This window comes from Entelurus aequoreus, linkage group LG11 (assembly GCF_033978785.1).
Source record: "Entelurus aequoreus isolate RoL-2023_Sb linkage group LG11, RoL_Eaeq_v1.1, whole genome shotgun sequence".
Classification (NCBI taxonomy): Eukaryota; Metazoa; Chordata; class Actinopteri; order Syngnathiformes; family Syngnathidae; genus Entelurus; species Entelurus aequoreus.
In genome coordinates, this window is record NC_084741.1 from 63,415,186 (window position 1) to 63,559,364 (window position 144,179).

Genomic DNA, 144,179 nt, shown 5'->3' on the forward strand with positions numbered 1-144,179 from the left:
ACTCAGTTTCTCGGAAATGTCTAATAGTTTGTCCACTCGTGTTAAATGATCCAATGACAGTGAAATAGTTAAGTTAAAGGAGTTTGTTGGTAGCTTATTCAGTAAGCTAAGGCTATATGATACCTTTGTTGTGTCATATAAAATAATACATATGTACAGGAGTAGAAACTGACAACATTTTGGTAAATGGTAACAGCCATTGTACATACATCAAAACAATTTAAGAGTATGAGAATATTTTTTATAAGACTTAAAATTCCTTAAATTGTCACAATTATTCTTTGACGGATTGCAGAAAAAACAGTAATATGCATAGGGAGAGTTTAGGTGTAACTATAACTATACAGTATAGGCAAGCACGATAGACAAACACGTTTCCTTTCACTTCTGATCCGTTTCTGCTGCAAAATACATATTTGATAGAATAATGTCCTTTACCAAGGATGTCATGTTTTTGTTGCATGTTTTCTTGTGGAATAAAATAGTATCCATATTTGGATGATATGTTTGTGATATTTAATTTTTCCTGGTGAGCTTGAAAACTGATCTCAAAAGTGTTTGAAAATTGCTCAAATCGTCAGGTGTGAAACAAAGGCAATTAAGCAGAGTTACTTTGGGTTTTTGTAACAATGGGACAAAAGAATAGAAAAAAATGGGATGTCAGCAAGAGCACAAATTGACCGACACTCCCACATTAAGAACATAAAACTGGATAGTTGACATTTGAAGACACTGAATAACATGTTATTGATTAAAGTATTTGATGGTACCTGTGTTGTTAGTTATTGTACATATTTAACTTATTGTGTTAGTAAACAAAACATGTCAGCATCTTTACTTGTGGAAATTGTGTATATGGTCAGACGATAATTGATCATTCACATTTTTTGTGTGCGTGTTTTAGTAATGTAATCACATCATATAGTGTGCAGTTTTGTGTTACTTTTAATCGAGTCATATGAATATAACAATAGAGATGTGCAGAAATGTAATAAACAGAAAAGATAACATATAGTGTTATTACCAGTGGGTAATGGTGTGTTCTCAATGCATTGTTTTGTTAATCATGTGCAATTATTGAAATATAAGTTAAGAAATTCCAAATTGTAAATATATGGCACATATTGTATTCATAGGTACACAATGGTTTCTACATTTGCTGCTATAAGATTTTAAATACATTTATATTAAATAGCATTTCAGGAACATTCATACATGTATTCATTTCTGTGTGTAAGTACATTATTCAGTTTGACATGTTTCTCTTATAAATGCTGCAATCGCATGATCAAAATAAAAATGCTGCAAATGCAAAAACACGCACACATCCTAATATATATGTATTGTGTTGAGAGCATAATATTTATTTCTCATTGAGGACCATTTGATGGAAACTAAATTCCTCTCAGACACAGGTGTCAAACTCAATCACATCATTTAATGTGGTGCGCCAGATCATTTGACCTGAACTGCTTTTCTTTTATGTTTCACTGATACTCTTTTAGGTCCTTAAACTTTTAGTTACTTTCATTCCTGTTTTGACCTAATCTCTGTTCTTATTGTATTTGTTATATGTTTTATATAAGACACTGTTTGGATTGTATTGCTGTCTGTTGCCTGTGTTGGTGAACCAAAGACAATTTCCCACCTCGGTGGACAATAAAGATTTATTCTATTCTATTCTATTTTAACATGGTCTGGCATATCATTTTATTGTGGCCCCCGTCCCATAATTTTATTGGGGCACACCACATCATTTTATGTGATCCGTCACATCCTTTAAAGTGGCCCTCCACATCATTTTACTGTGGACGCCATTTCATGTTATTGTGGCCTGCTTCATTTTATTGTGGCCTGCCACATAATTTTTTTTCGTGGCTTGGCACTTCATTTTACTGTGGCCTGCTATATATTTTTTTTTACTGTGGACGCCATTTCATTCTATCGTGCCCCCCCCCAGTCCCATAGTTTTATTGTGACCTGCCATATCATTTTATTGTAGCTCGTCACATCATTTTACTGTGGATGCCATTTCCTTTTTATTGTGGCCCCCCTGTCCCATAATTTTATCGTGGTTCGCCACTTCATTTTATTGTGGCCCGCAACATCATTTTACTGTGGACGCCATTTCATTTTATGGTGGCCCCTGTCCCATAATTTTATCATTGTGGCCCCGCCACATCATTTTACTGTGGACGCCATTTCATTTTATTGTGGCCTGCTTTTTCATTTTAATCGTGGCCTGTCATCATTTTATTGTAGCTCGCCACATCATATTACTGTGGACGCCTTTTCATTTTATTGTGGCCCCCCTGTCCCATAATATTATCGTGGTCTGCCACATCATGTTACTGTGGACGTCATTTCATTTTAATCGTGGCCCCTGTCCCATAATTTTATCATGGTGGCCCGCCACATCATTTTCATGTTATTGTGGCCTCTCTGTCCCATAATTGTATTGTGGCTCGCTTCTTTATTTTATTTGTGGCCCGCCACATAATTTTATTGTGGACATAATTTCCTTTTATGGTGGCCCCCTGTCCCATAATTTTATCATTGTGGCCCGCCACATCATTTTACTGTGGACACCATTTCATGTTATCGTGGCCTCTCTGTCCCATAATTGTATTGTGGCTCGCTTCTTCATTTTATTTGTGGCTCGCCACTTCATTTTATCGTGGCCCGCCACATCATGTTACTGTGGACGCCATTTCATTTTGTCATGGTGGCCGGCCACGTCATTTTACTGTGGACCCCATTTCATGTTATTGTGGCCTCTGTCCCATAATTGTATTGTGGCTTGCTTCTTCATTTTATCGTGGCCCGCCACATCATTTTACTGTGGACGCCGTTTCTTTTTATGGTGGCCTCCCCGTCACTCACTTCTTCATCTTATTTGTGGCCCTCTTCTTCATTTTACAGTAGCCTTCCACATTTTATCTTGGTTCCTCGCTCTATAATTTTAAGGAGGCCTACCCCATAATTTCCTGCGTCATTTATGACCCACCATGTTACTTATGTGGCTGCGAAAGGCTGGAAATAAAAAAATAAAAAAAACACTTTCTGAATAAAATATATACTAACATGTGCTTGTCATCTTTACTTACAATTTTAAAGCAAGTTATCCATCGTTATGTTAGTAAAAAAATATAATAATCAAAAACACATTGTGTAACAAGGCTATTATATGTTGATATTCGTGTATATTCACTGTTACAGGTGGCCCTCAGTGAACACAACACGTGTTTGAAGTGTGTTCTAGCCCCCCCTGGCGGAGGTCACAGTCACTGCAGCCTCACTCCCAGCCCATTTTAGTCCGTGCTTGTCAAGCCCGTGGAATGTGCGACGCACATTGTGCAGCCCCCTATCTGAGGGTCCAGCTTGTTCCCTCACTATCTCACGGGTGACACTCTTTCAAAGAAGCCATTCTTCGGTCTTGGCTGCTCGTCTTCTTGTTCTACTGGCTGTTGGTGAGTTACAAAGCCTTTTTATATTCTTGGTGTTAACTCTGAAAGTTGTAGGTGTGAGACATCTCTCAATGGAGAGTGAGCATATGTGCATCTATTTTTGTAACAACTGTGGTTTTTAGAGACATGTTCTGCAGTTCTTGTATTGCTGAATAATTCACCATGCATGTGCATGGGAGTGTATTGAAATATATTCAAGCATGTTTTATTTGCAAGTTAATATACATAACTTCCTGTTTGTGCTTGGTTGATGACTGACATCAATGCTAGAGCATTTACACTAAGTCAAAGTCTAATTTGATTCAATCAACAATTTTTTCATGTTATATTTTGCAGCAAAGCAATGCTTCTCATTGTCATTTGTTATCGTATGTCGATACGATATACAGTACATATGATGATCTTGGATTAAAGTAAAGTGACACATTTATTTAATAGGTCTATATCAGAGCTGGGCAAATATTTTGCCTCGGGGGCCACATTGAGAAAAAAAAATGTGTATGTGTGATGATATATACACATTTAGCTGTAAAAAATGTACCTGTACAGTCTATTTGGGTCTCTTTTTTCCAGGAACACTAATACCAAAAGTCACAATGTTCCAAAAACGTTATGACACACCACATCCAAAAACCGGAATGGAGTTCTACAGTTTTTTACTGAATGGGACACCCAAAATGTACATTCAAATAAAGAAAGTGGGATTTACAATGTTTACTATGAACAATAAAAGACTGAATATTAACAACATATAAAGGTCGCTCCCATTTTACCAACTCCTCGATAGACATATTTTACAATCAAGCAAAACACAACAAAAATACGATATACAGTACATATGATGATCTTGGATTAAAGTAAAGTGACACATTTATTTAATAGGTCTATATCAGAGCTGGGCAAATATTTTGAGAGAAAAAGTAGGAATTTGTGTATAAATGATATATACACTTTTAGCTGTAAAAAAATCTGCTGTACAGTATGTGTGTTTGGGTCCCTTTTTTTCAGGAACACTAATACCAAAAGTCACAATGTCTGACAGAGTTCTAAACAAGTTATGACAGACCCCCTCCAAAAACCGGAATGGAGTTTTACAGTTTTTTACTGAATGGGACACCCAGAATGTACATTCAAATAAAGAAAGTGGGATTTCACAATATTAACTATGAACAATAAAAGACTGAATATTAACAACATATGAACGTCGCTCCCATTTTACTTCTAGACAAGCTCAGAGATAGACATATTTTACAATCAAGCAAAACACAACAAAAATACGATATACAGTACATATGATGATCTTGGATTAAAGTAAAGTGACACATTTATTTAATAGGTCTATATCAGAGCTGGGCAAATTTTTTGACTCGGGGGCCACATTGAGAGAAAAAATATGTATATGTGTATAAATGATATATACACATTTAGCTGTAAAAATCTGCTGTACAGTATGTGTATTTGGGTCCCTTTTTTTCCAGGAACACTAATACCAAAAGTCACAATGTCCGATAGACTTCTAAAAAAGTTATGACAGACCACATCCAAAAAACGGAATGGAATTTTACAGTTTTTTTACTGAATGGGACACCCAAAATGTACATTAAAATAAAGAAAGTGTGATTTACAATATTGACTATGAACAATAAAAGACTGAATATTAACAACATGTGAACATAGCTCCTCTTTTACTTCTCAGACCAGCTCCTCCAAAGTTGTGTATCTTTTACAATCAAGCAAAACACAACAAAAATACGATATACAGTACATATGATACGATACGATATACAGTACATATGATGATCTTGGATTAAAGTAAATTGACACATTTATTTAATAGGTCTATATCAGAGCTGGGCAAATATTTTGCCTCGGGGGCCACATTGAGAGAAAAAAATGTGTATGTGTAACTACGAACAATAAAAGACTGAATATTAACAACATATGAACGTCGCTCCCATTTTACTTCTCAGACCAGCTGCTAGATAGACATATTTTACAATCAAGCAAAACACAACAAAAATATGATATACAGTACATATGATACGATAGGATGTACAGTACATATGATACGATACAATAAACAGTACGTATGATACGATACGATATACAGTACATATGGTACGATACAATATACAGTACATATGATATGATATGATATACAGTAAATATGATACGATATGATATACAGTACATATGATGATCTTGGATTAAAATAAAGTGACACATATATTTAATAGGTCTATATCAGAGCTGGGCAATTATTTCGACTAGGGGGCCACATTGAGAGAAAAAATGTATCTGGGGCGGCCAATGTGTATGTGTGTATAAATGATATATACACATTTAGCTGTAAACATCTGCTGTACAGTATGTGTATTTGGGTTCCTTTTTTTCTAGGAACACTAATACCAAAAGTCACAATGTCCGATAAAGTTCTAAACAAGTTATGACAGACCACCTCCAAAAGATGGAATGGAATTTTACAGTTTTTTACTGAATGGGACACCCAAAATGTACATTAAAATAAAGAAAGTGGGATTTACAATGTTTACTATGAACAATAAAAGACTGAATATTAACAACATATGAACGTCGCTCCCATTTTACTTCTCAGACCAGCTCCTAGATAGACATCTTTTACAATCAAGCAAAACACAACAAAAATATGATATACAGTACATATGATGATCTTGGATTAAAGTAAAAGTGACACATTTATTTAATAGGTCTATATCAGAGCTGGGCAAATATTTCGACTCGGGGGCCACATTGAGAGAAAAAAATTTACCTGGCGCGGCCAATGTGTATGTGTGTATAAATGATATATACACATTTAGCTGTAAAAAAATCTGCTGTACAGTATGTGTGTTTGGGTCCCTTTTTTCCAGGAACACTAATACCAAAAGTCACAATGTCCGATAGAGTTCTAATAAAGTAATGACAGACCACATCCAAAAACCGGAATGGAGTTATACAGTTTTTTACTGAATGGGACACCCAAAATGTACATTCAAATAAAGAAAGTGGGATTTACAATGTTTACTATGAACAATAAAAGACTGAATATTAACAACATATGAACGTCGCTCCCATTTTGCTTCTCAGACCAGCTCCTCCATAGTTGTGAATCTTTTACAATCAATCAAAACACACAAAAAAACGATATATACAGTACAAATGATGATCTTGGATTAAAATAAAGTGACACATATATTTAATAGGTCTATATCAGAGCTGGACAAATATTTCGACTCGGGGGCCACATTGAGAGAAAAAAATGTATCTGGGGCGGCCAATGTGTATGTGTGTATAAATCATATATACACATTTAGCTGTAAACATCTGCTGTACAGTATGTGTATTTGGGTCCCTTTTTTTCTAGGAACACTAATACCAAAAGTCACAATGTCCGATAAAGTTCTAAACAAGATATGACAGACCACCTCCAAAAGATGGAATGGAATTTTACAGTTTTTTACTGAATGGGACACCCAAAATGTACATTAAAAGAAAGAAAGTGGGATTTACAACGTTTACTATGAACAATAAAAGACTGAATATTAACAACATATGAACGTCGCTCCCATTTTACTTCTCAGACCAGCTCCTAGATAGACATCTTTTACAATCAAGCAAAACACAACAAAAATACGATATACAGTACATATGATACGATGCGATATACAGTACATGGTACGATACAATATACAGTACATATGATATGATATGATATACAGTAAATATGATACGATATGATGTACAGTCCATATGATGATCTTGTATTAAAGTAAAGTGACATTTATTTAATAGGTCTATATCAGAGCTGGGCAAATATATCAACTCAGGGGCCACATTCAGAGAAAAATTGTGTCTGGGGGGGCCAATGTGTAAGTGTGTATAAATTATAAATACATATTTAGCTGTAAAAAATCTGCTGCACAGTATGTGTGTTTGGGTCCCTTTTATTTCCAGGAACACTAATACCAAAAGTCACGATGTCCGATAGACTTCTAAAAAAGTTATGACAGACCACCTCCAAAAGACGGAATGGAATATTACAGTTTTTTACTGAATGAGACACCCAGAATGTATTTTCAAATAAAGAAAGTGGGATTTACAATATTAACTATGAACAATAAAAGACTGAATATTAACAACATATGGACATCGCTCCTCTTTTACTTCTCAGACCAGCTCCTCCATAGTTGTGTATCTTTTACAATCAAGCAAAACACAACAAAAATACCATATACAGTCCATATGATATGATACGATATACAGTACATATGATGATCTTGGATTAAAGTAAAGTGACACATATATGAGGGCCACATTGAGAGAAAAAAATGTGTATGTGTGTATAAATGATATATACACATTTAGCTGTAAAAAATCTGCTGTACAGTATGTGTGTTTGGGTCCCTTTTTTTCCAGGAACACTAATACCAAAAGTCACAATGTCCGATAGACTTCTAAAAAAGTTATGACAGACCACATCCAAAAAACGGAATGGAATTTTACAGTTTTTTTACTGAATGGGACACCCAAAATGTACATTAAAATAAAGAAAGTGTGATTTACAATATTAACTATGAACAATAAAAGACTGAATATTAACAACATGTGAACATAGCTCCTCTTTTACTTCTCAGACCAGCTCCTCCAAAGTTGTGTATCTTTTACAATCAAGCAAAACACAACAAAAATATGATATACAGTACATATGATACGATACGATATACAGTACATATGATGATCTTGGATTAAAGTAAAATGACACATTTATTTAATAGGTCTATATCAGAGCTGGGCAAATATTTTGCCTCGGGGGCCACATTGAGAGAAAAAAATGTGTATGTGTAACTACGAACAATAAAAGACTGAATATTAACAACATATGAACGTCGCTCCCATTTTAATTCTCAGACCAGCTGCTAGATAGACATCTTTTACAATCAAGCAAAACACAACAAAAATACGATATACAGTACATATGATACGATAGGATGTACAGTACATATGATACGATACAATAAACAGTACGTATGATGCGATACGATATACAGTACATATGGTACGATACAATATACAGTACATATGATATGATATGATATACAGTAAATATGATACGATATGATATACAGTACATATGATGATCTTGGATTAAAATAAAGTGACACATATATTTAATAGGTCTATATCAGAGCTTGTCAATTATTTCGACTCGGGGGCCACATTGAGAGAAAAAATGTATCTGGGGCGGCCAATGTATAAGGGTGTATAAATCATATATACACATTTAGCTGTAAAAAATCTGCTGTACAGTATGTGTATTTGGGTCCCTTTTTTTCCAGGAACACTAATACCAAAAGTCACAATGTCCGATAGATTTCTAAAAAAGTTATGACAGACCACCTCCAAAAGATGGAATTGAATTTTACAGTTTTTTACTGAATGAGACACCCAGAATGTACATTAAAATAAAGAAAGTGGGATTTACAATGTTTACTATGAACAATAAAAGACTGAATATTAACAACATATGAACATCGCTCTTCTTTTACTTCTCAGACCAGCTCCTCCATAGTTGTGTATCTTTTACAATCAAGCAAAACACAACAAAAATATGATATACAGTACATATGATACGATACGATATACAGTACATATGATTCGATACGATATACAATACATATGATTATCTTGGATTAATGTAAAGTGACACATTTATTTAATAGGTCTATATCAGAGCTGGGCAAATATTTTGCCTCGGGGGCCACATTGAGAGAAAAAAATGTGTATGTGTGTATAAATGATATATACACATTTAGCTGTAAAAATCTGCTGTACAGTATGTGTATTTGGGTCCCTTTTTTTCAGGAACACTAATACCAAAAGTCACAATGTACGATAGAGTTCTAATAAAGTAATGACAGACCACATCCAAAAACCGGAATGGAGTTTTACAGTTTTTTACTGAATGGGACACCCAACATGTACATTAAAATAAAGAAGGTGGGATTTACAATGTTTACTATGAACAATAAAAGACTGAATATTAACAACATATGAACATTGCTCCCATTTTACTTCTCAGACCAGCTCCTAGATAGTTATGTATCTTTTACAATCAAGCAAAACAAAACAAAAATATGATATACTGTACATATGATGATCTTGGATTAAAGTAAAGTGACACATATATTAAATAGGTCTGTATCAGAGATGGGCAAATATTTCGACTCGGGGGCCACATTGAGAGAAAACATTTATCTGGGGCGGCCAATGTATAAGTGTGTACAAATGATATATACACATTTAGCTGTAAAAATCTGCTGTACAGTATGTGTATTTGGGTCCCTTTTTTTCAGGAACACTAATACCAAAAGTCACAATGTCCGATAGAGTTCTAAAAAAGTTATGACAGACCCCCTCCAAAAAACGGAATGGAATACTACAGTTTTTTACTGAATGAGACACCCAAAATGTACATTCAAATAAAGAAAGTGGGATTTACAATATTAACTATGAACAATAAAAGACTGAATATTAATAACATATGAACATCGCTCCTCTTGTACTTCTCAGACTAGCTCCTCCATAGTTGTGTATCTTTTACAATCAAGCAAAACACAACAAAAATATGATATACAGTACATATGATGATCTTGGATTAAAGTAAAGTGACACATTTATTTAATAGGTCTATATCAGAGCTGGGCAAATATTTTGCCTCGGGGGCCACATTGAGAGAAAAAGTATGTATGTGTGTATAAATGATATAGACACATTTAGCTGTAACAATCTGATGCACAGTATGTGTGTTTGGGTCCCTTTTTTTCAGGAACACTAATACCAAAAGTCACAACGTTCCGATATGGTTCCAAAAACGTTATGACAGACCGCCTCCAAAAAACGGAATGGAGTTTTACAGTTTCTTTACTGAATCGGACACCCGAAATGTACATTAAAATAAAGAAAGTGGGATTTACAATGTTAACTATGAACAATAAAAGACTGAATATTAACAATATTTGAACGTCACTCCCATTTTACTTCTCAGACCAGCTACTAGATAGACATCTTTTACAATCAAGCAAAACACAACAAAGATATGATATACAGTGCATATGATACGATACGATATACAGTACATATGATGATCTTGGATTAAAGTAAAAGTGACATTTATTTAATAGGTCTATATCAGAGCTGGGCAAATATTTTGACTCGGGGGCCACATTGAGAGAAAAAAATGTAGCTGGCGCGGCCAATGTGTATGTGTGTATAAATCATATATACACATTTAGCTGTAAACATCTGCTGTACAGTATGAGTATTTGGGTCCCTTTTTTTCAGGAACACTAATACCAAAAGTCACAATGTCCAATAGAGTTCTAAAAAGGTTATGACAGACCACATCCAAAAAACAGAATGGAGTTTTACAGTTTTTTACTGAATGGGACACCCAAAATGTACATTCAAATAAAGAAAGTGGAATTTACAATGTTTACTATGAACAATAAAAGACTGAATATTAACAACACATGAACATCGCTCCTCTTTTACTTCTCAGACCAGCTCCTAGATAGTTGTGAATCTTTTACAATCAAGCAAAACAAAACAAAAATATGATATACTGTACATATGATGATCTTGGATTAAAGTAAAGTGACACATATATTAAATAGGTCTGTATCAGAGATGGGCAAATATTTCGACTCGGGGGCCACATTGAGAAAAAACATTTATCTGGGGCGGCCAATGTATAAGTGTGTACAAATGATATAGACACATTTAGCTGTAAAACATCTGCTGTACAGTATGTGTATTTGGGTCCCTTTTTTTTAGGACCACTAAAACCAAAAGTCACAATGTCCAATAGAGTTCTAAAAAAGTTATGACAGACCACCTCCAAAAGATGGAATGGAACTTTACAGTTTTTTACTAAATGGGACACCCAAAATGTACATTAAAATAAAGAAAGTGGGATTTACAAAATAACTATGAACAATAAAAGACTGAATATTAACAACATATGAACATCGCTCCTCTTTTACTTCTCAGACCAGCTCCTAGATAGTTGTGTATCTTTTACAATCAAGGAAAACACAACAAAAATGTAACAAACAGCAACATATGAATGCAACGGGTAATACACAACAACAATATAATATATTATCACTTTTATGCAGAAATTTGTTGCAAAAATGTCTCCGTTACTGACACAAGCGTTTGGAGCTGGCTGCTCTGAAAACAAACCCCTTTGTTCCTGGTCTGTGACGTAGAGGACCGTAATAACTCCTATAAAACTCAAAAGCGCAGATTTCAACCACTGAAATACTTTCTATAGTTCAAGACTTACGGTCATCTAATAACAGCACTGCACATCCTAATGCCGGCTACAGTTTTGATGTTAAAGGTCTAAAAAAACATGTAGGACACCCGGCGGGCCAGATTGGAAATCTTTACGGGCCCCATGTGGCCCGCGGGCCGTATTTTGCCAAGATATGGTCTATATGCTACCGGGTGATGAGTTTTAGCAGTAGAGAAATGACACTTTATAATGTAGTTGCAGGGCAGATTTTTACATATAAAACATCACGATAAACTATGAGTAATAAATAACACATTTTGCATGTATTCACACTAAAAAATGTTGGGTTAAAAAATAATCCAATCTTAACCCAACTGCTGGTTCAGAAAAGGACGAACACCTTATTTGAGTTATTTTAACTCAACATTTTGGGTACATTTTTTCAACCCAACTTTTGCATTGAGCTATTTACCCAAAAAGTTGAGTTATGATAACTAAATGTTGGGTTATTCCCAATCAAAATATTGGGTTGAATTCCATCCATCCATCCATTTTCTACCGCTTGTCCCTTTTGGGGTCGCGGGGGGTGCTGGAGCCTATCTCAGCTGCATTCGGGCGGAAGGCGAGGTACACCCTGGACAAGTCGCCACCTCATCGTAGATTGGGTTGAATTATTTAACCCAAAGGTTGAGTTATGCTCACTCAATGTTGGGTGATTGCAAATAATGTTAATGAGATTAATCAATAATAAAATTATTTTGAAGAAAAAAGTAACTTTTTAATAGAAAAAAAAAAAGCCTTTTACCCAAAAAACAACCCAAAAATGCTTCGTAATTTTGATAACCCCAGAAATTGAGTTAAGATATTACCCCTCTAACCCAAAAAATGGATTGCTATTCATAAAAAAAACTCCAAAATTTAACCCAACACTAGCAACTCATAAATTGGGTTATCAAAATAACCCAGTATTTTTTTATTGTGTGGCTGAATAATAAAACAAAAAAACACTATTTTAACACCCATACTGCACACCAAAAATTTAAAAAAAGCAGATAACCGCCATTAGCTAAATTGGGGCCCTGAGCATATTTTTAAATTGAGCTGCCTTACTTAACAATTCATGTTTTCACACCTTATTTATGTAAAAAAAAGTTTTCTTTTTTTTAAATAAAAATTGAATTTAATTGGAAGCATGTTTTGTACTAAAACGAATTCATGGGAAAAGATTGTTCATTATTACTTTTTTAGTGCTAAATAATAAATGCAACATAGTAAAAATATACATTTGCAAGTCTTCCTGAGTTGTCACCGAGTAGGACTGTTCAGATGCGCGCTACCAAGGACAATGAGTATTTCCTGTGAAATTTGCCGTCATAGCTTATCAATGACGGAGCAGGACGGAGCTAGGTAAACGTTTGCAGTAATGGGGCCCCCCCACGGATCGCAGGGCCCTACACAAAGTGCTTGATCTGCGTATAAGGAGGGGCGGACCTGGGACCAAGTGTTAGCTTGTAAATTTGTCGGACTAGTCTTTTGCTTTAGGAAAGTAACCTTGTTAATGTGGAAAGTAAATGCTCAATATCAACAAACACATGTCTTGTGCACAAATAGTTATAGAATAATGTCAGCTGAAAGCTAGGCTATACTGATTTTAGAAAAAACAATTGAAAGGCCTTTAAATGGGTGCAACTGTTGGAAACAAGCATGTCACGAATAATTTCATAAAACAAACGACTATTGCGACAAAACTGGTCTTTCTTGAAAACGTAACTGTTCCAACGATAATACTCCAACTTTACTGCAAATACTTGTCAAGACGGGGTTTTCGCAGTTTGTTCTCCCGAAATGCAGACGTACCACTCCGGACATGGCGTGCAGGTAAGACACGATTTAACTATCAAAACTCAAAGAGGTACAAAAAACAGAAAACGAGCCGACAGAACAACGTGCCTGATCGCACTCGAAGCTAAAGCTAACACTTAGCATGGACTATGGACAAGAAATAATCACGTATTGTAACTTTGGCATGAAACTTTGCCATAACCACAACACCAGGGGGAGCTCCACTAACCACGTTAAACCCAGATTCCGATCTAACAGAGGTCTTAACTCATTCTCTTTCTATGCCACATCAATGTGGAATGCGCTCCCAACAGGTATAAAAGAAAGGGCATCTCTATCCTCCTTCAAAACCGCAATAAAAGTTCACCTCCAGGCAGCTACAACCCTAAACTAACACCCTCCTCGGATTGTTAATAATCAAATGTAAACAATCAAATGCAGATACTTTTTCTTATGCCTTCTGATCTCTCTCTCTCTCTCTCTCTCTCTCTCTCTCTCTCTCTCTCTCTCTCTCTCTCTCTCTCTCTCTCTCTCTCTGTCTGTCTACTACTTGCTGTCCATATCCTACCAAGCCAGACCTACACTGTTCCAATATCCATTTCTCTGTTCTCAATTGTTGATGACTGATGATAACAACCAAACCTAACCCCCCCCCCCCACACCCCGGATTGTAAATAATGTAAATAATTCAATGTGATTATCTTGTGTGATGACAGTATTATGATGATAGTATATATCTGATAGTATATATCTGTATCATGAATCAATTTAAGTGGACCCCGACTTAAACAAGTTGAAAAACGTATTCGGGTGTTACCATTTAGTGGTCAATTGTACGGAATATGTACTTCACTGTGCAACCTACTAATAAAAGTCTCAATCAATCAATCAATCAATCAACAAACAACTTACGTAGCAGGTTGCATGAAGCAAATAATGACGCCAGGCCGACTGACTGGCTAAGGCAAGCTTAAATAATGCCTCTGATTAGTGCACGGGAAGCAGGTGAGCGGGGAAACACTAATCAGAGACAGGTGGAAATAATGAGTAACCATGGTAACTTAAACAAACAAGGGTGCACAAAAACAGGAACTATGAAGTCCAAAACTAACAGAACATAACAAATCATGATCCGGACCACGGATCATGACAATACTCACTAAACATGCAGCATTTACACTTCAGTATTTACATTATTATATTGACACGAAGCATGAAAGTCTTCTATTATTGTAATAGAAAATCCACATACACTTTCTACTGTAGATGTAGATCAAGATTGTTTTTATTTGGAGTAAAATTGCCCAAAGTTTAGGATGTTAATGCCATATGCTGGTCTTCTCTTTGACAATTGTCCTTTTTATCTTATTTGGTTTGGATCGTCTCCTGCTTTCCTAAAATTGGTTTTGTTGTGCTTTTAGCTGACTTTCTCGTGGTTACGTAGATGCATAACATATGTATAACGTGGACCCCGACTTAAACAAGTTGAATAACTTATTCGGGTGTTACCATTTAGCGGTCAATTGTACAGAATATGTACTGTACAATCTACTAATAAACGTTTCAATCAATCAATTAAAAAAAAACGCTACAACATGTGTGTATAATTAGGGTATAATTATTAATCAATACAAAAAAAAGCTTCAATTTATTAACTGTTGCTTTGATTAATCGTCCAATGAGTGTTACTATTAATTTTTTTAATTCTCCCTGTGACTGCGTGGGTTCCATCCGGGTACTCCGGCTTCCTCCCACCTCCAAAGACATGCACCTGGGGATAAGTTGATTGGCAACACTAAATTGGCCCTAGTGTGTGAACGTGAGTGTGAATGTTGTCTGTCTATCTGTGTTGGCCCTGCGATGCCCGTGTGCAGCTGGGATAGGCTCCAGCACCAACCACAACCCCGTAAGGAACAAGCGGTAGAAAACGGATGGATGGATGCTGTCCGGAAGTTTAAATACCTGAACATAGTTCCCACATGGCCGCTACAATAGAGAGTACATGAGAGCGGTGGTACATATGTGGGAGTTTTTGAATTTTTTTTTATTATTAATGCTCACATTTGAAAAGTGCATTTATCTGAAAAAATTGAATGAAAGTTATAGCAAGCAGAAACATCTCTATTTCCATCCATCCATTTTCCTACTGCTTGTCCCTCTCTGAGTCGTAGTGGGGTGCTGGAGCTTATCAAGCTTAACAAGTCGCCACCTCATCGCGGACATCTCTTATTTATTTCAACAATTTTCCCTAAAATACGCATCGAGACTTTAATATCGACAGCTGCAGCCCTACGTGTAAAGCCACATGCGTCGTGGAGCGGTTACTATAGCAACAAAGGCACAATCTAGCTTCCCACAGCTCGGGGAGGTGTTGAAAGGTTAAGGCACGAACAAATTAGTCGGACTTTTACATGATTTATTCATTCTCGACTCGCCAAACACCATTTTATTTGTTGGGAACGCCACTTTGACAACAGTGCTCCATTTTTTTTCAACCCTGGGTAATTTATCATCTTCTACTGACGTACTATTCCTTGCCCTCCTCTCCAAGGTGACCTTCCTGCAAGATGTCCTCTCCCCCAGAGCTGTCCTCCCCTCTCCTCTTCACCACGCTGTCCCCCTTTCACGCCGTCGGCCCGGCCTTCCCATCAATGGAGCCCAACAGCACCTCTTGCCAAGAGTGGGAGCAGGCCCACAACATCCTCTTCCACATGGGGAACTTGTCTCTGCTGCTGGGTCTGCTCATCCCCACCACGCTTAGTCTGCACATGATCCTGCTGCGCCTCCTTCTGGCGACAGGTCGGTTTGCATGACCCTCTTATCACGTGACATCTGGAATAGTCTCGCTACTGTTGTGTTATTTTTATTACAATATTTGCATAAAGATGGAGTGGGACGTTTCAACAATGGTGAATGGAAAAAAAGAAAAAAGCATGTTTATTTTCCACTTGGACTCAGACAGGAGACAGGAAGCAGCACGATTCATGGGAAATGGTGTCGTAAATTCAAAGTGGTCATTTATTTATACAGCCTTTTTTTCTTAGAGGCATTTCCCAGAGGGATGAGACAGAGAAAAAAGAGAGAGAGAGAGGGGGGGAGGAAAAGAAAGCAGAGACACAAAGTATTGGACAAGAGGGCCATGTTACGAAACCCAAAACCAGTGAAGTTGGCACGTTGTGTAAATGGTAAATAAAAACAGAATACAATGATTTTAAAATAATTTTCAACCTATATTCAATTGAATAGACTGCAGAGACAAGATACTTAAAGTTCCAACTGGTAAACTTTTGTTATTTTTTGCAAATATTAGCTCATTTGGAATTCGATGCCTGCATCATGTTTCAAAAAAGCTGGCACAAGTGGCAAAAAGGACTGAGAAAGTTGAGGAAGGCTCATCAAACACTTTTTTGGAACATCCCACAGGTGAACAGGCTAATTGGGAACAGGTGGGTGCCATGATTGGGTATAAAAGCAGCTTCCATGAAATGCTCAGTCAGTCACAAACAAGGATGGGGCGAGGCTCACCGCTTTGTGAACAAATGCGTGAGCAAATTGTCCAACAGTTTAAGAACAACATTTCTCAACGAGCTATTGCAAGGAATTTAGGGATTTCACCATCTACGGTCTGTAATATCATCAAAAGGCTCAGAGAATCTGGAGAAATCACTGCACGTAAGCAATGATATTACGGACCTTCGATCCCTCAGGCGGTACTGCATCTAAAACCAACGCCAGTGTGTAAAGGATATCACCACATGTGCTCAGGAACACTTCAGAAAACCACTGTCAGTAACTACAGTTTGTCGCTACATCTGTAAGTGTAAGTTAAAACTCTACTATGCAAAGCGAAAGCCATTTATCAACAACACCCAGAAACGCCGCCGGCTTTGCTGGGCCCGAGCTCATCTAAGATGGACTGATGCAAAGTGGAAAAGTGTTCTGTGGTCTGACGAGTCCACATTTCAAGTTGTTTTTGGAAACTGTGGACCATAGAGGAAAAGAACCATCCGGACTGTTGTAGGCGCAAAGTTCAAAAGCCAGCATCTGTGATGGTATGGGGGTGTATTTGTGCCCAAGGCATGGGCAACTTACACATCTGTGAAGGCACCATTAATGCTGAAAGGTACATACAGGTTTTGGAGCAACGTCTTTTTCATGGACGCCCCTGCTTATTTCAGCAAGACAATGCCAAGCCACATGCTGTACGTGTTACAACAGCGTGGCTTCGTAGTAAAAGAGTGCGGGTACTAGACTGGCCTGCCTGTAGTCCAGACCTGACTCCCATTGAAAATGTGTGGCACATTATGAAGCCTAAAATACGACAACGGAGACCCCCGGACTGTTGAACAACTTAAGCTGTACATCAAGCAAGAATGGGAAATAATTCCACCTGAAAAGCTTAAAAAATTGGTCTCCTCAGTTCCCAAATGTTTACTGAGTGTTGTTAAAAGGAAAGGCCATGTAACACAGTGGTAAAAATACCTGTGCCAACTTTTTTGCAATGTGTTGCTGCCATTAAATTCTAAGTTAATGATTATTAATTGTTCCTCAGTTGGAACATTAAATATATTGTCTTTGCAGTCTATCCAATTGAATATAAGTTGAAAAGGATTTAAAAATCATCGTATTCTGTTTTTATTTACGATTTACACAACGTGCCAACATCACTGGTTTTGGGTTTTGTAGATTTGAAGTTCTGCAAGTTACTTAAGATTTCGATTTAAAGTACCGTGGTAATTTTTTGGAATGAAATGTATTTATTTCTGAGCTGCCAGTGTATTCAGTTATCTGTCTCACGCCCTGGCAGGCTGTAGCCTCTTCATCACCTGGGCAACGTTGTACAGGTGCAACATGGACGTGATGGTTTGGAACGTGGTTTTCCTGGTGGTCAACTTCATGCACTTGACGTACCTCTTGTACAAACGCAGACCGGTGAGTTCTGAATTTTAAGTGGGATTTATTAGTCGCATCCTGGGAAGTCGTTCAAAAGACGTAGTCATAGTTATATTTTGTTAAGTACAGTAGTTAGTACTTCAACTTGCGATCTTAATAAGTTCTCAAATCGAGGTTTCCCATTTAAATGAATTGAAATCAATTCAATTGGTGTTAGCCCACCCAAAAAAATAATTTTGACAAGTAACCCTTAGATAAGAAATGTTGTATCAAAACAGTACCATAGAATGTACTACTAACAACTACAGCAGTCTTATGAGGTAATATAATCTACAGCATCGACCATAGAGAGTGGACTTCTACGGTATCTCCTTCTGCCAGCTTCCCCGTCAAACACACCATCAGCAGCTTCTCCACTCATTCATGTTATCATGCTCCTCCTACCTTTGGCGTTTTGCTATCAAACAAGCAGCAGACATGTACCACTTTTTATGGGCATTTTAGAAGCAGTCTGGTCCTTCCACATGGAAACCCCACTTTTTTTTGTGCGCCGCAGACGCGCACATGGCACGTAAAAAATGCATACTTTAAGAAGTTTTTTCATATAGAATATATGTTAATGATATATATTCCAAATGAAAAACAAATGCCATTAAAAAACAGCAGACACCAAAACCCATCAATTGAACCTGATTTAATCAGCCCCGTAACTCTCCTAGCATGCAGTATAAAATTATAAAAGGATGTTGCTGTATAAATGATATGTCTTATATTTTTTATTTCTGACACACCATGCAAATATGTTGACACACACACACACACACACACATTTTCTGTCCGATGGAGTATTGTTTTTTTTACAGGGCTTAATGGTCGCAATAGAGCAGACCTGAGCAAATTAAGTTAAGTTTTTCAATCTGGCCCGCCGGACATTCCCCAAAAATGTTTTTAAATCTTTAAGCTCAAAACTATAGCCACCATTATGATGTGCAGTGATGTTTTAAAATGACTGTAAATCTTGAACTATACAAAGTATTTCAATGGTTGGAATCTGCGCTTTTGCATGATATACCAGTTACTATGGTAATCTAAGTCACAGCAGCCCAGACGAGGCACCAAGCAGTGTGGGTGGGGAGCATTTCCACAGAGTGTCAGCCTGAAATGCGGGTGTCAGGGACAGGCATGGAAGGGGAGTGATATATCAGATAATAAGGTTTTTTTTTATTTCCCTTCGCGTTCATATTTTGCTGTGTTTGTTGTATTTTTGTTTCGCTTGATTGTAAAATATGTCGATCGAGAGGTGGTGTGACGTTCATATGTTGCCAATATTCAGTGTTTTATCGGTCATAGTTAATATCGTAAATCCCGCATTCTTTATTTTCACGTACATTCTGGGTGTCTCATTCAGTAAAAAAAATGTAAAATTCCATTTCGTTTTTTTAAGGCGATCTGTCATAAGGTTTTTAGCATTCAGACATTATTGTAAGGTTTTCTATTAGTGTTCCTAAAAATCAGATATACCGGCCCCCCAGACACATTTTTTTCCCTCTAAATTTACCCCCCCCGCCGCAAAATAATTGCCCAGGCCTGCAATAGAGTATTCCCACCTTGTACCCGCCATATACTACAAATTACAATGCATGTGTTCTTGTCTTACAAAGAGATTGTGAATGATAAGCAACATTGCAGTTCTCCTTTAATTTTCTATCATAACCACTTTTAACACTGTAAACATTTTTCACTCTGGGTTGCATATCCTCATTGCTTCGTCGTAGTTGCAGGTATTTTCATTGCAGTTACCGTCGCTTGTTTGTAACAGCTTGATAGCCCGGGTTTTAACTTACTGCCTAATGTGTGTGTTTATGTATCAATTGCCGGGGATGTGTAGTTGTTAGAGCAGCATGTACCTCCTCTGCTGGGTTGAACATTCAGTGCACTGCTGCCACCTGGCTGGAGGCTTAACTATCATCCGAGCAAGATGCTCATACAGAAAGTCCCTCATGCCTATCATGGCCCCGCTGACACCCGACTAAGCTGCAGATTTTTGCAAGTCACATCGCCTCCCTGGGTTTGGTTCTGCTTTGTGGTAAGGGGATTCAAGTTTGATAAAATAGAAGGGTACCTCTGGAGGATACAACAAGCCGAGAGCAAACTGACAGAATCGGAACAGGACCTGTCCTCCTCAGCCATGCACCGCTTCTTCTCATTTTTGTGTGTTTTGAAGTAGACCAGCTGAGATCAATTCACGTTTTTTCATTAACAGCTTGTAATTTAAGACTGTCTGCTTCTGTCAGATTAAAATCGAAAGGGAACTGAGGTCGGTGTACAAGCGGATGTTTGAGCCCCTACACGTGAACGAGGCTCTGTTCCGAAGGCTCACTGGCCAGTTCAGCAACATCTTGCTGCTAAACAAAGGCCAAGCCTACGCTGCAGAGGACAAGACCTCCGTGGACGAACGACTGAGCATTCTTCTTAAAGGAAAGTATGTACTGTTTGATGACGGGGGTTTGTATAACACAGGGGTGTCAAAGTCAAGGCCCGCGAATGAATGATCTATGATATTTGATTAGTATTAGAACCGGCCCGCATGCTGCAGCTGTTTTGCACGCACCAATACTCCATCAGTGTTGGCGCTAGGAATTTTTAAAATGGAGTCCCAGGGACCCCATCAAGTCAAAAAAATGGGGTCCCACAGTAAATTTTTGGGGTCCCACTTTTTTGTAATCGATTTGAAAACAAATGATGAATGTATGCATTATCCTGTTATATCTCACATTCTATATTGTGTTTTGGAAAAAGGTTGTCATAGACGCTACTTAATTTATTTACAAAAATAATACAAAAGAAAACAAATGTTTTTGTGTATGTAAATGTATTCAGTTATAAACATTCATTCCCTTTCTTCTTTGCTTCATGGATCTAAACTTTACCGCTGCTGGTACTTTTTCTATATTTTTATTGTAATATTTTCAGAATGTGTTTGTTCTATTTTTGGCCAAAGTAAGACAAGGAAAACAATCTAAAGATGTCTTTATTTTTTAGTTTTAATGCCATGATTATAATAGTCTGGCCCGCGTGTGCACAGATTTTCCTCCATGCGGCCTCTGAGCTGTAATGAGTTTGACACCCCTGGTATAAAATATTGGTATATGGTGTAAACTGCAATGAGCTGCAAGTGTGCCATAATGGTATTAATTAATTTTAATTAGTCGTGGATTTCTGGACATGACTTTTGGAATTTGTGTAATTGGGTGACGTGGCTTGCAGTCTGTCTCATCCGTCTCGCTTCAAGAGGTTAAAGGGAAACTTCGGTTTTTTTCAACCTGGGCCCTGTTTTCATAATTTTTTCTGTATATGTGAGTGCTGGATAAAACATTTTTTGAGGTCGCGCCAGTATTGAGCAGGGCAGGCAGCCTCCAGCCCAGCTAACGCTCGTACACAGGGCAACTGGCTCTCGTCAAAATTCGGCCTATAAACATGCATTTTTTTCACACTGACAGGCTCAGATAGTTACAATGAGTGTCCGACAACATACTAGAAAGGAGAAATTAACGTATGTCTCTACCTTTAGCTGGAGATCGCTGTTTGTTGTGAGCTGTGTCCAAATCTCACCACGCTACAAATCTCGTTCCGAAATCTCGCGATAACTCGCGACAAATCAAATCGTCCACATCAGGCAAAAATTCAGCCATGACAGACAAACAAACAAACTTTTCTATAAAACTAAAATAACAGTCTTCGGTAATCCAACAGAAAATCACTTCAGTCATCTCTCTTCACCTCAGTCAGGTAACTGTTTTTCCACCGGTGTTTTGTCGCGAGTTATCGCGAGATTTCGGAACGAGATTTGTAGCGTGGTGAGATTTGGACACAGCTCACAACAAACAGCGATCTCCAGCTAAAGGTAGAGACATACGTTAATTTCTCCTTTCTAGTATGTTGTCGGACACTCATTGTAACTATCTGAGCCTGTCAGTGTGAAAAAAATGCATGTTTATAGGCCGAATTTTGACGAGAGCCAGTTGCCCTGTGTACGAGCGTTAGCTGGGCTGGAGGCTGCCTGCCCTGCTCAATACTGGCGCGACCTCAAAAAATGTTTTATCCAGCACTCACATATACAGAAAAAATTATGAAAACAGGGCCCAGGTTGAAAAAAACCGAAGTAAGTTCCAATACATAACACAATACATATAGCAGTGCTCCTATCTGATTTAATGAAAAATAAAGGGATGATACATTTAAATCCATTGCTGGTGGATAATTACTGCATACATTTTGGTCAACAGAGCTGCAAAATAGTATTAAAAAAACTAAGCAATTCAATACTATGTATATTATTTTTTATTAGAATTTTTATAAAGTCAAGATAGCAGGCATATATATATATATATATATATATAGGCATATATATATATATATACATATATATATATATATATATATATATATATATATATATATATATGGATAGTACAGGCCAAAAGTTTGGACACACCTCCCTATTCAATGCGTTTTTTTTATTTTCATGACTATTTACATTGTAGATTGTCACCGAAGGTATCAAAACTATGAATGAACACATGTGGAGTTATGTACTTAACAAAAAAAAAGGTGAAATAACTGAAAACATGTTTTATATTCTAGTTTCTTCAAAATAGCCACCATTTGCTCTGATGAATTTTTTGCCCACTCTTGGCATTCTCTCGGTGAGCTTCAAGCACGCCTGTGAAGTGAAAACCTCTTGAAGCTCATCGAGAGAATGCCGAGAGTGGGCAAAGCAGTAATCAGAGCAAAGGGTGGCTATTTTGAAGAAACTAAAATATAAATAATGTTTACAGTTATTTCACCTTTTTTTGTTAAGTACGTAACTCCACATGTGTTCATTCATAGTTGTAATGCCTTCAGTGACAATCTACAATGTAAATAGTAATGAAAATAAAGAAAACACATCGAATAAGAAGGTGTCCAAACTTTTGGCCTGTAATGTGTATATATATATACCTGTATATATTGATTTTAACATATGTTTAGATAAGTTATTATACATAATGTTTTATTTGTTACTTTATTACATTTTTTCCCAAATATTAAACTGTAATTAATAATTCAAACATTGTATAGATCTTTTTTTTTTATGTATCAATTCATTTATTAGATTACATTTTTTTGGTTCCAACGTATGTATATATGTGTTTATTACACAGTCCAGCTTGAAAGTATCCATACCCCTGGCAAATGTAGACTTAAATGTTGTGATTAAATGTATGAATAAAAACTGAAATATTTTCTTTGCAAAGATGCCTCTTGTTAGTTTCTGCGCCCGTGTTGTATCCAATCAAAAAAGCAACAACTTGCTTATTATTACTATGGTTTCAAAATTCCTGACTTGACTGTATGCCCAGACTTGTGGGGGCCACCTTGTACAGTACAAATAGTAAAGAGAAACTCAAGATTGAGCTGAGGGAGTTTGCCTTTTTTTTTTTTCTAAGATTTTTTCTGAATTCTGGTGTGTTTTGCAACAGGTTGAAAGTATCCTACAGAGGCCATTTCCTTCACAACATCTACAGCAATGCCTTCATTGACTCTCCAGAATTTAGATCCACTGTGATGCACCGAGGAGAGAAGTTCCAGGTAAATAAAAAAAAAGAAATAAAAATAATCATGCATGATGTAATAATTCAAAACGCTCTTGGCAAAGATTGCCATAGGTGTCTAAGGAGTTAGAAACAATGAATTCACCAGTGGTGTGCCGTCAGGGCCAGCAAGGCCTTATCTGCTGGCTTAACATAACCAGAAATCATGATCATGATTAAAGATAAAAGTAATGTTTAATTTACTTTCCTTAAATACTGTATCTACAATTATTCATATTCTCTTCATGTCATATTATGCTCCTTCCAATGCTGTTGTTTTCAGTTTAGAGTTTGTATCCAATCAGAATTGAGCTAGTTTATGTTGCCATGCTGTACCAAATCTGCCCGGAGCCTTCAGAATCAACAATGCGTGCGTCTGTGCACTGTAAGTAAACGGACACATACAGTTGATAGACAATTGCCATAACCAATCATATCCCAAGTTGTTGTCAGTAAGGCCTTCTAGCTGGCTTTGATTGATTGATTGATTGATTGATTGATTGAGACTTTTATTAGTAGGTTGCACAGTGAAGTACATATTCCGTACAATTGACCACTAAATGGTAACACCCGAATAAGTTTTTCAACTTGTTTAAGTCGGGGTCCATTTAAATTGATTCATGATACAGATATATACTATCATATATACTATCATCATAATACAGTCATCACACAAGATAATCACATTGAATTATTTACATTATTTACAATCAGGGGCGTGGAGGGGAATATAGACATCAAGTAGTGGACAGAGAGAGAGAGAGAGAGAGAGAGAGAGAGAGAGAGAGAGAGAGAGAGAGAGAGAGAAAGAGAGAGATCAGAAGGCATAAGAAAAAGTATCTGCATTTGATCGTTTACATTTGATTATTAGCAATCCGGGGAGGGTGTTAGTTTAGGGTTGTAACTGCCTGGAGGTGAACTTTTATTGCGGTTTTGAAGGAGGATAGGGATGCCCTTTCTTTTATACCTGTTGGGAGCGCATTCCACATTGATGTGGCATAGAAAGAGGCCTTACGCTGTGATTGGATACTCACTTGGGAGACCCAAGCAGGCACGTGCACACATAGGGCCCTATGGGTGTTTGAGCCCCTGCCCTTTTTTGCCTCGTCTTAAAAAGTGCCCTCTGCCTGTGTGTGTGTTTTTTTGTTTTTTTTTCTTTAAACAACATTAATAAATTCTTGTCAGGGATGTAAAAAAAAACCAACAACAAAAAAACAGCGGTACAAAAACTCCACGTTTTCTTGTAATACCGGGTTGTTTGAGCCTGCCGCTTCCGCCAGAGAGAGAGAGAGAGAGGGCGAGTAAGTGAGAGGAGAGAGAGCCAACTGCGCCCCTGAGGAGATGTGACATTGGAACAACTTGAACCTGTGAGTTATGGTCTAGTCGCCGTCCACTTATTCAGCATCTAATATGGGTAATATTTCAGAAAAACACTGTTTTATTGTATTATTCAATGTGTCAGCTTCTGTTTTTGCCGGACGTCGGAGCATGGCGCATCAATTGAGCACGGCACATCAATTCTGCACAGAGCTAAGCGGATCGTGCGGGACAGGAAGTAGTGTACAAAATACAAAATAAAACACAGGGTTAATTTTCAAAATGAAATGCACTGTGTTTACGGCGGATCACATTTCTCTCACAGTAGAGGTTTAGATATAAAGTTTATTGTGACTTTGCTATTACTGTGTGGGTTAACAAAATAATAATAATAACAATTATAGTAATGATAATAATAACAATAAGAAGAAGAATACTAATGATAATAATAATAACAATTATTATTATTATTAAGAATAATAATAATAATAATTTTAGCATTCTGGGGATATAAGATGTAGGTTATCTGTTAGGAATATTACCATCTGTATTTAAACTTGATTCATGTTGATTATGCCTGCAGCACAATGCCAAAAAAAGAAAAGGATACAGAAAGTATAAGAAGGTTTGGCTACTGATTGTGCACTGATTTCACAGCATTTCATGGAAGCCCTGAATTTACATTGAGGAGCATATTTGGGTATGGGTGGCCTCCATCCTACAGCCCTCTACTGGCCCCTGGTCCATATTTTTGGCCCTGTATTGCGTTTCGGTTGTTTAGTCTGAGCATTAAGTGAGAAAGACCATAAGTTACAACTTGATGGTGTTTTCATCAAGTTAAGGGAAGACGGACAGATTTTCACATTGAAGTTTTTTCCATTTGGGTAGTTATTTTTGTATTTTTTTTCAAAGTTCATGTTGCACTGTTCAATGTTCAATATTAAAGTGCTTATCTTTAACAATACATAGCCTAATAATAAACCAGTGTGTTGTTGCTTTTCATGTCTTCCAAGCCTATGATAATGTGAATTAACTCATTATGACAATAATTTGTTGACACAAAATAAATGGCAATCACTTTGACCTACAAAGGACACACAGCTAAGTAGTCAGCTTCCTATTAGCAAATTTAATTTTACATTATTTTCCATATTGTGTAAAGGACCAAAAAAAAATGTCCTGCCCTTTTCTGACTTTGAGCCCCTGCCCCTCTATAATCATGTGCACGTCCCTGGACCCAAGTGAGTATCCAATCACAAGTTGCGAAAACAGGAAGTGGCACCGGAACCGTAAGAGCCATAGAAAGCCACAGGAAACTCACCGGTACAATAACCCCGAAGATAAAGTGTTTGTCTTACACTTAGTAATCCGCTGTGGACAGACAAAGCCAAGCAGTGCAGGTTTAGCAAGCGGTGCGCGCATAATTGCCAACCGTTCCGATTTTCCCGGGAGACTCACGAATTTCAGTGCCCCTCCCGAAAATCTCCCGGGGCAACCATTCTCCCGAATTTCTCCCGATTTTTCACCCGGACAACAATATTAAGGGCGTGCCGTGATGGCACTGCTTTTAGCGTCCTCTACAACCTGTCGACGTGTCCGCTTTTTCACCATACAAACAGCGTGCCGGCCCAGTCACATGTTGTATGCTGCTTCAGCATACACACGAAAGTGACTGCAAGACATACTTGATCAACAGCCATACAGGTCACACTGAGGGTGGCCGTATAAACAACTTTAACACTGTTACAAATATGCGCCACACTGTGAACCCACACCTAACAAGAATGACAAACACATTTCGGGAGAACATCCGCACCGTAACACAACATAAACACAACAGAACAAATACCCAGAATCCCTTGCATCCCTAACTCTTCCGGGCTACAATATACCCCCCGCTACCACCAAACCCCGCCCCTCCCCACACACACACCTCAAGCCCCCCCCCAATCTCCCGAATTCGAAGGTCTCAAGGTTGGCAAGTATGGGTGCGCGCTCCCGCGAAGGAAATCCATTTTTGGCAGGCAACCACATGTTGGCAGCGAAATGGTTTGCTCGCCACTTTCACACGAATCAAAGGACTACGACGGTACTACTGGCTTATACGGCGTCGGATAGGTGCTACACATTGTGATTTCAAATATTTTTGTTATGTACGACGGGGGAAGGAGATGACACCAAAGCAAGAATCGGTTCTATAGGTTTATTGAACCTCTTGATGAGTGTGTGGGAGGTGTATGCTACTCTATGTGTTTGGTGCAAAACGATGTGTTGAATTAACAATGTTAATGTTACCAGGGTTTGTTGTATGTGCGTGTTGGATGAATCTTTCGTCAGACCAGAGGGGCAAGGCAAGAAGGCAGTCTGTGGGCAAGCAAGCGGTCGGGGGGCTGGAGAGAAGCAAATAGGTCTGTGTCCAAGCAGGGGTTGAGGATCGAGGGAGGCAGTCCAAAATCCAGAGAGGAGTCGAGGCACACAGCTCGATCACGTGGAACAGGAAAGGCACTGCGGGGAACACAAAGGACATAAGACACGGGAACTGGGAAGTCACAGAGAGAGAGCAAGTATGCAAGAGGGAAGCCAGAGACAGGATGCTTACTACGAGGAGTGAACTATGTTCCGGCACTGGGTCTTCGGGTCCGCTGGTCTTTATGCTGCCTGTCCTCATTAGTACCAGGCGCTGATTACTGATTCCCTGCAGCTTTGCCGGCGCGTGGCAGCGCTGCGTCCAGAGCGAGCAGCGGCGTGTCTTGGCGCGCCTCCACGTAAGATATGTTTTAATTGCTAAAGCGGGTTTATTGAACGTTAAATGCGGCGAGAAATAGACCCTTTTGTACACTGTTGAGGGGATTCAATGCGCAGTATAGTGTGCAAGTGTGTTTCTGTACAGTATCTGCAGCCGTGTCCATCTGGTGACATAAATTACGGTATTTTGAGAGGTGAAGTTGGACTAAGTAGGACATCCCTGAAGACCTAGGTGAGAAACGTACGGCCCGCCACTGGAATTCACCCATTTTTTTTCTTGCCCAAGTTAATTTTAAAAAATACTCATAAATCGGCCAATGCTTGAGTAAAGAAGAGCCGTTTATTTTTGAAAATCAGCTGTAATTTCAAAACCTTTTACAAATGCTGATGGGTAAAACTTTGATACGTTTTTCATTTATGACCAACAGGTAACTATTATGGCAGAGGAGAACTGTAAGCTCCTGTGTTGGTCTCGGGAGAGACTCACCTACTTTCTGGAGTCCGACACGTTTCTTAATGAAGTCTTCAGGTACCTCATTGGAAAAGACATCACCAACAAGCTCTATTCCCTCAACGACCCCACGCTCAGTGACAAGGTGAGTAAAAAAATGTTTATTTCATTTTATAATTGTCTATTTGTGTGATGTGAACTTGTTGAAATAGTTGTGGGGATGTGTCTCAGGCAGTGAAAAAGATGGACCGCCAGCCCAGCCTCTGCTCCCAGCTGTCAATGATGCAAATGAGGAACAGCATGGCCAGCACCAGTGATAGTGACGATGTCCTTAATCAAATCCTGAGGGGAGGTTCTGCGGGTTCCTCGCTTCGTAAGTCACATTCATTCAAATGAAGTTAAGTGTATACAGTATAGCTCCAATTCACAATGCACGTTACACTTGGTGCTGGTATTAAACCATATTTCTTATGAATTAAAAAACTCAACAAGGTTTACATTCCACTACAGTGTCACATTTAGTCAGGTTTATCATCTGCAATAGTGCATAAAGCAAACACTTTACTCAGTGGGGTTTTTAGTCATTTTGGGGCCCTCCACATAACAATTTATTATTTTCTTAGAAACTGCACATTAAAGGCCTACTGAAAGCCACTACTACCGACCACGCAGTCTGATCGTTTATATATCAATGATGAAATTGCAACACATGCCAATACGGCCGGGTTAACTTATAAAGTGCAATTTAAAATTTCCCGCTAAACTTCCGGTTCAAAACGCCTTTGGAGGATGACGTATGCGCGTGACGTCGAGAGATCCACGGAAGTGTTTGGACCATATTGGACACAATACACAGAGCTCTGTTTTCTTCGACAAAATTCCACAGTATTCTGGACATCTATGTTGGTGAATCTTTTGCAATTTTAATGAACAATGGAGGCTGCAAAGAAGAACGTTGTAGGTGGGATCGGTGTATGCGGCTGGCTGTAGCAACACAACAAGGAGGACTTTGACTTGGATAGCAGACGCGCTAGCGGCGAACTCACCTTGACTTCCTACGTCTCCGGGCCGCCGACCACATCGTCAAACACTGGAACGCAGGTGAGCACGGGTGTTGATGAGCTGAGGAGGACTGGCTGGCGTAGGTGGAGCGCTAATGTTTTTATCATAGCTCTGACGAGGTCCCGTTGTTAAGTTAGCGTCGTTAGCAACAGCATTGCTAGGCTTCGACAGGCGTCGAATACACATTAACCGTGTATTTACATGTCCAGTGTTTGGTTCGGTGTCTCCTGATAGTAGTATTGTTGATCTTCTGTCTATCCTTCCAGTCAGGGATTTATTTATTCTGTTTCTATCTGCATTTGAGACAGATGCTATCACGTTAGCTCATGCTAAGAGCTTCGTCGATGATGGGTGAAGTCTTTCGTCGCGCCGCCGATCGCTGGAACGCAGGTGAGCACGGCTGTTGATGTAACCGTGTAGTTACATGTACATGGTTTAATAGTATTGTTGATCTTCTGTCTATCCTTCCAGTCAGGGGTTTATTTCTTTTGTTTCTATCTGCATTTGAGAACGATGCTATCAGGTTAGCTCAGTAGCTAAGTGTGTCACCGATGTATTGTCGTGGAGATAAAAGTCACTCTGAATGTCCATTTCGCGTGCTCGACTCTCATTTTCAAGAGGATATAGTATCCGAGGTGGTTTAAAATACAAATCCGTGATCCACAATAGAAAAAGGAGAGAGTGTGGAATCCAATGAGCCAGCTTGTACCTAAGTTACGGTCAGAGCGAAAAAAGATACGTCCGGCACTGCCTCTAGTTCTTCACTCTAACGTGCCTCATCCACGAATCGTTCATCCTCGCTCAAATTAATGGGGTAATTGTCACTTTCTCGCTCCTAATATCTCTCGCTCCATTGTAAACAACGGGGAATTGTGAGCAGCACTACCGCTTGTGACGTCACGCTACTTCCGGTAGGGGCAAGGTTTTTTTTATCAGCGAGCAAAAGTTGTGAACTTTATCGTCGATTTTCTCTACTAAATGCTTTCAGCAAAAATATGGCAATATCGCGAAATGATCAAGTATGACACATAGAATGGATCTGCTATTCCCGTTTAAATAAAAAAAATTCATTTCAGTAGGCCTTTACAAAAATGAATAATTATCTATTGAGCTTGCCAAGCCTCGCAGTGAGCATTATACTGTAATTGATCGAAAGTTAGGGATATTAAACAACATTTATTATTTATTAGTGCAGTTGGACCACATATGACACATAGTGCTATTTTTTATGACTGTGGGTGACTGGTGGGGAAAAAAGAGAACTTTTGACTGTTGTCTTTTTTAAACAAAACAAGATTGTTGACTTCAAAAAGTTCCTACCTGTCGGGCTTGCACTACATCTTAGTAGACCCTCTGTTACCATAGTGTACAATTTGGAGCTCTTCTACTCACATATTTGTGATGAAAAGCACCACTCTTGTCTGTGTATCTTTGAAACATTGACTCGTTGTTTTATGAATGGAAATTGAAAAACAAAACAAAAAACGATTGGTTTGAGTTTATTGGAGTTTCATTTTGAAATACAAAAAATACAATTTGGAATACAAAGAGTTAATTTTTTTGTATCGAAAAGAAATAACTACATAAAAAAGACGGTTTATTTTATTTTTCATATAATGAAAATAAAAATCACCAGTCAGCAAAAACAAAAAAAATAAATGACAAGAACGGTCTGTGTACCTTCCGTTCAAAAATGCGTGGTTATCTGTGTGATGACAAATTGAACCGGAAGCAGCATATTAGCTTTTCCTTTTCGTTTAGCATGTTTTTAGCATAACGGTTACGGTCCTGTTTCCAATTCTGAAACACAAATCAAAAAACTAAATTGATTATTTGATTTTTTCCCCTTGGGAGTAGATTTTTCTCCATGTGGTCCCCGATCTAAAATGAGTTTGACACCCGTGGTTTATATGTAGTAACAAAAATCACAAGATGACCCCTTTGATAAAAAAAATTTCATTTCTTCTCACCATCTCCTCTTTTGCTCTCCACTTGGGCAACTCCACTTCATTTAAATAAAAACCTCCCATAACCGCACCAAAAGGTTTGTTTTGGTCGGGCTTTCAGAATCAAGTCTGTGCATGCGCAGTAGCATGAAATAGTCCAATTCATGACTGATGCTTTGATGTTTTTTGAAGCGCACAGATTAAGACCAAAAAATAAAGAATTGTTTTAAAATAAAATAAAACGTTATCAATCATTTTCACTGAGATGGAAATCTCGGAGGCCCCAGCCTGTGTTTGCCTAATGGTAAGTATGCCCCTGGCTTTAATGACAGACATTTAACCTAAAGTAAACAACCAATACCTGGAACAATACTGGAAAGTTTGTGCTTTTAAATTGAGTCTGACTGTTTTACATTTGCATTGTGATAGTAATACTCAAGCAGCAGTACTTGGTTTGTTGTGGTGCAGACTGGCTGGTACATGCATGCTGTATAATTCAGCATTGAAAACTACATTGCAAACTGATACTTTTAATGAAAATGACATTGGCCTTTAATCTGCAAACCTCTCCAATCTATTTTCCACAGCAACTCATAATTAGTCATATTAGAAAACCATATTGAAACAGAATGAATATGTGCACATTAAGAGGAGACGCGATACCACACATTTTTATTATCAGGCGCTGCTTGAATTTGACTAAAAGAGCCTGGAGTTAATTGTTGCACTTAAAAATGCTTTCAGCACTGAAAAGTAGCTCCTCTTTATGTGGCCTTATGTAAACAGATTGTGTTAATGTATTCACATTTAGTTTGACAGAATCCACTCAAGCATGAATGCTAATATTTTCACACCAGCCTGCTAAATGTCTCCATGTAGAAAAATCACCTGGTGTCAGGACCTCCTCCAAGATGAAGCCAATTGAGGAAGGCATGGAGGATGATGTTTTTCTGGATTCTCCACTCTCCAAGCCATGCCGCCTGTCCAGCACCTCCACTGAGGAAGTGTAACCTTGGGGAAACACACTGGCATTGTATTTTGATCTACATCATATTTTCATCTAGATTCTAGATCATATGCTTTGTGACATACCCGTTGCGTGTGGAAATGTATTTATGTACCGCATGTCCTGTCACTATTCAACACTTTTTGTCACATTTGTTTTTTTTGTCATTTCTGTCGCTTGTAATGAAATAATAAAATATGTTGGGTGGGAAAAATGTTTTAATTATTCCAAATCCTAATCATGATTAATCACAATACTTTTGTGTGATGAATCACAATTTATTATCACGGTATTATCAATTTCAAATATTTCTTTCAAATCTCAACCATATCAACATTATTGAAAACAATGCCAATTTGCCCATGTAGTGGATAAGCTGCTTCCTTCTCAGCTTTGTGATACAGTATTGATGAAAAACCCTATTATTAATATGAACTTTGAGCTCCATAATTTACACTTGCTGTTTTTTCCCTCAAAATATTTACTTCCTTATTCCCATATTATGACTTAATCCCCCTAACATGTTGATTTTTTTATTGTAATATGTATAACAATTAGGGATGTCCGATAATGGCTTTTTGCCGATATCCGATATGCCGATATTGTCCAACTCTTTAATTACCGATGCCGATATCAACCGATACCGATATCAACCGATATATACAGTCGTGGAATTAACACATTATTATGCCTAATTTTGACAACCAGGTATGGTGAAGATAAGGTACTTTTTTAAAAAATGAATCAAATACAATAAGATAAATAAATTAAAAACATTTTCTTGAATAAAAAAGAAAGTAAAACAATATAAAAACAGTTACATAGAAACTAGTAATTAATGAAAATTTGTAAAATTAACTGTTAAAGGTTTGTATTATTAGTGGACCAGCAGCACGCACAATCATGTGTGCTTACGGACTGTATCCCTTGCAGACTGTATTGATATATATTGATAAATAATGTAGGAACCAGAATATTAATAACAGAAAGAAACAACCCTTTTGTGTGAATGAGTGTAAATGGGGGAGGGAGGTTTTTTGGGTTGGTGCACTAATTGTAAGTGTATCTTGTGTTTTGTATGTGGATTTAATAAAAAAAACAAAAAAACAAAACAAAACAACGATACTGATAATAAAAAAAAACGATACCGATAATTTCCGATATTACATTCCGATATTATCGGACATCTCTAATAACAATACACCAAATTTTCTAAAAAATAACATCCTTAATTTCTTAATTTTTTTTTATTAATCAATCCAACAAAATAATACACAGTAACACCATGATGATACAATTCCAATTCCAAAACCAAACACGGCCCAGCAACATTCAGAATAGCAATCAACAGAGCAATTGAGAGGACACACAAACATGACACAAAACAATCCAAAAGTAGTCAAACAAAAATTAATAGTATCAACAACAGTATCAGTATTAATAACAATTCCAGCATAGCAGTGATTAGAAATCCCTCATTGACATCATCATTACAGCCATTTATAAAACAACATTTAAAAATTAAAATAATAGTGTTACAACCTAAAAATACACATTTGTTTCAACTTAATGCTTCCAAAATTACATTTGTTCCTTCATAATACTAAGATTGACTGTTTTATTTTATTATGATTTTCTTTTTTTAATTTTGACCTATTTTACATAGAATAATTTGACTTCATCCTCTTAATGGGGCGGTATGACGTAGAGCGACCGTGCCAGAAACCTGAGGGTTGCAGGTTCACTCCCCGCCTCTTGACATCCAAATTGCTGCCGTTGTGTCCTTGGGCAGGACACTTCACCCTTGCCCCCGGTGCCGCTCACACTGGTGAATGAATGATGAATGAAGGATAGGTGGTGGTCGGAGGGGCCGTAGGCGCAAACTGGCTGCCTCGCTTCCGTCAGTCTACCCCAGGGCAGCTGTGGCTACAAATGTAGCTTACCACCACCAGGTGTGAATGAATGATGGGTTCCCACTTCCTGTGAGCGCTTTGAGTATCTAACAATAGAAAAGCGCGATATAAAATCGAATCCATTATTACTAGGGGTGTCCGATAATGGCTTTTTGCCGATATCCGATATTCCGATATTGTCCAACTCTTAATTACCGATACCAATATATACAGTCGTGGAATTAACACATTATTATGCCTGATTTGGACAACCAGGTATGGTGAAGATAAGGTCCTTTTTTAAAATAATAATAAAATAACATAAATAAATGTAAAAAATTGTCTTGAATAAAAAATAAAGTAAAACAATATAAAAACAGTTACATAGAAACTAGTACTTAATGAAAATGAGTCAAATTACCTGTTAAAGGTCAGTACTATTAGTGGACCAGCAGCACGCACAATCATGTGTGCTTACGGACTGTATCCCTTACAGACTGTATTGATATATACCAATCAATCAATCAATCAATGTTTATTTATATAGCCCTAAATCACAAGTGTCTCAAAGGGCTGTACAAGCCACAACGACATCCTCGGTACAGAGCCCACATACGGGCAAGGAAAACTCCCCCCAGTGGGACGTCAATGTGAATGACTATGAGAAACCTTGGAGAGGACCGCATATGTGGGTACCCCCCCCTCTAGGGGAGACCGAAATATATATATAGTTAAAGTTAAGTTAAAGGCCTACTGAAACCCACTACTACCGACCACGCAGTCTGATAGTTTATATATCAATGATGAAATCTTAACATTATAACACATGCCAATACGGCCGGGTTAACTTATAAAGTGACATTTTAAATTTGCCGCTAAACTTCCGGTTCGAAACGCCTCTGAGGATGACGTATGCGCGTGACGTAGACCGGCGAACACGGGTATGCCTTCCACATTGAAGCCAATACGAAAAAGCTCTGTTTTCATTTCATAATTCCACAGTATTCTGGACATCTGTGTTCGTGAATCTGTTGCAATCATGTTCATTGCATTATGGAGAAGGAAGCTGAGCAAGCAAAGAAGAAAGTTGTCCGTGCGAAATGGACGTATTTTTCGAACGTAGTCAGCAACAACAGTACACAGCCGGCGCTTCTTTGTTTACATTCCCGGAAGATGCAGTCAAGATGGAAGAACTCGGATAACAGACACTCTAACCAGGAGGACTTTTGACTTCGATACACAGACGCCTGTAGAGAACTGGGACAACACAGACTCTTACCAGGATTACTTTGATTTGGATGACAAAGACGCAGACGTGCTACTGTGAGTATGCAGCTTTGGCTTCTAAACATTTGATCGCTTGACCGTATGTGCGCAACTTTTTTTTGCGTATGTACGTAACTTTTTAAAAATATATAAGCTTTATGAACCTTGGGTTAGGTGAACGGTCTTTTGGGCTGAGTGATTGTGTGTGTTGATCAGGTGTTTGAATTGTATTGGCGTGTTCTATGGAGCTAGGAGCTAGCAGAGGAGCTAGGAGCTAGCGTAACAAACACGCAGGTGTTTTTATGCAGGATTAATTTGTGGCATATTAAATATAAGCCTGGTTGTGTTGTGGCTAATAGAGTATATATATGTCTTGTGTTTATTTACTGTTGTAGTCATTCCCAGCTGAATATCAGGTCACCCCCGGCTCTCACAGCATCTTCCCTATCTGAATAGCTTCAACTCCCCACTAGTCCTTCACTTGCACTTTACTCATCCACAAATCTTTCATCCTCGCTCAAATTAATGGGGAAATTGTCGCTTTCTCGGTCCGAATCTCTCTCACTTCATGCGGCCATCATTGTAAACAATAGGGAACTTTGCGTATATGTTCAACTGACTACGTCACGCTACTTCCGGTAGGGGCAAGCCTTTTTTTTATCAGATACCAAAAGTTGCAATCTTTATCGTCGTTGTTCTATACTAAATCCTTTCAGCAAAAATATGGCAATATCGCGAAATGATCAAGTATGACACATAGAATAGATCTGCTATCCCCGTTTAAATAAAAAAAAAATCATTTCAGTAGGCCTTTAAAGTTATAGATATATAATGTAGGAACTAGAATATTAATAACAGAAAGAAACAAAAACCTTTTGTGTGAATGAGTGTAGATGGGGGAGGGAGGTTTTTTGGGTTGGTGCACTATTTGTAAGTGTATCTTGTGTTTGTTATGTTGATTTAAAAAAAAATTTTAAAAAAAAATACCGATACCCATAATAAAAAAACCAATACCGATAATTTCCGATATTACATTTTAAAGCATTTTCCGGCCGATAATATCGGCAGGCCGATATTATCGGGCATCTGTAATTATTATCTATTACAATGTTTGGAATATGTAATATGTTACAATAATAAACCTAATTTTAAAAAAATAAATGTTGTTTTGTTTTGCTAAGTCCGCAAAGTCTGCTAATGATTAATGATTACATTTCACAATGAAAGCAATAAACATATCTTTATTTTTATTTTTATCAACAAATCGCTGTTTTTTAATGCAAATGATAATAGGAAGGCGTTGAACATCATTTGAACTACATTATTATTTTTTGTATTTAAAAAAAATGTTTTAAATGTGTTTTTTAATTTTATAAACCTTTATTTATATTATGCAACATTTACATACAAACAAGAAATAATAATAATGAAAACAAGTACAGAAACCGTACAAACTACATTACCCAGCGGCCCCAGCGAATGCTCTACGTCATCATAACAGGAAGTATGAACCAGTTGCGATAAGATTGACTTGAAGGAGGGCAGCAGGGGAGGGAAATAATGAGTTAGCAGTAAAGCAGTGTGCCAGAAAGACGCCTACCCCTGTCGGCGTCCATGGGCAACGCCCAGGGACCACTCATTCGAATGTGGAACTTATTCTAAAGCCACTGGGCGACGCGACAATTTCTACCGGGGTGGCTGTTGGCCTATGATGGAACGGGCGATGGAGCAGCTTAACGTACAACTCAGCCGGCTTACCCGCTCCCTGCGTCGGGCCAGGACGGTGGAACTCCCCGAAGGTAATGCCAGCCTGGAGGTGTTACTACAGACAATACCCGGAACCAAACGTAGCGTGTCCTAGTCCCTATATATGCATTTTACACATCATCAACAACAATAATGGTATTATTACATTTACAAAATAGTCATTTGTACTGGGAGTAAGTGTCCCATTTGTTGACATGTGTAGTCAACTCATGTTTCCTTTCTGTCATGTCCTGCAATGCATCACGGTCTGATATTGCCCAGATTAACTTGCTTTAAAATGTAAAAAGCAAGTCGTTTAGCTGATTTACTGTTCATCTAAGGTGTTTATTTCTATGTTCACAGACAATGAAACTGCAGTGTACACACTCATGCCAATGGTGATGGCTGACCAGCACAGGTAGGCGATAAACCAGCCTTCAAAATAACATGCTTTTACAAGAGGGTCCTCAGCAGGGCCACTTCAACCTAACCCAGGTATTGGCAACCCAACATGTTGAAAGAGCCATACTGGACCAAAAATACCCCCCAAAAAATCTGTCTGGAGGCGCAAAATATGTAAAGTCTTATATAAGTAAATGGTAAATAAATGGTAAATGGTAGGGCTGTGAATCTTTGGGTGTCCAACGATTTGATTCAATATCAATTCTTGGGGTCACGATTCGATTCAAAATCAATTTTTTTTTTCAATTCAACACGATTCTCGATTCAAAAACGATTTTTTTCCCGATTCAAAACGATTCTCTATTCATTCAATACATAGGATTTCAACAGGATCTACCCCAGTCTGCTGACATGCAAGCAGAGTAGTAGATTTTTGTAAAAAGCTTTTATAATTGTAAAGGACAATGTTTTATCAACTGATTGCAATAATGTAAATTTGTTTTAACTATTAAATGAACCAAAAATATGACTTATTTTGTCTTTGTGAAAATATTGGACACAGTGTGTTGTCAAGCTTATGATATGCGATGCAAGTGTAAGCCACTGTGACACTATTGTTCTTTTTTTTATTTTTATAAATGTCTAATGATAATGTCAATGAGGGATTTTAAATCACTGCTATGTTGAAATTCTAACTAATATTGATACTGTTGTTGATAATATTCATTTTAGTTTCACTACTTTTGGTTTGTTCTGTGTCGTGTTTGTGTCTCCTCTCAATTGCTCTGTTTATTGCAGTTCTGAGTGTTGCTGGGTCGGGTTTGGTTTTGGAATTGGATTGCATTGTTATGGTATTGCTGTGTATTGTTTTGTTGGATTGATTAGTAAAAAAAAATAAATAAAAAAATAAAAATAAATAAATAAATAAATAAAAATAAAAAAATCGCTTAAAAAAAAGAAGAGAATCGATTCTGAATCGCACAACGTGAGAATCGCGATTGGAATCGAATCGATTTTTTCCCCCTCCCCTAGTAAATGGGTTGTACTTGTATAGCGCTTTTCTACCTTTTTTAAGGAACTCAAAGCGCTTTGACACTATTTTCCACATTCACCCATTCACACACACACACACATTCACACACTGATGGCGGGAGCTGGCATGCACGGCGCTAACCAGGCCCATCAGGAGCAAGGGTGAAGTGTCTTGCTCAAGGACACAACGGACGTGACTAGGATGGTAGAAGGTGGGGATTGAACCAGTAACCCTCAGATTGCTGGCACGGCCACTCTCCCAACTTCGCCACGCCGTGTTATAATGAAAACAACACATGATGTACTATATTAACTATAATAGTAGACCAGTGTTTTTCAACCTTTTTTGAGCCAATGCACATTTTTTTCATTGAAAAAGTCCGGAGGCCCACCACCAGCAGAAATCATAAAAAAATGAAACTCAGTAGACAATAAAAAATCGTTGTCGCAATTGTTGGATATGAATTTAAACCATAACCAACCATGCATCACTATAGCTCTTGTCTCAAAGTAGGTGTACTGTCACGACCTGTCACATCACGCCGTGACTTATTTTGAGTTTTTTGGTGTTTTCCCGTGCGTAGTGTTTTAGTTCTTGTCTTGCGCTGCTATTTTGGTGGCCTTTCCTGTTTTGTTGGTATTTTCCTGTTGCAGTTTCATGTCTTCCTTTGAGCGCTATTCCGCGCACCTGCTTTGTTTTAGCAATCAAGAACATTTAAGTTGTTGCTATCTTTTTTTGTGTGGACATTGTTGATTGTCATGTCATGTACGGATGTACATACTTTGTGCTCCACACGCTGTAAGTCTTTGCTGTCGTCCAGCATTCATTCATTTATTTATTTATTTCAGGCAATGACATAAAAAAAGTACAAAGTTGACAACACATAATAATATAAATTAATATAGTGCAAAAGGTAATGTATAGTATGTAATGCATTATTGTCCAGTTTGCCTGAAAGGGAGTGGGAAGAAGATAATTTATTTAATCCCACCCCCAGTTCTCCATTCAGTGATTATTCACATGAGTTCACTGTTACTTTGTTCAAGGATTATAATACAGACGTTGTATCATAGTGGCATTACCACAGGTCACAATAATTATTACATTGTAACAATAATTTGTATCAACAATGTAGTAATAATGAATATACCAACAATGGTAATAGACAAAATGCCAACAATGGTAATAGACAACATAGCAATAATGGTAATAGACAACATAGTAAGGAAATGGTAAGGAAACATTGAGGACATGTTAACACTTTGAGACAGAGTACAACAGCAGGTCAAATTAAAGACCCTCATCTCTATATTTGAACCAGACCCCATGTTTGTATAATAGTTTAAATCGATTAATAGTTTGGCATTGCTTGTGTTGTAGGTCCAGTTTGTTCCATAGTTTTACTCCGCATACAGACACACAAAAACGTTTACGAGTGGTTTGAGCTCTCGGCAATAAGAAATATCCATTCTGTTTTTGTTTACTTTGTAGCCAGTTCAGTTTTAGTTTCGTTCTGCATAGCCATCCCTAAGCTTCAATGCATTTTCTTAGGGGCACTTTTGTTTATTTTTGGTTTAAGCATTAGATACCTTTTTACCTGCACGTTGCTTACCGCTGTCGCCTGCATATTGTGATCGCGGCAACCCATCATTGTCCCACACGACCCGTTTCCGACATCAACAAAGCAATTAGCTACTGGCTGCCACCTACTGATATGGAAGAGAATACCATGGTTACTCTGCCGAGCTCTAGACAGCACCGACACTCAACAACTGCACATCATTTGCGGATTATTTGTGGACTGGTTTGCAAAAAATATTTTTAACCTAAATAGGTGAAACTCCATAATCTCCCACGGCTCACCAGACTGTATCTCATGGCTCACAAGTGTGCCACGGCACAGTGGTTGAAAAACACTGATGTAGACAACACATGATGTAAATGTCTATATTGGCTGTATTAGCCTACTATCAAAATGACTATGTGTCGCAGGCTGACGCAAATCTTTGTTGACAGAAGTGTTGAAATGTAATATTTATTCTACACATTTTTACAACATTGGAAAACATTACTTAAACTGAGGCCTTTCAAAGGGTCTGATAACTCCTGGAAATTACTGGCCAAAGGTAAAGATGTGTGTGTTCAACTTGAAGGAAACGGAAACTGCAAATAAAATGACCTCGTATATTAGGCTTAGACTTAGACTTCCTTTTATTGTCATTCAAATTTGAACTTTACAGTACAGATAAAAACAAAATGTTGTTGCATTAGCTCGTTGTAGTGCAGGATAAAAGAGCAATAAGGTGCAGATATAAATAAATAGATTACTGTACATCCATCCATCCATTTTCTACCGCTTGTCCCTTTTGGGGTCGCGGGGGGTGCTGGAGCCTATCTCAGCTGCATTCGGGCGGGAGGCGGGGTACACCCTGGACAAGTCGCCACCTCATCGCAGGGCGAACACAGATAGACAGACAACATTCACACTCACATTCACACACTAGGGCCAATTTAGTTGCACTTTTGCATATGCATCCATGTTTATGGATGTATGTTATATTGTCTTTATATTCCAGCGAGTTAATGCGTTTTTGGGGGGTAATTTAGGGGATTATTTTGATGCGTTCAAGAGTATTATGGCCTGAGGGAAGAAGCTGTTACAGAACCTGGAGGTTCTGCTACGGATGCTGCGGAACCTCTTTCTTGAGTCCAGCTGTGAAAACAGTCCTTGGTGGGGGTGGGAGGAGTCTCTGCAGATTTTCTGAGCCCTGGTCAGGCAGCGGCTTTTTGCGATTTCCTGGATAGGAGGAAGACGAGTCCTGATGAATATACCTAAAATATGAGGCATAATGATGCATTATGTACATAAAGCTAGCATATATAGCATGTTAGCATCAATTAGCTTGCAGTCATACAGTGACCAAATATGTCTGATTAGCACTCCACACAAGTCAATAACATCAACAAAGCTCACCTTTGTGCATTTACGCACAGCATAAAAAGTTTGATGGACAAATAGAGACAAAGAAGGAGTGGCATAAAACACGTCTTCCTGTGGCAGCCTCGAGGAAAGTTGTAAACAAACTACGGTGCGATCAAGGACTTCCAAAATGAGTAGGACAAAATCATGCGCGCCAAATACTCTCACCAGTGAGGCATGTTTAATATAAACAGTGGGATTTCTAACCATTTTTTGTGTCTTGTTTGTCTTCCTACAGAAATCATATTAAAACAAAATATATATTTTCATCTTTTTCCATGTTCATACATTTTTGAAAAAGCTCCAGGGAGCCACTAGGGCGGCGCTAAAGAGTGTAGCTCGAGAGCCGCGCATTGCTGACCCCCGACCTAACCTGAGACCCAGGGGCCAAAAGGTTTTGGTGCCCCCCCTCACCCCATTTAGTCTCATTATAAAAAATCTAATATCTATCAGGCCATACAACTTCTTCTTTGAGACAGAATACCAATTCTATTTTTATGAACATATCAATAAACTTGAACATAAACATCACCAACTATCAACGCAAACATTCAATAACAACCGCAACTAAGGAAACGATAAGCCCTGTAAGCCCATGTACCTGCGGCTCACAAACAAACTAAGGCTACGTTCACACTGCACTGTGAATTTCCGTGAATGCAACTTATAATATTAATAATAATAATAATGGATTAGATAAAGCAAACTGACCCGCATGCAGACATGAAATCATACGTGATGCAGTTTTTATGGAAGTACACATGGCTCCAATTCTAGTAGGTCTCAGTCCTGGCACATTTGTGGCATTTTCAAGGATTTTGTGCAATCAAAGTCAACATTTTCTGAAGTGAATGTTAGCGTGTATAAGATTAAGGAAGAAGAGGGCAAGCATTTGGCTCTCGCAGTTTGTGGGACATTTGCCTCGACGTCTGCTCCGAATGAGTTCCTTGTTCCTAGTTATTTTTGTTTTCGGCTCATTTGTCAACAATTAATTTGTAACTATATTGGTAAAGAATTATGACGCTTATCGCTTTTTGATGACGTCTTGGTCGGCTGTATGCCACTTGATCGTTCAGACTGCATATTCACGTACGAAAGAGGCCTGGGTCAGAATATACAAAATCGGAATCGCACTTTAAACGTTGACATGAACAAATTGGATACATGTCTTGGTAGGTAAAACACATCTGAATTGAACTGCAGTATGAACAAGGCCTATTATTGGCTGCTCCTCATATTTTGATTAAACGTAGGAAGTCTGATTAGAACCGTGGTATTTAAATTTAGACGGAACAAAAAAAGTTGTAAGCATTTGACTGCCTAATTTGGGCCTTTCTTTCTCACTCGTCTTTTTTTCTCTTCTGGCTGCCTGATTTTTTTTTTTTAACAGGAAGCCACAGATTTGTTTGTGATTAGAGTTTACGAAAGACCGCTATACCACGGGTGGATTAAAATAATTTGCGTTTTTTGCATGGGGTGTTAAGTAGTGTTATACTTCTTAATTTGATTAAACAACCTTATTAATACAATTCCAGGGTAAAATGTATTTCATATTGACATTTATGACATTTTTTATTATAAGAATGAATTGAATTACAATTGATACTATTCATTTATCTGTACAGTGCACTGTCTGAGTTTTATGCCGCTGATGACCACTCCTTTTTTTTTTTTTTCATTGCTGTCACAAACTTCTCCATCTCATTGCCTTTCTGAGCTTTGTACTCATGTTCCTTTGTCCTTACGACCTCTACTGCACATGTGTCAAACTCAAGACCTGGGGGCCAAGTCTGGCCCAAACCATCATTTTATGTAGCCCGTGATAGCCTGAAAATAATGTGTTAATAAAGTACTTTATCTTTTCTTAGTAAATGTATTTGTTGTTTCCATTTAGACTTAAAAAAAATACATGTATTGCATGCAATTGTTTATCTTTAACATTTTAATGTTATCTAATAATAAAACAAAATATTGCAGTATTATATATTCCCCAATTTCTTTGTTGAAGTAAACATAAATAGTTAAATTTCTGCTTGACTTTCAAAGCAAGTTTTCCATCAAATTATACAATGGAAAAATGACAATAGATTTTACAGTAAAATTCTGGCGACTGAGTTTTTTTTACCGTAAGATCAACTTTGGTACCATCCATCCATCCATTTTCTACCGCTTGTCCCTTTCGGGGTCGCATGTGGTGCTGCAGCCTATCTCAGCTACCTTCCAAATACAGTAATAACCTATAAAAACAACAACTATGAATTTTACGGTAATAATTTTACCGCACCCAAAAAAAGGGACCGCCCCATTTAATTTCATTCCATTCGTTAATTCAGAAAAATATATTAAAATAAGCGGTAGAAAATGGATGGATGGATGGATATTAAAAGCTGTAAAAATACAAATTTTGGCAACTGAGCTGTCAATTTTTTTTTTTACAGCATACATAAAAAAATATATAATCAAATGAATAGGCAATAGGGCTGTACCTAACGATTATTTTGATAGTTGATTAGTCAAGGATTATCTTAACGATTTGTCGGATCATAAAGCGTACACATTTAATGGCTCTCATTTTTCCAATCGACTTCTAAATGCAGCTTAAGTTATTTTAGGCATGTGCTTACTAACAACAAAGATGACAAATGTATTCATAAACATTTATTTTTACTGTAACTGTGCTGATCATTCAGCTGTTACAGAAAAATAAAATGATTATTAAAATGTTGTCTATTTAAAAGAAAGGAAAGACTTGTAATTGTGAAAAATATAGACACTTAAAAATATTTGTTGTGTTAAACCAATAATGGTAACATAAGCCACAAATAGCCCCTTGAAGTAAAATAGTAATAAAAATGATGCAAGTTATTGTTGATTTCTTTGGAGCAAATCCCTCATCACGTGTAAGAATACGATCATATTGTCCTAATTATAGTGAAACGGCTGGGACCGGACATGCAGTCAGTGTTGACAGTCACATCTTTCCTTTTAGAGCTTTTTTGCGATTCCCGGTTTCACTTCTATGGTGGTAAGGGAGAGCAGGGGCGCCTCGTCCTTCCTCCGTGTAGCTGTGCCCAACATATTCTTCTGCCGTACACATTTAACTAGTCATAAAGATAATCTAATATCTACAAACCAAATCGCTTTGGTCGAAAATGAAGTTTTAAGTAATTCATGGTAATGTGCCTAACCACGAACCAAAACCAAGGTCTGCTTTTATTTTGTTCTGGTGTCACATTTGGCCCATACTGTATTTGGATGTATACATTCATTGTTTACTCATTGACACTATAGCATAAATCTTACAATGTGTGATTATTTAAACGTGCTGAAGCTGACAGCATATGTGTCACTTCCTAAATCCTTTTTGTCATCCTCATTCCAAAGGTCAGTGTCAGAGTTGCTGCTCAACTCCAAGTTTGATGTGAACTATGCATTTGGACGTGTGAAGAGAAGCCTGCTTCATATTGCTGCCAAGTAAGAGCTCCTTAATTGACACACTCATAACAAGCATAGCATTCATAACAAGGTTCATTTTTACAATGGAGTACTTGATGACCACTCCTTAAATGCAGCTGTGCTTCCTGGTACATAGTACAATTCTCTATTCTGTATTTTGTTCATGAACTCAATTTATGGTAATTCAACACCACTTATTTGTGTCTCCTAACACTTCATTCAAACAAGCCACACAAGGGCCAATAATTGACACACCAAACATGCCATTGTAGTGTATTCTCAGACTAGGTGAGCTGAGCACACATTTTTTAAAATGTGTTTACAAAAGTAATAAAGAAATGCATTAAGGGGCAAGTGGTAGAAAATGGATGGATGGATGGATGGATTACAATTACTACTATCACCAGCGGTCCTATAAGGGCTCTGGTGGTGTAATTATGCACTTCGCTGCCTTGAGTGTATATGTCCTGAGTTAGTTTTTCCAACACTTAACCATTGAAAATGTCCAGTGCTGGCTCAGGATAAATGGGAAGGTTGCGTCAGGAAGGCCATCTACTGAAAAACTATGCCATACAATTCATTCCATTGATTGTATTGGGGATAAAGTGTGTTGCCACATGGGATTTTGAAGGGGATAAAGACCAAAAAATCTGTCCGTATAACTAAAATCTTTTAAAATGTTCACTAATATTTATATTTTCACTGCATAGCTGTGGATCAGTGGAGTGTCTTGTTCTGCTGCTGAAAAGAGGTGCTAACCCAAACTACCAGGACATCTCAGGCTGTACCCCACTGCACCTTGCAGCGAGGAATGGGTAAGAATATAAGAATGTTTAAAATACAGGTTGTATTACAGTTAGTCTTATGGAATCATAGAAAATGTAACTAAAAATAACCAGGCCTGTCAAAATATTGCATTCATTGAGATGAATAAATTAAGTAATATTTGTTTTTTAAGCTCGTTATTCCAATTTTTAATTGCTAATTTAAGGCTGTGATTTGACAAGTCACAAAGCAACAGGGGGGAGCACAGCAGAGCCTGTGTCGGCACGAAAAGCAACAGCTGCTTGTCGGGATGCTCCCCACGCCAGAGACCAAATTATACTGTATGTCGTAAAAAATTGCAATGTAGAAACTGAGAACTCTTAATAACACTAAGGTTTGTGTTTAAATACATGTTTCAGTTACACATGTTTCGGTAGTAAAGCCACTGATTTCATCATTGCTGTAATCTGTATTTGAGTTTGTGTGATTTATCACTGATTTATACGGTATACTTATGTTTACTCAACACTTTTGTGTCAGAAATCATTAAATAACCTTACAAAGACACTTTTTTCCTATCTACAGCAATCTTTTGATCTGCCACGATCATGTCATAAATGTAAATGAAAATACCTAAAATTGAAGGTTTTTCTCAGCAATTTTTAGTTGATTAAAAAGACCTTGCAGTCATTCATTCGATTTCTCTTCCTCATCATGACTGACTTAATGTCAGAGGAAAGTGTTTTACTCAAATCCAGAACAATTATTGACACAATAAAGACAAATCAATTTAAATGTTTGTACATTGTTCAAAACAAAGATATTTTTTGTGGATATCTAAACTACAACCTTTGCCTTTAAGACAGAAGAAATGTATGGGCAAACTACTGGAATATAACGCTGATGTCAACATTTGCAACAACGAGGGACTAACGGCTGTGAGTGGAAGATAATCCTGCAACTGCTAATCAAATAACTGAGATTGTGTTCAATTTCAACTAATGGCCAGTGTTCAAAGCTGTGACTCCACCTCTCTGCTGTAGATTCATTGGTTGGCAGTGAATGGGAGGACTGAACTCCTCCACGATTTGGTCCAGCATGTGTCCAACGTTGATGTCGAAGATGCCATGGGACAGACAGCATTGCATGTAGCTTGTCAGAATGGACACAAAACTGTAAGCCCCTTTCAAGACTATTGTACAACAGAATAGAATACAATGAATTCATTAGTAATATACCAGTACAACACATTTGGATATGGTCGCAGCTTTGTTTAAAACAATGTGGTATTTTAAAGTTTAAAAGCCAGTGCCTGGAAACTCTCTTCCGTCGTTAAAGTCTCTTGTTTGGGAACACTTCACTGTCCCGGAGAAATTTGTAAACAGACAAAGACAGGTAGCTAAGACAAAAGCAGTGTACTGGCATTGTTCAAGCTGGAACCATTTTTGCTGCACTCCACAGTGGACTGTCCAAACTGTTACTGTTATAAATAAATGATAAATGGGTTATACTTGTATAGCGCTTTTCTACCTTCAAGGTACTCAAAGCGCTTTGACAGTATTTCCACATTCACCCATTCACACACACATTCACACACTGATGGCGGGAGCTGCCATGCAAGGCGCTAACCAGCAGCCACCAGGAGCAAGGGTGAAGTGTCTTGCCCAAGGACACAACGGACGTGACTAGGATGGTAGAAGGTGGGGATTGAACCCCAGTAACCAGCAACCCTCCGATTGCTGGCACGGCCACTCTACCAACTTCGCCACGCCGCCCCTGTTGCACTTGTCTACACTTTGTGTGTGTGTGTGTGTGTGTGTGTGTGTGTGTGTATATATATGTATATATATATACATATATATATATATATATATATATACATATATATATATATATATATATATATATATATATATATATATATATATATATATATATATATATATATATATATATATATATATGTATATATATATATTTATACACAGTACAGGCCAACATTTTGGACACACCTTGTCATTTCAATGCATTTTCTTAATTTTCATGACTATTTACATTGTAGATTGTCACTGAAGGCATCAAAACTATGACACCTGTGAAGTGAAAACCCTTTCAGGTGACTACCTCTTGAAGCTCATCGAGAGAATGCCAAGAGTGTGCAAAACAGCATTCTCTCGATGAGCTTCAAGAGGTAGTTACCTGAAAGGGTTTTCACTTCACAGGTGTCATAGTTTGATGCCTTCAGTGACAATCTACAATGTAAATAGTCATGAAAATAAAGAAAACGCATTGAAATGAGGTGGTGTGTCCTTTACTGTGTATATATATATATATAATATGTAAATGTTTGTGTGTATGTATGTCTGTATATATATATATATATATATATATGTATATATATAACGACTGATGTGTGGTGTGTCCGGTCAGACGGTGTTGTGTCTGCTGGACAGTGGAGCTGACATCAATCGACCAAACGTCTCCGGGGCCACGCCCCTTTACTTTGCCTGCAGGTGATTTGTTTTAATTCAACTGTACAGTGGAACCTCAATTTACTAACTTAATTGTTTCTTGAACATAGTTCGTAAATTGAAACGTTTGTATAGTGAAGCAGTTTCCAATAAGAAATAATGTAAATATAAATAATGGGTTCCAGCCTCGACAAAAGTCCATATTGTAGTTAGGGTTTGTATACTTTGAACACAATATAAAGTGCTAATCAGTAATGTATATCAAACAAACATAACAATGGTTAATAAATCAACTTTCTATGAAATAAAGTCAAAACAACAACAACAACAAGCTGCTGTATGCTCTACTCTGCCAACACGCAAGAAAGTCATTATGGTGCCCTCTCACAAAGAAATGCACACAATCCATAACTTTAACAACCAATACAATAATAATTGGTTACAAAAAAAGTAAAATCCACTTTCCAATAACAACTGCAGAGAACAGACGAAAAAGGAGCAAACAGAAGCAGAAAGGGGGCAGGGTGAAGCCATGTCTGCGTGTTTGTGCTGTGAAAGAGCAAAGGGCCGCTTTGGAAAGCCAGAAGACATACTGTCTTTTCCTCCGATGTGATATAAGTCTGCTATGGCAAAAGACCGGCCTCAGCACAATTAAAACTTGCTGTGGTTACTTGCTTTTTTTATTTTTTTGCTTCACTCCTTCTTTCCACGCTAGTCTGTTTAGTTTTTGGGACACCTTTTGAGTTAACAAAACGAACAACATTTGTCGAAAAGCAAAAAAAACAAAGAAAAAGCACATGTGCTTGAGTGTTGAGACTTCACTCCTATGCAGTAAGTGGCTCTCCTCAGCTATGTTTTGCCCTGCTTTTTTGCCTGCAGGCGCCTGAATGAAGCGTTCGTACACAAAGACGTGATTCACACAAAGAGGTATATTTGGCATTATCTGAAAGTTAGTAGATCGAAAAGTTTGCGTATAGAGGGGTTCGTAAATTAGGGTTCCACTGTATATGAATTCACTGCTTAAAAATAATTGACTGGAGTGTAATACCCTTATGTGTTAATATAATAATCTAACAACTGTGCAGTCATGGCCAGAGAGACACAGCACAGATCCTACTTTCTCGAGGAGCCAAATATCTTGCTGACAAGAATGGAATAACTCCTCTTGATCTGTGTGTGCAGGTAAGCGCTGGAGCAGGCAGGGCACTCAGATTCCCCTGTTAAGTTGATGTTTAGTTGATTCTGAACTACATTGCTTTGTGTCTGTTCTTTGTGTATAGGGAGGATACGGGGAGACTTGTGAGATTCTTATTCAGCACCATAGCAGACTCTTCCAGATCCTCATTCAGATGACACAGAATGATGACATAAAAGAGAATATGGTTTGGGCAGCTATTTAGCCGTTCCTTCATTCAACATACCGTAATTTCCGGACTATAAGGCGCAATTTTTCCAAAGGTTTATACAATGCTGCGGCTGAATTATGGATTTTTACAGGTTCTTAGGCTTCATGAAATTGCCGAACGAGTCACGGTGATCCAGTGAAATTGTTCACAGTAAATCAAACGCAGTCAAACTATCATTCAGTCGGCCATTCAGCACGTTATGTACTCTCCTCTAGATGCCAGTAAATGCATACAATGCAGCTTTCAAGTTGAAGGTGATTGACCTGGCTATGAAAAAAGGAAAAAGAGCTGCAGTACGGAACAGAAATCCACAATCACTTGTGGTTTTCCAACGGCTAAACTGCTGCATGTTGAAGAAGACCCCAAAACCTCAGAGGACAATATTGAAAGTGAAAATTAGGTTGAGAAAATGTCAGACGGCGCAATTTTTAATCTTTTCAACTCAGAAACAAATGACAACGACTTTATTGGGTTTTAGTGCTAAAGATGTGCCCAAGAGGAGGAGCGCTAAATGACTTTTCCGGTAGGCAACTGTATGTCATGTTACAGGCACTGTCCTTTGTTAAATTTGTGAATGTACACGATAAGATTTCTCCAAAAAATTAAGTGAGTGCGACTTATATTCAGGTGCGCTCTGTAGTCCGGAAATTATGGTTAGTTTCATATACCTGTATACATGTTTGTTAAAACCTCTCACACTGTTTGTAGCTCCGGCAGGTTCTGGAGCATGTTTCTCAGCAGAGTGACTGTAATTATCAGAGGATCTTGACAAGTCTGGCTGAAGTTGCCACCACTAATGGGCACAAGCTGCTCAGGTATGATTTGCAATATGTGATCCCTTTTATGCCCTGAGATCAGTGTTCAGTTCAGATGCTGTCGGTAACCTGAAAATGTATTAGCAATATTATGTTTTTAATTGTGTGTCAGGATGTGAACGGAAGATGAGATGATAAAACAAATTGTCACATTACGATTTAGTTTCCTTCTTTCCGCAGCCTATCCAGCAGCTACGATGCTCAGATGAAGAGTCTCCTGAGAATTGTTCGCATTTTCTGCCATGTATTCCGCTTGGGACCCTCATCTCCCAATAATGGCAATGATATGGGCTACAACGGCAACAAGACCCCTCGTAGTCAGGTCTTTAAGGTTGGTACCTCGTATTTCCTGTAGCAGTGAGTGTACTATGCGTTTACTCTAGGTCTTGCATGCACTTGTCATATACTGTATATGCTGATTGCTGATGTCATGCTGTTCTAACTGGCTATTGCTTCCTCGCAGTAACGTTAGATAGCTGAGTTAAAAAAAAGGTAATGCTAAATGTCATTACATATCACAGGCATTATTTAAAACGTATGCGAATGTGTAACGAATGACAGCTATTGTGGCTGTGCAGCAGTATGATGCGTAAACTTCACTTCCAGACACTTTAAGAGCTGTACTGGACAGTGAGTTCGAATTGGCTGGCACTACTTGAATAACACTCAATCTGTGGAGATTTGTGGACCCTGGTTCGAGCCCGGGATATGCAGGGCTGGACTGTGCAGGATGACCACTGTTACATTTGTCCTAAAATAGCTTGATGACAAAGTGTGGCCTCTTGATGGCAGTAAAGCACTTCATTTGGGCAACAGTTCACTGTGCAAGGTTGTAAAGCAAATGTATACAAAGGACTGTATAGTAACATGGTAGACAGATGACTACATTTACATACCTACAAAGAACACATTTAAAAATGTAAATATGGTGTAACGTCATCAAATTATTGCCTTGTAGCGCTTACAGTAATTAGAATATATGAGGTTCGTTTTGTGTGAGTCTCTTAGTGAGGACTATTTTTACACTACAAAGTTGTTCCTTGTGGCTGTTTTATGTGTGTTGCTGGGTTTGAAATGGCCATGTACATTCAGTAATTAGCAATGATACACAAATTACTGTAAAATACTGTTTTTGACTTGACCTAACATTACCAAAAGAAAAATACAACATCTTGCAAAAGGCGTTTTATATAATAATTATAATAATAATAATAATATTAATGGTACTGGTATAATAACTGTAGTGGAGCTTTTGAAATAAGTCCATCCACTCACCATACACTTCAGGGTTATTTAATGAATATGCGTTTGCAAAATCATTACAAAACAAAAGTGTCTACGTTTTGCTTCAGACCAGCAGTGGATATAGAAACTGAACTGTTGAACATCCAATAGTATAGTAGTAATTGTTGTAAGATTTTCACATTTGTGTTAACCGGGCCTTGTGACTGACTGCTGACTGAATGAATGAACTGAATAATGATGTACTTGTTTTTAATCAAAACATTTAATTATTGTGTTATAACTGTCATCTGGTTACATTAATCTTGGTTGTAGATGCGTATGAGACAAGTGGAGGCTATTCCAAAAGACACGTGCTCTTGGACAGCTTCTGCTTTTTTAGATGTAAGCCATTGACATATTTCAGTTTTTTTTCCATGAGCCCCTGCATGTCAATATACTGGCACTAATTGGACCTGCAGAGCTGGGAATCTTTTTTTTTTATTTCCTTTTATCAATTAACTGGTTTTAACCCCCTTTTTCCTTGAGCTATTCTTTCAAAACAACCCTTTACAAATTACTTTTTAATCTGTGTTGAATTTGGGTTAGGCAATTAGTGGGCAGTATAACTTCAATCTGTTTGATAGTTAAGGTTAAATATATTCAACAGTGACAACAAAAATACATGCAGTATCAGAATAACAAAATATTTACTGACAGATTTATACTCTCCCAAATGTCTGTAAATGTCCAATTGCCTAACCCAAAGCTTTCATCTTTCTTGGACTTCTGTGATTGCTTGATTCTGATGACCACTACTCCTGCTAGGATCAAAGTAGTGCTCAAAAAGCATCTAAAAATACATTTGTGGACGTTCTTCACTAATTCAGAACTATGGTGTCTCAGCAAACACATCAACAAACTTAAAACCCTTACAACATATTTGTAGCACACTTATTGCCATGTATTTATTTAGTCTACGTGTGCAGACATTTTTGTGCATTAGACTGCTTACTTGATACAGTTGTGATCAGAGTTTTATATCCCTCCCATTATAAACATTCGGGCTTGGCAATGTTGAATGTGTATTAATGTCAGTATGTTTTTCATTTTGTGTTCAGAAAGTCTATGGCTATTCTATAGCAGAAAGTCTACGGCAGAAAGATTGTGCTTTAAACACTATAAACCAGGTCCTCAAACTCAAAGCTGCAGGTCCCTATTTTTTTGCCTTCTTTTTGCGGCCCACACAGCCTGGGCAGATAATAGTTAAATTTATCATAGCAATCTTGAATCCCACTAGACCCTAACTACAATACCGGTGCAAACACACAAAAAAACACACATTGGTCAACAAATGGAGCACCTTCCTTTAAGCAAGTTGAAGTGTCTCTGACCATCTCCTGGGAAACTTAAAAGTGTAAAAATAGAGATTTTTTGCATTTATAATGACTAAAAGCCTACCACAGCTCAGAGTCACTATAGCTGCTTTTAGAAGTAGGTAAGACATTTAGTCATGTAGTTAAAACGTGATACTTTTATTAAAGTATTTCTGAATCTGAATCTGAAGGGAATATTTCACGTGGCTCAGTCTCACCAGACCCTACCTCCAGCAGCTCCCAAGTAAATTGAGTTTGAGACCCAGAGTCTAATCTTTAAAAATATTTCTTAATTTTGTTCCAGTTGTGGTCAAAAGTTTACATACACTCATCATAGACATGGATGTCATTTTACCTTTGGGATGTTAATGATTTACTTGAAACCTGTTTACAAGGTGGAACTATATATAGTATTATACAATGTACATCTTCAGTAATGTTTAAAAACAAGAACTTATGAGCACAAATTTGAATTTATTTACACAGTCAATATATACAGCATAGAAGCATTCCCCGTAATCATTACTAACCACAACAGACTAACAATTTAATTCAAGACCAAGTTCTTTTAACTTTTCGATTGTGTTTATGATTGACTGCTGCTTGTAGTTTCTCTTTTTCAACATAAACATATTTTTGTTTGACGGCACTTGTCCGATCCACCAATACTCAGAGCAATGGAAACGACTAGCCAATAATTGTGGAGTCAGACAAATTTAAGACATTTCTAAACAATTGTATGCTAAGTATAGGTTATTTGGATATGCCACTACTTTAGCAATGTTGCAATAGACTGGAAACTGCTGGAACACCAGTGTAATTGTTCACAAGGTTGCAAATGTTACATACAGAGATAAAGTGCAGACCGAGAAATTATCTCCTGCTTCGAAATTTACAACTCCAAGGTCGACTGAAATTTGTGACTATTTGATAGTCAAAGTTGGGCTGTTTAGCCACGATGACAAGATGATGCTTTCAAACCGAAGATTACTGTACCAACTATTAAGTATGGCGGTGTTCCGGCTTTGTTTGCTGTCGGTGGATGGAATAACGGAGGAGTGGGACAACCTCCAAATTCCTCAAAGTCACTTCAAATCAATAGCTTAACGACGGAAGCTTGGACATAAACAGGACAACAATCCTATCGATCCTAAACAATCATAATGCCAGAAGATAGCTACAAAAAGTGTCGAGTTGAGGTGAAATCTATTAAGGGACATTTAACCAAATATTAGTGGGAGTATACATAGGGCAAAATAGGTATTTGATTCACATAAATTCTGGATGGTTCAAATATTTTTAAAGAGGATGAACTTACAAAATCAGCAAGGGATCAAATATCTATGGTACTCTCTGTATGCATACATTTCAGCCTATACAGTCATCCCTCGTTTATCACGTTCCAGACCTGACCTTGGTAAATAGATGTTTGGCAAAGCAGGATTGTTATTCATGAATCAGACGTTTTCATAGACCATAAAAAACTTGGGAGAATTGCTCTGGCTATCGTTTAGGCATCCAGCGGCCACCACGTGGAAATACTTCGTCACATCCTGGATAATTCCTAAATTTGCAACGGGGCTTCGATGTGCTGAAACCACGGGCGTGGGTTATCAAAAGTTGGGCAACTTGACCGTTGTGGAGAAGATGGTGCTCACATGAGCTGCGTCTTCTTTTAGCATTTGAGTCCTACTGCCCTTAATTTAACATATTTATGAAAAAACTAGTGAGTATTTTTGTTGATGTTTGAATGTGTTGGTAAAGATCTGATCACAACTGTGCATTTTGTACGACTTGGTGGAAGTGAGAGTTTTATTTTTGCTGTCTTCATAAATTCTTCTTTAAAGCTGTATTAAGTGGTGCTGCATGATCGGGCATCTTCGGGTCTGTTAAGGAATAAAAAAAATATTAAATAGAATGCCCTTTGACTTTAACAGAGCACAAACTTATTTTGTGTCTCCTCAATTGCTTCCCTCTTAAAATGAAACATTTATTGAATGTATGTATTCAAGTTGAGTGTGACCCGAAGATACCCTTAAAGCGAAATAATAAATTCAAATTAATTCTTATTTCATAATGTATTCATTATGAATTCTCTTTGCTCCTTTTTTTTTTCTCACGTCTTGTTTGTTTTACAGCCGTTGGAGCTGCTTTGGCATTCGCTGGATGAGTGGCTTGTGCTAATCTCCACTGAGCTGGACAGAAACAGGAAGAACCCGTCTTCCACATCTTCCAGCAGTGAGATAGCCTCTCTGATTCTCAAGCAGCGGGAGGTCGATCACTCTAACGCCACACCAAAGCTCTCCACCTCACTGGACGCTCAGATTGTCATGGAAACCGAGGTGTACGCCGATGGAGAAGACGTTATCTCCATGACAGCCAGTCGGCTCAGCGCTGTGATCCAGGCCTTCTACATGTGCTGCTCCTGCCAGATGCCACAAGGGTAGGTCTGCTGTAATGACTGTCAATCAAAAGAGAAAGCAAGAGGAATGAATTTGATGGTACAGAAATGTAATAGGAGTACATGTTAAAAGGCCGGACCCAATCCATAACCATTCGCAATGCTGATAGGGTAACATGCATGACTAATGCTACTATATATTTTTTTTACAAATGGCAGACAGATTAAATAGATATCAATGTTGGGAATTTTAGAGGGCTGCTGGGATGAATAATTCATCTGCAGGCTCAATTGAGCATAGGGATTGATTCATTTTGACATTCTGAAATTCCTAAAAATATATAATGTAATATATATATATATATATATATATATATATATATATATATATATATATATATATATATATATATATATATATATATATATATATATATATATATATATATATACATACATATATATATATATATATATATATATATATACGTGTGTATATATATATATGTACATATATATATATATATATATATATATATATATATACGTGTATATATATATATATACATATATACATATATATATATATATATATATATATATATATATATATATATATATATATATATATATATATATATATATACGTGTATATATATATATATATATATATATATATATATATATATATATATATATATACGTGTATATATATATATATATGCATATATATATATATATATATATGTATACATATATATATATATTTATATATGTATATGTATGGCGTATTTACCCTCAAGAGGGGTATCTCCTTCCAGCTGCTGCGCCATCAAACACACCATCAGCAGCTTCTCTATACTTTTCTGGATGAATGTTTACCGTTTGGATATTATTTTAATGTACTTAGCTGGAAAGACTTATTCTGCTTCAGTTTGGTGAAGACTAGCAGTGCGATGCTATAACTGCTTTGCCAAGTCGGCTTCAGTCTTGTTTTTGATAATTCATTTCTTGAAATCAATGAATATTATCGGCTTCTTCTTATCAGCAGTGTCCTTCACCCTCACTTTCTTTGTTCCAAAACAAAGTTATGTCAATCGCTAGCTATAAGCTAATGCTAGTGGGTACGACCAGATGTTTTGGGCAGCCCTTACATGGTTCACTGTGACATTTGCAACGCCATCTAATGGCAGGATTGCTTGTATTTCAATGTTTTGCTTGCAACTTAAAGCAATACAGTTATCTCAAAACACTCTTAAGCTGGTGCATTCTTAAGTAGAGGCACCACTGTACTGTAAAGTAGAACAAACATGTACTCACTGATGTGTTGCAGGGGCATCGTTAACTCCTCTCTGTCTAAAAACTTATGGGTCTTATAACTTATGTTATGGGTCTGTGAGGTTGTGATACAACATGACAATAAATATATATTCTATTCTATTCTATTCTATGATGTACACACAGTTGAAATTTGCAAGACCGTAGTAATATTAATCGCTCACTCAAAGGCCGACTTCCCATAGACAGCTTCCACTGCTCATACTGCCTCTATCCTACATGACTGGTGTTGGCCAAAAAATACCGGAGATTACTTTCAGTATTGTACTTAGTATCTAGAACTCAAAAGGGAATTTTCTCTCCTCTGTTTGTTAAAAATTTGACCAAGTCTGTAATTATGCTCAATTAGATCATTAAGCATGCTTAATGAGCAGCTAAGAGAAGCCTGATATTGACATGCCTGTTGAGATGAGATGCTTGTCTCTGTTTTTGTTTATCTTGGGTCTTTCACCCTGCTGTTAATTAAGATTCTGGTCTAGTTTTTGTCTCCTATGGCTATTCATCATTTTTAGTCTCGACATTTGGCTGTTTCAGATGAGTAATATGTGTCTAATTGGAAAGCAGACGGTGCCACAGAATTGTTGCTGCTGTCTACTTCACTGTCCTTTCTCACTCATCACTTCCTCTCTTTCCTCACCCAGAATGACATCCCCTCACTTCATTGAGTTTGTCTGCAAGCATGACGAGGTGCTGAAGTGTTTTGTAAACAGGTGAGTCAGTGGCATTCAGCGATACATCAACATCTTCACGATGCCCAGAGACCAGCGATTGATTGGAAAAAAAAACTTCAATCAATTCACTTCAACTTTCGCAACCCTCCCCCTTCTTGTCGTAATGTATTTTCATCGGTCTCATTTCTGCCCCTCCTTTCATAGAAATCCGAAGATCATCTTTAACCACTTCCACTTCCTGCTCGAGTGTCCCGAGCTGATGTCACGCTTCATGCATATCATTAAGGGCCAGGTAGGAAGACACAAACAAGAACAATCTTTACTATGTGGAGGAACTGATTAGGTAGGATAGTTATGAGTCTGACCATAAACATTGTTGTTACCATTTCATTAAAACACATTTGTTATGCAAATATTTTGCCCATAGTCCACTATCAGTCGAATCTATGGCGTTTGAAAAAAAATGTTGACAGAGAAACAGATTGTGATGACAGGATGACCGGGGATGCAAAACAATAACATATACCCGCATTATTTATTATTTATGATTTATTAGTTACTTTTTACTTTTTAAATTCGATCTCAATTCTGTACACTGCCGCTGGAATTTAAATTTTCCTGAGGTAACTCTCCTGAAGGAATCAATAAAGTACTATCTAACTATCTACTATCTATTTACTGACTGGTCACTAGGTGTCAGTATAACGTCACATGATGTAAATACTGCAGCGATAAGGTGATTATTTCAGATACTTATAAAAGAAATATGGTCTTTCATTTAAGTGAACAAAACAGAGATCTCTTTTTCTACCTCAAAAAAGGCTAAACCAAGCTGATAAATGAATAAACATGATAGAGATTAGATTTTTTAGTGAGGTCCTTGGCTCTGGCGCTGCACCAAAAAGACATCAAACTTGACTAAATAGAGCAAGTTAAAGTCGTAACAACATTTCTGTATGCGAACCTGCGGAAGGATCATTACTTTTACCAGCAAAAAGATACACCTACGGGGTGCGGGATTAGGCACATTGTGTGCTTACTCATAGTTTTAGAGTGAGAGATATGGGAGGCCGAAACACACGGCCAGATGTTTTAGACGCGTGATGTCACACCAGGAAGCAGCGACCGTAAGCAATGATCGCTTTCTACAGCAAGACAAAATTGTAAGCAGTTAAGGTTGCCTCTACACTAAGGCCCCGTCTACACTAAGCCGGATAACTCCTTAAACAAATAATTATTTAGCCTAAGCACTGTGTCAGCCACACTAAACCATCGTTTAAGGTTCCCCTCCTTGGATAATTTTTTACACGGGTAAGTGCCCCGTGTATTTCTTGAATCTCCGGCTCTTAGCTTTGTATGGACTCATTGATCGTTTACAAACTGAGTTCGGAGAGGAATTGATGGAGATGCAAGCAAAATGTTCATTTCGATTTCTTATTTGTTTTCCACTTCATTTTAAAGACATTTAAATAGGTTAGGATTTTTTTCCTTCCTATTAGTGTTGTACGGTATACCGGTACTAGCAAAATACTGCGGTACTAATGAATTAAAAATGGTACTATATTGTTGTTAGAAAATGTTACTTGCATCGGTTGGGGACGTCTCTGCGCTGCTGACCTGTCTCCGCTCGGGATGGTCTCCTGCTGGCCCCACTATGGACTGGACTCTCACTATTATGTTAGATCCACTATGGACTGGACTCTCACAATATTATGCTAGAGCCACTCGACGTCCATTGCACCGGTCGCCCTAGGGGCAGGTCCCCACATCTGCAGTCCTCTCCAAGGTTTCTCATTGTCTCATTGGGTTGAGTTTTTCCTTGCCCTGATGTGGGATCTGAACCGAGGATGTCGTTGTGGCTTGTGAAGCCCTTTGAGACACTCGTGATTTAGGGCTATATAAATAAACATTGATTGATTGATTGATTGATTTTCCAAAGTCTTCCCTCATCGACCATGTGGCTCGGTTGGTAGAGTGGCCGTGTCAGCAACCTGAGGGTTCCTGGATCAATCCCTGGCTTCTGCCATCCTAGTCATGTCCATTGTATCCTTGAGCAAGACACTTCACCCTAGCTCCTGATGGGTCGTGGTTAGGGCCAGTGAATGTGGAAATAGTGTCAAAGCGCTTTGAACACCTTGAAGGTAGAAAAGCGTTATACAAGTATAACCCATTTACTATTTGCTTTGTCATTTATTACACAACAGCTAAGATGATGTTTTTTTTATATAGTTTAGCATATACTGGTACATGTAATTTTTTTTTTGTATCTTTAAAGTATAAAAAAATATAAATCAAAATGGCCCCCGGCAATATTTCGATTTTCAGCATGCGGCCCTTGCTGGCAGATGTTTGGACACCCCTGATTTATTGTATTGTTGTGTCATTTACTTGTTCCACACAATGAGATGCACAACCCAAATATTTAGATAGTCTGAAAAACTTCATATTATGTATTTATCTATTTGTCCTATGTTATCCAAAATGTATACCAACAAAGACCTATTTTACAACTTTTCTCTTGGCTCTTTTTTAAAATTGTTATAGCTATGGCCACAACACTTGCCTGAGGTTCTATTTATCTGACTTCTTCAATCAAAAACTGCTGCTTCAAGTTTTTATGCTACTTGCTCGTCTGTATTCATATTTGAGCTGCAGAATGCCAAGCCTCGTTATGTATGGATTATGGCTCGCCTGGGAGCAGGCCCTTGTTTTAATTACAGACTTTAACCTGGTGAATTTGATTTCATCTGATTTCTCTCTCGGTACGCCTCACAGCCCCAGGAGGAAAAACCTCTCTCTCTCTCTCTCTACACTCATCCTTCACTCTACCTCCAGCGCTTAGAGAACAAAGGCATACATTATGCAAATAGAGCTCAGCTCCAACTCTGTATTACAGAAAAGTATTTCAACAAAGAAGGCTTTCCAGGCCGTTGGTTGAGACTGAAAATCCACAGTCTTAGATTTGAAAGTGAGGCAAATTGGTAATTAGTTTAAGAGGGGTAAGTGCTGTGTGATGTTTGTCAAAGTTGTGCATTTCTCCACAGCCCTTTAAGGATCGCTGTGAGTGGTTCTACGAGCATCTTCTTGCTGGTCAGCCAGACTCCGACATGGTTCATCGTCCGGTCAATGAGAGTGACATCCTACTCATCCACAGAGGTGCACACAGAAACTTCAATGTCTATGTGTGAAGGACATCAGAGGTTAAATTGGTTGTTTTTGAGCCAACCACATTATTAGGGCATACCTGCATAATCTAATGAGATCTGGAACTTGTTTTAGAATTTTGCCTGTGTAATTTTTTGTTAAATTACTTTTAGAGAGGTATTCATTTATTATCTTTATTATACTTTACATTTTTTTGTTTACCTACGCTGCAGCATACAGAGGGATAGTTCTTGTCTTATGTGTGATTTGGGTTAAAGAATTTCCAAAACTGTTGATGTTGATCTTCTATGTTAAAAGTTAAAGTTAAAGTACCCATGATTGTCACACACACACTAGGTGTGGCGGAATTATTCTCTGCATTTGACCCATCACCCTTGATCACCCCTTGGGAGGTGAGGGGAGCAGTGAGCGGCAGCGGTGGCCGCGCCCGGGAATTATTTTTGGTGATTTAACCCCCAATTCCAACCCTTGATGCTGAGTGTCCATAGTCTTTGGTATGACTCAGCCGGTTTGAACTCACAACCTACCGATCTCAGGGCGGACACTCTAACCACTAGGCTACTGAGATTGGGCAGGGTATCATCCACTTTAAGTTATTGCCACAGTGCCAGGCGATCAACCAGTACGTCTATGAAATGATCTCTATTCAGTGTGCGAGAAGAGGCAGGAGTTGTGGCAGGAAAACTGGTGGCTGCTTCACTGTGATCCAGTTTGCAATGCCCTGAGCATCCAACAATTCCATGTTCAAGGCGTCAAGTGTCTAAGCACATGTATGTACAAGTACTACGTGACGGTAACACTAACAAATCAGTAAGAACACTAATAATAATAATGTAAACACCTTGTGAATGTTAGAAACCCTCAGCAGAGATGGCTGGGTAAGTGCCTTAGAATACAGAGGGATTATGTTGAGGGGGTAAACTTTTAATTTTGATTGGAAATATATCCTTGTCACACTAGTCCTGGAACTCTTCTGACAAATGTAGTAGTTTTACTCAGATGGGCAAAATATTACACTTATCATTAAGGTTTAATTTTTGGTACAGCTTTGTGATTATTTTCTCTCATAAAACTGGGCAGGTATCCTGCTGTGTATCGTTCATTTATTTATCAAAAATCTGAAATATCTTTGCATTATGTCAACAGACTCAATATTTCGAAGCAGCTGTGAGATGGTTTCCAAGTCTACCAATGAGAAGCTGAAGCAAGGGATTGCTGTCCGCTTCCATGGCGAAGAGGGAATGGTGCGTATTTTGATGGTGACACACAACCGTTTCTCAGCAAGACAACTTCTTATCCACCTTTTCTCACTTGTCAGATAATCAGTCAGCAGTGATGCCATACTCAGAAAATCGTGTTGTCCTTTGAACTTCACATATTTTACAGGGTCAGGGTGTTGTTCGGGAGTGGTTTGACATCCTGTCCAATGAGATCATCAATCCAGACTATGCTCTCTTCACTCAGTCAGCTGATGGTATACCATTCAGCATGACAACCATGTCTTTTTTTTCTAGAATCAATGTGTTTTACAGCGTGCTTGTGATTTTACAGGTACAACTTTCCAGCCCAACAGTAACTCTTCGGTGAATCCAGACCACCTGAACTACTTCCGGTTTGCAGGCCAAATTTTGGGTCTCGCTCTGTATCACAGGCAGCTGGTCAATATCTATTTCACCCGCTCCTTCTACAAACACATTCTAGGTAAAAGGAATTATAGAATATGATGATGATGATAATAGGTCTTTACTTAAGACTTGAACTTTTAAGTAACGGCACTGTGTATGAGTCGGGTTTGAAGTCTCTGTGGAATATTATGATGACCATTTGCTTTACCATTATTGTAGTGATAGCAATATAAGTGTCTACATACAGTTATCAAAGCTTAACTGACTTTGTTTTTCTGCCTTTTTATTTGGTTGTTCCAGGTATCCCAGTGAACTACCAGGATGTGTCATCTATAGATCCCGAGTATGCCAAGAACTTGCAGTGGATCCTGGACAATGACATCAGTGATTTAGGTCTGGAACTCACTTTCTCTGTGGAGACTGACGTGTTTGGTGCCATGGAGGAAGTGCCTCTCAAACCAGGAGGCATAAGCATCATTGTGACTCAGGACAATAAGGTACTTTTTATTGTGTGTGTGTTTTTTTTATACAGACCTGTCTTCTTTGGCTGCATAGTCAGGCAGTACGAGTAATCTCTATGTCTTATTGTGCCAAAGCCAATAGTTGGCACTGTGCTTAGTCAGGTTGACAGGATAACCATGAACAGTCTGTTTTTTCTGTTTTCTAAAGATGTTATTTTTTGTGTTTGTGTTCGTCTATTCACCAGGCTGAGTATGTCCAACTGGTGACAGAGCTAAGAATGACACGGGCCATCCAGCCTCAGATAAATGCTTTCTTGCAAGGATTCCACACTTTCATCCCGCCCTCACTAATCCAGCTTTTTGATGAATATGAATTGGTAAGCGGACGTCCCTCCCTCTTGTCTCTTTCGCACTCTTCTCCTCATTGACTTTAACAGTTGCTATTCCCCTTGTTCCCCACCGCCAGCTTGTCCCTCTTGCAACTAATATAGGGAATGATTAGCCACGGCTGGCTTGGGGGTTGGGACCAAAAGGATGGGGTCACCTTGAAGCCCCACCTCCCTATTTAGCTCTGGTTGTGGGGGGGTTTCCCACCTGTGTGTTGGCAGATATAATGTTCTCACTTAAACATGGATCAATTGTATTATTCCTCCCTCGGTCACACGGTCGTTTCTCGTCTCGAAAATATTGACAGTCAAATACCTGTTTTATGTTTAATTTATGGCTACTTTCAAAAATAATAAAGCCGTCCCATTTTGCATTTTTGCCCAATTCCAAGTGCAAACCACAACTAATAAACTAATATACTCCATGTGGCGAAGTTGGTAGAGTGGCCGTGCCAGCAATCGGAGGGTTGCTGGTTACTGGGGTTCAATCCCCACCTTCTACCATTCTAGTCACGTCCGTTGTGTCCTTGGGCAAGACACTTCACCCTTGCTCCTGATGGCTGCTGGTTAGCGCCTTGCATGGCAGCTCATGCCATTAGTGTGTGAATGTGTGTGTGAATGGGTGAATGTGGAAATACTGTCAAAGCGCTTTGAGTACCTTGAAGGTAGAAAAGCGCTATACAAGTATAACCCATTTGTCATTTATCATTTATCATTTCATGGGCTCTATTTTGACCAGTGTCCCTGGATTTCTTCACTAAGATGAACAGACACAGACACTGCGGTTTATTTTGTCGGAGCCTCCCACCTGCCAGTCACCCCTAAATTCCACTGAGTGTGTTTGTGTTTGGTTGTGGCTGTGCTGCAATTTTGATGTGTGCTGTGTGGTCCACCAACACTTACCGTCTGCGTGCAGAGCATACAAAGTTGACTGCTGCATAATAAAACGTAAAGGAGAACTGCTCTTTTTTTTGTAATTTTGTTTTTATTTTTTTACAATCCCTATGTGGGACAAAACCACAGAAAAAAAAGAGAAAAAGAAGCATTTTAACTTGTAAATGAATGCCAGCAAAGTGGCATGGAGGTAATGGGTCCGCTATGTTCCGCCTATAAAGCGCTCCAAAAAAACCTCCAAAAACCTCCATCAATGTTTTATATACACGCTGTAAGTATATATGTAATTTAGTAACAGGCACATTAATAATGACATGTATTAATAATGCATTTTGATCATTTTAAGCATGCGGCGGCGCATTAATTTTACAAATGCATTACAATGTTTGATATTTTCTTCAACAACTATTAATCCTAACAATACAGATTACTTTGGGACAAATGAGGATCCACAACCTGAATATAAGGAAGATGAGTTGCAAGTTTTAGAAGATAAGTGATAAGCAGATCCAGCAAGTAGCTCTATTGCTAAGTGCCAAACAAAACATACAAATTACTAACTCAAAAAAACAATCACCTACTGTACAATGCTTGCTTTCACTGGATGTCGACTGATGGGATGTTTATATATTCCCATTTAGATGAAGAATTAACCATTACCCTCACACGGCCACCGCTGCTGCTCTCTGCTACCCTCACTTCCCATGGGGTGAACATGGGGATGGGTCAAATGCAGAGAGTAATTTCGCCACACCCAGTGTGTGTGTGACACACTTGGTACTTTAACTTTTTTAACGAAGGGTTAAAATAAAGGTGCTGCTAACTAGCGTTTTTTTTCTTGTCTTTTTATGCGTTCTCCGGGTCTAAGTAGAGTGTCAAATTTGTCCAACTTCTCGGTTTATAGCCACAACCTTCAACTATAAAGGTGAGATGCTTGAGTTATTATCTAGCACAGACTTTTACCTACTCCGAGGAGATGCAGCAGCTCACTGGCTCAGTATGTCAATAGCTGCATAAGCTAGTTAGTGCTCTGTGATCACGGCGCCGCTAAAAGTTTTCCAGCGTTAGCGCTTATTATAACAATATTGCTAATACTTGGTTAATATTCAGATCAAGACATGTAAATGGAGTATTGTTGGCGGTTTTTGGATGAGGGCTTTATGGGGGCAATAGATGACTCCCAATAGCTTCATTGTTAGTCACCTCATACTTGCCATATATTACAAATTAGAATGCATAAAAAAGAAGGACATATGTGTTCTTGTCTAACATAAGAATTGTGAATGATAGGCAAAATTCCCCCAAAAAGGACCAATAGCATCCGGATGACCAAAAGTTCTCCATGTATTTTTTGCTGATTCTGACTGTCATTGTCTATACTATCAATTCGTTTTTGAGTAATCGTAAGATAATTAACTGTACTCGAAACGCCCTCTTTCCATTGTCAGACTCAATATGCCGCCCCCTCTTGGTGTGGCGTCATCCATATAACTGGACCTAATTTCCTCGCATAGACAGTGTGGATAAAGGCATGTTAAACTATTATTTTGATGACTTAATTGCATGTTTTTGTTGCCCTGGTCTGTGATTACTTCAAAACTGATATATTTAACTTTATTAACAAGAAAGATATCTAAAATAATCGCCATTTCCGGACTTCCCTACTCTTCAATCTCCTCTTCCATAGGCACCATAGCCTGTGTTTCCTCTTGCTCTTTCAGCGTGTACTCGAGCATTTTGAGTAAAACATCAATAGAAGAGGACACAAAACAGAATACTAGTGGCTTAACTTTTTTTCTCTCAATTTTTTTAAGCTTGCATAGGCACAAAAACCTGCTGTCCGCCCTTTTCCATGGCAAAGTTGAGATGTATTGACTGAAACGTGCGTGGCCTCACGGTGATCGTTAAGATTTTGCATATATTGGATTTCAACAATATTTTAAAAATCAAGGCGAGGACACAAAATTCACTTTTTTTTTGCCAATGCATTTAATGCTTCATATTCATAATAATAACGCATATTGATTTATTTTGGCAACCAATTTGCCACCTATTGCAATCACAGCCAGTCGGGCGGACAGCAGCAGCCGGCGGTGGAACACTCGCACCGGAGATGGTGGAGGACTGGGTCACAAACAGCTACGACAGCAAGTTCTTTCCTGTGATGTAATATTAACTTGACTAATCAAACATGAGAAAGTATATCATATCATTTGTGATATGCTGGCATGTTTAAATTTAAGAGATTGCAAATCTAATAGTACATTTTTTTTTTACATGAAACTGTAATCTGGCTGTGAGCAGGCTATATTGTTGGAACACATTTTGTTACACAAATTATATATATCTTGGAGGTAATTGGAGGCACCCACTTCTTTTAAAGTTGTATGTCTTATTGAAGCAGCTATTTTCAAATGGGGTGCAGCACCCCTTTATCTCCGGTCCCCTGTCTCGCCTCTTTTGGCCATGCACATCCATTTTCCTCTTTACTTTCTTCCTGATGTTCGATCATTTGTTTTTTTTTATTTCATCCTGTGTGCGGTTTTCGAAGCACACAGCATTCTCACAATCTCAACCCTCTTTTGATCGCTCGAAACACGAGAAAGAAGCACCTCCTACTGAGTCATACCGTGTAGAGCTCAGGGACATTGTTATTTTTAATATGATTTGTGTGTTTCACGCCATGCAGACATCTGCCGAATGTAACAAAGAAATGTGCTTGGAGCAGTATGTGCGCACACTTGAATACGTCTGTATTTTTTCTTGGGTACGCTGTTTTCTAGATTTTTAGTAGTAGTAGCAACTCTTAATAAACGAGGCCACAGCTCTGCACTTCTTTCTCGATTTTTTTTTAAGATTAAAGATTAAAGTACCAATGATTGTCACACACACACTAGATGTGGTGAAATTTGTCCTCTGCATTTGACCCATCCCCTTGGGGAGCAGTGGGCAGCAGCGGCGCCGCGCCCGGGAATCATTTTGGTGATTTAACCCCCAACTCCAACCCTTGATGCTGAGTGCCAAGCAGGGAGGTAATGGGTCCCATTTTTATAGTCTTCCACAGGTTCTGACTCAGTCTTTCTCTCCGTAATGGTGCTTCTAATTTTCATAATCACATCTTGCTCGAGTCTTAACATTTTTTTCCATCCAAACTGCGGCCAAAACCCCTTTTCTTCTGTGTCAGAATCATTTAAATGATTGCTGCAAATCACACTCCTCTCGCTTGGTCTGTCCCATTTTGCGTGAGTCAAGATAGGTCCATACTTTGTTCATATTTCCATCATTTGGAAATGTATGCTGGCTGACACCTTTAGTTGTTTTGCTGCAAACTGCAAAAATGCATGTGGCAAGCATATTTGATCATCTCTTCAAATTCTGCATGAAAATATCATGATTTGGGATGCAAACACATACTGTGCAGTATGAAATTGACTCCAGTCTTCTGTAGGTGATGTCAGCAGGCTAATGCAGACCCGCTCACATTTTGGAGCTGGTGTTTCAAAATGTATGTAAACAAGTCTAAAAGCGCTACTGTGTTTATTTTGAGGATAATTGTACTTGTAGACATCATTTTAAAATCTAGAACTATGAATTAAGTGCCCTTGTTGTCAGCATCAAAAACCATGTTCACGGACCATTATATTTGTATACGATTGTATTGTTTCAGAAAATGTTTTAATTTTGAAATGTATAACTTTGTGGCATTCAATTTTAAATTACAATGCTGATAGTCCCCAGTAATGACAGACCTTTAAAAATAGAGCATTCCTTTTACAGTACAATACTCCTCGTTTATATAATACGTTTACAATGAAAATGTATTGTATTTATACAGTACATTAAACATCGTTTTTGTCTCTTCTCGATCTCGTGTTGTACACTCATTAGCTGTTTATCACCTATGTTAGCAGCGCAATGACAAAAAGGTGTAGCTGCATTGTTTTGATACAGTATTTGTGTGAATAGTGGCGTATAATCACAAAGCTGTATACACATCTGATGGCAATGCTACATAAATGTACCCTAATGGGCGACATTTTACCAGCATCAATACGTTCTGGCGAAATAAGACTTTTTTCCTTCACTCTGTTTGTGCTTGTGTGTGCAGGAGCTCCTACTGTCAGGGATGCCAGAGATCGATGTGCAGGATTGGTGCAGGAACACTGAATACACAAGTGGCTACGAACCTCAGGAGCCAGTCATTCAGGTTGGCTCATTATTTACTACTGTGACTTGGACGGCCAATCTACTGACATGCACAAAGAAAGCATAGTTTATTTTAATTACACAGGTTTGACTATTGGACTTTGAAAATTAGATACGGAATTTAGTAATTACAGTGGAACATTCTAAACTATTTGTCATTGAAAACAATGTAAAATTAGAAAATTCAGTAAAAACCCGCCATCATGTAACTGTTCAAGCAATATTATAAGTGGCACCTTAAATTTCTTACCTGTCGGACAGGTAGACAAATTAGTTAATCGCTGTCAAATAGCACAACATAAAACTAGAATACAATAAAAGTACTTACCATTTGGTGAACTGGACACTGTAAAAACTGTATGTACTCGGCCTTAAAGGGAAACTGCACTTTTTTTTTAAATTTTGCCTATCATTCACATTCCTTATAAAAGACATGACGGCAGATGGATTTTATTTTAATGCATTCTAAATATTAAATAAAAGTCAGCATACAGCGGAGCCAATGAGAGCTCCACTATTCCGCCCAAAAAATCAGATAAATAACCATTCAAAGAGCGACAACAAACTCAATTTAAATTTCGTGACTTGAAGATTACCGAGTTTTAGTGATATTGCTGTTACCAGCGCTAACGCACACGACCTATTTAACAGCGACGACGGAATCACTTCCGCTAGTCCCTATGTTTACATCATCGAGTGGTCTGCTGCTTCCTTGCTCCCTGTAAATTTATTTTAGATAAAAAATCATGCCTCTCACCTGAAAAGTAGATGTCTGAAGATATAATCTGACAAGTTTGGACACTTTGACAGCCATTTAGGACCTGGAACTGGCAAGAATGACACAAAAAGCACTTCTCCCCATCTCTCCCGGCCATACCCAATTCCCCCTCCCCACCACGTTTCTTTGTGAGGATTATGATATATTTTTCATCTAAATGGGAATATATGAACATCCTAGCTGCCGGCATCCTGATGACAGTGGACCTTGTACAGGAAGTGATGTTTTATTATGTTTGTGGGCTCTCATGAAGTCTGCAGTGAGTAACAATCAGTGATGAAGGCAAAAAAAAAAGCAAACGTGATGCGTTTTTTAAAAATGTATGCACCGCGTGTGCTTAAAATGATCAAAACACATAAATATAAAATGTTATTATAAATGTGCCCATTACTACATTACATATATTCTTACATCATGTATATACAATCCTAATGGAGGTGTTTGGATGTTTTAGGAGCTCTTTAGGCAGAATTGAACGGCCATGGGTTCCATTGTAAGCAGACTTTGTTTGAAAAAAATCAATCCATCATCATGTCTTTCATAATGATTGTGAAAGATACGCAAAAAAAATGCAGTTCCCCTTTGACTATGATGATGCATGATGAACTGTTATGCAAGTTGTGGGTTATTATTACTATCTGAAACAGTAGGAAGAAGCAGATCTTATTTAATCCTACACCTTTTTAATTTCATAGCAATTTCTAACACATTTGTTTTTTCACTTCCTGTGCTCAATTTGTATCACAAGTTAAATAATTAATAAAGTTCTCATGAATAAATAGTTGTCTATAAGTTGTGAGTCTCTTAATGAATTAAATAAGACTATCTATATTTTCCATAAGGTTCAAGATGTTTATCAGGATTCTTCTTCTTTCCACTTCGTAAACTCTTTGAGTGGGGATCAATAACAATTTATCGTTATTATTCTATACGTGTTACATTTCAGAAGGCTGTTAATGAAGGTGCCTCTGTTTTGTTTTAGAGCATGTGGCTCCAAAATGCCCGCATGCGGAATGTCACTGTGTTTGACATTGGTAGTAGTGAAATTGAACAGTTTCTCTTTCTTACATGTTTATTTTTTGTCTTTTGTAACTCAGCTTGTATGAAGGTAATGCAATGTTTTTATTTGAGTTTGGCTGTTTGAGCATAATTTTGCACTTGTCAAAGTATAAGGACATTTATAAGAAATATTTAATTAAATATTATTTGACATATCTTATTGTGGAAAAGCTTGGACACATTTACCTTTAGTGTACCTCTGACATTTATCCATATACTGTGTTACAGTGGTTTTGGGAAGTTGTGCGGAGCCTAACCCAGGAAGAACGAGTTCTAATGCTTCAGTTTGTCACGGGAAGGTTTGTCTATAACATCTAACCAACTCGATAAAACAATATTTAAATCTGTTTCACTAACCTCATAACACATGTTTTCCTTTATTATCAGTTCCAGAGTTCCTCATGGTGGCTTTGCCTATCTGATGGGTGGCAGCGGTTTACAGAAGTTCACAATTGCTGCAGTGCCATACACCTCCAACCTTCTTCCTACCTCCAGTACTTGGTAAGCAGCTCCACTGGTGTGTCTTTGTTTCAGCCATGTATTTGTGATAGCTTTTGCAATCATGCTGTAACTGAAAGCTGTTGTGTTGTAATATATGATATTGTCTTGTGGCGTTTGCATTTGTGAATAGCTATCCATTTTTGTTTTGATGACATCACAGATAGGAAAAATAGACTAAACATTTAATGTTCTTATTTTTAAAAGTGTTAAACTATATATAAAGTCTACCGTTCTTAAATCCAATGTTTTCCTTTTATAGTATCAATCATTCCCTTTTAAAATTATCTCGATCAATACCTATCTTCCGAAAGGCAAACTCGCTGAGCACAGATCAATATACTTGAGATTTAGGAATATAAATTGATCTGTCAATGCATCGATCAATCATTACACCCCTAATAATAATACATTTATTTCATAACTAAACTGTCTATACAATTAATGTCCAAATGGAAATTCAGCTTCAACAATTTAGTCATATTTTGCACTTAAAGGCGAACTGGACTTTTTTGGGAAATTTGCCTATCATTCACAATCATTATGAAAGGATGGATTTAAAAAAAATGCATTCTAACTCGTCACTAAACATAAATAAAAGTCCTGTTACAGCAAAGCCAATGGGAGGTCCTCTATTCCACCCATAAAACCCAATTAAAAAACATCCAAAAAATGGTCAACGATACATGCATATTTACATTTTAGTGACCTGAATATTAACTAAGTATTAGTGACATTGTAAGTATATGCGCTAACCAACGTTCCCTCTAAAGTGCGCGCCTGTGCAATTGCGCACTGCTCAAGCGTCCTCTGCGCATGGCAAATCTATGCTGCGCACAAAATCAAATAAATAAATAAGCGCATAACAATTTTCGTCACACGGACACAACAGAGAAAACAGTTTTTGTCATCATTGTTCAAATATTGTAACGTCTGTCGAGACGCTTTGAGGACATGAATTCCATCGATCACTTTACTGAGCAAAACTCTTTATTGTCGGCCATAAACACAGCACCAAAACATTAGTAAAAAAAATTATATCTAGCAAAAGTGGTCATTTTCTGCAGTACAAACCAGACCAAAAACAACTTTGTTATATCAGCAGCAGCCGCTCGCTCTTTCTCACTTGCGCCAAAACATGCACATATGGCACTTAGCCAGTGATGCGTTTACAGCCACACAAAAAGTCGGACAACTCCAACACCACAAATAAAGTGTCATTCCAGGTCGTTACACTATGATTTACCAATCAAATGTGTGCTTATTCTAGTGTCATTTATTAGGAATCTTAATTCATAAATATTAATCATGAAATGCTGTTAGTATATTAAATAAATACTAATAAAAATATATTTTTTACAAACAGGAAGTTGCAGGAATGTACACATGATCCCCTGCTTACATCTCATTGTGCAACATGTGAATGTTTTAATTGGAACTAAATGCAATGTCTGAAAGGGGTACAAATAATTTCCAAAGCAGGACCTCCACCCAGACAAACAATACAAGTACACAGTTCATGAAAAACAATACTTTTTGTCATTGTCATTGTAAGTGGGCCTAAACACTTATATTAGAAATGGAAATGACTGCTGTCATTTGATTATAATAATAAGAGAATGTTGTCTGTCTATCTGTGTTGGCCCTGCGATGAGGTGGGGACTTGTCCAGGGTGTACCCCGCCTTCCGCCCGAATGCAGCTGAGATAGGCTCCAGCGACCCCAAAAGGGACAAGTGGTAGAAAATGGATGGATGGATGGAGATTGAACTTATTATTTAGTCAGGTTTGGGACAGGTGTGCTGCTGGTGTAGCCTTGGTGTGCACGTCTGATGTTGCTCACATGGGCTCCACTGAATGCTCAGGGAGTTTTTGCGTTTGCTCACACATGAAAAATTAGAGGGAACATTGGCGCTAACGTAGACAAACTGTAGACAAACTATTTATAGCGGCTCTGTTATCACTAGCTTGTGTGCCAATGTTGACATCATCGACTGAAGAGCTGGGTTGTAGAAGGACGTGGACGTATTCCGACAAGTTGGTACACTTTGACAGCCAATTTAGACCCGGGAATGGCGAGGACGACACGAAAAGACACTTGGTGCCACCCCACTTTTCTACGCAAAGATTAGCAATCAATCAATCGTAATTTATTTGTATAGCACATTTCATACATATAAAATGTAGCACAATGTGCTTCGCATTTAAAAACATTAAAAAAATAAACAGTACCTTCCGTCCTCATTGCAGAATCACAAGTGGAAACTGGATGGATGGATGCCATGAGTGGTGGAAAAGTGTATTACAACGGCGTTCCGATGCGGCCCAAATGGTCCACAGCTTAGAAACATATTTTCTTTGGCATTCCTCTCAGCTCTTGGCCCAACAATGGGTCCCAATAGTTACCAAAACACTGCAATAAGCCATGCTGACCACTAAGGTAGAGCTCTCTGAATGTTTAACAGAGGTGGGCAGATCAAATAGGGATCGACAGTAACCGTAACGATACAAGTTTAGTGCCAGTATATGGTCAATACTACAGTGATTAGATCTATATTTGTTATAATCACAAAATCTTTTATTGCCTTTTTGAGTTTGAGTTTGAGTTTGAGTTTATTTCGAACATGCAAGCATACAACATGATACATCACAATTTCCAGTTTCTCTTTTCAACATGTTCGAAAAGGAGTAGGAAGAAGCAGAGCTTATTTAATCCTACCCCTTTTCTTTACATAACAGTTGCTGAAACTTTTTTTATTCACTTCCTGTTCTCAATTTTTTCACAATAAACTCCATATGTAATCACAATAAAAATAAATAAATAAATAATAGTAAGAATTTAATAATAATAATTGGTGAAGAAAGTCATATTTCATATGATGAGATAAGTAAGATTACTTTAAGAATGGATGAATGAATGGATGAAATAAATTGAAAATGTTTGTCATGGTTCTTCTTCTTTGTACTTTGTAAACACTTTAAGTTTGAAGAGTTTCTTGAAGTGGATCATATTAGTACATTGTTTGATTGCTTTGCTTAATCCATTCCATAATTTAATTCCACATACTGATATACTGAAGGTCTTAAGTGTTGTACGTGCGTACAAATGTTTTAAATTACATTTTTCTCTAAGATTATATTTCTCCTCTTTTGTTGAGAAGAATTGTTGTATATTCTTGGGTAGCAGGTTATAGTTTGCTTTGTGCATAATTTTAGCTGTTTGCAAATTCACTATGTCTATGTTTTTATTGTTTACAAACTCCGAAAATAGGTCCTTAGACACAGGAGGGCTATAAGGGCAAAAATCAAAAGATTTAAATCCGACAGTAGCAAACAACATAAATATCTCATTGATATTGTTGCACCACCATCTTATGTTTTTGTGTGATATTTATTGTGATCAAAAATTGTATCATTCAACAAACTTGACATTTTTAAGTATCGGTATGGTCAGTACTGCCCCTGTAACTACAATTGATGCACAAACCCAACTGGACCAATACCCAAAGTAAACCTTAGGAGGCTGCAGTGTACCTGTACATTGCAATATAGATTTTACACCATATCGCCTGTCCCTGTTCACATTGAATCATGAAGTCAAATATTCCATTCTCTGTGAGCCCAAAGTACCGTCTATTGATCCCTTCCTTACAGACAAAGCATCCCCATTTTGTTTCAGCACGTTTGTTATATTCTGCTTTAATTACATCTCAATACAATTGGTAAATCATCCAATTCCAGCTTATTAAATAATGTATATTAGCAGACAAACAGCTTTACATATTCAGCTTCAGACAGAACAGAAGGGGAAGACAGAATACTTACATTCAAAGGCAAAAAGACACATTCAATTACTATCCTTCTTTGCAATAGTATGGCTAAACTGTAGGGGGCAGTATGTTTCTTCAGTGATTCTCACCTATAGCAGGTTTCATTGTAACTACAGAACGCTGATGGTTGGAATCAGGGACAGGCCTCTTTGTAGTGGAATGTGCGAAAGTTACCTTATTTTATGGCTGAAGGTTTTTACTGCGTACACTACGAGTCTTTCACCAGCTTCATATAAAAGCTCTCTGACCTTCCAGCTTTACCATTCTGTACACGTTTTGAGATATTTGTCTTCCCCTTGCAGTATCAACATGCTGAAACTCCCGGAATATCCCAGCCAGGAGACCCTGAGAGATCGCCTCCTGGTAGCGTTGCATTGTGGGAGCTACGGGTATACCATGGCATAACCGTCCTATCCTGTTGTGCTGCTGGAAAGGTGTGCAGACTCCCCTCACACCACACACTCCACTGCTGTATTCAGTTGCTGCTCTTCATGGACAAAAAATGGAATGTGGGTGTGTGTGTGTGTATATATTTGTATATATGCACAGTGGGGGAAATAATTATTTGATCACTTGTCGATTTTGTAAATTTACTACTTTACAAAGAAATGAACATTTCATAACTTATGGTATGTTAATTTTAAAACAGACAAAATATAGACAAAGACAATAAAAGAAAACCATCAGGTAAATGTTATACATTAATTTGTATTTAATTGATTGAAGTACATATTTAATCCCCCACCCCCAGCATGAAGTATGACCGCTTCAGGCTGGTTATGTGTACATGAAACACAAATTGTCCCATTAGTAAGAAGCTCGGTATGAGAGAGAGATACTGTTTGCACGATATTTTTAAAAAAATGGAAGAAATGCAAGATAACTGTAAATTTTTTGGCTGATCGACCCAGAATTACACAGGAGGAGCTTGGCAATGTTATTTAGGACTTTGCTTTAAAGGTTTGAGATCCTGCAGTGCACGCAATGTCCACCTTCCCTAGAACAGACATGTACACAAACAGAAGTTTGCCAATGAACACTTAAGTGATTGGATTGGGAGAATGTCACATGGTCAGATGAGACTAAAATTGAGCTATTTGGCATCAATGTGACTCGCTGTGTTGGAATACCGAAGAAAACATTGAACCTCATTGTCAAAGATGGAGATGACAACATTATACTTTGGGGCTATTTTTCAGAATGAACATTAACAGGGTGTAGATGAGTTATGACGATGACCCAAAACTTATGGCTAGGGCAACAAAGGAGTTTATCAAGAAGCAACACACATCGATCCTGTCTTTGGACTTTAAGCCAATAAAAAAACTAGAGTTGCCGATTAAGAGCCTCAAAACCTTAAGGATTTTGAGAGTAGCTGTAAAGGGAAGCGGGACAAAATCAGTTTTGAGTCACGTAAAACTTGTTGATCAACTACATCAAACATCTGACTTCTTTGTTTAACATTGCTTTTCTCCACCAAGTACACCTATTGTTTATGACTCAAACTGTTACACTCCCTCTGACTATCCAGTCAACAGTTTTAAGCCAAGGGAATTTTGACTTGTTTGATTCTAAAACATTGACAGATATCATGATAATGAAAGACTATTACTTATATATGCCATAAATGCACACGCTGCCTTCTATTTATGGTTGTCACATAGAAGCTTATGCAAAGTATGTTTTCCGAAACATCGAATGTCTCATGTTATCGCTGTGCCGCTGCAATTATTATACACTGTAATTTATGGTAGCCTGAAATTATATTTGCTTTTCTGCATAAAAGATCCTCTTTCAGACTCAAAATGTTTATGTAATATAGAAACTGTCCCACATCATTTTTATCTCCAAACATACTGTATGTTTGAATAATGTTTGTGACTGTAAAATGTAGTTTTGCTGGAGTTACTTTACTGCTGGCATATTAAATCGGAGAAAATAAACAAGACAGCAAATAGTACCAAGTCATTGAATTATTGCACTGTAGATACGCTAAAGCAGGGGTGTCAAACATACAGCCCGAGGGCCAGATCAGGCCCGCGAACAGGTTTTAACCGCCCCGCGGGATGAGTTTGGTAAGTATAAAAATTAACCTAAAATTTTTGAATGAAATAAACTGCTGTTCTAAATGTGTCCACTGGATTTCGCAAAAGCAATTCTTTGTATCTTTGTAAATGATTGTACATATGTACAAAGTAAACCACATGATGTTAGTACATCAGTCGAGTAAAATGATCAAACTACATAAATAACATCCTGTAATTTGATTTTGATATTATTTTTTTATTTTGATAGATTGAAAATGAACACCAATGAGTTGACTGATGAACATTATCACATAATGTATTCAGAAAATATAAATAACGACAAATAAATTATTAACCGCAACATTATGATTTGTACATTTTCAGAATGTGCTTATTCTATTTTTAAACAAAGAAAACAATATGACGTTGTCTTTATTTTTATGTTACCGCACCGTGATTTTACCATGTGGCCCCCGATCTAAAATGAGTTTGACACCCCTGCTCCAGAGCCTCAATTTAGAATGAATATTAAACTCCCAAAGATGCAACACAAATATTTGTGTGATTTCCTTTAAATCAATATAATATTTTGATTTGGCCAAAGATTATAAAGCAATATCCATGAGCAAATAGGTTCCAAATCATAGAAAAAGTTCAAGTATAATATAAAAAAATTTAAATAAACTAAAACGCCATGAAATAACCAACAAAAACAGTATGGAACTAAGCTAGAACCAAAAAGGGCGGAATGACGAGGCAATGCCAGTAGATGCAGAAAGAGTTCATCTTAACTACACAGTAAAATCTTTGCAGCAGCAAACGGTAAATTATTACAATGGAAAAAAAACAAAAAACAGCACACTAATTGCCAATCAGCTCCAGGTGTGCTGCTTTCCACCCCTTACCAGAGGGAGATAACAGGGCACACAGCGTGTGGGAGTCAAATACTAAAAAAAACAAAAACGGTAACGTAATCTAAATAGCTCAACACACCTGATGTTAAAAAAAAGTACCCACTTCATGTTTGTACTTTCTGAAAACAATTTACATTAGGTGTTGGATGTTTGGACTGAAATATGTATATATTCCATACTTACACGTCACAGATCCTCATATATGGCTAACATGCAGTATTATCAGCTCCCTGCATCCATCTGACTAACATAGGTGTTACCACACCATTACACATTAGAATAACCATTATCAGTGGGGGGGGGGGGGGGGAGGGAAACAGCCTCACTCATAATAAACACCAGGGGACAAATCTACTGATGTCTTTGTATGCTGGAACAGGAACAATTGCTTCCACTGATTTTTGTTTTTGTATGACCACACTGTCTAAATGTTTACATATTTTCCTGTATATATTTGAACATCAGTTTAGCATGGAAAATTCTGACATGTTTGTTTTTGTGTGTGTACTTGCTTTATGTAAACCTAGGTATTTGCAGTCGTTCCTCAACTTATGAGCCTTATTGGTTTTGTGACTGAGCTCTTATCAATGTCTCCCATTTAAATACATGTAATGGGTGCTTGCCCTCCTCCCCTAAACAGCGCTGTTTTAACACATGACATGTCTTTTCTAAGGAAAAACAAACGTTTCTATAAGAAATATTGTATGAAAAACAATACAATAGAATGTACTACGAACAACTACAGTGGTTTTATGAAGTTAAGTAAGACTAATGAACATTTACTTTGGAGAGTGGACTTATACGGTATCGCCACACCATCAACAGCTTCTCCATACTTTCATGGATACATGTCCGCTGTTTAAATATTATTTCAACATTCTTGGCTGGCGTTAGACTCATTCTGCTTCAGTATGCTGCAGTCTAGCAACAATTCGCTAAAACTGGTTTACTATGTTGACTACATGCTCAGTCATGTTTTTGAGGATTTATTTCTTTATTGAAAGAATATCATCCACTTTTTATGTCGATCCCTAGCTATACGCTAATGCTAGAGAGTAAGACAGGATGTTTTGGGGCGGATCTGACATTTTGCTACACCAATTAATGCAGCTTAAAGAATGACAATTAGCTAAGAGACAGCTCTTATCTCAAAACTCTCTTAAGTTAAGGTACCACTGTGTATACCTTTCCAGTAAAGCTGGTTGTACTTTTTTGTATGTTCGTTCTTAAGTTCAGTGTGCCATAAAGCAAAAGCTGGAATATATTCTATCAGTATTGTCAGGATTGCCTTATCATTTGTCAGCTTTTTGACAAATTAACAAAGTACTTTGTATGCATTTCTGTAAAAGTTGTCAATATCACATGTGTATTTTATAATAAAGTCTATTTTATTCTTTAAGATTTTAGTCAATGAAAACACTGAATCAGGAGTTTCCAAGCATCTAATGTGCAGCTTATCTGGTGTGCGAGTGCACGTGATGAGTACGCAAAAAGCTGTGTGTTTGCTTTGAACGACATATGTGGACACAGCGTGAGCGCTGTGTCGGGTCACCCGTTTGGAGCAGCAGGTCTACTGCTGTTAAATGGCCCCTAACAGGCATTCCAAAAGGAACAGCTGCTCCAGCTCTGTCATAACACTGCATCACACACGCTAAAACCTCCTGCTATTGCACACATTGTTATCCAGTTGTTTTAACACAGCAATCAATACAAAGTTCATAATAAAACCATTAAAAGGAACGAATAGCCCAGTCAGAGAATGATTGTGATGGGATCGCTCCTCGCAGGTTTTTAAGAACCGACACAATTCATAATAGAAGTAATCCAAAGGTTAAAAGCCACTATACGCTTGTTGCCACATGTGTGCGTGCGTGCATAGGCCTATACCAGGGGTCACCAACCTTTTTGAAACCAAGAGCTACTTCTTGGGTACTGATTAATGCGAAGGGCTACCAGTTTGATACACACTTAAATAAATTGCCAGAAATAGCCAATTTGCTCAATTTACCTTTAACTCTATGTTATTATTAATAATTAATGATATTTACACTTCATTGAACGGTTTAAAAGAGGAGAAAACACCAAAAAAATTACAATTAAATTTTGAAACATAGTTTGTCTTCAATTTCGACTCTTTAAAATTACAAATTCAACCGAAAAAAAGAAGAGAAAAACTAGCTAATTCGAATCTTTTTTAAAAAAATAAAAAAATAATTTATGGAACATCATTAGTAATTTTTCCTGATTAAGATTAATTTTAGAATTTTGATGACATGTTTTAAATAGGTTAAAATCCGATCTGCACTTTGTTAGAATATATAACAAATTGGACCAAGCTATATTTCTAACAAAGACAAATCATTATTTCTTCTATATTTTCCAGAACAAACATTTGAAAAGAAATTCAAAAGACTTTGAAATAAGATTTAAATTTGATTCTACAGATTTTCTAGATTTGCCAGAATAATTTTTTTGAATTTTAATCATAATAAGTTTGAAGAAATATTTCACAAATATTCTTCGTCGAAAAAACAGAAGCTAAAATGAAGAATTAAATTAAAATGTATTTATTATTCTTTACAATAAAAAAAAATTTTTACTTGAACATTGATTTAAATTGTCAAGAAAGAAGAGGGAGGAATTTAAAAGGTAAAAAGGTATATGTGTTTAAAAATCCTAAAATCATTTTTAAGGTTGTATTTTTTCTCTAAAATTGTCTTTCTGAAAGTTATAAGAAGCAAAGTAAAAAAAATCATGAATTTATTTAAACAAGTGAAGACCAAGTCTTTAAAATATGTTCTTGGATTTTCAAATTCTATTTGAGTTTTGTCTCTCTTAGAATTAAAAATGTCGGGCAAAGCGAGACCAGCTTGGTAGTAAATAAATAAAATGTAAAAAATAGAGGCAGCTCACTGGTAAGTGCTGCTATTTGAGCTATTTTTAGAATAGGCCAGCGGGCTACTCATCTGGTCCTTACGGGCTACCTGGTGCCCGCGGGCACCGCGTTGGTGACCCCTGGCCTATACTGTCTTAAGTCACTCTTGAAGCTGTTTTTCCGGACCATAGGGTGCATCGGATTATAAGGCGCACCAGATTATAGGGCGCATTAAAGGAGTCATATTATTATTTATTTTTTCTAAATGTAAAACACTTCCTTGTGGTCTACATAACATGTAATGGTGATTCTTTGGTCAAAATGTTGCATAGATTATGTTTTACAGATCATCTTCAAGCCGCTTCTGCATGCGCCGTTTTGTGGGCGGTCTTCTCCCCGTCATCTTTGTTGTAGCGGTGTAGCGTGCAAGGACGGGAGTGGAAGAAGTGTCAAAAGATGGAGCTAACTGTTTTAATGACATTCAGACTTTACTTCAATCAATAACGGAGCAGCATCTCTTCATCCGGAAACAACACCGGAAATCTGTCCCGTGAAAAACCGTCCGACCGGAACTTTAATAACTAAAGTTCCTTGGGTGAATAATGTAAACTCACTACACCGGTATGTTTTAGCGCTTTCATGGTGAGTTTACTGACAGATATAAGGAATAACTTTACACTACTTTATATTAGAAATGGCAACAGCAGAGGATGAATGTCCCATAACAAGAAGATAGAGAAAAATAAGAAGCTTATCGACTACGGAGTCGGCACGGACTACAAAGGTGGACTCACGCAATTTTTCAGGATTTATGCAGATCCCAAATACAGATCAGTAGGTACAAGAAGGTAAGAAAAGTTGCCTTTGCATAATATTGCGAAACATAACGCCAGACAATGTCTTACCTTATACACACACACCATAATAATACTCCTATGTTGAATCACAGTACAATCCATCAAGCGGTGCGGCTTCATAACTTACCAAAGTTGTACTAAAACATTTTAATAGATTTTTGAGCGCGGTGTGTAATGTTCTATATGCTCAATGGAAGATATAAAATGTTGGTGTTGTTTACTTGAGTCATATTGCCATCATAGTGCAACCTACACTTATCTCTTATGTTTGACTGCCATCTACTGGTCACACTTATTATTACACCATGTACCATGTAAAATAGCTTTGAGGTGGGTAAGCTCAACCAAACATATTCCGTACTTTAGGCGCACCGGGTTATAAGGCGCACTGTCGAGTTTTGAGGGGGGAAAAAAAGGATTTTAAGTGCGCCTTATAGTCTGGAAAATACGGTAGTTTATTTCGAACATGCATACTAAGTAACATTGGAATAATCTCCTGTTTACCAATTCACAATCTAATGAGTCTAAAACGGAGTAGGAAGAAGCCGAGCTTATTCAATCCTAGCCCTTTTCCTTATCACGTGAGTCACCAGTATTTTGAGCTGCTGTGTCTAATATGCACATAGTCACAAAAGGCTAGGGCCACGAGGCTTCAGCGAGTTGCATATTTTTTTGGGGAACACTGTCAAAATCTGACAAAATATGTGACAAAGGTAATCAACAATATCTGATTTCTGATGAAATACTACTGTACTGGCACATCTGTCTCGCCTAACTCTCTACCTGGTCTCCAATGGCAACACTTCCTTCTTACAAATAACTGACGACACTGTACTCTCCACAGTATGATTGCCATGGCAACAACTTGTCATAATATGAGTCTGTTACCGTCATGGCCACAGCCTTTCTCGTTGTTTTGTGCAGGCAGGCTGCAGGAGAACACAAAGCAAACACAAGTCAGACATTGTTAAAAAGCTGACGTCGACCAGACCGGGGTCTTTGTTTCAGTGGCTCGCTGCAGGTTTACTGTATTCATCTAAATGGTAGTCCTACTGAACAGAATTTGGATAAATATTCTTAATCTGAATGTTTTTCAATGGCTCAGTCTGCCAAGATCATTAAAGTCCATACTGTAGCGGTGGAAAAGTCCAGCTGATGTTGAGTCACAGTAACAAATAGAGGGCAGAAATGCACAAAGAAAAGGATACACAGCATTCAGTGGCAAGTTTAGCTTCCAAGCCCTGGCAGGTCGCTCTCTCCACAAGACCCAGATGGTCGTTGTTCGCCATTACCAGAGTTTCTAGCTGCTAGCAGCAACGTTGCCAAGTCTGCAACTTTTTATCCGAAGTCGCTTGCAAAGTTAGTGAGTCGAAGGACGCCGGTTGTGGATACTGTTGTTTTCTACACAGCATTTACTACTTGTCGCGATCGACACACAGCAACAACACACAACACCCTCACGCAAATGACGAATGTGGAATCACGCCAGAGCTCAGACTGACAAACAGATGAGACAGAGTGGGAATTAGTGGGGAAAATTTGATTAAAAATGATAATTTTAGACACATACTGTATAAAATAAAAAATGTGTGTTTATATGTCTGTCATAATGGGAGAAAAGAGAGAGCATTATCAATCAATCAATCAATGTTTATTTATATAGCCCTGAATCACAAAAGTCTCAAAGGGCTGCACAAGCCACAACGACATCCTCGGCACAGAGCCCACACAAGGGACGTCGATGTGAATGACTATGAGAAACCTTGGGGAGGATCGCATATGTGGGTAACCCCCCCCTCTAAGTACAGTCCCTAGTGCAGACCTGGGCATTCTGCGGCCCGCGGGCCACATCCGGCCCTTTGTGCGTCCCTGTCCGGCCCGCGTGAGGCCAATCATAAATTACAAAATACATTTTAAAAAGTATCTATGTCGAGTGTGCAATATAACGGTGCTGCTTTTGTTTTGAAAAGCGTTATATGTATTACTTCCGTGTGGACGTATGCGCGTGCGTGATTGTGAGTGAATGTGAACAGCTGCAATCACAAATTACAAAATAAAGTTGAAAAAACATCTATGTCGTGCGCGCAATACAACTGTGCTGCTTTTATTTTGAAAAGTGTTATTTATGGGCGTATGTCCGTGTGTAACCTGTGAGTGAAGGTGCACAGCGACAAGTGAGGCACGGTTTACACCCGAGACGCTAAAAAGAGAAAAGTTGATGACGAATGGCGTGTTTTCAACAAGACATGGACTGCCAAGCAACGTTCCCTCTAAGGTGCGCGCCTGCGCAATTGCGCACTGCTCAAGCGTCCTCTGCGCACAGCAAATATATGCCGCGCACCAAATCAAATCCCATCTGAATTCTAAACAAAATAAACACATTTATTCTGTGTAATTTTGCAATGCAACTTTGAGTGACAGTGACAACAAGCGGCCCTAACGGTGTTCGTCAACACCGTTCAATTGAACACCGTTCAATTATTGTAACGTCTATCGAGATGCTTCGAGGCCAGGATTTATATTGATCACTTTATTGAGCAAAACTGTTTATATTCGGCCATAACCACACCAAAAACATGAGTAAAACACTTCTATCTCGAAAAATTAGTCATTTTCTGCCGTACAAACCAGGCCAAAACCAACTTGTCATCTGTCACCAACACGCATAGCACTAAATCACTGGTGCGTTTATGGCCACACAAAAAGTCGGACAACTCAAACACCACAAAAAGTTACACTATGACTCCTCAGTCATACGTGTGCTTATTTTACTGTCATTTATTATTAATGTTAATTTATTTACATTAATCATGGAATGCTGTTACTAGAGAAAGTTACAGGAATGCACACTTCATCCTATGCTTACATTTCATTGTGCAACATGAGGATGTTTAAGGGGAACTAAATGTGATCTCTGAAAGGGGTACAAATGATTTCCAAAGCAGTGCTTTTGGTATAAAGTTAAGTTAGGTTAAATGAAAGTATTATTATTATTATTAATTATTATTATTATTATTATTATTATTATTATTATTATTTATCTTACGGTATACATCAAAAATAATATTGAGCAAAATTTTATTGAAATATTGTCGATGTGGCCCTCCAGCAGTGCTCGGGTTGCTCATGCGGCCCCCGGTAAAAATTAATTGCCCACCCCTGCCCTAGTGGATCCAACATAACAGTGAGAGTCCAGTCCATAGTGGGGCCAGCAGGAGACCATCCCGAGCGGAGACAGGTCAGTAGCGCAGAGACGTCCCCAACCGGCGAGCGGTCCACCCCGGGTCCCAACTCTGGACAGCCAGCACCTCATCCATGGTCACCGGAACCGGAATAACCCGGCGAGGGGGCAAAGGAGAAATGAATCCGAATTATGAATCAGACCCCAGGTGGAAAATGTGTGTGTGTGTCTTGTTTGTGTTTAACTGTTAAAAAAAGCATCATGTTTAAAAAACATTTCCATAAATTAAACGCATTTCCTAGTGCATTTACTTCTTAAAGATAAAAACATCTTCTATTTGCTATTAATTGTGATTAATTAGAAGTTAACAATGGACAAAATGTGATTCATTGTGATCAAATATTTTAATTGTTTGACGGCCCTAAATATTACAAAAATAAAATATGTGCATTTAAAGTATTTGGATAACAAACTTTTTTTTTGGAAAAACGGAGCATTTGAAATTGTTAGTGTGAAATGCAAGTGTATTTAGTTACGTAAGTAACCACTGATATGTCACCAGAGTCAAACCTAGGATGAAAATGGCAGCAATTAATTTGAATAATGAATGATAAAAGTAATTTTATTATTTAAAGTGACGATGTTTTAGATGTTTTTATCGGTTTACTCAATTCTGACAGCCGCAAAAACTCTGCAAAAGTTAACCATTTAGCTTTAGCAGAGATGCCAACAGTCTCTTTCACAGACTATATATTGTTGTGACGATTTGGTTGTTGTTTCATGAAAACACTTGATGTGATGCACACTGCATCCTTTGCAAGGAAACACTTCTATGGCAAATCTGGAAAATGGCTTGTAGAGGTTGCCCTCTAGTGGGTTCTTCAGACCACCACACACTGCCAGGAGAGCCTGGAATTCTGGGTATAACACTGTTTTATTTTCATCAAATGGCCAGCAACCCCCGCCACCCCGAAAGGGACAAGCGGTAGAAAATGGATGGATGGATGGATGATGCAAAGTCTTTTGCTTTTCAGCAAAGTGTCTTTCTCTCCGTCTGCGTCTCTCCGCCGCACCTCCAACTCACACTACTCGTCTCATCACGGCTGCTGCTAATAAAGGCGACAGGTGATTAGATAACAAGGCCCACCTGGGCCATCTACGCACCTGTCGCTGTCTTCGAGGCCGGACCTGACACACCCCATTCCGCGACAAGCCCGCAGGCCACGCCCCCCTCCACATGGCTGTTATGATGTTTGCTCCTATTTTTTTCAATTAGTTTACAATAGTGAGTCTTTTGGTGTATTTAGTTATTTTAACCCAGATCATGGGCAAATTAAGGCCCGGGGGAGGCATGCAGCCCGTTAAGCTTTTCAATCTGGCCCGTCGGACATTCCCACAATTTTTTTTTTTTTAGATCTTTAACATGGAAACTGTAGCTGCCATTATGATGTGCAGTGATGTTTTCAAATGACCGTAAGTCTTGAACTATACAAAGTATTTCAATGGTTGGAATCTGTGCTTTTGCGTAATATACTAGTTACTATAGTAATGTAATTAGTTACTATGGTCATTTTATGTCACAGCATCTCAGACGAGGCACCAAGCAGTGTGGGTGGGGAGCGTTTCCACAGAGTGTTTCCAGAGCGGCCAGCCTGAAATGCGGGTGTCAGGGACAGACGCAAAAGGAGGTTTTTACAACAAAGTTCTAAAGCTTAGTGATATATCAGATGTATCAGATTGTAGGTGGGGTTTTTGTTACCCTTCGTGCTCATATTTCGCTGTTTGTTGCGTTTCGCTTGATTGTAAAATATGCCGATCGAGAGGGGGTGTGACGTTCATATGTTGTCAATATTCAGTGTTTTATCCTTCATAGTTAATATTGTAAATCCCACATTCTTTATTTTCATGTACATCCAGTAAAACAATGTAAAATTCCATTCCGTTTAAGGCGGTCTGTCATCCCGATTTTAGCATTCAATCAGACATTATTGTGAGGTTTTGTATTAGTGTTCCGAAAAATAGATAATCAAAATAATTGCCTAGGCCTGGTTTAACCACCTTGTTTTCGAATGTTAAAAAGCAGTGAATGAATTGTTATACTTACAATTAATTCTGGCCCTCTCATTTTCCTTTGTCTTTGTACCTTTCGGTCCGTATGGATGCGAAATGGTCTTAAATTATTTTCAATACGGTCTTAATAAAAGTCTTAAATTTGACTTGTTGAAACCTGCAGAGGCCCTGTTTATCCGCTCGCTGTGCCCCGCCTCCCCTACACCCCCCCCCCCCCCCACCTGATTGTGCCGCATCTTCACGACAGAGATAGATTCACTTCTGTGGCTTTCGCCTGTAGAGTTATTACCTCTGCATCCACACGAGCTGATTACATCTGTTCGACTCAGTGCTCTCACGCACTCACACCCGGTGGCTCCCCTGCACAGCACCGTGTTTCAAAACACACACCGTGCTTCTGTCCCCGCTCCTTTTCACCGCCCCACACAAAATCACACGTCCATATTCCTCACTTCCAGCCAGAGACTCTGCAGTCCGCTCACAGCAGAAAGTGGTGGCGCACATATGTCTGCTTTGCTCCGAACAATACGAAGCAATGAGGCTGAAAATGTGCTTGTGGAATGGGACTTCCTCAAACTGCTCTCAAGACCTTGGCTGTGGTCTAACAGCGGGGGTTTCAGAGAAGCACGTATACAAAAGTAGTTTGACCAAGTTCTTAACTTATAGTCACAATGTACAAAACCCCAAACCGGTGAAGTTGGCATGTTGTGTAAATCGTAAATAAAAAACAGAATACAATGATTTGCAAATCCTTTTCAACTTATATTCAATTGAATAAACTGCAAAGACAAGATACTTAATGTTCGAACTGAGAAACGTATTTTTTGGCAAATATTAGCTCATTTGGAATGTGATGCCTGAATAATGTTTCAAAAAGCTGGCACAAGTGGCAAAAAAGACTGATAAAGTTGGGGAATGCTCATCAAACACTTATTTGGAACATCCCACAGGTGAACAGGCTAATTGGGAACAGGTGGGTGCCATGATTGGGTATAAAAGCAGCTTCCATGAAATGCTCAGTCATTCACAAACAAAGGTGGGGCGAGGGTCACCACTTTGTGAACTAATGCCTGAGCAAATTGTTTAAGAACAACATTTCTCAACAAGCTATCCCAAGGACTTTAGGGATTTCACCATCTACGGTCCGTAATATCATCAAAAGGTTCAGAGAATCTGGAGAAATCACTGCACGTAAGCAGCAAAGCTGAAAACCAACATTGAATGCCGGTGACCTTTGATCCCTCAGGCGGTACTGCATCAAAAACCGACATCAGTGTGTAAAGGATATCACCACATGGGCTCAGGAACACTTCAGAAAACCAATGTCAGTTACTACAGTTGGTCGCTACATTGTTCGAACCGGTAAACTTTATTTTTTGCAAATATTACCTCATTTGGAATTTGATGCCTGCAACATGTTTCAAAAAAGCTGGCACAAGTGGCAAAAAAAGACTGAGAAAGTTGAGGAATGCTCATCAAACACTTATTTGGAACAAAACGCTGGTGAACAGGCTAATTGGCAACAGGTGGGTGCCATGATTGGGTATAAAAAGCAGCTTCCATGTCAGTCAATCACAAACAAGGATAGGGCGAGGGTCACCACTTTGTGAACAAATGCGTGAGCAAGTTGTCCAACAGTTTAAGAACAACATTTCTCAACCAACTATCCCAAGGACTTTAGGGATTTCACCATCTACGGTCTGTAATATCATCAAAAGGTTCAGAGAATCTGGAGAAATCACTGCACGTAAGCGACCTTCGATCCCTGCATCAAAAAGCGACATCAGTGCGTAAAGGATATCACCACATGGGCTCACTGTCAGTAACTACAGTTGGTCGTTACATCTGTAAATGCAAGTTAAAACTCTACTATGCAAAGCGAAAGCCATTTATCAACAACACCCAGAAACGCCTCCGGCTTTGCTCATCTAAGATGGACTGATGCAAAGAGGAAAAGTGTTCTGTGGTCTGACGAGTCCACAAATCAAATTTGTTTTTGGAAACTGTGGACGTCGTGTCCTCCGGAACTAAGAGGAAAAGAACCGTCCTAGGCAGAAAGTTGAAAAGGCAGCATCTGTGATGGTATGGGGGTGTATTAGTGCCCAAGGCATGGGTAACTTACACATCTGTGAATGCACCATTAATGCTGAAAGGTACATGCAGGTTTTGGAGCAACATATGTTGCCATCCAAGCAACGTTACCATGGACGCCCCTGCTTATTTCAGCAATGCCAAGCCACGTGTTACAACGACGTGGCTTCATAGTAAAAGAGTGCGGGTACTAGACTGGCCTGCCTGTAGTCCAGACCTGTCTCCCATTGAAAATGTGTGGCGCATTATGAAGCCTAAAATACCACAAGGGTGACCCCGGACTGTTGAACAACTTAAGCTGTACATCAAGCAAGAATGGGAAATAATTCCACCTGAAAAGCTTCAAAAATGGGTCTCCTCAGTTCCCAAACGTTTACTGAGTGTTGTTAAAAGGAAAGGCCATGTAACACAGTGGTAAAAATGCCCCTGTGCCAACTTTTTTGCAATGTGTTGCTGCCATTAAATTCTAAGTTAATGATTATTTGCACACACAAAATCACGTTTCTCAGTTCGAACATTAAATATCTTGTCTTTGCAGTCTATTCAATTGAATATAAGTTGAAAAGTATTTGCAAATCATTGTATTCTGTTTTTATTTACGATTTACACAACGTGCCAACTTCATTGGCCAAACTTGTGATTTACTTAACTGAGGCATTCCTCAAGGCACCTCTTTAAGTTCTCTCCTTTTTGTCAGTCACAACTATTTTTCGTCATGTGATTTATGTAACTAAGGTGACGCTCTCGCTTGTTTATTTCCGATATAGTCATTTGTTCAACTTCTTTAGTTGTACTAGTGGTGTTCCAGTCATGATCCGTGGTCCGGATCATGCTTTGGTTACTTATGTTCTGTTACTTTTGGAATCCCTAAGTTCCTGTTGTGTGCACTAGAGTATTGGTCCATGCAAAACGGCAGCAGGCGACTGTGGCCTGCGGGCCGGTTCTAATACTAATCAAATATCATCCCGGGTGCCATAGATCATTCATTCTTGACTTTGACACCCCTGTACTAGAACATCATCAAAAAGCAACAAGTAGTCATAATTATTTTCCAAAACAGTCAGTTGCAAAATAAATAGTTGACAAATGAGCAGAAACGGGCGTAAATCATGTTTAAGGAAGTCATCTCAATATTCCACCAGCTGTCTCCGACTGCTCGCCCACACGCTCTTTGTAGCAGACATCCATGCAAATGTCCCGCAAACTGCAGGAGTCCAAAATATTGCCTTCTTTTTTCTTTTTTTTTATCTTCTACGTGCAATAATTCATCCTACCTTGCAATGTGAACCCAGTCTAAAACAGTCTTTCCTCGTTTCCCACCGTAGTGTTGGTGAATCTAACAGCTACGCATACATTTCTAGTTCATTCCGGTTCTCGTCGCTTGGTTTCTTTGGTGCTGACAACACCTCCTTTTTTTCATTTCCATTGCTGTCACAAACTTCTCCATCTCTCCGCCTGTGCACGTGTTCTTGTGTACTTACTACTGCCACTGGGTTGAACTGGGAACCTGTTGATTAGCTTGCACACTGCTGCTTCTGTATTGCTCTAACATGAATACTAGAATGTAGACACGCATAATGAAAAGAAAAAAAAAAAACAACCTCCAGACAAATCATAATACATTGTTATATTATGAAAAAATTATTGTTCAAAAAAATCCTTGAGGCCCCAAAATCCAAGACAAGTTTATATACTTTGTACCAAGTATTGTACCATCATCAGTTGTACAACTAAGACATGTCCTGTCACTGCCGAGGACCAACACCAAATTCCTTGACAGAAGCTTTTTTCACACTCTGGTCTGGCAATTTTAAACATTTCCCCTTAATGTTGGAGTTATCACCTCAGGCGGAGTTCAAGTCCTTCTCAATTAGACTCAAATTCATAGACATAAATATACAGTATATATATATATATATATATATATATATATATATATATATATATATATATATATATATATATATATATATATATATATATATACATGAATATATATATATATATATATATATATATATATATACACTACCGTTCAAAAGTTTGGGGTCACATTGAAATGTCCTTATTTTTGAAGGAAAAGCACTGCACTTTTCAATGAAGATAACTTTAAACTAGTCTTAACTTTAAAGAAATACACTCTATACATTGCTAATGTGGTAAATGACTATTCTACCTGCAAATGTCTGGTTTTTGGTGCAATATCTACATAGGTGTATAGAGGCCCATTTCCAGCAACTATCACTCCAGTGTTCTAATGGTACAATGTGTTTGCTCATTGGCTCAGAAGGCTAATTGATGATTAGAAAAGCCTTAAGCAATCATGTTCACACATCTGAAAACAGTTTAGCTCGTTACAGAAGCTACAAAACTGACCTTCCTTTGAGCAGATTGAGTTTCTGGAGCATCACATTTGTGGGGTCAATTAAACGCTCAAAATGGCCAGAAAAAGAGAACTTTCATCTGAAACTCCACAGTCTATTCTTGTTCTTAGAAATGAAGGCTATTCCACAAAATTGTTTGGGTGACCCCAAACTTTTGAACAGTAGTGTATATATATATAGTGCATCCGAAAAGTATTCACTATGCTTCGCTTTTTTTTCTTATTTATGTATTTTTTTACATTTTGTTATGTTACATCTAGGGTTGTCCCGATGCCAATATTTTGGTACAGGTACCAATATTTATTTCGGTACTTTTCTAAATAAAAGGAACCACAAAAAATGTCATTATTGGTTTTATGTTGACAAAAAAATCTTAGGGTACATTAAACATATGTTTCTTATTGCAAGTTTGTCCTTAAATAAAATAGTGAACATACAAGACAACTTGTCTTTTATTAGTAAGTAAGCAAACAAAGGCTCTTAATGTGTCTGCTGACATATGCAGAATATTGTTTAATTGTCCATTCTATTATTTTGTCAAAATTATGAGGGACAAGCTGTAAAAATTGGATTATTAATCTACTTGTTCATTTACTGTTAATATCTGCTTACTTTCTCTTTTAACATGTTCTATCTACACTCGTGTTAAAATGTAATAATCACTTATTCTTCTGTTTTTGATACTTTACATTAGTTTTGGATGATACCACAAATATAGGTATCGACCCGATACCAAGTAGTTACAGGGTCATACATTGGTCATATTTAAAGTCTTCATGTGATCAAGGAAATATTTCCTGAGTTTATAAAACGTATATGAATTTAAAAAAAGGAAAAAAAGATTTTGTGAGGATAAAAAAATAGCGATTGTAGTATCGACTAGCTAATGCAACAACATTTTGTTCTTATCTGTACTGTAATGTTCAAATTTGAATGACAATAAAAGGAAGTCTAAGTCTCTAAGTCTCGATCTGCTCTTGTACATAAAATCATTACAGTGGATATTAGTTGGAGATCCACCCATTTGTTTTCATTGAGGAGCGCTACCTTTTGCTGGTGGTGATGCCAGTGAGGTATTGTATCCTCCTACGGTGTGTAGTGAAGCATGTTACGAATGTAATTCACTTCACTTCACTTCACATTTATCATTTGTTTACAAAATGGTTACAAAAAAAGTGGGACCCCGAAAAAGTACTGTGGGACCCCATTTTTATGACTTGATGGGGTCCCCGGGATTCCTAGCGCCAACACTGATGGAGTATTGGTGCGTGCAAAACAGCAGCGGGCGGCTGTGGCCTGCGGGCCGGTTCTAATACTAATCCATAGATAATTCATTCACAGAACTTTCTTCCAGAAGAAACACAAATTGAGCTGGCCACAATACCCAGTATTATGTTTGGAAGAGAAAAGGTGAGGCCTTTAATCCCAGGAACACCATTCCCACCGTCAAGCATGGTGGTGGTAGTATTATGCTCTGGGCCTGTTTTGCTGCCAATGGAACTGGTGCTTTACAGAGAGTAAATGGGACAATGAAAAAGGAGGATTACCTCCACATTTTTCAGGACAACCTAAAATCATCAGCCCGGAGGTTGGGTCTTGGGCGCGGTTGAGTGTTCCAACAGGACAATTGAATTGAATGTAAGTATTTATTTCAAACCTGCACAATACAACAACACACATTTTTTTTAAACATTTTGGCAGAGACATTTATGCAAGGCTTGAAAAGGGGTTGGATGAAGCAGATGCTTATAATATCCCAACCCCTCTCACTCATTCCACATTTAACATAAACAATATAATACAAGAACAACACTATACAAACAAAAACAAGAAAAGCTCCTGTACACTAACAATACAATAGTACTACTGTTACTATGAGACAAGACAAGACAAGACGAGACACAACACACACACACACAATAACCCCAAACACACGTCAAAAGTGGTAAAGGCATGGCTAAATCAGGCTAGAATGAAGGTTCTAGAATGGCCTTCGCAAAGTCCTGACTTAAATGTGTGGACAATGCTGAAGAAACAAGTCCATGTCAGAAAACCAACACATTTAGCTGAACTGCACCAATTTTGTCAAGAGGAGTGGTCAAAAATTAAACCAGAAGCTTGCCAGAAGCTTGTGGATGGCTACCAAAAGCGCCTTATTGGTGGTGGTGGGTCCCATTGGGGGATGAGTCTGCATACAGAGATGAGGTCCTGAAGCTTTCAGCATGGTGTTCAGTGAATAATCTGGCACTGAACACCACAAAAACCAAGGAACTCATCATTGACTTCAGGAAAAACACTGCAGACCCCGCCCCCCTCTACATCAACGGCGAGGAGGTGGAGAGCGTCAGCTCCTTCAAGTTCCTCAGCACCCTCATATCTGCTGACCTCTCCTGGACCCAAAATACAACTGCGGTCATCCGGAAGGCCCAGCGGAGACTCCACTTCCTGAGGGTGCTGAGGAAGAACAGACTGGAGAGGCAGCTGATGGTGACCTTCTATCTCTCAGCTGTCGAGAGCCTGCTGACGTAATGCATAACAGTGTGGTACGCCAGCTGCACTGAAGCAGACAAACAGGCGATTCAGAGGGTCATAAAGTCTGCACAATTGTTGTTTTTTTTCTTTATTACCTGTTGTGTAATTTATTTTCACCCCATATTTGTTCCCACTACCGCACCTTAAATTGGAGTCCTTAATCTCATAATATGCAAATATAATGACAATAAAGTCCATTCTATTCTTCTATTCTTGTTGCAGTGTAACCAAATATTAACATTGCTGTATGTATACTTTTGACCCAGCAGGTTTGGTCACATTTTCAGTAGACCCATAATAAATTCAAAAAAGAACCAAACTTCATGAATGTTTGTTGTGACCAACAAGTATGTGCTCCAATCACTCTATCACAAAAAAATAAAGAGTTGTAAAAAATATTGGAAACTCAAGACAGCCATGACATTCCGTTTTTTACAAGTGTATGTAAACTTTTGATCGTGACTGTACATCCCACTTTATCTGGCATAGCACATAATAAAACATGCTGTATAGTTTGCTTTTCTATGCTTTGTCAGAAGGGAGACTTGGGTGAATTGGACCCTGTGTCAAAAACAACTCTGCATTTGGATGCTCATGCTTAGTCTTTAAACATTGTATGAACAACCCATTATGCAACAATTTACATCCTATCAAATCAACTCCAATGACGGCCTATATCAGGGGTCGGCAACCTTTACCACTCAAAGAGCCATTTTGGCAAGTTTCACAAATTAAAGAAAGTAATGGGAGCCACAAAAAAAAAATTTAAATTTAAAATTAAAAACACCGCATACAAAGCTTAAATGCTTTGTGCTATCTCCGACACACGCACCGGCACGCACTTTAATGTGGAAATTTGATGTTAGTGCAGCCCGCGAGTTTTGAATGAATGGTGCTTGATAGCGTCATACTTCCCTAACCCTCTCATTTTTCCCGGGAGACTCCCGAATATCAGAGCGTGATGACGCTGCATTTGATGCCCTCTACAGTCCGCCTTAACGGTGTACCTGCTCGACCACACGTAGAATGCGATTTCAGCTTGCTCACGTAAGTGACAGCAAGGCGTACTAACTCAGCAGCCACACATCTTACACTGACGGTGCCAATACCCAGAATCCCATGCAGCCCTAACTCTTCCGCTCAACCAACGCACGGAGAGGGGGGGGGGGGGGGGGTGTTGATGTGTGGGGGGATTTGGTGGTAGCGGGGGTGTATAATGTAGACCGGAAGAGTTAGGGCTGCATGGGATTCTGGGTAATGGTTGTGTTGTGTTTATGTTGTGTTACGGTGGGATGTTCTCCAGAAATGTGTTTTTCATTCTTTTTTGGTGTGGGTTCACAGTGTGGCGCATATTTGTAACGTAACAATGTTAAAGTTGTTTGATACGGCTACCGTCAGTGTAAGCTGTGTGGCTGATGAGTAAGTATGCTTTGCTGTCTCCTGTGTGTGCAAGTAATAACAACATGCAACATGTGGCTGGACTGGCACGCTGTATGTAAATGCTATAGAGGACAATTACTGCAGTGCAATTAGGGCACGCCCTTTATTTAGTAATTATAGTGTAAATAGGATTATTTTTTCCCTGGGAGTAATCTATGAGAGACACTGAGATCCATAAGTCTCCTGGGAAAATCGAGGGGGTCGACATGTATGTAGCTGAGCCGCATCAGAGTGGTCAAGGAGCCGCATGCGGCTCCGGAGCCGCGGGTTGCTGACCCCTGGCCTATATAGAGACCATCATAAAAACCCCAGGCCGGCTCCTGGCGTAAACACAGTTGCTTCGGGCCACATGACCGCGTTCAAGTGAACTGTTTATGTTTAATAAGCATAGTGACATTTGGAGATTTGATTAGCAACCAATAAAATCAAACCCTAGTAATAATACTAAAGACTGAAATAGGACCACAAACAAAATCTTGTTAAAGGCCATAAAAAGCCTAGAATGGAGCCAACACTGATAAAACCGGTGGCGTCAGGTGGTATATTAAAACTCACCTTGTCCCGTTGGAACCTTTTGATTTGATTATGGGTGAAAGAAGCAGTCATGTGGGCACTCGCGAGGTCGGTAAGCATTTAGGAAGGTAAAATGCACCGAAAATGTCAGCTGCTTTAAATTTGCCTGGATTGTCATGGTGGGGTTTACTGGGAGAGCTCACGGTCACTGGGGCTAATGTGATGAAACACTGAACAATACAAAGATGCAGTCTTGTATGAAAAGATAGAGTTGAGTAACAGCCGGAAAGAATGAACACAAACAGCATCTGAATGAAGTATGTTTTTTATACCTGGTCACCGTTTTAAACACTTTAACTCTGGGGTCAGCAACATGCGGCTCTTTAGCGCCGCCTTAGTGGCTCCCTGGAGCATTTTTTAAAAAAGGATTGAAAATGGAAAAAGATGGGGGGAAAATATTTTTTTTTCATTTTAGTATGTTTTTTGTTTGAGGACAAACATGACACAAATCATCCCAATTGTTAGAAAGCCCACTGTTTAATACAGAGGTGTCCAAAGTGCGGCCGGGGGGCCATTTGCGGCCCGCAGCTAATCGTTTACCGGCCCCCCACACATTCTGCAAAAATTGCAAAATTGATAGTATTGCAAAAATTAAAAAAAACATTTAAAAAAAGTGGAATGAGGTGAAATATAACGAGAAAAAGTTGCAATGTTGACACAAAGCTGCCATGCAGGCTGTTTTTTTTTTCTTTGTCTTTTTTTATTTTTATTTATTTTTTGCCATTGCTCAAAAAAAAAAAAAAAAGACAAAAAAATCTCTGTTACAGTGAATTATTACTTAAAAAATTTCACTTTAAAATGTTTTATGTGGAAAAAATATTACATCTATTGTGTGGTTGCCATAAAAAAACATCAAAGTTTTATTTGACAAAAGAGCATAATACAAACAAAATAATAGTTCAAACATAAAATCGACAGATATATCTGAAGTTGATCTCGTAATTTAAGTGTTAAAAGTAAAAAAATAAATAATAAAAATGTATCACTTTATGAGTGGGGGACCTTTTGGATCCATAATATATTTAGTAGGATTTTATTTAACATTTCACTGTGATTACTCAAAAATATTAAAGAATTAAAATCAATGGTGTCCTGCATTATTGATCTTTTAGGGCTCTAATTACTAAATACTGCATATTTCAGTTTTACTATAAAAAACAAAGTTGTCTTTGACAGAAAAGGCATAAAACCTTTTTTTTTTTTTTTTTACTTTATATCAACCTGAAGTTGATATAGAGATTTACTGTAAGCGTTAAATAAAAAATAATAATAATTTGACTTATTTTTTACATTTTAATGACTGAGACCCTTTATGGTCCCCAGGAGCCCTAAAGGTTAAAAAAAAAAAAAAAAATCCATATATTTTGTTAAGGTTTGAAAATGAAAAATATCAAAATGGCCCCCGCATGCTTAAATTTTTCCGTGTGCGGCCCTCATTGGAAAAAAGTTTGGACACCCCTGGTTTAATATGTTTGTGTGTATGCTTCACTGATGAGACTATTTGGTGAACATCGTTTTGTCCTACTAATTTCGGCGGTTCTTGAACTCACCATCGTGTGGACTGTGACGCAACAGTTTGTTTGCATGTAAAATCTTCCCCTCCTACTTTGTCTCATTTTGTCCACCAAAAGTTTTATACTGTGCGTGAATGCACAAGGGTGATCTTTGTTGATGTTTGTGGAGGTTGCCCTCCAGGGGGTTCTTTGGACCACCAATCATCATCATGAGAGCCCGGATCAGGGTTATAATACAATTTAATTTTTCTTCTTCAGCGGGTTGCTTTTCAGCAATTGTCTTTTTGTCCGTGTCCGTCACGCTCTCGCTCTCACTCCAGCTCCAACAACATTTCTCCTCCCGGTTGCTGCTTATACAGAGCGACAGCTGATTAGATAACAAGGCCCAGGTGGGCCATCTACGCACCTGTCGCTGACTTCGAGGCAGGTCCTGGCACACCCCGCTTCGCTGCAGGCCCGCAGGCCACGCCCCCCCTCCACAATGTTATTGACTTGTTGGAGTGCTAATCAGGCATATTTGGTCAGTACATGTCTGCGAGCTAATCGATGCTAACATGCTATTTAGGCTAGCTGTATGTACATATTGCATCATTATGCCTCGTTTGTAACTATATTTGAGCTCATTTAATATCCTTTACTTTTATTCTCTGTATATATAATTTAGTTTTGCATGTCTCATGACATATTATCTGTATGTAATTATGGTTGCATTTCAGATAGCTGTTTGTGTGCCATGTTGTTCCAGACCACAGCAAACGTTACCCAGCTTGCAAAGATTGTAATAAATCCGTTAGAAGAAGACAGCCTGCCGTTTTTTTTTTTAACTTGGACACCTTTGGCCATTAAAAGCCAGTAATTTCCAGGAGTTATCTCATCCTCTGAGTAGTCTGTGATTTCCTAATCAGAATCAGAAATACTTTATTAATCCCCGAGGGGAAATTAAATGGTTAATGGTTTCCAATGTTGTAAAAATGTGTAGAATAAATATTACATTTCAACATCTCTGTCAATGAAGACTTGCTTTCAGCCTGCAACAGATAGTCATTTTGATAGTAGGCTATTATAGCTAATTAGCCACTTACATCATGTGTTGCCTTCATTATAACACTTATATACGTCTTTTAATTTTTTGCGGCTCCAGACAGATTTTTTTTTGATATTTTTGGTCCAATATGGCTCTTTCAACATTTTGGGTTGCTGACCCCTGCTTTAACTGTACCTTCAAATTGTAAACACAATGTTAGAAGTTACATTTTAACAGTTTTATATGTGATAAAATAACTATTGTGTAATGGGATAAAACAAAACCAAATAGAGGAAAAACAGTCATCATTTGATGATGCAAGGCAGCTGGTGAGAAGAAGCAGGTGTGCTGCAGGGAGCAGTTTAATTGTTATTTAATTCTAAATTGGAGCATTTCAGTTTGGAAGTTCCACTGTGTTATCTCACTTCTACAGTGCAGTACATGGAATAACATCACGCAGGGACCCTGCACTCTCTAAATCAGGGGTGTCAAAGTTACGGCGAACAGGTTTTAAGCGGCCCGTGGGATGAGTATAAAAATGAGCTGAAATTTTTGAATGAAAGAAACTGCTGTTCTAAATGTGTCCACTAGATGTCGCAATAACAATTCTTTGTATCTTTGTAGATGATGCTACATATGTAAACAAATAAAAAATAAACCACATGATGTTAGTGCACCAGTCGAGGAAAATGGGCAAACTACATAAATAACATCCTGTAATTGGATTCTGATATTCTTTTTTTTTTATCTTGATAGATTGAAAATTAACACCAATGAGTTGACTAAAGAACATTATCACATCATTTATTCAGAAAGTATAAATAACAACAAATAAAGATAGAATGTAGTGTAAGTGTAAGTGTAAAAAAAACACCAACAACATTATGATTTGTACATTTTCAGAATGTGCTTGTTCTATTTTTAAACAAAGAAAACAATCTGAAGTTTCATAAAAAACTGTAACAATAATAATAATAACAAGTAGCAATGTCCATGTCCCATCCTCCTCATGTGCATCCCTGTGGGTCGTTCCTACAATACGGTGCCATTCCATATTGATATATTTTGTAGGAAAAATGGAATTCAAATATTAAAAATCAAATTTAAAATTCTAAGTCCACTTCTACTGTAAAGCATGATGATATGAGGGAAATTATTATTATTATTATTATTATTATTTTTAAATTATAATGTTTTTCAACATGTCCTGTGCAGCCTCCTAGGCCAATCATATTGTCGATGTAGATGCCCTTATTTTTCTGAACAGATTTGTTTTACAAAACAGAAGTGTGGGGTGTTTCTCTATTAAAAAAAAAAAAAAAAAAAGTTAATGATGGATTTTTTTTAATTTAATGCTCACTACAATTACTGCTAGCATACACCCACACACTTAATGACATAACATATTGATTTTTAATCATATTGTCATGATCCCGCATGACAGATTTGGACTTTATTTATTTTCCTTTGTTTACACCATTATTTATTCTTATTTTAATATTTGCAGTTCATGTTTGCCATCGTTTGTTTCACCTTCCTCACCTGTCGGTGATTGGCAATCCACACCTGTTCCCGATTGCCAATCAGTATGCTTTATAAGGCAGCTCTGTCCTCTGGACTCAGTAGCTGCGTTTCCATTGCAGCTTTTCAGAAAATTTCGGAGGGGGCATAGCTCGGTTGGTAGAGTAGCCGTGCCAGCAACTTGAGGGTTCCAGGTTCGATTCCCGCTTTCGCCATCCTAGTCACTGCCGTTGTGTCCTTGGGCAAGACACTTTACCCACCTGCTCCCAGTGCCACCCACACTGGTTTAAATGTAACTTAGATAATGGGTTTCACTATGTAAAGTGCTTTTAGTCACTAGAGAAAAGCGCTATATAAATATAATTCACTTCACATCCACAAGCTTCTGGTTGAATTTTTGACCACTCCTCTTGACAAAATTGGTGCAGTTCAGCTAAATTTATTGGTTTTCTGACATGGACATGTTTCTTCAGCATTGTCCACACGTTTAATTCTAGCCTGATTTAGCCATTCCTTTACCACTTTTGACGTGTGTTTGGGGTCTTTGTCCTGTTGGAACACCCATCTGCGCCAAAGACCCAACCTCCGGGCTGATGATTTTAGGTTGTCCTGAAGAACTTGGAGGTAATCCTCCTTTTTCATTGTCCCATTTACTCTCTGTAAAGCACCAGTTCCATTGGCAGCAAAACAGGCCCAGAGCATAATACTACCACCACCATGCTTGACGGTAGGAATGGTGTTCCTGGGATTAAAGGCCTCACCTTTTCTCCTCCTAACATATTGCTGGGTATTGTGGCCAAACAGCTCAATTTTTGTTTCATCTGACCACAGAACTTTCCTCCAGAAGGTCTTATCTTTGTCCATGTGATGTGTTTGTTTCCTTTCCCATTTTCCTATTGCCATATTTAGGTTTTGCGCATTTCTAGGGGTAATGGAAACGTAGCTAATAATGCCTTGCTTCATTATTTTGTAATTAAAACTTGCATACCTTTCCCTATGCATCATGTGCACTTCCCTGCTGCACAATTTCTTAGTTTTTGTTGTCCTTGAATTCATTTTTTTTACCTTCACCACTCAGGGTGTCTCTGCATCCTGGGGTTCCAGACCAACACAACCGTAATACATGTTTGCATGCAAACTATTATGTCATTATTACGGATATATCCTAAGTTATAACCATAAATGTTCAGATTTAAAGTTACGCACACATTGTGTTAAACAATATTACTTGTAGTTAAGTCCTCCTTAAATGGGAACTGCACTTTTTTGGATTTTTCCTATTGTTCACGATCATTATGAGAGACATGGCGATAGATGTTATTTTATTTTTTGCATTCTAAATATTAAATAAAAGCAATTAAAAGGTTGCTTACACTGGAGTTGATAAAGTCCTTAAAAAAACATCCAAACACCTCTAATGAGGTGTTATATACATGATGTAAGTTTATATGTAATGTAGTAACGACACATTCATATTAACACGCGAAGTCCCAGAGAAGGGTCAATTGACATTTTTACCTAGAAAACACACAAGAGGGTCATTTGACCCCTAGTCCCCCCTGTGGACACTCCTTTTGTTATGAAAATGTGGCTGTTAGTGGCACACGGCAGGGGGCCACTTGAGCCTGTGTGGGGGAGGGGACCTTACAGCTCAAGCTTTAGTTCTGAGGTAGGTTGTGTGTGTTTTTGCAAGGATCAACAGAATGAAGGGATCAACACTCTGACATTTATTGTTAAAAAAAATACAAAACAAAACATATTTACAAAGAATGAAAAAGCAACTGTTTTCCCAGTTTTGGTGTGGAGGGTTGTTGCAGAAGCAATTGTTATTTTTGTGTGCCAAAAATAGTTTAAAAAAAAAAATTTACAAAGAAAAAAGCATATTTACAAAGAATGAAAAACCATGTCCATGTAAACGTGACTGACATACATTTGAGCAGTCACTCACAATCCTGGCACTGCCATTGCTCCTTTCGGCATTTCCCACATGTATAATTTTTCTGTCTACCTAGACAAACTGCCCCTAACAGCCTCATTACCATAACAAAATGAGTGATTAGTGTATTCGGGAAAAGCGTCGGGCCAAATGACCCCTCTCTGGGTCTTCTAGGTAGACAGAAAAATGCTGGGACTTCTAGTGTTAACATGAAATATTTACGTATTTCGATCATTTTAAGCATAGACAGTGCATTAATTTCAAAAACGTATCACAACATTTACTTTTTCCCCCCCTGATTATTACTCACTGCAGACTTCATGAGAGCCAACAAACATAATAAAACATCACTTACTGTACAAGGTCTGCTGTCATTCGGATGACAACTGTTCGGATGTTCATATATTCCCATTTAGGTAAAGATCTTTTCGCGTCGTTCTCGCCATTTCTGAGTTCTAAATGGCTGTCGAAGTGTACCAAATTGTCGGAATACGTCCTCAGACTTCTTCTGTCCAGGTGAGAGGCGTGATTTATGATCTACAATAAACTTCCAGGGAGCAAGGAAGCGAGGAAACACCTCGTCAGTCGATTATGTCGGAATTGTATACAGGCTTGTGATCACTGTGCAGCTATAAATAGTATCAATATCACTAATAATTGGTTAATATTCAAATCACGAAATGTAAACATTGTTGGCTGTTTTTGAATGATTATTTATTGGATTTTATGAGCGAAATAGAGGACCTCCCATTGAAAGCACATTTGTATTTACGTTAGAATGCATTACAAAAAATCCATCCGTCGTCATGTCTTTCAGAATGATTGTGAACGATATGCAAAATTCCCAAAAAAGTGCAGTTCCCCTTTAAGAGGATGCAAAAATGTAACTTTTAAAAGTCAAATCTGAAATGGCATGGAGTTGTAGGAATGACCCTTTGACTGTATCTACTGTTGCCACACTGACGTCTTGAAACTGAACTTTTTGTTTCATTGGCCTGAATGAAATGTATACCTTTTTTACTAATCAGTGCATTTCTGAGAAAAGAATGAGGATTTTTTTGTTTTTATCCCACAGGCACATAGCAGAGTTTTGTTCAAAAATCAAAGAGTTGTTTCCGTTTAGAAGGCAGTTGTTTGGACCTACGACTTTCCGTGTCACTGGTGCAAATCTCGCCCCCGAATCCTAAAAGGCTTCTGTGTAATCAGTTCTGTCAACTCAAACATGGAAGGAACACGTTACACAAAACAAAAGAAGAGGAGGCTAGACTGCACTCAGGGAAAAAGGTTTTTGGAGGCAGTGGACTTCCGAGAACCACATTCCACAAACAAAAAACTGTGAAACCAGAACAGCACAGAGAGAACATGGACACTGCTGAAGCAGATTGATTGATTGAAACTTGTATTAGTAGATTGCACAGTACAGTACATATTCCGTACAATTGACCACTTGTTAAAGTCGGGGTCCACGATACCTGGGATTAAATATACATTTTGCCGAAAATTGTAGGGTTATCTCTAGGGATGATGTTTGATAAGAAATTATCGAGTTCAAGCCCATTATCGAATCCTCTTATCGAACCGATTCCTTATCGATGCTCTTATCGAATCCAGATAGGTTGTTGTATATGCAAAAAAACAATATTTGGTTTAACAAAAGCTCACTTTTATTTTATAAGAAAAAAAATAAAAATAAATAAATACATAAATATTGACTGTTACCCCCCTAAAACAATTAAATAAATAAATATTGACTGTTGTTACCCGAAGTATATTAAGTGGGATTTTTCAGAAAAACAACTATATACAGTAACACAAAAACAACCAGTCTCTGTGATCACTATAAATGGTAAATTGGTAAATTAGTTGTACTTGTATAGCTTTTTTCTACCTTTTTAAGGAACTCAAAGCGCTTTGACACTATTTCCACATTCACCCATTCACACACACACATTCACACATTCACACATTCACACACTGATTCACAATAGGTGAATAGCCATGCCTTGAGGCGTTTTTTCCGGTCCATTATTTTTGCTGCTTGTGTGACATCACAGGAAATGACGTAGCTCAGTCTAACGACTGAGCTACGTCATTTCCTGTGATGTCCTACAGGGCATTTCTTGTGGGACGGGATTCGTTCCCAGGGATTCGAATAAAGAACCAACTATTTTTCTTTACTGTAGAGGCCTCGATAACGGGAACCGGTTCTCAAAAAGGGATTCGAGTCCATGGAATCGGTTCTTTTCTTATCGAACGGTTCTTTTCTTATCGAACAACCGGAAGAACCGGTTTCGAACATCATCCCTAGTTATCTCTCTTAAGACACCATTTTTTAAGTAGTATTTTATTTTCGTTTTATTTTCTCCAAACAAAACTGGTTTTCAAAAGAGACCTATTATGATTCTAATCTTTGTTTGACGCACTATCTTGTGGTCTAGACCAGTGTTTTTTAATCATAGGGCCAGTGCTCATTGTTGGGCCGCGGATATTTGAAAATATTTGTTTCCCAGCTTTGGCTCGCACAGTCTCAGTGGTACATAGTTGTAATACACTTTTCCACCACTTGAGGAGTCCCCATAGCGCAAACATTACGACTAACCGCCCTGACATCGGTAGGTTGTGAGTTCAAACCCCGGCCGAGTCATACCAAAGACTATAAAAATGGGACCTATTACCTCCCTACTTGGCACTCAGCATCAAGGGTTGGAATTGGGGGTTAAATCACCAAAAATGATTCCCTGGCGCGGCCCACTGCTGCTGCTCACTGCTCCCCTCACCTCCCAGGGGGTGATCAAGGGTGATGCGTCAAATGCAGAGAATCGTTTCGCCACACCTCGTGTGTGTGTGACAATCATTGGTACTTTAACTTTAACTTTAAAGCGTTGAAGATGTATTTACATTTGCACTTTAATTTTATTTATGTTAAATGTTTAGTCAAGAAATGTATTTTTTTAATTTAGTTTATTTTAGCTCTACATAATTGTATGTCAATTTACTTTTTATCAATTTTTTTATGAGTCCCTTCTTTTGCTGTATATTTTATGAATACTTATTTTGTTATGATTTGTTCTGTTAGTTTGACTACCTTAGTTCTGTTTTCAGCACCCCTGTGTTTGTGTTTTGGTTACCATGGGTGCTGATTAGTTTCACCTGCCTCTGATTAGTGTTTGGGACGCTCACCTGCTCCTGGGCACTAATCAGAGAGCTACTTATCCCTGTTTTTTTCCCGCCACAATCAGTCTGGCTGCCTTGTTTGCTATAAGCAACAAGTTACGTTTGTGTATGTCTTGCTTCTGGTGCCTATGCCTGTTTATCTTTTGATTCCTGTACTAAGTTTCGCCTTAGCTCCCCGTGCTTTTGATTGATTAATTGAAACTTTTATTAGTAGATTGCACAGTCCAGTACATATTCCGTACCATTGACCACTAAATGGTAACACCCGAATAAGTTTTTCAACTTGTTTAAGTCGGGGTCCACGTAAATCAATTCATGGTACAAATATATACTATCTGCATAATGCAGTCATCACACAAGTTAATCATCAGAGTATATACATTGAATTATTTACATAATGTACAATATTTACAATCCGGGGGGTGGGATCAAGAGGGTTTAGTTGATATCAGCACTTCAGTCATCAACAATTGCATCATCAGAGAAATGGACATTGAAACAGTGTAGGTCTGACTTGGTAGGATATGTACAGCGAGCAGAGAACATAGTGAGTTCAGAAAGCATAAGAACAAGTATATACATTTGATTATTTACATTTGATTATTTATAATCCGGGGAGGTGGGATGTGGAGGGGGGAGGGTGTTAGTCAAGGGTTTAAGTTGACTGGAGGTTTTGTTTTAGTGCGGTTTTGAAGGAGGATAGAGATGCCCTTTCTTTTACACCTGTTGCGTTAATAGTGCTATCGGCACGCTTGTTTGTACTCTTGTATTTTTGAATGATTTATGAGAATAAATCATCGTCTTACCTGCACTTTGCCTCCGGAGTTCCTCCTGAATGATCCGCGCAGTAAAATGCGACCCAAGCGTAACATATTTTTCTAACCAAGGTTTTTGTGTTAAATAATTATTATTTGTGATTAACACATGGTTTCATATCATTTAACAAGGTTGTCAACCTGTCAATAGGTTAGATATAATTATTAAAGACGATTAAAAATCAAGAGTTAGATTACTAATTTATTGTTAGTATTTAAGTGGGCCCCGAGGTCGAGATAATACGTATTTGATAATTTAGTGTCAATTTATTTCATATTTAAAACCTGAATTTCTGAGTATGTCTGCAAAACCTTTAAATTGTAAATTTGTAAAAAAAAACGTATTCATGTAAATATCGATGATATCACTAGCCAGTACAATACGAGCGTGATGGGATCGATGCGTTGGCTGCAGTTTCTACAAGTGATTATTTCCTTGATGAAAACAAATAACTTTTGAAACATTTTTAAAAAACAGAAAAATAACAAAGAGCGAGTGTTTTAAAACGTCTCTTGAAGATCAATCCCATCCCTCCAAGGTTTCTCATTCTCCCATCGGGTTGAGTTTTTCCTTGCCCTGATGTGAGATCTGAGCCGAGGATGTCGTTGTGGCTTGTGCAGCCCTTTGAGACACTCGGGATTTAGGGCTAAATAAGTAAACATTGACTGATGGATTGAATATTGCACTTGTGTGGTTTTACACCGAGTCCTTTGCTTTCCTACCACAGTGTAAAAAACATGCTTGTAAGGTTAATTGGAGACTCCAAATCTATATGTGCCCTGTGACTGACTGGTGATCAGTTCACAGTGTAGCCCTCCTCTCTACTCTCAAGATCAGCTGCAGGTCACCCCTGGCCCCGAACAGGATAAGCGGTGGAAAACGAATGAATGAATGAATATCCCTTTGATGTAGATCAGGGCCCAAGCATAATGTGGTAGTCTGCTGACTGGACGGTTGTGCGTCCTCTGAGTCCACAAGGAGGGAAGCTACACTGAAGGTCATTAATGAAAGGGCTGGTTGTTTAGAGTGTCACATTAAAGTATATTGATGGGGTAAAAAAACAAACGGTGACAACCTCTTGGGACTTGGGACAACGTCACCGAGGCTGCAGTCAGTGCTTTAAAAGTAAACTCGCATGTCTTCAGGAATTGTCTCAAAAAATGTACCTGGTGTAAAGACATCAAACATATGTTGCTCTGTGATTCACGATTCATTTTTACGGGTAAAAACATTACATAGTATGGATTTTTACTGAGCTGTGAGTGGCACGTGGCTCTGCAGATCTGGATAAATGTACGAATCAAGGTATTTTCCATTTTCACTCTAGCAGCAGTGGATGTAAGAGAGAATGGGGTTGGGCGTCACACTTGGTTTATCTTGCCTACTCAACCAACAGGGAGCAATACGTGAAGCTAGGCTCACTGGACCTCTTTCAGAGATGTGTGAAAATTGAAAAAGATGAAGAAAAACATTTATTTTTTGTTTTAATATATTTTCTGGAGAACAAACATGACACAAACCTTCGTAATTGTTAGAAACCCCACTGTTTATAATAAACATGCTTCACTGATGAGAGTATTTGGAAAAGCACCGTTTTGTCCTACTAATTTCAAAGATCCTTGAACTCGCCGTAGTTTGTTTACATGTACAACTTTCTCCGACGCTGCCACATAAAGACGTGTTCTATGCCACTCCTTCTTTGTCTCATTTCGTCCACCAAACTTTTTATGCTGCGCATGAATGCACCAAGTTGAGCTTTGGTTGATGTTATTGATTTGCTGGAGTGCTTATCAGGCCTATTTGGTCAATCCATGACATCATTATGCCTCGTTTGTAGGTATATTTGAGCTCATTTAATTTCCTTTACTTATGTCTGTCATGTCTGTGTGATCATGTTTTGTTTTGGTTATGTTCGGTTTGGTTTTTGGACTCTTTGTGCACTCTTGTTTGTCTTGTCACCATGACGACCATTAGTTTGACTTGTTTCACGTTTGGCACTCGCGCACCTGTTGTCAATCATGTCTGTATTATTTAAGCCGATAGTTGCCAGGACGTTTTAGTTTTTTTGTCCATAGTTCTGCCTTTGTGCTAGTTTTTGTTTTCATAGCCAAGTTTTGTACCTCCGCTGTGAGCGCCTTTTGTTTATACCCTTTTTGGAGCTTTTGAGTTCAAATTAAAAGATGTCATTACCTTCACGTCGTGCCCGGTCCAGTCGCTTTGCACCATGGGAAAACAAACCACACCATAGTCCACGCCTGTGTGTTTAATTTATACTTGCATGTCTCGTGACACATTATCTGTATGTAATATTGGCTGCATTTCTGATAGTTGTTGGTGTGCCATGTTGTTCCAGACCACAGCAAACGTTACCCAGCTTGCGGCCACCACCGCTGCTCACTGCTCCCCTCACCTCCCAGGGGGTGGAACAAGGGGTTGAACGCAGAGGGTAATTTCACCACACCTAGTGTGTGTGTGTGTGTACTTTAACTTTAACTTTAAAACAATCTGTTAAGATATTCCCACAGGGTTTTTTTTGGTGACTATCAAAGTGCAAGTACTCAAATGAATAACTTGCACAATGTGGAAACTCCGCCACGAGACAAAAGGTCTGGAGGTCAATCGGTGGCAGCTTCGACCCACAGTGCAGCATAGGATGGGAGAACAAACGCCCCAGGTTGTGTTCTTACAGTAATGTATGGATCCACATCCTCTGCTGCACAGTCTCAAAACCCAGGTCAGGGTCGTTTTCCTCGCGTTTGCCTCCAGCCTTATGAAAGCGTCGACCCATCAAAGCGCAGATTAGCCACTCTATAACGGGCGTGTGTGTGTTCTCCATCCCTGGCTTTGACTCACAGTCATGAATACGCATCAGCATCGGAAAGGTCAGCGGTTCAAAGTAATAATCATGTTTTTGGGTTTGAACTCTCTCCAGCGCCGTGTTGCCACTTGTGGAGGAAGCACAACTACCATAATCCCCCCCACCCTCTTCTCACCCTTCAATCTCTGGAGCGTGCCCTCAGGGCGTCTTTGCAGGCCAGTAGTCTGCTGACATGCGCGCTTTCCAGCTTCATGTGAGGCCTTCTCATGCTGTTTACATCTACAAAGCCACATTAATTCCTGCCGTGTGGCGGAGGTCTCGCTTTAATGATATTACTGTTTTGCTTTTGTTCTGCATAAATCATTCTGTGTGCAGCAATAACTTGCTGAAGACTCTTAAGGAAACTTTGTAGGAATGGAATGTTTTTTTTTTTTTTTGGATTAGAAACATCTTGGGAGAAACAACATGAATTCTCATTAGCACCTGTTTGAGGAAATGAAGAGAAATGATGCAACTTTTGACTGTAGTGATGGAGCACAAAGAAGATGAATGAAAACGTCCTTTTTATCTGGAGGGAGCGACTGGATGCTTAGAATATTGCAGCAAATATACATTTCAATTCCAGTGTTTCCCACACATTCATTTATTTGTGGCGGCCCGCCATGAAATAATTATAATTATATTGTAAAATGGATGGATGGATGGATGGACGTTTAAAACAAAACTGTTAAAGGCCTACTGAAAGCCACTACTACCGACCACGCAGTCTGATAGTTTATACATCAATGATGAAATCTTAACATTGCAACACATGCCAATACGGCCGGGTTAACTTATAAAGTGACATTTTAAAATTCCCGGGAAATATCCGGCTGAAACATCGCGGTATGATGACGTATGCGCGTGACGAAGTCCGAGTAACGGAAGTTATGGTACCCCGTAGAATCCTATACAAAAAGCTCTGTTTTCATTTCATAATTCCACAGTATTCTGAACATCTTTTGCAATTTTTTTAATGAACAATGAAGGCTGCAAAGAAGACAGTTGTAGGTGGGATCAGTGTATTAGCAGCGGACTACAGCAACACAACCAGGAGGACTTTGTTGGAGCGCTAGCCGCGCTAGCCGCCGACTTCACCTTGACTTCCTACGTCTCCGGGCCGCCAAACGCATCGGGTGAAGTCCTTCGTCCTTCTGCCGATCGCTGGAACGCAGGTGAGCACGGGTGTTGATGAGCAGATGAGGGCTGGCTGGCGTAGGTGGAGAGCTAATGTTTTTAGCATAGCTCTGTGCAGTCCGGTTGCTAAGTTAGCTTCAATGGCGTCGTTAGCACAGCATTGTTAACCTTCGCCAGCCTGGAAAGCATTAACCGTGTATTTACATGTCCACGGTGTAATAGTATTGTTGATTTTCTATCTATACTTCCAGTCAGGGGTTTATTTCTTTTGTTTCTATATGTAGTTAAAGCAAGATGCTATCACGTTAGCTCGTAGCTAAAGCATTTCGCCGATGTATTGTCGTGGAGATAAAAGGCACTGAATGTCCATTTCGCGTGCTCGACTCTCATTTTCAAGAGGATATAGTATCCGAGGTGGTTTAAAATACAAATCTGTGATCTACAATAAAAAAGGAGAGTGTGGAATCCAATGAGCCAGCTTGTACCTAAGTTACGGTCAGAGCGAAAAAAGATACGTCCATCGCTGTCTCTCAAGTCCTTCACTGTAACGTTCCTCATCTACGAATCTTTCATCCTCGCTCAAATTAATGGGGTAATCATCACTTTCTCGGTCCGAATCTCTCTCGCTCCATTGTAAACAACGGGGAATTGTGAGGAATACTAGCTCCTGTGACGTCACGCTACTTCCGGTACAGGCAAGGCTTTTTTTTTTATCAGCGAGCAAAAGTTGCGAACTTTATCGTCGATTTTCTCTACTAAATCCTTTCAGCAAAAATATGGCAATATCGCGAAATGATCAAGTATGACACATAGAATGCATCTGCTATTCCCGTTTAAATAAAAAAAAATAATTTCAGTAGGCCTTTAATATTAATTAGTAAGTATACATTTTTTGAGCCTCTTTAGAGAAAATCATATCATTGTAGTAAATTATGCAAATTACTCGATGATGCCATGGTGACCACGCCCATAGCCACGCCCCCCACCACCACAGGTATCTTGGCAGTTTATGGGAAACACTGAATTCATACATTTATCTTGAACTTATTTTGGTTTCAAACTCTTTGATTAGGCCGCACACAATGCAATTGCCCCTCAATAAATCAATCAATCAATGTTTATTTATATAGCCCTAAATCACGAGTGTCTCAAAGGGCTGCACAAGCCACAACGACGTCCTCTGCTCAGATCCCACATCAGGGCAAGGAAAAACTCAACCCAATGGAACAATGAGAAACCTTGGAGTGGACCGCAGATGTGGGGACGCCCCCTGGGCGACCGGTTCTTGATCTAGCATAATGTGAGAGTCCAGTCCATAGTGGATCTAACATAATAGTGAGAGTCCAGTCCATAGTGGGGCTATGGACTGAACTCTGATCTTCAGGCCTGCCTGACTACTATGTTTTTTGGAGACATTGGTGTGGGTTTTGCTAGATCTAACCCCCTGTAAAGAATACTGTCTCTGAATGTAACCTCAAGTTCAAGCTGTCTTCGATTGCAAAAGAGTGGTAAAAAAGGTTCAGATACTGAAAAGCAGGAGCTAGTCTTGGATATCAATATTTTAAAAATGATAATAAAAATTGGTTTTAGCGACACATCCTTTTGACTTAGATTTTTTTGACGTCTCCCTCTCTTTTATTTCATTTTCCTTGGGCTGGCTCCTACATTTGTGAACACTTGTTGATCGAGGACTTCTAGACCCATTGGACTTTTTGCTATAAAGAGAGAGAAGAATTCGTCATCAGGGCTCCCTTTTTCAGAAGTTGGATTGATCAAGGCCCTGCTCGTCGTGCTTACCGACACAATAGACAATGCTTTTTGCAGGAGTGAGAACAACCCTGTAACTTTTACACAATGGGTTTATGACAAAACAATTGTTACTCTTAACAAGTGTGAAAGGCAAACATTAGTTTAGATTGTTATTGTGTGTATATATATATATATATATATATATATATATATATATATATATATATATATATATATATATATATATATATATATATAGTCAAGGTTTCTGTGGTTTATCCTTCAATACCGGGGTAGAGCGGAATATACGTTAGGTCAGGAAAAAACACAGAGGCTATTTCATCCCTACAAGCCTACAAACAGGCTTGTAGGGATGAAATAGCCTCTGTGATTTTTCCTGACCTAACATATTAATATATATATATATATATGTATATATAAACATGTATATATAAAAGTGTACATACACTTTTAAAGAACATAATATCATGGTTGTCTTGAGTTTCCAATAATTTCTACAACTCTTATTTTTTTGTGATAGAGTGATTGGAGCACATACTTGTTTTTCACAAAAAACATTCATGGAGTTTTGGTTCTTTTATGAATTTATTATGGGTCTACTGAAAATGTGAGCAAATCTGCTGGGTCAAAAGTATACATACAGCAATGTTAATATTTGGTTGCATGTCCCTTGGCAAGTTTCACTGCAATAAGGCGCTTTTGGTAGCCAGCCACAAGTGTCTGGCTAGCTTCTGGTTGAATTTTTGACCACTCATATATATATATATACGACACATATATATATCTGTGTGTATATATATATATATATATATATATATATATATATATATATATATATATATGTATATATATATATATATATATATATATATATATATATATATATATATATATATATATATTAGGGCTGTGAATCTTTGGGTGTCCCACGATTCAATTCAATATCGATTCTTGGGGTCACGATTCGATTCAAAATCGATTTTTTTTCAATTCAACACGATTCTCGATTCAAAAACTATATGTTCCCGATTCAAAACAATTCTCTATTCATTCAATACATAGGATTTCAACAGGATCTACCCCAGTCTGCTGACATGCAAGCAGAGTAGTGGATTTTTGTGAAAAGCTTTTATAATTGTAAAGGACAATGTTTTATCAACTGATTGCAATAATGTAAATTTGTTTTAACTATTAAATGAAGCAAAAATATGACTTATTTTATCTTTGCGAAAATATTGGACACGGTGTGTTGTCAAGCTTATGAGATGCGATGCAAGTGTAAGCCACTGTGACACTATTGTTCATTTTTTATAAATGTCTAATGATAATGTCAATGAGGGATTTTTAATCGCTGCTATGTTGAAATTGTAACTAATATTGATACTGTTGTTGATAATATTCATTTTTGTTTCACTACTTTTGGTTTGTTCTGTGTCGTGTTTGTGTCTCCTCTCAATTGCTCTGTTTATTGCGGTTCTGAGTGTTGCTGGGTCGGGTTTGGTTTTGGAATTGGATTGCATTGTTATGGTATTGCTGTGTATTGTTTTTTTGGATTGATTAATAAAAAATAAAAAAAACATTTTTTTGAATGAGTGTGAATGAGTGTGACTGAATTTTTTTTTTTTTTTTTTTTACAAATAAATAAATAAAAAATCGATTTTTATAAAAATGAGAATCGATTCTGAATCGCACAACGTGAGAATCGCGATTCGAATTTGAATCGATTTTTTCCCACACCCCTAATATATATATATATATATATATATATATATATATATATATATATATATATATATATATATATATATATATATATATATATATATATATATATATATATGTATATGTATTAGAGATGTCCGATAATCCCGGCCTGCTGATATTATCGGCCGATAAATGCTTTAAAATGTAATATCGGAAATTATCGGTATCGTTTTTATTTTTGTATTATTATTGTTTTATTAAATCAACATAACAAACACAAGATACACTTACAATTACTGCACCAACCCAAAAAACCTCCTTCCCCCCACTCATTCACACTCATTAACACAAAAGGGTTGTTTCTTTCTGTTATTAAAATTCTGGTTCCTACATTATATATCAATATAGATCAATACAGTCTGCAAGGGATACAGTCCGTAAGCAAACATGATTGTGCGTGCTGCTGGTCCACTAATAGTACTAACCTTTAACAGTTAATTTTACTCATTTTCATTAATTACTAGTTTCTATGTAACTGTTTTTATATTGTTTTTCTTTCTTTTTTATTTAAGAAAATGTTTTAAATTTTTTTCTCTTATTTTATAATTTTTTTTAAAAAGGACCTTATCTTCACCATACCTGGTTGTCCAAATTAGGCATAATAATGTGTTAATTCCACGACTGTATATATCGGTATCAGTTAATATCGGTATCGGTAATTAAGAGTTGGACAATATCGGAATATTGGACATCCCTAATATATATATATATATATATATATATATATATATATATATATATATATATATATATATATATATATATATATATATATATATTTATATATATAAACACACACGTAGTATCTTCAAATTGCACAGTTTTTACTAAAACAGGGAGTTTTGTCAAGGCTAGAATCAATTATTTATGTTTACATTGATTCTTATAAGGAACTTTGCTTCACTATACAAACTTTTTGTTCTACAAACCACGTTCCAGAACCAAATTAAGTTCGTAAATCGAGGTTCCGCACTAGTGTTACAACACATTAAGCTTTGATTGAACATAGGAATGATATTTAGATGTTTTGATGATGAGCAAATCACACTTGAGTAAAACGTGTGAGAACCAACCCCTTTTCTCCCAACATGGTACGGTGCAGAGTGGCATTATTTGCCGGAGCACCCTCAGAAGACTGATTAGTTTTCCTCCTGGCCTCTGTCCTTGGATGTGGTTGAAACGCGGGATGAAAACACGACTGCTCATCCTCTCTCGATGGCGATGAGAAGCACATAAGTGCAAGCCCAAGGCATTCCCATTTCCACATTTCCTTTCCTTGTTCCAAATCCTTTCTTGCTCTCATCAGCAGCTTTTTGGCAAAGATAAGAAGAAAATGAATAGCATTAATGCTAATGAAGCTAATAAAGAGTCTGCATGTAGGTTCCAGGTGGACAAGAATTAAGTGGCAATTTTCTTTTTAAATGGTTTTTGTTTCTGTTTTTTTTTTTTTTTGCTCTTTATCGTTTCCGTGGTGGCTCTGATTAGACGGAGTAGAATGCGGCGATAACTTCTCTGGGCTCTCTGGACTTTTCAGGTGTGTTTATTTTGAACTCGTCCTCGTTATCTCGGTAAGGCAGTCATTTGTGAATAACTCTCAAGTTATCTGTGCGGCGCAGTCATGAAGGGAGAAGGCGTCGGATCATCAATTTAGACATGAAGAGTTACTTTTCTTTTGTGCTTCTCGAAGTCTTACAAAAAAAAAAACCTCTCCACTGAATAACCCCGCCGTCGGATACAAAGCGGATACATTGAGTGTACTATTGAGTTGGCGAAGGACATGCAGTACGACGTTGTATTCACTGCACTTAAACCCGACAACTATAAAATGTACTCAAGTCGTGAAAAATGTGCACTGCGTGGGTGGGAGGAAGCATAAAAGAACCTAATGTTTACATTTGTACAGTTGGAATATTTCATTAAAGACACACATTGTTGCCTATTGCTTGGAGTAGACACACATGTTCAGCACTTTTGCGGCATATCCATGCAAAAGTTGTGAAATTCGTAAATAAAAACAGAATACTATGATTTGCAAATCCTTTTCAACTTATATTCAATTGAATAGACTGCAAAGACAAGACACATAACGTTCGAACTGGAAAACTTTATTTTTTTTTGCAAATATTAGCTCATTTGGAATTTGATGCCTGCAACATGTTTCAAAAAAGCTGGCACAAGTGGAATAAAAAGACTGAGAAAGTTGAGGAATGCTCATCAAACACTTATTTGGAACATCCCACAGGTGAACAGGCTTATTGGGAACAGGTGGGTGCCATGATTGGGTATAAAAGAAGATTCCATGAAATGCTCAGCCATTCACAAACAAGGATGGGGCGAGGGTCACCACTTTGTCAACAAATGCGTGAGCAAATTGTCGTACAGTTTAAGAACAACATTTCTCAACAAGCTATATAGCAAGGAATTTAGGGATTTCACCATCTACGGTCCGTAATATCATCAAAAGGTTCAGAGAATCTGGAGAAATCACTGCATGTAACATTAAATGACATTGGATCCCTCAGGCGGTACTGCATCAAAAAGCGACATCAGTGTGTAAAGGATATCACCACATGGGCTCAGTAACACTTGAGAAAACCACTGTCAGTAACTACAGTTTGTCGCTACATCTGTAAGTGCAAGTTAAAACTCTACTATGCAAAGCCAAAGCCATTTATCAACAACACCCAGAAACGCCGCCGGCTTCGCTGGGTCCGAGCTCATCCAAGATGGACTAATGCAAAGTGTAGAAGTGTTCTGTGGTCTCACGAGTACACATTTCAAATTGTTTTTGGAAACTGTGGTCGTTGTGTCCTCCGGAACAAAGAGGAAAAGAACCATCCAGATTGTTATAGACGCAAAGTTGAAAAGCCAGCATCTGTGATTGTATGGGGGTGTATTAGTGCCCAAGACATGGGTAACTTACACATCTGTGAAGTCACAATTAATGCTGAAAGGTACATACAGGTTTTAGAGCAACATATGTTGCCATCCAAGCAACGTTATCATGGACGCCCCTGCTTATTTCAGCAAGACAAGGCCAAGCCACATGTTACAACAGCGTGGCTTCATAGTATAAGAGTGCGGGTACTCGACCATTGAAAATGTGTGGTGCATTCTGAAGCGCAAAATAGAGAGACCCCGGACTGTTGAACAACTTAAGCTGTACATCAAGCAAGAATGGGAAATAATTCCTCCTGAAAAGCTTCAAAAATTGGTCTCCTCAGTCCCCAAACGTTTACTGAGTGTTGTTAAAAGGAAAGGCCATGCAACACAGTGGTAAAAATGCCCCTGTGCCAATTGTTTGCAATGTGTTGCTGCCATTAAATTCTAAGTTAATGATTATTTGCCAAAAAAAAATTGTTTCTCAGTTCGAACATAAATATCTTGTCTTTGCAGTCTATTCAATTGAATATAAGTTGAAAAGGATTTGCAAATCATTGTATTCTGTTTTTATTTACGAAATACACAACGTGCCAACTTCACTAGTTTTGGGTGTTGTACTTATGGTGTGTTTAATGGTCCATATGAAATAGTAAATGGGTACTTTTTGTATTTTCCGGACTATCGAGCAGGCTGGTATTTAAGCTGCACCCACTTAATCTTAGGGGAAAAAAATACTTTCCCTTATATATGCCGCACCTGACTTTAACCTGCAGATATTTATGTGGCGAAATGAGTTATTTACACAGAACATTTTTGTAAATGTTTATTTACATACCTTAATTGTTTCCAAACGGTGCCTGTAAAACGGCTGATCAAACAAAACAGAAGTCCTCGTCATGGACCCACTCAGTGGCCTAGTGGTTAGAGTGTCCGCCCTGAGATCGGTAGGTTGTGAGTTCAAACCCCAGCCGAGTCATACCAAAGACTATAAAAATGGGACCCATTACCTCCCTGCTTGGCACTCAGCAACAAGGGTTGGAATTGGGGGTTAAATCACCAAAAATGATTGGCACCGCTGCTGCCCACTGCTCCCCTCACCTCCCAGGGGGTGACCAAGGGGATGGGTCAAATGCAGAGGACAAATTTCACCACACCTAGAGTGTTTGTGACAATCATTGGTACTTTAACTTTAACTTTAGTTGCGAAAGCTAGCTCTCCAATCAGCTAAACACACTCAATAACTGCACGGTGACGTTTTCTAAAACTTAACTGCAATAAATCAGAAGTCGTAATAATTGTCCCAGACTACCTGATCCACTCAAGCCAGAACTTTTCCCAGAACCATAGTCCGTAACCTCTTTCACCCCACCCTCTCCTTCTTGCCTAATGCCAACCAGACCCCCAAAATGGCCTTCTTCCACCTCAGTAACACTGCCCGCCTCCGACCCAAACTGTCTTCCCCTGCTGCAGAAACACTCACACGTTATTTCATCTCATCTAGACTCGATTACTGCAATAGTCTCCTTTATGGCACCGCCACCAAAGTCATCAGCCAGTTACAGAATGTGCAGAACTCTGCTGCCCATTATCCATCGGTACTCCAGACAACGGATCAAACAAGTCCTTCGTGAACTTTACTGGCTACTGGTCCGATACAGAATGAACTTCAAAATTCTACTCACCAAGGACAAGGCCCTCAACAAAAGCTCCCCTCTCCATCTCTGACCTCCTCCTTTTTTTTAGCAGTTTTCTTATATCTTAATTAAAGTCTCCTGTTGTTTTTCTTCTGTTTTGTTCAAGTAAATCATCTTTGAGCAGTTGGAAAAGTGCTATGTAAATTTGATGTACCATTATTATTATCAGTAACACAGACACTCAAACGTTTTAGCATATTAGCGAATGCTAACGACGCTAGCTTTATTACATTATGATAGCACATACAAAAATGCATGAAAACACTCCTACAGGTGTGTTGTGTTGAGGTGAATTATACCATGTAGCATTTTCTTATATGATTGTTAACTAGCATGTGTTTGTATTTGGTCACAGAATTAGAGGATTATTGTCACGGCGTGGACTCGAACCCGCTGCCCTCCTGCAACTGAGTGTCACAGTTCCTCCTCTGGCTGCTCTCCCGGACACGCCCCCGCTCACGCTGAGCGCAACACGCCCACGCAGCGACAAGCCTGCAGACAATCGGCATTCTGCACACCTGGGACAGATGAGGGTGAGCTGGATAAAGGACCAGTGGACCCAAGGATCCATGCGGGAACTTAGTTACCTCTTTGTGTACCGTAAGCCTTATGCTCCCTCTCTGCGTTTTTCCCTCCATGTTTTCTGACGTCCGTGTTGCTCTCCCACAGTACCTTGAGATCTCCCGTTGTTTCCCCGGTGTTTTGGACTGCCTTCCTCGACCCTCGCCTGGACACGGACCTAGTCTCTTCTCTCCTGCCCTGGATCATCTGCCTGCCATGTTCCTTCGCTCTCGACAACACTTGGTAACACACACTTCAGTTAACCTTACACATAGCCTCACACATACACACTCTTGGGTTTTGTCACACACTCCATTTCCTTAGTTTAGTTTATTAGTTAGTATCGTTTATTATTATCATACTGTATATATTGACTATATATATAATAAATTATTGAACATTACTTACCCCTGGTGTCTTTGCTGTCATCTCCCCTCTGCAAACATAGCAATTATTCTACTAAGGTCAAAAGTGCACATGTCCAGCACAAGCGTTCCAGAGAGTGGTGGCCGTTGCCCCCAGGACATTGGGATCCTACAGGAATGGGGATTTGGAGGTAAGGAGGAAGAGTAAAGACATTAGCAACATCTCAGCCCCCACAGATAGGGGTAGAGGATAGTGGGTCGGAGGTCGTCCGACTCAAACTGATCTCAGGAAATAGGTTATCTGGCCAAACAACAAGTTGGGCTTTTGTCCACATGAAGAGTGGGGGTCTTTGAGTAAAAGGTATTTAAGGACAGTGGTCCGAGAAGACAGCAGAACAGTAATTCGGCCCATACTCGTTCTCCTGGAGCTGCAGCTCCAGTCGGAGGCTCGCTGAAACAATTAAAGCTTTTTGTTCGACGATTCCTCATCACCCATCACACGACCATCAAATACACAACACGGTAGAAAATGGATGGATGGATGGATAGATCAGGCCTTTAGTGTTATTTATAGAAATTGAGGGAGGTGCATGTTAAATTCATACACATTACATTTTTGTATTGCATAACAAGCTCTAATGATCATTAGGGAAAGTTGACACAGATATAAGATAGATCCCTTTTTCATCAGCAACCTGCAGCAGTTTCAAGGAAGGACGTGGGTAATGATGGCGACAAAGAAAAGGCTTGTCTTTTGAGTGTCTGATGTGCTCGTTAGCAAGCAAACCGAGAGATTAGAAAAAAAAAAAAACCCTAGAAAATTAGTCGCCCGGAGCGGGAGGCGGCGGAAAGCTGAGGGACTCTTGTCCTTGAGAGAATAAACACAATGACAAGATCTGAGGAAGCTATACTGCTCTGGTAAACAGGAGTTTGAAGAAAGAAAACATGCGTCTCCTTCAGCTCGTCCTATACGAGTGAGAGCAGAAGAAAGCTGTGATGCTACCAGATGAATGTTGAAGCAGAGGTAAATAATTCTACGATGTTTTGCACATTTTTTGTTGTTGCGTTGATACACTTTTCTTGTTTTCTTTTTGTTTTGAGGACTGCTAATGCTGACAAGGGTGATACAGCTGGACCGTGTCCTGGGCATGACGTTAAAGTGCATCCGGCAGTGGAGGCTCCTCTAAGGGGTCTTGGGGCACTAGGAGGTTAACCCCTTTACTACTGTTACCCCAGGTGGCCTTTGGCAAAGGCCTAGTACCTGACTGCCCCCTAGCCAGGGATACGGTGAAGACCTCAACGGCGGAGCAGGCGGAAGACGGTAAATTTAAGAACTACCACAACGGCTGCGATGGCGGAAGAAGGCTGCAGCAGAAAAGGGTCCCCAGTCGTCTTGGACTCCATGCCACTGGACCCTGACCCGCTTCTGTCAAGGATCGTGTGGTGACTGTCTGTGCACCAGTCTCCCCACGTTAAACAAAGTTACGCACAGGCATCCTCTATAAAGGGATACACCCCCACCAGGAGGATCGTCATACTCGTTCGAGTGACCGCCGATGATGATGATGATGACAGCTGGACCACATTAGATAATTAGCAGGCCTTCTTAAGCTGCTACCAGAAAGAGGCTGGAAGATTTGGTCTCATCCAGTCCAAAGCTTCCGAGGCTGTATTAGTATTTCTTTGCTCTGGCAAGATAAATTTAATTTAGTTTTTTCATGGCCATTGCTTCCTCCATGATACGTGACCGTAACGATGTTCTGTGTCCATGACTATCTGCTGTTTCGGAGCAAATAGTATGCTAACACAGTGGTATCAGTTTTTTCCTTACCTATCCCTTTTAAAAGGTCGGACAAAAAACAAATTGTGCAAAAAAAACCAAACATAAGAAATAATGTCTGATAAGGTCTAATCCAGGGGTGTCAAACTCGTTTTAGGTCGGGGGCCACATGGAGGAAAACTGGTCAAATCACGGCACGATAACCTAAAAATAAAGACAACTTCAGATTGTTTTGTTTAAAAATAGAACAAGCACAAATGTACAAATCATGTTTTTTTTTACACTTACACGTTGCGGTCAATCATTTATTTGTTGTTATTTATATTTTCTGGATAAATTATGTGATCATGTTCATCAGTCAACTCATTGGTGTTAATTTTTAGTCTATCAAGATAACATGTTTTTATCAAAATCAAATTACAGGATGTTATTTATGTAGTTTGATCATTTTCCTGGACTGATGTACTAACACAGGGGTGTCAAACGTACGGCCCGAGGGCCGGATCAGGCCCGCGAACAGGTTTTATCCGGCCCGCGGGATGAATTTGCCAAGTATAAAAATGAACCGGAAATTTTTGAATGAAGGAAACAGCTGTTCTAAATGTGTCCACTATATGTCGCAATAGCAATTATTTGTATCTTTGTAGATGATGCTACATATGTACAAAATAAACCACATGATGTTATAGTACATCAGTCGAGGAAAATGATCAAACTACATAAACATACCGTAATTCGATTTTGATATACATTTTTTATCTTGATTGAAAATGAACACCAATGAGTTGACTGATGAACATTATCACATTTATTCAGAAAATATAAATAACGACAAATAAAGATAGAATACTATTAACCGCAACATGTAAGTGTAACAAAAACAACAACAACGTTACGATTTGTAACATTTCAGAATGTGCTTGTTCTATTTTTAAACAAAGAAAACAATCTGAAATTGTCTTTATTTTTAAGTTATCATGCCGTGATTTTACCGGCCCGGCCCATTTGGGAGTGGATTTTTCTCCATGTGGCCCCCCGATCTAAAATGAGTTTGACACCCCTGTACTAACATCATGTGGTTTATTTTGTACATATGTAGCATCATCTACAAAGATACAAATAACGGCTATTGCGACATCCAGTGGACACATTTAGAACAGCAGTTTCTTTTATCCCGCGGGCCGGATAAATCCTGTTCGCGGGCCTGATCCGGCCCTCGGGCCGTACGTTTGACACCCCTGGTCTAATCAAATTGATCTGTTCCACACACCTTAAAATAGTAATTCAAAACACATTTTACAGAGAGTAATTCTCTTTTTTGTTATAATGTATGAATGGATGTACATAGAGTAATATATTTTGGAGGGTTCTAATCTTTTAATGGCTGTTAACTAGAGGAGACATGGACATCAGCGTGGATCTACGTGAGCTTTATTTTTCAACTCACATGTAAGCAAATACGCCACTGTGTCAATTCGGGTCCTTCAACAATCGCTATTTCTTCGGAATCAAAATATATATTTAAATATTACATACAGCCTGTTATTTGCGCATCATTGACAAGTGATGCACCGAAAATTTGATCGTCTTAAACAGACTTAGCTCAATATCCACTTCCGCTGGCGACTGGGTCTTTCCCGGTGCACACGAGTGACGTAGCTCGCCTAAAGCTGACGAAAAAGTCACCTATGGGTCGCATTCAGGTCGCATTGCGTTTCGACCAGGGAGGTTTAGACGACTTTGCTAAGTGTAAAATTGAGCTGCATTTTTAAATGAAAGAAACTGCTGTTCTAAATGTGTCCACTTGACGTCGCAGTAGCAATTCTGTTAGGCAAGCTAATAGGTTATATCGGGGTGAGCATGTATACCAAGCAATAGGTACACGGTAAAGCGGGCTGCGACTCCTCCTCCTCGACCCAGAGTAAAACAAACAGGAGTAAATTTAAAAAAAAGGTAACCCCACTTAAAATGCAGCTTGAGACACTGCACTGTCATGAATGTCATGACAGGTTTGGACTTTGTTTATTTTCTGTACTGTTTGGTATTGTTTCCTTTCCAGTGGTACTTCCTGTGTGCCTCATTACTTTGGCCCCAGCGCTGTCTGCCACACCTGTCCCTGATTGGCAATCTGAGCACACCTGTTCCAGGTTGCCAATCGGACTTCTTTATAAACCAGCCTGCCCTGCACACAAGGCTCGATCGTTGTTTCCGGTTTTCAATTGCACGTTCCCTGCACGTGCACTTCCTTTTGACATTAAAGTCATGTTCACCTGCCTGCCATCTCTGCATCTTGGGGTTCAAGACCAACAGAACCCAACACTGCACATTGATATCGTTCTGTGAAAATGATTGTCCTCTCTGCAGATTTAAAAAAAGGGAACAGTGTGTGATTTACTGCAGTCTTTTAAGGTTTTTGTTTTGATTTGTTGAAATTCCACGACCCCGAGAGGGACAAGCGGTAGAAAATGGATGGATGGATGGATGGAAATTGGTCACACATTGCACAGCTTTTATTTTTCTATCAATGCACAGTGAAGCCTAGAAGGCAGGGAGTAACTCAACCATATTGAATAGTTTCTACCTCAGTTTATATAGTTTGTTGAGTTAGTACAGGATTAATATGCGGAAATAACAAATTAAGTAGTTGATACATTGAAAAGTTTTTATGTATGACTTTGCTTTATTTTGTTCAATCCTAGATGGGCTGTGACTTAAGGTTTAATTGCTCTGTAGATACACTGAGATTGAGTCTAAGTTCATTCTGTTCTTGAAACAGCACAGATTTTTTTCCTCTGAATTTTTAACTAACTTGAAGGGGATTGTTTGTGATATGTACATTTTCAGAATGTGCTTGTTCTATTTTGGCCAAAGAAAACAATCTGAAGTTGTATTTATTTTTAGGTTATCATGCCGTGATTTTACCCATTCGGCCCACCCGGGAATAGATTTTCCTCCATGCGGCCCCTGAGCTAAAATGAGTTTGAAACCCCTGGTTTAGACAGAAGTCACATTTGGAAAAGATCAGAGTCAGGACTACCTTCTGATGTGGCCTGATTCTGATGTGAAAAGATCAGATTTGATGCACTTTGGAGCATTTAGACTCGCAAAAAAACCCCAAATTTGGTGTGCAGTGTAAACAGGGCCATAATATTCATACTTTGCCTCGAGTTCTGGCAGACGAAAAAATTCTGTGTCCCAATGATGGCTTATTTTGCAGTCGTACTCAATATATGAAAAAAAAAAAAAATTATATGGTGTTTGGCCAAACAATAACTGACGGTATACAAAATTTGAAATACAATTTTGTGGAAATTTTTGGCAAGATACAGCAGTACCGTCTTTTATCTTATTCCACACTGTTTGTCATCATTACATATATATTTGCCGGGGTTTGTTTGTCTGTTAGTTGGCAACATAACTCAAAAAGTTATGGGCGGATTTTTATGAAACTTTCAGAAAATGACAGAAATGGAATAAGGAACAAGTGATAAGATTTTGGGAGTCCATCCATCCATTTTCTACTGCTTGTCCCTCTCGGGGTCGCTGGGTGTGCTGGAGTCTATCTCAGCTGAATTCGGGCGGTAGGCGGGGTACACCCTGGACAAGTCGCCACCTCATCGCAGGGCCAACACAGATAGACACACAACATTCACACTCACATTCACACTCTAGGGCCGATTTAGTGTTGCCAATCAACCTATCCCCAGGTGCATGTCTTTGGAGGTGGGAGGAACCCGGAGTACCCGGAGGGAACCCACGCAGTCACGGGGAGAACATGCCAACTCCACACAGAAAGATCCTGAGCCCAGAATCTAACCCAGGACCTTCTTATTGTGAGGTGCTGACTTGAATAATTTCTACCATGTTACCTTACGTTTATATTATGAGGCTGAAATTCTCTTTGTGTGTATGCGTGAACCCTCTTTCAGCCTGTATGGAAGTGACACACGAACCAAAGAAACACGTACGGACTTGGTCATTTCATTATTACAGACTTATTGCACATCACATGCTTATTGCACATTACAGACCATGCACCTGGCTTTTTTTGCACTACTCTTCCCCTACATTTTTGGTCACTATATATTTCAATGATGTATATATTTGTACTTTGCACTAAATCTTGTAAAGTCTTACTTCTATATAATGTTGATAGGTGACTAGTATATGTCTTGCTGTAAAGTATGCACCTAGAGTACTTGGTCAGTGAATGTATACTTGTCTATTTGTTGTATGTTTTGAGAGCTAATAACTGCCGAAGACAAGTTCCTTGTATATGCAAGCAGGGGCGCCGAAAAGGGGTGGGGGGTAAAGGAGACGGATTCTAGGGGCCCATGATGGAGGGGGGCCCAGAGAGGCCCCTAATGATGATGAAATTATAATACAGGGGGCTCTGTAAAGATTCTTTTCATGGGGCCCAAAATCCCTAGCGGCGCCCCTGTATGCAAGTATACTTGGCCAAATAAACCTGATTCTGATTTATACTTTGATCAATTACCTCTGCCAGGAGGTTATGGGTTCGCTGGGGTATGTCTGTCTGTCAGCTAGCAACATAGCTCAAAAGTTATAAATGGATTTTGATTAAACTTTAAGAAAGTATCAGAAATGAGATAAGGCATAAGTGATTAGACTTTGGGTTGATATGGCCTAGGGATTATCTACTGTTGGTAGATTGGCAGGTAGGGTCTTTTCCAGTTTGTTTGTATTTAAACCTATTTGTATACTGTAACAAATATTGTTCTTAGTACATCTCCTTTTCTAAATTTCTCTTATCAGAGACTATCCTAAAGTTTTTCCATTAGCCTTTAATAACTCTGAGAACATTTTGCTCATAACTTAGAGCAACATCAAACGACTTATTTTTTCTTGCACCCCATCGGAGGCTTAAGTCTGTCGATAAGAAACTTTTGCAGAGCAATTAATGTGAATAGTTTAACCTTTCATTTCAGCCTGTGAAAGAAATCACCGTGGCTTCATTGCCCGGGTCATCAATAAAGACTCAACTCACAAGCCATTTCAAAAAGGTTAATAAGAGTAACCCTCTTTCGACGACTCCCTGGTTGAAATCATGAGCCAACCTGATCCTTCTCCATCTTAATGGTTCGACGAATGCCCTCTTGCTTTGATATGTATTTGTAGTTTTATCAGAGTTTGGCATTTACCAGCCTGCCATATTGCATACAAATTGACCGGTGTGGTCAGAAATTACATGTGTTCGAATTATATCCACTCTGTCTAATGAGGTTACATGGGACCAAAAAGGATGATTGGCAGCAAGGGAGTTTTCTCTTAGGTTTCACATTGATTGCTCATCCCCACCTGTGCTCCCCTGACTGTGATCCAGTGACTCAATGAAGCTTTCTGAACAAATAGCCCCAGGATATAAATTTATTTTGTATATTTTTATTGCGATATAATATGACCTGAAGTACATGGAGTAAATAGTAAAGGTCTTTCTTCCTTCCTTGGTGTTAATACAAAACCCAAAACCAGTGAAGTTGGCACGTTGTGTAATTCGTAAATAAAAACAGAATATAATGATTGGCAAATCCTTTTCAACTTATATTCAATTGAATAGACAGCAAAGACAAAATATTTAATGTTCGAACTGAGAATTTTTTTTTTTTGTGTGCAAATAATCGTAAACTTAGAACTTTTGCAACACATTGCAAACAAGTTGGCACAGGGGCATTTTTACCACTGTGTTACATGGCCTTTCCTTTTAACAACACTCAGTAAACGTTTGGGAACTGAGGAGACCAATTTTTGAAGCTTTTCCAGGTGGAATTCTTTCCCATTCTTGCTTGATGTACTGCTTAAGTACATCTCCGTTGTCGTATTTTAAGCTTCATATCGCGCCACACAGTTTCAGTGGGAGACAGGTCTGGACTACAGGCAGGCCAGTCTAGTACCCGCACTCTTTTACTATGAAGCCACGCTGTTGTAACACGTGGCTTGGCATTGTCTTGCTGAAATAAACAGGGGCGTCCATGATAACGTTGATTGGATGGCAACATATGTTGCTGCAAAACCTGTATGTACCTTTCAGCATTAATGGTGCTTTCACAGATGTGTAAGTTACCCATGCCTTGGGCACTAATACACCCCCATACCATCACAGATGCTGGCTTTTCAACTTTACGCCTATAACAATCTGGATGGTTATTTTCCTCTTTGCTCCGGAGGACACCATGTCCACAGTTTCCAAAAACAATTTGAAATATGGACTCGACAGACCACAGAACACTTTTCCACGATGCATAAATCCATCTTACATGAGCTCGGGCCCAGCAAAGCGTGAAAATCAGTGGTATTCAGTGAAGTAATATGAATTAAACGCGCTGACAGTTCATTGCTCCTGCAAAATGAATTGCACTGAGTGGAGAGGATCACCACTCCAAGATGGCGGCCCCGGGTCTCATCAGCGGCAGGAGGCAGTAGCGCTCGATGCTGCGTCTACTTATAAGATGTCTATGGTTATAACGTTAGCAGTGAGTTTACAGCCTCACTGATTTAACTACACAGCAAATAAAAATTACGTTACTTAGCCAAAAAACGTTAGTTTACATTCAAAACTTACCATTCTTTGTGCATCTTCAAATGTCGAACGAAATTGGAAGTTGTTGCGTCTCCGTCTGTAATCTTCGAACCGCATGTTTTGCACACTGCAACAGTTATATAGTCTTACATTACTGTATCAACCAACTCGTAGTTTAATATACCCGAACGAAACTCTTGGCGTCATTTTTCCTCACTGGCACGTTGTTTGACATCAGTTCTTCTTCGTAGTTTGTTCTGCAATTTGATTGGATGAATGCTGTGGATGAAAACAACGTGGATCTAATTAGATTGGATGTGTACTGACAGGCCAGCACAACACGCTGATACATAGACAGACACGTACACAATGAAAGATACGGAGCGCTCCTGAATAACTTTTTAATCTTTGGGTTTTGGGGAAAGTAGCAAGCACAATCATAGCTCAAGTCAAAAGGCTCAAGTCACTAAGTCAAGTCTAAGTCAAGTCGCAATCTCTTTACATTGTCAAGTCGAGTGCAAGTCCTCTTACATTCATGTCACAGTCGACTCAGGTCCAATTCATGTGACTCTCGAGTCCAGACCTCTGCCACTCTTGTCCCCTCACTCCACGAACTCTGTCACTTTGTCCGCGGCACCTTCGTTTGTGATCATTATCAGAGAGAGCGGAATTGTTCCCATCAGTAAGAGAGCGAAATGCAACAGTGCTCAACCCTCCCGAATTTTCCGGGAGACTCCCGAATTTCAGTGCCTCTCCTGAAAATCTCCCGGGACAACCATTCTCCCGAATTTCTCCCGATTTCCAGCAAGGCACGCCCCCTCCAGGTCCACGCGGACCTGAGTGAGGACAGCCTGTCGTCACGTCCGATTTTCGTCCATATAAACAGCGTGCCGGCCCAGTTACGTCATAACATCTACGGCTTTTGGAGAGTGCACAACTGCGCACACAACAAGAAGGAGACGAAGCAGAAGAACGAAGAAGAGACAGTCATGGCGTGTAAGAAGAAGAAGTACGCTTGCAAGTCATCAGAGAGGGTGTTGAGCATGGTTAGAAAGCTGAAATTCAAGTATTTATTTTGTATATATACAGTATATATATTTCATTTCTTGGTGTATGTGATTATGCGGATGTCCGGAACCTTCTAGGATCATTGTATAGATCAGGGGTCGGCAACCCAAAATGTTGAAAGAGCCATATTGGACCAAAAATACAAAAACAAATCTGTCTGGAGCCGCAACAAATTAGAAGCCATATTACATACAGATAGTGCGTCATGAGATATACATTGAATTGAGATGAATTAAAGGAAACTAAATGAGCTCAAATATAGCTACAAATGAGGCATAATGATGCAATATGTACATATAGCTAGCCTAAATAGCATGTTAGCATCGATTAGCTTGCAGTCATGCAGTGACCAAATATGTCTGATTAGCACTCCACACAAGTCAATAACATCAACAAAACTCACCTTTGTGCATTCACGCACAATGTTAAAAGTTTGGTGGACAAAATGAGACAGAAAAAGAAGAGGCATAAAACACGTCCTAGAAAGTCGGAGAAAGTTATACATGGAAACAAACTAAGGTGAGTTCAAGGACCGCCAAAATTAGTAGGACAAAACGGCGCTCGCCAAATACTCGAATCAGTGAAGCATGTTTAATATAAACAGTGTGCTTTATAACAATTAGGGAGGTTTGTGTCATGTTTGTCCTCCTACAGAACCCATATTAAAACAAAATTTTTTTTTTTTTTCCATGTCATCTTTTTCCATTTTTCATACATTTTTGAAAAAGCTCCAGAGAGCCACTAGGGCGGCGCTAAAGAGCCGCATGCGGCTCTAGAGCCGCGGGTTGCCGACCCCTGGTATAGATGTTTTCGCAATGTGCTGCATGAACATGAGGCCAGACAGAGAGCCAAATGTGGCACCTCCAACACCCTTGACTGGCCACCCAGGGCGGCCCAGGTCCAGTATAGCCACTGAACACATTTCTCACTGTGTGTCCATCGCTATATCATGGCAAATAATTGCATCATGCTTTGGAATTAGTCGAAGAACACAATCCAGAGGTTGTTTGTTCCGTCCTTGTTGAAATGGTCATGCAGCTTTGTGGTGACTCTGAAATAAGAATGTAACAATCAGATCACATGAAAACAGCTAAGACAATATAAGTCATACAGGGAAATGCATTTTTAGACAATATGATTAGCCCGAGCGGCTAGGAGACACCAAAAAATGGATTAGAAAAGTCCGATTTAAAATAATATATACATATATTTTCCCCACGGGCCGGATTTTGGACGCTGGCGGGTAAACAGCCCACAGGCCGTAGTTTGGGGACCCCTTATCTAGTCGATAGAAAAGGGCTAAATAAATGTTATCCATTATTATTAGTATATGATTAGCTACTGACGTACCACGATGTGACTCACATTTCAACATGTTACCATAGCAACAACGCTGCAAACATTACTAGCTGATTTGACTGTGTACTTTTGTCCGCTTCCTCCGAGACAAACGGCAAGTTTGCAGTAGATGTCAGACTCTTAGGAGCCGCGGAAACACTAGTTGCTAACTTGTTTGTAGTGGAGGCAGACTAAGGCTAACTGGTTAGCTCACTGCGATCCCATGTTGTCTTACATTTCGTGTGATTCAACAATCATTTAGAAATAAATAATGTCTAATTACCCTTTCCTCCTCTTGCTTCGATGTCCACGAACTGGAACGTTGCACTTGATAATGCTGCGGTGTAAACTCGCAATGGAACGAGTGCTCCAGGCTGCTTGGCTGTCGGGAGGAGAAAGGCACCGCTGTGTGGCCGCTCAGGTGCCGCATCCTGCAGGTGCAACCCACGGCGGCATTGAAAGTGTTCTTATATTCTCAGCTGAAGCCCTCAAATTATGAAGTGGAGCTCCCGCCTCGGTTAAGCTACTTGTCGGCAGACTCTGGTAAGATGCTCGCACACACAGTGGTAAAATGTGCTCATACACATAACTGAAATCTTTGCACACATACTACTGAAATTGTTGTCTCTCACACGCAAGTGTAAAAAGCACACACACACACACAGGTGAAATCCGTTTATACATACTAGTGAAAAATAATACTAGGTGTGTGTGCGTGCGTGAGAGAAAAACATTTCAGTAGTGTTTATAAGAGCATTTCAGTAGTGTATGTAAGAGTGTTTCAGTAGTGTTTATAAGAGTGTTTCAGTAGTGTTTGTAAGAGTGTTTTAGTAGTGTATGTAAGAGTGTTTCAGTAGTGTTTATAAGAGTGTTTCAGTAGTGTATGTAAGAGCATTTCAGTAGTGTATGTAAGAGTGTTTCAGTAGTGTTTATAAGAGTGTTTCAGTAGTGTATGTAAGAGCATTTCAGTAGTGTTTATAAGAGTGTTTCAGTAGTGTATGTAAGAGCATTTCAGTAGTGTTTATAAGAGTGTTTCAGTAGTGTATGTAAGAGCATTTCAGTAGTGTTTATAAGAGCGTTTCAGTAGTGTATGTAAGAGCATTTCAGTAGTGTTTATAAGAGCGTTTCAGTAGTGTATGTAAGAGCATTTCAGTAGTGTTTATAAGAGTGTTTCAGTAGTGTATGTAAGAGCATTTCAGTAGTGTTTATAAGAGGGTTTCAGTAGTGTATGTAAGAGCATTTCAGTAGTGTTTATAAGAGTGTTTCAGTAGTGTATGTAAGAGCATTTCAGTAGTGTTTATAAGAGCGTTTCAGTAGTGTATGTAAGAGCATTTCAGTAGTGTTTATAAGAGGGTTTCAGTAGTGTATGTAAGAGCATTTCAGTAGTGTTTATGAGTGTTTCAGTAGTGTATGTAAGAGCATTTCAGTAGTGTTTATAAGAGTGTTTCAGTAGTGTATGTAAGAGCATTTCAGTAGTGTTAATAAGAGCATTTCAGTTGTGTATGTAAGAGCATTTCAGTAGTGTATGTAAGAGCATTTCAGTAGTGTGTATAAGAGTGTTTCAGTAGTGTTAATAAGAGCATTTCAGTTGTGTATGTAAGAGCATTTCAGTAGTGTATGTAAGAGCATTTCAGTAGTGTGTATAAGAGTGTTTCAGTAGGGTGTGTGAGAGAAAAACATTTCAGTTGTTTATGTGAGAGCATTTCAGTAGAGTATGTAAGAGCATTTCAGTAGTGTATGTGAGAACATTTCAGTAGTGTGTATAAGAGAAAAAGATTTCAGTTGTTTATGTGAGAGCATTTCAGTAGTGTACGTGAGAACATTTCAGTAGTGTGTATAAGAGAAAAAGATTTCAGTTGTTTATGTGAGAGCATTTCAGTAGTGTATGTAAGAGCATTTCAGTAGTGTTTATAAGAGTGTTTCAGTAGTGTATGTAAGAGCATTTCAGTAGTGTATGTAAGAGCATTTCGGGAGTGTTTATAAGAGTGTTTCAGTAGTGTATGTAAGAGCATTTCAGTAGTGTTTATAAGAGGGTTTCAGTAGTGTATGTAAGAGCATTTCAGTAGTGTTTATAAGAGGGTTTCAGTTGTGTATGTAAGAGCATTTCAGTAGTGTTTATAAGAGTGTTTCAGTAGTGTATGTAAGAGCATTTCAGTAGTGTTTATGAGAGTGTTTCAGTAGTGTACAGTATGTAAGAGCATTTCAGTAGTGTTAATAAGAGCATTTCAGTTGTGTATGTAAGAGCATTTCAGTAGTGTATGTAAGAGCATTTCAGTAGTGTGTATAAGAGTGTTTCAGTAGGGTGTGTGAGAGAAAAACATTTCAGTTGTTTATGTGAGAGCATTTCAGTAGAGTATATAAGAGAAAAAGATTTCAGTTGTTTATGTGAGAGCATTTCAGTAGTGTATGTGAGAACATTTCAGTAGTGTGTATAAGAGAAAAAGATTTCAGTTGTTTATGTGAGAGCATTTCAGTAGTGTATGTAAGAGCATTTCAGTAGTGTTTATAAGAGTGTTTCAGTAGTGTATGTAAGAGCATTTCAGTAGTGTATGTAAGAGCATTTCAGTAGTGTTTATAAGAGTGTTTCAGTAGTGTATGTAAGAGCATTTCAGTAGTGTTTATAAGAGCGTTTCAGTAGTGTATGTAAGAGCATTTCAGTAGTGTTTATAAGAGGGTTTCAGTAGTGTATGTAAGAGCATTTCAGTAGTGTTTATAAGAGTGTTTCAGTAGTGTATGTAAGAGCATTTCAGTAGTGTTTATGAGAGTGTTTCAGTAGTGTACAGTATGTAAGAGAATTTCAGTAGTGTTAATAAGAGCATTTCAGTTGTGTATGTAAGAGAATTTCAGTAGTGTATGTAAGAGCATTTCAGTAGTGTGTATAAGAGTGTGTCAGTAGGGTGTGTGAGAGAAAAACATTTCAGTTGTTTATGTGAGAGCATTTCAGTAGAGTATGTAAGAGCATTTCAGTAGTGTATGTGAGAACATTTCAGTAGTGTGTATAAGAGAAAAAGATTTCAGTTGTTTATGTGAGAGCATTTCAGTAGTGTATGTGAGAACATTTCAGTAGTGTGTATAAGAGAAAAAGATTTCAGTTGTTTATGTGAGAGCATTTCAGTAGTGTATGTAAGAGCATTTAAGTAGTGTTTATAAGAGTGTTTCAGTAGTGTATGTAAGAGCATTTCAGTAGTGTATGTAAGAGCATTTCGGGAGTGTTTATAAGAGTGTTTCAGTAGTGTATGTAAGAGCATTTCAGTAGTGTTTATAAGAGCGTTTCAGTAGTGTATGTAAGAGCATTTCAGTAGTGTTTATAAGAGGGTTTCAGTAGTGTATGTAAGAGCATTTCAGTAGTGTTTATAAGAGTGTTTCAGTAGTGTATGTAAGAGCATTTCAGTAGTGTTTATGAGAGTGTTTCAGTAGTGTATGTAAGAGCATTTCAGTAGTGTTAATAAGAGCATTTCAGTTGTGTATGTAAGAGCATTTCAGTAGTGTATGTAAGAGCATTTCAGTAGTGTGTATAAGAGTGTTTCAGTAGGGTGTGTGAGAGAAAAACATTTCAGTTGTTTATGTGAGAGCATTTCAGTAGAGTATGGAAGAGCATTTCAGTAGTGTATGTGAGAACATTTCAGTAGTGTGTATAAGAGAAAAAGATTTCAGTTGTTTATGTGAGAGCATTTCAGTAGTGTATGTGAGAACATTTCAGTAGTGTGTATAAGAGAAAAAGATTTCAGTTGTTTATGTGAGAGCATTTCAGTAGTGTATGTAAGAGCATTTCAGTAGTGTTTATAAGAGTGTTTCAGTAGTGTATGTAAGAGCATTTCAGTAGTGTATGTAAGAGCATTTCGGGAGTGTTTATAAGAGTGTTTCAGTAGTGTATGTAAGAGCATTTCAGTAGTGTTTATAAGAGCGTTTCAGTAGTGTATGTAAGAGCATTTCAGTAGTGTTTATAAGAGGGTTTCAGTAGTGTATGTAAGAGCATTTCAGTAGTGTTTATAAGAGTGTTTCAGTAGTGTATGTAAGAGCATTTCAGTAGTGTTTATGAGAGTGTTTCAGTAGTGTATGTAAGAACATTTCAGTAGTGTTAATAAGAGCATTTCAGTTGTGTATGTAAGAGCATTTTAGTAGTGTATGTAAGAGCATTTCAGTAGTGTGTATAAGAGTGTTTCAGTAGGGTGTGTGAGAGAAAAACATTTCAGTTGTTTATGTGAGAGCATTTCAGTAGAGTATGTAAGAGCATTTCAGTAGTGTATGTGAGAACATTTCAGTAGTGTGTATAAGAGAAAAAGATTTCAGTTGTTTATGTGAGAGCATTTCAGTAGTGTATGTAAGAGGTCATTCTGAATAATGTCCCTAACGGCCCCTCATACTTAAGCTTGCTGTAATGTTGTTGTGTTGTTTGGATAAACACTGTATTAGTGAGCCATTACCCTCTTGTGTTGTTGGTTTGCATTATTCTAGAAAAAAAATATGAGTGCAAAATAACAAAAAATCTACAAAAATGCAAATATAAAAACCTTATTGAAACAACATGCACCATTTTTTATTGCAGGAGATATTGGCGAAAAATAAAGTCAGTAGCCAATGAAGCAGGGAGGGGGAAGGGCAGAGTCGAAAAAAGAAAGATGCGCTGTTTGCACTGACAGACTCAAAGACATTTTGCACTCGCAATAACTCTGAGGAAAAGTGACTAATTTGCGGCACGCAGACGAGAAACGGCAACAATACTAATGATCTGATCACGCTAGTATCAATCTGTAACAAATACCCACCTTGGTGTCGATACTTTCAATATTTAGATTGTGATTTCTACAAAGCCAGATTTGTTTTGCTCCTAAAAAGACACATGTCCCCCCTTTTAATACTTGTAATAATAATTGCACTTATTTTCTTTGATTACAAAAAAGAGGAATGTTTTTAATTGTACGTCAACATGTACAAAGATTTAACATTTAAATGCTTATTTAACATTTAAATACGGCCACCCCTAATTATCGGGACAAATTCACTCTTAACACCCAAGTCAAACTAGTAAAACAATCTTATAGATATGATAATGAGGTTTCTGCAATCTTTGGTTGGAAGGGGGGAAAAATCGTGACAAAAACAGTCCGATTGTCTTTGTGTGTGTAACCGCTTTAGCCTTACATTTAGGAGATTGATTCCCTGTTAGAGCATCTCTGTGTGTTCTCCCCATGCATGTGTAGGTTTTCTCCGGGTATTCCTACATACCAATGTTTTGACAATAAGCAACTCTAAATTGCCTGTAAGTGTGAACATGATGATGAACGGTTGTTGTTGTAATTGGCGACCAGTCAAGTGTGTACTATAGCCACTTTCCGTAAAGCTCCAGCTCACCCTAAAGGAAGACAAGCAGTGACTAAAAATGAATGAATGTTTTATAAGTCATACCCATAAAGTGGAGCAAACAGTTGCTTTCCACACTCCTCATGGTTGATTTGTCTCCATTAATCAGGGCATTGTAAATATTTTAGTTACAAGTTTCAAGGAAGCCAGTTTGCCCCGGTTTATGAGAACCTGTTTATGGTGAGTCATCAGTGTATTCATTGATTGCACAACAAGACCGCCACTCCACAAATACTTGCCATCTCTGCACCCCCCAGAACCAAGAAACTTAAAGGCCTACTGAAATGAATTTTTTAAATTTAAACGGGGATAGCAGATCCATTGTGTCATACTTGATCATTTCGCAATATTGCCATATTTTTGCTGAAAGGATTTAGTATAGAACAACGACGATAAAGTTCGCAACTTTTGGTCTCTGATAAAAAAAAGCCTTGCCCCTACCGGAAGTAGCGTGACATAGTCAGTTGTTCACCTCCTTATATTTTCCTATTGTTTTCAACGCAGCTAGAGCGATTCGGACCGGGAAAGCGACGATTACCCCATTAATTTGAGCGAGGATGAAAGATTCGTGGATGAGGAACGTTAGAGTGACGGACTAGAATACAGTGCAAGACATATCTTTTTTCACTCTGACCGTAACTTAGGTACAAGCTGGCTCATTGGATTCCACACTCTCTCCTTTTTCTATTGTGGATCACGGATTTGTATTTTAAACCACCTCGGATACTATATCCTCTTGAAAATGAGAGTCGAGAACGCGAAATGGACATTCACAGTGACTTTTGTCTCCACGACAATACATCGGCGAAGCTCTTTAGCTACTGAGCTAACGTGATAGCATCTGTCTCAAATGCAGATAGAAACAAAATAAATAAATCCCTGACTGGAAGGATAGACAGAAGATCAACAATACTATTAAACCATGTACATGTAAATACACGGTTAATAATTCTCAGCCTGGCAAAGCTTAACAATGCTGTTGCTATCGACGCTGAAGCTAACTTAGCAACTTAGCAACCGGACGTCACAGAGCTATGATAAAAACATTAGCGCTCCACCTACGCCAGCCAGCCCTCATCTGCTCATCAACACCCGTGCTCACCTGCGTTCCAGCGATCGACGGCGCGACGAAGAACTTCACCCGATCACAGATGCGGTTGGCGGCTAGTGCGTCTGCTATCCAAGTAAGTCCTCCTTGTTGTCTTGCCACAGCCAGCCGCTAATACACCGATCCCACCTACAACTTTCTTCTTTGCAGTCTCCATTGTTCATTAAACAAATTGCAAAAGATTCACCAAAGCAGATGTCCAGAATACTGTGGAATTATGAAATGAAAACAGAGCTATTTTGTATTGGATTCAATGGGCTACCGATACTCCTGTTTCACTGGCTACGTCACGCGCATACGTCATCATCCAAAGGCGTTTTCAACCGGAAGTTTAGCAGGAAATTTAAAATTGCACTTTATAAGTTAACCCGGCCGTATTGGCATGTGTTGCAATGTTAAGATTTCATCATTGATATATAAACTATCAGACTGTGTGGTCGGTAGTACTGGGTTTCAGTAGGCCTTTAATACACCGGGCGATTGAGCCTTCTCAGCAGGCTTTACTGCCTGAAAAAAACCTTGGGGCACCAAAGACCAATTCAGAAAAAAAACATCTGAAGAATTTTCTGTAAGTTTTCTACAACATATTGAAGTGAATTAATTGACTCATAATATGTTCAACATATGGTGAATGTTTATATTCAACTTGGAGAACGCAAACCACCAGGTTTAAGTAAATAATGGTTGAGAAGGAGCCTTAGTTGGATTGGAATTAGCTCTCTCACAGGAAGAAGCAATAAAACCAGGCTTTGGAATGCTAAAGTTAGAGAGATTCCATGTTTATCTTAAACGTCAACCTACAAATTATGGTATACATCTGTTGTCTTCCCAGCCACTACACACAAACATCTCCTTACATGGTTAGGTTGTGCTGTCCTGACTTAGCACACACCCAGATAGAGAAAGAAGGAATATAAACCTGATGTTTTGGCTTCTCCAGGTTAGGAGTCCTTCATTTTTGACCTGAGTTCCTCCGGGAACTGCAGACCTGTTTAATGACGCTTGCTTGTAATAAAGCAACTTTTTGTTCAGCAAAGCGTCTCAGACGTCTCTTTTGATCCAGCCGCACTGCCGTGTTGCCCTTCTGCCCAGCAGGGGGTGACAAGACCTAGTAGCTCTGGTCATAATAAGATCATTTACATTAGTTTTTTATGAAGGTTGATTGATCCAATCATTTATACATTTTGAAGTAGACAGTTGTAATTGAAACTGAAGTATTGTTATTATAGATTTTGCAGTTGGTCTGGCTAAGTTTGTGTTTCGGCAACAGTAGAGCAGTGATTCTCAATTATTTTCTGAAAACCTGTTGCGCTCCTCTCCCCCACTCTCCACCGCAACTATAAATATTATGTTATCATTTGTCCATAAAATTGTTACAAGTATTCCTCTGCATTACATTGTATCCTAATCCTTAAAATACATTAAAAAATCAACTACCAACAAATAACTTATAGACTTTAATAAATAAATATATCCTTATTTTAACAAAAAACTTTTTTTGACCGACTCAAACTATTTGATTCTGAAAAATACAATTAAATAAATGATAAATTCAAGGAGCAAAATATATGAACCACTTTAACTTACAAAACAAAAATAAATTAAACAAATGTGTGCAGATTTTTTTATTATTATTTTTATTAAAAAAATAATAATACAAAATCTGCACAAATTTGCTTTATTTATTTTTGTTTTGTGAGTTAAAGTGTTTGAAGAAGTCTTGATTAATGGCTACAATGAGCACATTTTGTAGTGCACAGCTTTCCAAAGCGGGGTTTAAAGGCCTACTGAAACCCACTACTACCGACCACGCAGTCTGATAGTTTATATATCAATGATGAAATCTTAACATTGCAACACATGCTAATACGGCTGGGTTAACTTATAAAGTGACATTTAAAACTTCCCAGGAAATATCCGGCTGAAACGTCGCGGTATGATGACGTATGCGCGTGACAAAGTCAGAGTAACGGAAGTTATGGTACCCGTAGAATCCTATACAAAAAGCTCTGTTTTCATTTCATAATTCCACAGTATTCTGGACATCTTTTGCAATTTGTTTAATGAACAATGAAGGCTGCAAAGAAGACAGTTGTAGGTGGGATCGGTGTATTAGCAGCGGACTACAGCAACACAACCAGGAGGACTTTGTTGGAGCGCTAGCCGCGCTAGCCGCGCTAGCCGCCGATCTCACCTTGACTTCCTACGTCTCCGGGCCGCCAAACGCATCGGGTGAAGTCCTTTGTCCTTCTGCCGATCGCTGGAACGCAGGTGAGCACGGGTGTTGATGAGTAGATGAGGGCTGGCTGGCGTAGGTGGAGAGCTAATGTTTTTAGCATAGCTCTGTGAGGTCCCGTTGAAAAGTCGCTAAGTTAGCTTCAATGGCGTCGTTAGCACAGCATTGTTAACCTTCGCCAGCCTGGAAAGCATTAACCGTGTATTTACATGTCCACGGTTTAATAGTATTGTTGATTTTCTATCTATCCTTCCAGTCAGGGGTTTATTTTTTTGTTTCTATGCAGTTAAAGCACGATGCTATCACGTTAACTCGTAGCTAAAGCATTTCGCCGATGTATTGTCGTGGAGATAAAAGGCACTGAATGTCCATTTCGCGTTCTCGACTCTCATTTTCAAAAGGATATAGTATCCGATGTGGTTTAAAATACAAATCCGTCATCCACAATAAAAAAGGAGAGTGTGGAATCCAATGAGCCAGCTTGTACCTAAGTTACGGTCAGAACGAAAAAAGTTACGTCCATCACTGTCTCTCAAGTCCTTCACTGTAACGTTCCTCATCTACGAATCTTTCATCCTCGCTCAAATTAATGGGGTAATCATCACTTTCTCGGTCCGAATCTCTCTCGCTCCATTGTAAACAATGGGGAATTGTGAGGAATACTAGCTCCTGTGACGTCACGCTACTTCCGGTACAGGCAAGGCTTTTTTTTTTATCAGCGAGCAAAAGTTGCGAACTTTATCGTCGATTTTCTCTACTAAATCCTTTCAGCAAAAATATGGCAATATCACGAAATGATCAAGTATGACACATAGAATGGATCTGCTATTCCCGTTTAAATAAAAAAAAATCATTTCAGTAGGCCTTTAAAGCATGATACTGATAAATTATGTTCCCCAGGGTCACACTATTTAAGAAGAACTGGTCTATAGAAACAACAGACATACAGATTACATTCTTAATGTGCTGTAAAGTTACATTATACCCTTCTATTACACTGAACGTTTGATACAACACAGGCGTTGGCGTCAATAAAATACCCATTGCGTTACACCCAAGATATAAAGAAATCCTTATTTTTTTATTTTCGGAAAAGTTATGTGCTGTAGCTTGGCTGCCTAAACTTGCTTGTCGGATTGTTATTTTTATTTAGTTAGAATTTGTTAATTCCTTCTTTCTGGAAACTTTCATGAAGATTTACTGCGTAAGTGTTACGACCTGGTCGCACGTCTGCGACCGTCGTATCTCCCAGGATGCGAAGGAGGCAAGGAAGCAGCTTGTAGTTAAAAATGCTTGTTTAATTCCAGTACGAGGCACAAAAACATACAGGGCATTAGCCTAGCACGGGTGCCAGCTCCCCGTGGCTCTAGAGCCGCATGTGGCTCTTTAGCGCCGCCCTAGTGGCTCCCTGGACCTCTTTCAGAGATGTGTGAAAATGGAAAAAATACGTTTTTTGTTTTAATATATTTTCTGTAGGAGAACAAACATGACACAAACCTTCCTAATTGTTAGAAACACCACTGTTTATATTAAACATGCTTCACCGATGAGAGTATTTGGCAATCACCGTTTTGTCCTACTAATTTCAGCGATCGTTAGACTCATTGCAGTTTGTTTTCATGTACAACTTTCTCTGATGCTGCCACAGAAAGACGTGTTTTATGCCACTCCTTCTTTGTCTCATTTTGTCCACCAAACGTTTTATGCTGTGCGTGAATGCACAACGGTGAGCTTTGTTGATGTTATTGACTTGTTGGAGTGCTTATCAGGCATATTTGGTCAATCCATGACTGCAAGCTAATCGATGCTAACATGCTATTTAGGCTAGCTGTATGTACATACTGCATCATTTTGCCTCGTTTGTAGGTATATTTGAGCTCATTTAATTTCCTTTACTTATGTCCTATGTGTATTTAAATTTATATTTGCATGTCTCATGACACATTATCTGTATGTAATATTGGCTGCATTTCTCATAGTTATTTGTGTGCCATGTTGTTCCAGACCACAGCAAACGTTACCCAGCTTGCAACTTTGTATATTAAACATGCTTCACTGATCAGAGTATTTGGCAAACACCGTATTGTCCTACTAATTTCAGCGATCCTTAGACTCATTGCAGTTTGTTTATATGTACAACTTTCTCTGATGCTGCCACAGAAAGACGTGTTTTATGCCACTCCTTCTTTGTCTCATTTTGAACACCAAACATTTTATACTGTGTGTGAATGCACAGAGGTGAGCTTTGTTGATTTAGAATAGAATAGTATATAATAGAATAGTATGGACTTTATTGTCATTATATTTGCTTATAACGAGATTAAGGACTCCAATTTAAGGTGCGGTAGTGGAAACAAATATGGAATAAAAATAAATCACACAAGTAATAATAAAGATACAAATTAAGAATTTCAATAAACAGACTATTATCCAATAAAAACATTTTTTTTTTAAATAATGGATTTGCTGGAGTGCTTATCAAGCATATTTGGTCAGTGCATGACTGCAAGCTAATCGATGTTAACATGCTATTTAGGGTAGCTGTATGGACTTATTGCATCATTATGCTTCGTTTGTAGGTATATTTGAGCTCATTTAACTCATTCCTTTATTTATGTCCTTTGTGTATTTCATTTATATTTGCATGTCTCATGACACATTATCTGTATGTAATATTGGCTGCATTTCTGATTGTTGTTTGTATGCCATGTTGTTCCAGACCACAGCAAATGTTACCCAGCTTGCAAGATGTACATGGTCATTGGTATATATTGTATATATGTTATAGACATAGTATAATATATCTGTATTTATAATATACTGTACACATATTATGTATATATTCGTATATATGTTAGATTTTTTTTATCGCTATATTAGTCTATTTATACCTGCATTGTCCTTTCCATCCTTACCCTTTCCATCATTGTAACTGAGCTACTGTGTTGAACAATTTCCCTTGTGGATCATTAAAGTTTGTCTAACTCTAAGTCTAAAGATTGTAACAAATCCATTAGAAGAAGACAGCCTGCCGTTTCCTTTAACTTGGACACACACATCTATACCTTTGGCCATACTGAGCCAGTCATTTCCAGGAGTTATCTAATCCTGTAAGAAGCCTTCATTTTACTAATGATTTCCAATGTTGCAAAAATGTGTCGAATATAAATTAAAATACAACATTTCTGTCAATGAAGATTTGCATCAGCCTTTGATAGTAGGCTAATATACTGTAGCTAATATAGACACTTACATCATGTGTTGCCTTCATTTTAACACTTATATAATAAGGCTTTTAATTTTTTGAGGCTTCAGACAGGATATTTTTTTGTATTTTTGGTCCAATATGGCTCTTTCAACATTTTGGGTTGCCGACCCCTGGCCTAGCATGAAGCTAACTGACACTCAAAGGGTCGCCAACGGTGAAGTCTGAGCATAGAGGACGTGTAACTGTCACGTAAAGTAAACCAACAGTGGACTTGGCCATGAAGGACGGGTCATGACGGCAAGTTTGTAAATATGCAATAATTTGGTGAAAAACAACACGATTGAGACTTGTGGAAAACAATCGGATGACAATTCGAGGTCCATGACACGATCACGTTACATAAAACGTTGCGTTAAATTGGGCCGTGTTATATCGAACTTTGAAAGTATAGTGTTTTGTTAATAATGGATTTCACCTTTAACACAGCAATTTGGTAACACACAGACAAAATAAATAGTTGATCATTTTCCATATATATTTATAATGTTGTTGTGTTTTTGCTGCGCATTCAACTTAAGCGGTGAAAAAAAAAAGAAGAATAATACTGTGGAGGGGGAAAAAAAACATTTGAAATAAATTAAATGACAAGACAATTTTCCACCCCGCTGGTTTGGTATTGCGGCTGGAGGGTGGAGGCAGATGGCAAAGCGTGGAGAACTGTGGGGAGGTTTTCCGACATCAAAAAAATGTGTCCTGTGGCCTCTAGTCAGACTTCAGCATGGCATCCGAACTCTAAGTTAACAGAGCTTCATTTTCATTTTTGGGACATGTCCAAAATAGTATTTCTTAATCATTCACCTTGTAACATATCTGTGCTAACAAGCCTGTTGTGTGCTTCCTCCCTCATCTTGTGTTCAAAACCCTGCAAACCTGAGACCTTCATGGGGTCTCTGGTGCCTTAAATAGGCCCTTGAAGTTGCCAACACATCAACTCAAGTCGAGTGCTAAAACTGGGACTCCATCGATCCATCCATCCATTTTCTACCGCTTGTCCCTTTCGGGGTCGCGGGGGGGTGTGCTGGAGCCAATAAAGTTACAAATGCAATCAAACACACAAAAAAATATTGCATTAATCATGGATAAATGCAGATAAATCACACAATTTATTTTGCCAACACATCCTGTCTCTGCAACTTGACTGTTCAGTTTCTTTAGCGGCGCCCTAGTGGCTCCCTGGACCTCTTTCAGAGATGTGTGAAAATGTTTGTTTAAAATGTGTTTTAATATATTTTCTGTAGGAGAACAAACATGACACAAACCTTCCTAATTGTTAGAAACATCACTGTTTATATTAAACATGCTTCACTGATGAGTATTTGGCAAACACCGTTTTGTCCTACTAATTTCAGCGATCCTTGAACTCATCGTAGTTTGTTTACATGTACAACTTTCTCCGATGCTGCCACAGAAAGGCGTGTTTTATGCCACTCCTTCTTTGTCTCACTTTGTCCACCAAACGTTTTATGCTGTGCGTGAATGCACAAAGGTGAGCTTTGTTGATGTTATTGACTTGTTGGAGTGCTTATCAGGCATATTTGGTCAATCCATGACTGCAAGCTAATCGATGCTAACATGCTATTTAGGCTAGCTGTTTGTACATACTGCATCATTTTGCCTCGTTTGTAGGTATATTTGAGCTCATTTCATTTCCTTTACTTATGTCCTATGTGTATTTAATTTATATGTGCATGTCTCATGAAACATTATCTGTACGTAATATTGGCTGCATTTCTCATAGTTGTTTGTGTGCCATGTTGTTCCAGACCACAGCAAACGTTACCCAGCTTGCAAAGATTGTAATCAATCCATTAGAAGACAGCCTGCCGTTTCCTTTAACGTGGACACACACATCTATACCTTTGGTCATTCTGAGCCAGTAATTTGCAGAAGTTATCTCATCCTGTGAGAAGCCTCCATTTTACTAATGATTTCCAATGTTGCAAATGTGTAGAATAACAACTAAAATACAGCATTTCTGTAAACAAAGATTTGCGTCAGCCTGCGACACAGTCATTTTGATACTAGGCTATTATAGCTACTGTAGACAATTACATCATGTGTTGCCTTTATTATAACACTTATATAAGGCTTTTAATTTTGTGCGGCTCCAGACAGATTTATTTTTGGTCCAATATGGCTCTTTCAACATTTTGGGTTGCTGACCCCTTGTGTTAGACGTTTCTTCTCTCATCTGAGCAGGCTTTCTCAGTTCACGCTTATAGACTTAGATTGGTCAGGTGTAGTTCGGTCAGACTATATCTGACCAATCTATGTCTATAAGCATGAACTGATGAAGCGGCCCAATTCAACCAGAGATCAAAAATAATGTGCAACTCTTACCAAGATACCCGTAAAACCTAATCAGACTGTTTAAAGTCGCAAGAGGGTTTTATGTTACAGTTGTATTCCTGTCTGTGGCTGTGTAAGGTAATATAAAATGTGTGAGGTCTTGGCAGGACCGTTGCTAGGAATTCTGGGCCCGCCCTGAAAGAATTTCATGGAGGGCCTCACAACCTCATTGATTGCCACCTTCTTGACGACACCTAGTGCAATACACCCGATAGGTTTCCTTTTTTTACGATTAACCACTTCACAAGTCATAGTGTTATTATGTCAATTACTATTATTAGTTGTCCTATTCTCACTTCACTGATTTAAAACAGGTCATTACAGCTCCGATTGCAATTACGTTTTCAAATACCCC

The 144,179-nt window shown here is 38.4% G+C and overlaps 2 protein-coding genes and 1 long non-coding RNA gene across 4 annotated transcripts; 2 read left to right on the forward strand and 1 right to left on the reverse strand.

The window, feature by feature from the left end:
- The first annotated feature begins 3,332 nt into the window (after positions 1–3,332).
- On the forward strand, positions 3,333–32,883 carry bves (blood vessel epicardial substance). Its single transcript, XM_062063747.1, has 8 exons — positions 3,333–3,470; positions 16,178–16,425; positions 18,434–18,558; positions 20,814–21,001; positions 24,042–24,150; positions 28,643–28,810; positions 28,897–29,038; positions 32,553–32,883. Exons 2-8 carry the CDS (start codon positions 16,194–16,196, stop codon positions 32,681–32,683), a joined length of 1,095 nt encoding a protein of 364 aa, XP_061919731.1. The 5' UTR covers positions 3,333–3,470; positions 16,178–16,193; the 3' UTR covers positions 32,684–32,883.
- Positions 32,884–37,337: 4,454 nt separating this feature from the next.
- hace1 (HECT domain and ankyrin repeat containing E3 ubiquitin protein ligase 1) lies at positions 37,338–79,158 on the forward strand. Of its 2 annotated transcripts, XM_062063749.1 has the most exons (25): positions 37,338–37,636; positions 37,947–38,001; positions 45,383–45,472; positions 46,165–46,269; positions 47,082–47,157; positions 47,263–47,394; positions 48,650–48,732; positions 49,776–49,872; positions 49,971–50,072; positions 50,805–50,911; positions 51,092–51,242; positions 52,469–52,537; positions 55,647–55,951; positions 57,889–57,957; positions 58,123–58,210; positions 60,963–61,074; positions 62,230–62,327; positions 62,470–62,557; positions 62,635–62,784; positions 63,009–63,205; positions 63,415–63,546; positions 68,558–68,656; positions 70,721–70,791; positions 70,880–70,993; positions 75,121–79,158. In XM_062063749.1, exons 1-25 carry the CDS (start codon positions 37,546–37,548, stop codon positions 75,221–75,223), a joined length of 2,784 nt encoding a protein of 927 aa, XP_061919733.1. In that variant the 5' UTR covers positions 37,338–37,545; the 3' UTR covers positions 75,224–79,158. The 2 variants fall into 2 exon arrangements, with proteins under 2 accessions (XP_061919733.1, XP_061919734.1); XM_062063750.1 differs by lacking the exon at positions 52,469–52,537.
- A 38,988-nt stretch (positions 79,159–118,146) lies between these two features.
- LOC133660756 (uncharacterized) lies at positions 118,147–118,932 on the reverse strand. The gene is made up of 3 exons (XR_009827882.1): positions 118,822–118,932; positions 118,440–118,652; positions 118,147–118,370 (listed from the first exon to the last, which is right to left on the reverse strand). It is a non-coding gene; the product is annotated as an uncharacterized LOC133660756 (long non-coding RNA).
- Positions 118,933–144,179: the final 25,247 nt, after the last annotated feature.

Excerpts from the sequence above, each read along its gene's own strand:
- hace1 (XM_062063749.1), top strand. The coding sequence starts at position 37,546 with ATGATGGAACGGGCGATGGAGCAGCTTAACGTACAACTCAGCCGGCTT. Across the intron at positions 45,473-46,164 it reads CTGCTTCATATTGCTGCCAA|CTGTGGATCAGTGGAGTGTC; the intron begins GTAAGAGCTCCT and ends TTCACTGCATAG. Across the intron at positions 51,243-52,468 it reads CTCGTAGTCAGGTCTTTAAG|ATGCGTATGAGACAAGTGGA; the intron begins GTTGGTACCTCG and ends TCTTGGTTGTAG.
- bves (XM_062063747.1), top strand. The coding sequence starts at position 16,194 with ATGTCCTCTCCCCCAGAGCTGTCCTCCCCTCTCCTCTTCACCACGCTG. Across the intron at positions 18,559-20,813 it reads TCTTGTACAAACGCAGACCG|ATTAAAATCGAAAGGGAACT; the intron begins GTGAGTTCTGAA and ends TGCTTCTGTCAG. Across the intron at positions 28,811-28,896 it reads ACCCCACGCTCAGTGACAAG|GCAGTGAAAAAGATGGACCG; the intron begins GTGAGTAAAAAA and ends GATGTGTCTCAG.